At 40.8% G+C, this 144,179-nt stretch overlaps 2 protein-coding genes across 3 annotated transcripts; one reads left to right on the top strand and one right to left on the bottom strand.

The window, feature by feature from the left end:
* Nucleotides 1-75,996: 75,996 nt before the first annotated feature.
* Nucleotides 75,997-102,783, top strand: DDX58 (DExD/H-box helicase 58). The gene is made up of 18 exons (XM_033000985.2): nt 75,997-76,362; nt 76,473-76,604; nt 78,456-78,634; nt 79,959-80,109; nt 81,884-82,009; nt 82,838-82,951; nt 83,935-84,088; nt 84,748-85,006; nt 85,733-85,895; nt 86,303-86,404; nt 88,507-88,664; nt 88,980-89,115; nt 90,017-90,165; nt 91,442-91,532; nt 92,228-92,398; nt 93,976-94,127; nt 99,386-99,532; nt 101,115-102,783. Exons 1-18 carry the CDS (start codon nt 76,257-76,259, stop codon nt 101,412-101,414), a joined length of 2,790 nt encoding a protein of 929 aa, XP_032856876.2. The 5' UTR covers nt 75,997-76,256; the 3' UTR covers nt 101,415-102,783.
* Nucleotides 102,784-104,438: 1,655 nt separating this feature from the next.
* Nucleotides 104,439-142,601, bottom strand: ACO1 (aconitase 1). Of its 2 annotated transcripts, none has more exons than XM_042787960.1 (21): nt 142,513-142,601; nt 131,978-132,098; nt 130,066-130,234; nt 125,139-125,276; nt 122,985-123,054; nt 122,696-122,879; nt 120,724-120,863; nt 119,540-119,711; nt 118,975-119,075; nt 117,841-117,957; nt 116,412-116,571; nt 113,027-113,162; nt 112,427-112,511; nt 111,991-112,147; nt 111,304-111,428; nt 110,411-110,515; nt 109,635-109,777; nt 108,097-108,244; nt 107,660-107,782; nt 106,426-106,611; nt 104,439-105,146 (listed from the first exon to the last, which is right to left on the bottom strand). In XM_042787960.1, exons 2-21 carry the CDS (start codon nt 132,072-132,074, stop codon nt 105,033-105,035), a joined length of 2,670 nt encoding a protein of 889 aa, XP_042643894.1. In that variant the 5' UTR covers nt 132,075-132,098; nt 142,513-142,601; the 3' UTR covers nt 104,439-105,032. The 2 variants fall into 2 exon arrangements, with proteins under 2 accessions (XP_042643894.1, XP_042643893.1); XM_042787959.1 differs by lacking the exon at nt 142,513-142,601 and adding an exon at nt 142,318-142,423.
* Between the last annotated feature and the right edge of the window lie 1,578 nt (nt 142,602-144,179).

Below are 144,179 nucleotides of genomic sequence, written 5' to 3'. Positions count from 1 at the left end.
GCTTGATGATTTAAATGAGTTTTGGATAGGACTGCAAAACTGTTTGATAAAGGCCAAGCAGATAGTTAGGCAGAATGAGTCAGTAACTCAGGAGCTTTTGGCTACTGAATCTGCACTGAGTTTACCAGCGATATGTGCCTCAGATTGGTGAGAAAAAATTATAATCAGACAGGTTTATTTACAGGATGGTATTATAAAACACAGATAAGTCTCACTTTGTCCTAGCCATGCAGTGTTCACATTTATTTTCAAGTCAGCCTGCTTCCTGGAGTGTCTCCTCTGTTTTGTTCTGGGAAGGATCATTTAAAGCACTGTTCTGGGAATTACAAGAGTAGGGCTTAGTTCTGCACTTTGCTTCAGATATCCTCATAAGCTTCAGCATTTCTCTTACTTCTCCCATCCAAAAGGTGGAGATCGTACTATATCCTCATTTTGATGGATAGACTGAGGAGAAACAAACTAGGGTGCATTGGTCTGTAATATGAGAACAGAAATGTACTCATACCTGAGTAGAACTCAGCTGCATCTCACAGCAATTTTTATGACAAAAAAATCCCCTCCCTTCCAAATGAAGGCTGTCTTATAATTTTTTTTTTTTTTTTACATTTGATCCATTTAAATTATTCTTCTTTAGTCACTGAAATTCCTGTAAAGTTTTCTGGCAGTATTTGATCAGTTTTATTCTCCTTTTAAACTAGTGGCAATATTTATTTGATAGTCTTCTACATTTAGAATTTAGGGTACCTTTTAAATAAATATGACTAGATCCATTGACGTCCTGATTGATAAGAAATGGCTTTATAAGCATTCTTTTCATACTTCTCAATTGCCAAATAAAACACTGTGGTTAGAAAGGAAAAATTTCAGGAATGCATCAAGCATTTGCAAGAAGAAAAGAAATACTTTTTCAGTTTTGTTAACTGGAAGATCAAGCCGTCAGTCCTGTCCATAGCACATCTTATGCTAAAAATATAATAAAGTGTTTAAAAATCTCAACACAAATGTAAACAAAGTTTAAAATCTGAACACAAAATAAATCAGAAAAACATGGGATTTTCAGTGTTCAACTTGAGATCACCTTTAACTGATTTAAAGGACAGACAATTATTTAGGTCTGACTCATATGCCTGTTTTATTGATCTGTCCTACTGTTAAAATATATATAGGATATGGAACCATATGTGCCAAGACATTAAGATTTTGCCTCTGCTATTCTTTAAAACCTGAGTGCTCTAAAATAGAAGACATCTCAATAAATAAGGATGACATTACACTATGCATAGTGTATTTATCCTTTATAGACTAAATAAGATGCCTTGCTACAGACTTAAAAAAAAATAACTTCACAAGTCAGGTTCATAATTTCTTTCACAGAAACCTGCTAGATCAAGTGGTAAATCCAACAATGCATACACAGTCCATGTTGCTACCACCACATTGAGTGACTCCAAGAGGCCCTACGTCAGGCACATTCCTGCAAAATGTCTAGTTTGAGTAATCTCCAAGAGAAAAAATGATCTCTTGCACACTGACACTGTAACCCTATTCAGTCATTCAGCTCCCATTAGAGGAGCTTGTTTACCAGTTACTTGGCCAAACCATAACCATTTCAGATCAAATATTCCATCCTAGGTTATTCTGCCCGGAGGATTAGGCTCTATAAGCATTTGTCATTAGGCCACCCAGCCCCCTGAACATATTAGCACAGTCGGTGGGAGTGAAACATTAGGCCAATTAGAAACACACCAGGTCCACGGGGTGCACTCAAGGGTGTGGAAGGAACTGGCCAATGTCATTGCAAGGCTTGCTTTCTATTCTCTTCATCTCTACCAACTTAATCTCTACCATCTTTGATTATTTTGATTCCTGATGATGACAGAAAGGTAAATGTTGCATGCATCTTCAGGAAGGGTAAGAAGGAGGATCCAGGGATCTACAGGCTTGTCAGCCACAGCTCAGTCCCTGGAAAGGTGATGGAGAAAGTCTTCCTGGAAGTGACTTCCAGCCATGGGAAAGAGAAGAAAGTGACTGAGAGTAGCCCAGTCAGACAGATGTACCAAGGACAAATCCCACCCAACTAACTTGGTTGTCTTCTACAGTGACATGAATGGGGCTCTGCAGAAAAGAGGAGGGCAACATGTGTTGTACACCTTGAATTTAGCAAGGTCTTTGGCATGATCTCCTGCACACTCCTTACAGCTAAACCAGTGAGATATAGCTGGATATGTAGACAATTAAATGGGTAGTAAACTGGCTGGACTGCCAAGTTCAAAGGGTAGTGATGGCAACATGAAGTCCAGATGGTGGCTAGTGGTAGGCCTGAAGGACTGTCAGTGGGACTGGTACAGTTTAATATTTTCATTAATGACCTGGACGATGAGATGACAGCAGAGTGTTTGCAGATGACACCAAATGAGGGGTCATGCTCAGTGTGCTGGAAGGCAGGGCTGCTGTTCAAACAGGATAGGCTGAAGAAATTGGCAGATGGGAACCTGACAGAATTCACTGAACAAAGGCCAATGCAAAGCTGAGCCTGTGGGTTGGACAAAACCCAGCAGCAGGACAGACTGGGGACAACCACCTGGGAGCAGCTCTGCAGAAAAGGCCCTGGGATCCTGGTGGGTCACAATGTGACTAGGAGGCAGGAGTCCACACAGCAAAGCAGCCTCCATACCCAGGGCTGCACCAAGAGGAAGGTATCCTTCCCAGATGCTCAGAACTGGTAAGACCACTCCTGCTGTGCTCTCCCTAGGTTTGGGCTCCCAGCAGAGGTCAAACACTGACGTACATGAATGAGTCCAGTGGAGGGTCCCTGTGATGTCTGGAACGGAGCACAGGGTGTACAAGTGGAGGTGGAGGACGGTGGGCTGGTGCAGCACTGGGAAGAGGAGAAGGGGAGACCTCACTGCTGTTGCAACTGCCTGGTGGGAGTGTACAGAGAAGAGGAAGCCAGGCTCTGCTCGGAGGAGCGCAGCAAATGGATGAGAGGTAACAGGCATATGCTGGAATGTGGGAAATTCCCATTAGGCACCAGGAAAAGCTTTTGTAACATGAGGGTGGTAACAATATTGGAACAAGGCCCAGGGTAGTCCTTGGAGATATTCAGACCTCAAATAGACAAAGTACTCGAGCAACCTGATCTAACTGGACCTGCTTCAAGCAGGGAGTGGGAGCAGACAACCTATAACGTCTCTTCCTGTCTAAATTATCCTGTGATTACCTTTTAATGGTGAACTACTTCAGCTAAAGCAACTCAACTTTAGAGGAAAATTAATGCTTTAGTGCAAGTTCCAACTTGTAAGAATACATTTGACGAATGTTTTGGGAGAACTGTTTTAATTATATCAGACCAAATAAATGTGATGGTACTTACAGGTATTGCTCTGCTGTTGAGGTGATGCTTTTTGGTAGAGGTGTGTTTTTCTCTTCAGCTAACAGTAATGCTGCCCTGTAGGAAGACAGCAGGATCTGTGTTGCATACAGATGCCTAGACAATCAAGATACACTTTGATAATGCAGCCGGGTGGGCAGAAGGCAGCACACATTTTGTCTACTCTTAATGATGCTGGATTTTTGCTTTTAGTGTAAATTGTACCTGTTAAGAAAAGCAGGTTCACCTGCCTAGCTGAACAGAAAATGACACAGACTTCATAAAAGGAAAATAATAATTTGTGCTGAATTCCATCCACATTTCTCTGATAACTGTTTAAATTCACACACTGAATATACACAAAGTACATCAGAAAGAGCAATTAACAATTTCCTTATCAATGTTTGGAGATTATCTGAAATTCATCTACATAAGAGGAAAATACCACTCCCTTTTAGAGACATGAGGTGTCTAGAATAACAAAGTAATGTAATCGCGGGTGATAGGACAGCTTCATGAAACTCATGTTCTTTCATTCTACTTTGCTTAGACTCAAGGGGGAATGGGAAGGCCTGGCTGGTGGAAGAGGCTTTTAAAAAATTCCCACAGCTACTAAAGGTTTGCACTCTCCCTCTTTACTTGCAAGGGGAAGGAAATATTTTTGAATGGTTATGATGTTGAGAGTACCCTGGAGGAAAAGTGAAGAGTTGTCATTGCAATAGTGTACAGAGGGAGGGATCTCTTCTGTGGCTCCCTTGACCAAGGTTTGACTGCTAATGAAGCAGGGACTAATCTCTTCCCCAGCCTTTCCATGGTAATGGAAAAGGATGCCCAATCCTCTCCTGGAGTCATACCTGAAACTCGGTCTTCCTGTGTGATGGCTGTAACTATCGGTTTATAATAAAAGTTATGCTAGTGAGTTTATACTTTCCTCCTTGTTTTTAAGTGATAATGGCTGCAGGCTGTGCCTATGCCCTGTGGATATGTATGATACAGCAAATGAATTGAGCCTCTCAGGGTGCTTATATCAAAGGGACCATAGTTTAAGAAGTGGTACTGTGTGTTATAGTCACTGAGATGCTCAACACTGGCACAGTGGTGTTGCTGTGCACAGAAGAAGAACCACAGATGTGAAAAGAAGCATACTGGTAAACACACAAGTCCAAGCCTTTCTTGCAGCAAAGCCTTTAGATGTGGATCAGGGCGTATGCTCTTTCTCATTTCCTTTCACATGACATTGCTCCATTATTCTTGTCTTTAAAAGTCATTTATTGGCATAGTGCTGCATATTACTGCATAGTGCCAAAGGCACATCAGGCTCAAAATTATTTTAGTATAAATATTCTTTTGCAGCAAATATTTGTTTGAAGTGGATGTCAGTGATTCAGACAAGGCATTGGGAGCACAAGTCCATAACTCCTCTCACATCCTAGTAGCCCATCTTCTTTATTACACTTTGGAGGAGATGTTTAATTTCTAGATTTATAGGTGAAGATCTGCTTTTTCATCCTGGTGCGTGTTCTTACTTTGATCTTATACAGCAGTTTCAGGGTGTACTTCCATGGCCTTTGCTAAACTCTCTGAACTCTTTTTATGATGATACAATATCTCCTTTTCCCATTTAATTTTTTATCTTTTCACAGAAAGTTATCCCAATGTAAAGCAACTGAAAAAAAATCCCCAACTCTACATTGAAGGCAACCTTAAATGAAACACCATTTTTTAAGACCAAGCTATGCCTAGGGGAGGTAGTCGTTACAGATTAAAAAGGTCCTGTTTCTGGAAAAGGATGCACTGCTTCATGCACTGTTCATTTGAGTTTTGGAAGGATCTTGAAAGGGGATGAGTGCTGCTGTTGACTCACTACTACCTGTTCCCTCTGGATGGGGCCTCTTGCCCCTGCTTTAGAGGCTGGCGGGTTTTCCCATCCCCACCGTGCTCAGCAGCTGCTGGGAAAGGTGAGGGCTCTCCATGCTTCCCCAGGGCTTCACCTGACCCTGGCTGCTGCAGTCCTGACAAGACAAGCAAGCAACCTCCATCCCTGTTGCCCGGCCGCACCCTTTTAAAGGAATTTACTGTATGCTCCTATATAGCAGCAGATTGTACAACCACTGGCTTTGACGGTTGAATCACAGCGGCCTACGCAAAAACAAGGGTGCCAATCTCAGTGAAACTTACAAGTCTTTCAGTTCCTAAGTGACTTCTATACATTTGAAAACCTAGGCGGTTTCCTGCAGCTTTGCTCCTTGCAGGCTCTTTTGTGTGGTGCCACTTGGGCTGAGAGGGATCAGGAGCTGTGGCATGCTACCAGAGCTGTTGCAGTACTTCAGACCAGCCAAGTGGGTATAAGAAGAGCAAAATAAATCTTGTGCAGAGAGGTGTGACAACACTTGCATATATTTGCTCCTTAGCATGCACTTTGCAAACCCAGAGTGGCTAAGTGGAGGATGCGTGTGCAGCCACAGATGGTGGGCCAGGTCATGCTGTGATTTAGAAGAGTGGTAGAAATAACAGCAGAGCCCTGAAGCTCAAACAGCACTCTGCTGGAAAACCACTGGCAAGGGCTATTCCATGCTCCTGCTCCATCCCAAGCTCCCAGTAATCTCATCTTTCCATAAAAATAATTTTAGCTATATTTCAAATGTGGAAGATCACACACTGGTCTGCTTCTCCTCCTGCTGGCTATCTGTTAAATTACTGCTAGTATTGAGACATCACAGCACAGGGTTAAAACAGTTTGAAAGGAATAGAGATCTGGTTGTTCAAAATACAACTGAGAAATAATGAAATACACCTCCAATGCAGATTTAACCACTTTTTCTTTGCACAGAAGATTAAGGCAGAGAGAAAAAGACCCAGAGATGAGAATTTCCTTTTTGAACATTTTCTGAACAGCTTTCTTAAAAGGACATCATCATCATCATCATCAAATAATAATGATGATGATGATGATAATAATAATAATAATAACAGCAACAATAATTATTATTACTATTTATGCAGACAAATCACTCCTGTCCTATTAGAGAAATGAAAGACATTTTGCAGATTAGTCTTTGTCAGTGCAGAAAGGAAAGAGCTTGTTGGTCACAGTAGTCAGGAGACCCATGTTTTTATTTCCAGCTGAGCTGCATGTTTCCTGTGTGACCTTGTAATTCCCCCACACCTCCGTTTCCCGTTTGTAATGTTGGATAATAAATATCTTGGTGATTCAAGGTTGATACTCCGCTTGCAGAAACTATTTGCAGCTCCTTGTTCAGGTGGTGCCTGAAAAGTCTGAAGTATCCTTTAATGACCTGAATGGCTCCGGAGCTGGGGGGAAAGGGCAGGAGAATCCTTGCTTGTGCTGCACAAGGACAAGTCTGTCACTCTTTTTTTCATTGATGTTTGAGAGGCTGCTTTGGGAGGACTGTGGTTTTTCTGGCTCTCCAGGGTATAAAGGAAACACAGAGGTGTGAGAATGTGTCAAAATTGCCTGCGAGGAGTGGGAGATGAATGAAGGAAGCAGTCCCCAAGCCACTGAAAATTACTGGGTCCTTCCCAGCCCAGGTTTCTTTTTTTTTTTTAGACTCTTCCCGACAGATACTTTTGCCTTTCCCTGGAGACAGATAAGCATACTGACTTTATGTCTTGTTTAGTTTGCTTCCTCTGCACTGAATTGTAAAGCATGGTGCCTTGCTGTCCATTCATACCTGTGAAAACCAATATAAAATTCTACCACAGCAGCACAACATACTCCTTGCCTTCATTTTGCTCAGGTAAAACCAGCTCACTTCTATGTGAAGGCAGTGGAAAGCCATCCTCTCAACTTCTCCATCTCAACAGATGTTCTGACAGCTTTGAACCAAGGGCTGTGTGTTGCTGTACTGGTGCAATACAGCAGACCTGGTGGGATTCCAGGGATTTCCCAGAAAATTTTTCCCAGCCGGAGCCCAGAAAGTGTCTCGAGAGCAAGTTTGGCAATCTGTGGCATATGTGCCAAAGACAATACAATGGCAGATTCCAAGTGACACTCAAAAGAGAAAACTCATTACCAGCACACAGCTGGAGGCATCTAGACATGGTAAAGGCAGCATCTCTCAAGACTGTCTGGGATTTCCTTCTAGAGGACAGCATGTCATGTGGAGGTTGCTGAGTACATCCAGCATCCCACTGGGATGTGGCTGGGATGCTCCCCATGCTCAGCAGCATGGATGAGCACATGGGGGATGGGTACAGTCACTGCCTGCTTTAGGAAATGGCAGGATCTCCTTGGCAACTTGGAAACAGAGGGTGGTTTGCAAAACCAGTGGTGTCCCAGGAGAACAAAAGGTCATGGCATTATAAATAAAACCTAACCCAGAATTCATGCCCCTCTGTTACGATCACAGTTTGTGTTCATGACTTTTCAGGAAGGGCAGGCTCAAAAACTGGGTGAAGATGTCCAGCTCATTTCACAGAGATTCTTAGATGTTTTAAGCAACTTGTCAAGGAAAGGATTTTTTGCATTAATTGAAGAGTACAGGAAACAGTTTAAGGAAGATGCAGCATGTAAGTTCCTGTGTTTCTTCCTGTTAAGTAAGAATCGTGTTTAGAAAACAATGAAGCTGAAATTCTGCTTCACCTATTTTAAACCATGTTTCTACTGAAGGGAACAGATCAATTCTCCTGCCGGAGAACTCATCTGTGAAACCTGGTGTCCTCCCTCTCTGCCATTCATCCCAGCGCTTGACCATACCTGCTCTCTATCACTCAGACAGCAGCGTTCGTGGAGCCTACATCCTTCTGGTAAAACGTGTAGCAAAGCTGAAAGCTCAAGTCTGTGGTGAGACCTCTTCTGCTCCAGGAGACATAACCTCCAAAGTGCTCATACTGACTGTGGGGCAAATTGAGGGTAAAATCGCTCATGAGGACCATATGGTGTTTTCAGAACTGTGCTGGGGGACAGGACTCTTTCTTTAGTCCCACATATCCAACCTGTCATGAAATGATAGCTAAAACCACACTGTAAGTTAAGTGGTATTAAATGGTATAAAAACAGATAGCTGCCCAACACCTGTGTCGCTATTAAAATGCAGATGATGATTTTAAGGGTAGGCAGCCCTGAGCAATGCTTGTGTGGAGGGATTTTAAATGTTTTTGAAAGGTTTCATGCCAAGAGCAACATACAGGACTGAACAAGCAAATGCCTGTGGACTCCAGCCTCCCTGGTGTGTGAAAATCACAAGCCAGTAGAGGTAAAGGGTTGGACTCCCAACAAGCCTGGGTCAGGTTTTTCAGTAGATACATTTCAGTCAGTCCTCGGAAATGAATAGGAGCCCTTGGCAGATGGCCTGCAGAACACAGCACAGAACAGTCCGTGCAGGAATACAATGGCAATACAGTTTCCCATAGACTAAAATAGTGAATCATGGCTTCCCCTTGCTACTGTTGTTCACATAACCTTTACAATAATTTATAATTAGATTGGTTGCCCTTTGGGTAGGTGCACATGTTTGTTTTTCTTTTTTTTTTTTTTTGAGGGGTTGCTAAGGTAACTGATGATTTCCTTATTTCATCCTGTGTAAGGGGAAATTTTACTTCCTAGTGAGCCTGAACTCAAGACTCAGTGAAAACAGATACTTGTTTATCAGGAGTTTCAGTGCCTCTACAGTTATCAAGTAGAGGACTCTCAACCTGTTTTATGGGAGTTGATTGTATGATTTCATTTTAATGGTAGAAGAAGAGCTAGTGTAACTCATGTGAACCTCAGTGATAAGGGAGTGGAATTTTTAATTCAAATTTTTGAAAGGCTTTTGACACTTTCTTATAAACTTTTACTCAGCCTGTTTGCTTTGCTATTTTCACTCCTCTAGCTAAAAGTGCAGTAACTGCTGGACATATAAAAAAAAAAAAAAAATCAGGCAAGAGAAATCTGTGTGGGTGGATGCTAGTGTGCCTCTGCTTGACCTGACCAATTCTCTCTTTTGAAGAGCAAAAGCTGAAGTTTTATAAATCAAACAGATGAGGAGAGACTTATTTCTAGATTTCCGCTTTCCTCTCCCACTTACACAAACACAGAGGCCCAAGAATAGAGGGAAGCTACAACAGAAGCTAAGTTGCATGTCTCTCAGCTGTGGGAAACCTAATACACACCTTCAAAATAAACAGCAGAATTCCCCAGTGTCCTCGCCCTCGACCACTCAGCCCACAACAAAATGAAAGAACTTATCTGTCTTCTGAGGGGAAAAAAAAAATTAAAAAATCAGCATATTAGATTCTGTGTCCCTCTTACTCCATAATCTCCCTGAGTTCCTGCATGCTGTTTAGCAGCAGCCCTGTCCACCCACAGCATGCATGCTGCCGGCAGCTTGCTCTCAGGCAGTCTGCCTGTGGTGTGAGCAAATGGACCAAGAAGGGTGGCAACACCTTGGGAGGAGGCCAGCGATGGGTAACAGCACAAAGTGCCAGATGGCCCTATACAGGGAATTTCCCTTCTCTCACTGAAACTCTCTTGTGCATCCTGTTCTAGTGAATTTATCTCCAACTGCTCTGGCTTGCCCTCAGCAGTGGGATGAAGAAAGTCAGCTCCAGACATCTCCCAGCTGCCCCTCCAGAGCCTGCATCCGTGCAAGGCATCGGCACTGCTGGCAGTGGAGCAAAGAGCTCCTCTAGCTGGTGCTTTGCAGCTGTGCTCGTGTGCAGACGTGTAAAAGAAATTTCTCCAGGAAATACTGGCTGGAGGTTTAAAAGTAATCTGTAATCTGATGAGTTAAAGGACAAAGGTGAGTACATTTTATTATTTAATCTGTCATGAGGTTCAATGCAATTCAAGGTTATTGTAATAAATAGAAATGTTTACCTAACCTTTCTCCATCTGATTCATCATGAATTGTATGATATGTCCTCAGTGACACAGGAATGTATAACTATAACCAAGAAACAAGTAGATAAGAGCTTTACAGTGTCTATCTCTGGTTTTATACAAAACAGCACGTTAAAGATAGGCATTTCCTGGGATGCAGGCCTATATGTATATTCCACTGACAGTGTGTTGCTCAGATGAGGTTTCACACAACAGCCAAGCCCCACAGAAATTATTCAAATTGTCATCCTCAGAGCTTCCACAGGTAGCATTTTTATCTCTAGCTCCTCCCCACTTTCTCAGTAAGGGTTTTCTATAACACTCTTGAGTAAGTGACACCAATTTTGAGAACAAAATGGTTGATACCATTCTTCCTATTTGACCACGACAGGAGATGTTATTTTGAGTCACTACTGAGTAAAAGCCACGGTTCTTCATCAGGAGTAAAGATTTGTGTCACAGGCTGTCTCAAAATATTTATGGAGTGTGAAAGTCTACACTGTGCCTATTTTCAGGTCTAATTTTATTAGTAAATTGATCTGGTCGATGGTTTTTGAGAATAATAATCCTTTGTCAAAAAGATACCATGCATTCTACGCTTTTCATAAGGAAAAAATATTTGTAAGAAAATTTATCAAGGCAAAATTATTTAGTTTTATTTTCAGTTGACAATTTAAAAATATCTAATCTATTTCTAAAAGAAGTTTCATTTAAATATAATTTAGAATTAAGTCTGTGGTTGATCATTTAGATGTTAACAATTATTGAGAATAAGTCTATGGTCAAAATCAAATCAAAACTCATCATGCCATTTTGCATTTCCAAATTTCCGTTTTTATTTTTTTTTTCTTAATTTTTGACCTTTTGTGCTAAATAGGTTTAGGGCTTTGTATTCTATGTAGAAAACTTGATTTGGAGGCAGGAACTATTTCCCTCTTGAGATTTCAAGTTTAAAAGGGAGGTATTTACTTGTTCAGTGCACAAAAAGGCACACACACATACACACAGAGACACACAGCAGCAGTAAGCAACTGGAAGAGTGACTCAAAACATCTTCAAAATCCTGAGTTTATTCCAAGACCTCAATCCTTTTCATCTAGAGAGTTGCCCCTTTTTAGATAAATTAATGGTCAGGAGAGCTAAGCAAATTAATTCTTGGGAACACTCACTCTTGTTAAATGTGCAGGGAATTTTAAGCCATTTATGACTGTGTTGAAGGAAGCTGCACATTTAGTTTCATTATGGCTTCCCCAATAGTAGTGGCATCAACCTTTAACTGGCAGAAATCCCAGATATCACCTCTCGGAACATGGTGGGATTGTGGAGTGCAGTGGTCTCTCCAAAGCTGAGACCTTTGTTGGACAAGGGTTGGACTTGGATTGTGTGCAGAGTGCATGGGAAGGGAAGGTTGCTCCTGGGAGGGGTGTGATATTCCCACACTTGCTCAGGTCACTAATTTTGTCTGTTGAAATGCATCATCAGAGCATGTTTGCAGCAGTTGTTTCCAGGCTAAAGTGGGGAGAGTCACAGGAGGTAACAGTATGAGTAACAGTGGTTAAGCCCACATCTGCCATTGGGGAAGTAGAAGTTAACAATATTGCAAACTGAGCATCATTTCTCTATAGATGTATCTTTTAACTTAAAAAAAAAAAAAAAAAAAGAAAAAATTCAGAAAAGCATTTTAGAGGTAAAGGAAGGGGTTCTTTTTCAGAAAGTTGGGGTCCACCTGGAGTACGGGGAGAAATAAATTGTTCAAGCAATTTGACATTATCAGAAAGCTAAGATGTGACATGTGAGAATAACCTGGGATTTGAAGTTGTCTGGCTAGAAGCAGACTCACTGAATTTCAGAGTGCCAAAGTGAGAAGGTAGTATTTAAAGGTATGAATAACAAATCATAAAGGTGCAAAATAAAAGCAGTACTGATTCTTGCATGACAAAACATGCCCTCTTTGCTTTTTAAAGGATGCTGAGTCTTTATCACCTCAGGTGTTTCAGTTCTGAGAAATGGTACAAAATTGATGACATTAAGCATTGATTTTATGTGGGCCTGTACAACCACAGTCTTTAAAGTGGTTATTCCCTTTCTTTTTATAGAAACAAAGCAAAATAACAGAAATTAAGGCCATAGCCATTCATACAGAATTCTACTGGCAGGTAAACACTGAGAAAAGAACTGAAGAGGTAGGATACTTCAGAAAACATGGTATTAACTTTTCCATGTTATGTGGAAAAAAAATATATAAATAGAATACTATGCATCTATTTCATTTTTGCTGTCTTGTCTGACTTCAGTGCTGGCATACTACGTAGCAACAGTTCATCACATGTCATAAAATATGCAGAAAACTTAGTGTGTCCAAATTGGTGTCAAATTAAGACTTTATTAATCATTCACATGCAAAGAGTAAATAATGTTACAATTACACTATTTACAATACTTTGAAGTGTCCTAGGCTCCTAAACTCATTCTACTGGAATAAATTACATGTAAAATGTAGATTGCAAGCCATCTAAATCCAAATTTATACTGCACCTACAGTTCTTTATTTTGGCTGTAGTGATCTCACACAGAAAAAGGAGTTTCGTCCTCTAAACATTTTCGAATAGCATCTTAAAAAATTAGGAATACCACAAGAGTGAAAGTATACAGTTTATCTGAATAAATACCTGTTGTGTTCATTTTGTTGTTGACATGCTTTTGGTTAACTGGTCCTCATCCAATAAGGATATGTTAACATTACTATCATATCTTAAGGCAGGAACTGCTTCTTACCAAGAATATGTAGTAGTACTCCAAGAATATGCAGTAACACCCAGAGCAAAGGTGAATTAATGCTAACTAGGACTGCTACATGATTTTGTAACACAAATAGTAAGATTACCATGCAGACAGTGATTGTCTCAAGTCATGCACAATCTGAAGTCTTGCCAGCTCTGTTTCATCTGTACTTTTATAAGCAAGTGCCTGTTCAAATCCTCTCCTACTTGCTGTTAAGACCTTCTATGAACCAGACATAAGCCAGTCCTCAGCTCTTCTCAACATTCAGAACACCATCCTCACTCCAGCAATGCCTGTGAGTGTTCCAGAACAGGTAGTCTTTCTGGTTTGCTGGTACTTCTGCAGAGGACACTTACCCCCCATGCCCACCCCTGTCCTTTCCCTCTGCCCGCTAGTTATCATACTGCCTTTGGGTAGGTGGGTAAGGATTTTCCAAATGACCTCAGCACACACTTTGTCCGCCAGATTTGGCGTGCTTATGGTGTGAGCACAGCAATGACTCTGGGCAGGTATTAGGGGGATTTCCACAGCAGCTGCCTTTGTACATGCTCTCAGTCACAAAGGGTGTGAGTGTCTCACAAAGCACCCAGTTTGTTCAGTCACACTTTAGTGAACTGGGAAGTGCAAGACAGTCAAAAGTCTTCTTACTTCTGCTGCATTTCACCTTGCAGAGGGCAGAGGGCCTGTTTGTTCAAAAGGAGGATCTATGACATAGTGCAGGGAATCTTGTATATTCAAGTATTTGAGGTGAACACTGCATAAAAAGAGAATTTCTGACTAGATGTTCTGGTTTCATCTGTGAACACAAGGTTTTCAGCCTTAGTCTCTGCATCTGGGACCTCTCTTCTGTAGACATTCAGGAAATTTTGGCAGAAACTTCTGCAGGGGAGAACATGTGCACTCTGCTGCTGTGGTAGCACAAGTCTAGGTCAAGATCATGTAGAGGTGAAGAGCCACTGGCAGCTGACAGTGAGGCAGCAAACAGCATGTGGCACTCTTACCTCTGCTTTTTGAGATCTCATCTCAGAGTTGGCAGTGGCATTTATGCAGTGTGTCAGTATCACATCAGCATGTACTACCACAGTTTGCCCGGTTTTGATCTTGACCAAAGGTTATCAGGTTTGGGAAGACAGTCTCTATGCATTTTCCCCAGATATTTCTAGTTATTTATGCTCTCTAATTAGTGAAATAAGTACAGAAGTAATAAGCACGTTATTAGCAGCCACAAGTAATTTATCAAGGTTTATGGATTCATTAGTTTCAAGTGGATGGCCCTCTTTTTCAAAGGCACTATAAAAATTTGCTGCTCCCATGTGTGTTGGTGGGACTGAGTATGATTTTGGCCACCATTAATGAGAAATCTGATACCCATTACCACTAGATGAACAAATGAAGCCTTTCACTGCTAGGTCACACAGCCTAGACAAACTTCTGAGCAATGTGAAGCTGAGATTTGTAAGGCCAAACAAAGATAGGTATTTGCATATAGAAAATCTGTATGGAAGACTTTTTTTTTCCTGCTATTAAAACTGATTCTTAATCTATCAACATTGCAGCTTTTGAATTTTAGTATTAACTGTAGTTTTTCTCCTGCTTGCATGTTCCATAATTTCTCCTTGGCTAATCTTAGCAGTGCCCCTGTAATCAGACATTGTGGTTAAATAGGAAACGGGATTAGAAAGGGGTCCTAACATGTAGGCATTCATAGAAGACAAGAATGACTCTGAAAGACTGACCACAAGGCTGTGGGTGGCTGCATCCGTTTGTATCATTATTGAGAGACAAATATCCGGAGGTTTCAGTGGAAAAAAACAGTAAGAAGGAGAGAGGAAGTTTAATGTATTTAAAAGATCTGCTAAATCCTCAAAAATTGTAAAGGAATGATCCTCAAAGAGGTAATAAAAAGGGAAAATGAGAATCATTTGGGGATTTTTAGAAGTATCCTGTGATTTAGCTTATAAAACATTTATTTTTAGGTAGTTTTTCCACAATATATTTTTCTTTATAAAATAAAAAGAGGTTTTGACTACCTCTGGCTTCAGAAATTTTGTTTTGCTAGGTCTGGATTTCCTTGATTCTGCCTCTGGGTGAATGATCTTTTAGCAAAGACAAGATTTAAGAGGAGTTATGAGCAATCACACTTTATACCGGGGTCTTGGAGTCTTGAGTCTCAAGGAAACCCTTTTCTCATGTGTTTAACTAAGGCTTAGAGTTGTACAAATGGGCATAAACATCCAAAGCACCTGTGTTCAGCAGTTCAGTTAAAAATATTTTCCCACATCCAGTAAATAAAAAACCAATGTTTTCCACTTGGCCACTGAACATTAGCAAGGAGAAGCCATGGGTCATGATCTCCAGTCTTGCATATTCTTTTAACACGTGAGAATGAAAAAGAATATACAAATCTGGAAACTTTAACATTTAATGACTGAATGACCTAAATAAAAACTCTTTAATGCTGGAGTTGCTTACAATTTGCACCACGAGTCTTTCTCCAAAATTAATAAGGTATAATGATACCTAAGCAAAATGCACACAGGTTTGATTTGGAGAGTTGTTAAGTAATACAAATTATTTATATTTATTCTTTATTAGCTGGATTAAAATAGCTCCACAGCGGTTTGGAGCTGTGCACCTGGCAGAACTGAATGCAACAGACAGATAACCCCAGGCCCAAACCCTGCTAGTGTGTAAGTGAATGCTGCCCACTCTTTAAGACTATACAGGAGATTTACACCCCTGCATGCTCCAGAGAAGTGGCACTCCTTGGGGCTGATGAAAGCCATAGGCTGACACCTTGTAGCTCAAACAGGCAGAGAACAAATGGAAAATCTAGGCAGAGGGTTTTTCCAAAAATGGTACAATATTTTAATGGTATATCCAAGGTTACAGATTGTGAGTCATATATGCAATGCTTTTATTTTCTCAGATCTCATCTTAATGAGGAGGCTACATGGGACAAAACTGTGAAAGATGCTTGTTGATAATTGAGCAAGGCAGTTTTGCATCACAGAGAAGGTAGGTACATTGGGTAAGAAATGGCAGAATAAGAGAGAAAAAGCAGAAAAATAACAGTGTTGGGAAAACTCAGAACAGGAACCTGGAAAAATTTTATAGTGGATTAGAGCTAACAGGACAGACCTGAAGAAAATTATAAGCCTGGAATATTATCTCAATTTAGCATTTTGAATGGCCTTGAAGATTCAGAGAAAATCATATAGGAGGGATCTTTAGTATTCAAATTAAGACTTAGGGAACCAACAAGAGAGGATGGAGGGCAATGGACCAAACAAAAACAGAACAAAGGAAGAAATGGCTTGTACGTTAGAAGCAGAATAAGCCAGAGATATTATCTATGTTATGGGAGGGGGTAAAGATACTAACAGTGGTTGAGAAAAATGTTGGGAACAAGATGAAAAAGGAAACAAAACAATCTGTCTGGAACCGAGACTAAGTCAGAGGTGCTTATGGGTAGAATCAACAGGATGACAGAACTGATTTTTTTGTCCAAGGAGAAAGCAGAATCACAGGGATCAAAAAACAAGCTCTAAAGGACAAGTGCCAAATATTGCAGGAGTGAAAGGTAAGCCTATCATGCAAGTTAGGAAGCAGCAACCAGACGTACACAAGGAATGAATCATGAAAGCCAAAAAAAAAAACCAAGAAGAAGAAGAAGAAGAAAAAAAAAAATTCAAACAGGTAATGATTGATAATCAACGGAAAAAATAATTTGGAAAGCTTTCTACTCTGAAGTACATAAACAGTATTTAATTATTGTGAGAAACAGGAAGAAAAATCCCAGGACTCTCTTCAAATCCAAAATAGATTGTAAATCCAAAACATAGGAAGAAGAGGAAAGCCTGTACAATATTGTTTCCTAAAGCAGTAAAAACTAGACCCATGATGCAACAAGGGATTTGTTTGAATGAACTGAATTTGGATAGTACATATTACACTTTCTATTCAGTCTGAGAGTTAGCTAGCTCATGTTTACTTGACCTTCCTCCCTGCTGTAGATTCTGTCTTGTCACACAAGTATGCCATTCACAGAAATTCTGTATATTCCTGTCATGTCTGTACTTGCTTTTGTCTGTCTTTGTGTCTGTCTGAGTTTATATTCAACTCTGAATTTCACCCAAGGAAAGACAGTTGTCAGCAGACATCAGAACAGTTCAACACATGGGGTTTTTGCCCCAAATGCAGATGTTCAACATGACACATCCTTTGCATACTAGTACCAATGAACAACTCTTCTGAGAATCCACAGCAGTGCAAAGAGCACTGCATGTATTTCAGTGGCTGGAAATGGGCAGGTGCTTGATAAATCAGCCTTTATGTGTGTAGTTAGTCGGGAAATTGGTTGTCGTGGTTAATATTTATAATGACTGTCATTTACTCCAGCCTCTTAGACAGGAACTTGATTTCAGGGGTTGATTGTAGACATGATAACCTTGCAAACTCATCAGAGCTCAATTTACTAAATCTCAGGTGTAGTGGGAGGTGGGTGCCAAGGGGAAGGGAGTGTCTGTGGCTCTTGACTGCTTGGCAGCACGCCCATCATTGCAACAGCAACAGGGTGCCTGGGGCATGGGAAACTACACCTGGCGGAACAGCTCCCACCACAACGCCCGACCCTCTCTGTGCTGGGAGTTTTGAAACTCTAGTTTCAAAGCAGGGATTGAGGTTGATGAGCGACTCGGTTAGAAGAAAGTGTGACAGCCTTTAACATAGGGTGTAAATGTTGAGAGAGAAGGAGAAAATAAGGTTAGTCAGAAGGCTAGTGGTTGTGGAAAGCCTGATGCAGACTACAGCCAGCCAAGGATCAGACTGTAAAATTTTTCTGTGTTAATATGATTGCTTCTATAAAAAAATGAAGTCCTTTCTCACTGAGTCCATTCACCATTAGCAACCTGTAAGTCTTGATTTTGTAAGGAAAAGGCACAGTTAAAGCTGCGTCACAGGCCAGCCATGCTATGTCCTAGATGTGGTCGTGTTTGATGACATTCTTTGAAGGCACTCACCTTGCCTGATCACAAGTGAGATGGTATAAAATTTTGTGCAGCCCAGAAATTAATCTGATACAGGTCAGCTGAAACCCTGATGTTGTTGTACTGGTTTTATGCTAATCTAAGTAAATACTAAGCCTTGAGGTTTTTTTATACTTGCATTTCCTAGAGGGCAGACAGTGCTTCACTGCAATTGCTAAGAGGTAGTTACCAATAGTTACCAATAAAATAGACTTATGCCATCAGAAGTCTCAGCACAAATTGTCAAGAAAGGCAGATGCTTTGTTTTTTTTTTTCTGGCAATCTCAAGGATAATGATTTTTAATGTATTTTTCTGACTTGTCAAAACATTCAACATATTTCTAGGTATATTGGTCTGACAAATGTGTATTTGTAAACTCAGAAAAAGCCTGTAAGAAGCTAGATCCATCCCTAAGTATGGACTGTGTGAATTAACTGGGCTTTTTTGGCACTGTCCTCAGTTTCCTGTGTGCCTGAATAGTTGAGGTAATTCTTTGAATCTTACTATGGGAGACAATGGGTAGACTTCCTAATTAAATTGTAATGCATCTGAAACCAACTACCTTCTGAAGTGCATGGACTATTTCCTGAGATCATAGAAAAGATATCTTAAAATTTCCCATGGTCCCATCTATTCATAGGAAATGTAGCTGCAAGACAACTTTTATTTTGAAAATACCCAGCACTAATTAGAAAGCTCTTCAGATATATGCATAAGGTCAGATGTTCAGTTAAACCTTAAAGCAACTGAAACCCCATATTTTTATAGACATTTAGTTAATTTTATTTGAATACCTTTTCTTGCATTATTTTCTCATTCCACCAGAAGCAGAAGATTTGGAAAGTCAGTCATGCAAGTGCTGTCTGAGTCTTGAGCTAGCTTACGGTTGCAAAATTTATCCAAATCGAAATTTTTGTCTACCTAGAGGAAAACACACCTGGGAGAATTTGTTTCATTGCCAATACCCAGATATTTGGATGAGTTCCAAAAGCATATAGGGGGGAAAAAAGAAGAAAGAGCCTCAAAAGTTGCTTATAAGATAATTATGGAAAGGACGGTGCTTTTGTGAATTAGCAAAAATTGTTAATTTTTAGCAATTATTTGCATGTGCAGAGGGATGTATGATCTGCTGATAGTGAGCCTTAATTACTCATTTCAAAATTTCTCTTTTTCTTTTCATCTGAAGAAACATACGTCTGAAGCCAAACAATTTGCAGTGATACACAAGGGAGAGGCTTAAAAGTGGTTCTCTAGGTATGTTTCCTGTATCTAGTGTAATAGTTCATGGAGCTGCCTATTATGTAATTTTTTGAAATTGCTTCAAGCACATGGTAATACTAATGAGACTCATTCTCACAGACTTCTGTGGATACAGGAACCCGGAAAGAAGGATGAGGAAGCACAGTCTACAACTAGTGGAAAACACAAGAAAATATATTGCCGTTCATAAAAAAAAAAAAAAAAAAAAAAAGGCAGGAAAAATAAGTAGTAAGTTTGGCTACTTGGGTTCATTGTGGACTTAATGTTAAAATTTTCAAATGGAAGAAGTGTTTGGGGGGCTGGTGAGAACAACCTTCAAGGAGCAGAGTAGGCATTGAACAGAGCTGCAAAATAGGACTTTGTGGTAAATATTAAATCAGTGGGGACAGTTCTGTTTTCATGAGGTTGATGGGATTGGCCAACTGTCAAAAGAGGAACTTTTGCTGCCCTTTGCCACCCACACACTTCCCCATCAGCATTGAAGTTGATAACATGGCCTGTAAAAGACTGCTGTCTTCCCTGGACCCCTGCTGATAACAGCATGTGCACCATACCCAGCACTGAGCTCTGCAAACCCTGTGAAGATGTGCTTTACTCCCGGAGTTGTCTTACCAAACCCTCTCTGCCTCACTACTCCTTGGCAATGATTTTCTTTGCTGTGAAAACCTGAAGTCTGTCCTGTATGCAGAAAGTAGATACATAAACAAATCCTCTCACCTAAAAAAGCAGTTGAGGTGAATGTTCATTGGAAAAATACTCTAGCCCTTTGGTGGCTGAGGTCCCTCTGTGCTACCAGGGGCATGGGGAAAGGAAAAGGACCTCCTGAGACTGGAGAGAGACGTGGCCTGAGCATGTGCTGGCATGAGATGTCACATTGGTCATCTAAAAATCACTGTGAGGAGTAGGGGCCTCTACTTCCAACACCATCTATATTTTTGGTAGCAACTGACCCTCTAAATCTCTCACCACGCTGGTTTTGTCCATCATATCACACCTAGTCTTTCTGCATGTAGGGCTATAGGCAAGCTGCAGGAAAAAATTTGCCACGTGCACGACGACAGGAAGGCTTCAGAGGGAGACTTAGGGCAGGCAGGGGTACAGGTTGAACAGGCTGTGCACTGTACGTTCAACAGTGCTATTCTGCTGTAAGTGCTATTCACAATCGCTGTTAGCAGATATATCCTGTTTGGAACTGGAAGTGGGCAGCTGACTGGCTGAGTTTCTCTGCCCTCGTGAGATGGCGTTGTTCTGCAAGCAGGCACGATAAGGCGTGTGAATCATACCATCCCAGATGCTTGTCATCCCCCTGAGTCATTGTTTTGCTACCGTGTTTTACAATTCCTTCCTGTTTTGCAGCATCTAGGGGTTTGTTGTCCTTGTGACCTGCCGGCAGCACTTTCTGAAAACTGACCAAGGGGTAAATGTAAGCGTTGACGGGGTACAGTGTTTTTTGTTTCCTAAGAAGGTTCACAATTGCAGCCTGTTTCAAGGGAGAAGAAAATAAAAGAAACCTTTGAAATACCCTGCAGACATGAACACTTTGAAAGCACCTTTAGTTAACTGCTTTTTTAGAAATTTGGAGGCATTTTTGATACTAAAATATTTTCCTTCTGCTATTAATTGTTTTAAGTTTTTTAAACATCTCCTAAATAAACACTGAAAATTGCTTGAACTGAAAAATCCGTGTTTCCTTTATTAAAATGTCAATAGCAAGTTTTAACACTACCAAAACACAACACTTAAAAAATCCTACAAGTATGGGCCCTGTTTTGAAATGTGATTTTGACAAAAAACCTTTATTTCCGTCAAAAGGATTAATCAGAAGATTTTGGGGCTAACTCTTTGTATACAGATGCATACACACAGAGATATGCAAACACAAAAACTTGACAGAAACAAAAAAAATGAAAATTCAGGAACATAATAATGCAAATTAAAGATTATCACAGTTTTATAATTTTTGGAGCAGGTATTGAAATGCTTTTCCCATTTCCATTCCATTAAGCCCAAGTCTAACACATCTGACAATTCTATCAATTACTTAGAAAAAAAAAATGGTTAGAAATAGTTAGTATTTAAAGTTTGCATAACACAGATCTTGGAGAATTGCTGAACTGTGAAGAGAATGCATTATGGATTTAACAATCTGATTTTAATATATAGATATGTGAAACAGTGTATGTTAGATCAGGGAGATAATGTAGGTGATATTGTTTAAATGGGAACAAGTGGCAAGATATGTGTGGGTGGTATGTAAGTTCCCCTTGTAACACCAGTGCTAAAATAGCTTAAGAAATCTATTGTAAAGCATTAAGTGGAAATGAAGCTTTGGCTTTTTTTTTTTTTTTTTTAACTTTTTCTATACATGCCACTGATGCAACTATTTCTTCAACACTATTAAAGATGTTGATAAAGTACAGAGGGTTCATGGAGGAGCCACAGGGATGAGTAACACCTTGAAAAACATGTCCCATAGTAGGAGACTCAAAATAGTTGGTTTGCCAAAGAGGAAGTTAGGATATGGTTTGATCACAGACTGTCAGCACTCATATAGTGAGCAAGCCTTTGACTTTTATCTCTTAAACCTGGCGGATGAAAATATTACAGGAACCAGTGAATGACAACGGAAGCAAGACAAATTAAGATTAGAAATGAAGTTCAGACTTTCAGCTGTGAAGATAACAAGTCTTTGGATCAATATACTAAAAAATATGGCAGGTTCTTAATCTGAAAGTTTTAATTCAGAATTTTGGTGCTTAAAAAAATCTGCTCTTGTCAGATAAAAAATAATGCTGAGACATTTAGTGATTTATGTTATTGAAGAGGCTAGCCCATATGATAGAAGTGATTCCCTTTGGTCTCATGCTCTAGAAATGCTTGGTCCTCGTTTATTGTAATCTTAATTCAGTTTGCTTTTCAGCATGAAGGTATGGTGGATGTTGTTAGTGTTACTTGGGTGTTTTCAGTGATATATTGAGTTTCATTAAGAATTGAAGAGGTTGGCTTCGGCCCTCTGTAAGGAAAAGAGTGTAAATTGCTGTTGCTTAGGTAGGGACCAGATGTCCAAGCGTCAGAAGGTTGGAAAAGGGAATTTCCTAGAGAGTACTGGGAAGAATCTACTGCTGCTCAAAAAATCAATGAGTTGGATGCAATCAGCCATGGGCATGAGGATCTGTCTGCAGAGACACAGTGGTCAGGGGAAGAAATGCTTATAAACCTTTCTATTTCTAGACTGCATAACCTAGTTGCTTAGAGTTTTCCCAATTAATAAAGTGAAGTGTTCTAATTTTAGTTCCATTAAAACTAAGGTTTTCTATCTTTAATTGATTTTTCGTCTTTTTTGAGAATCTAATTCTGGGTAAGGGTCTAGGCCTTCAAGACAGGCCAAATTAAGATATCTCCACAACTTAATGTTTGTTTGTTTAATCTCCCACTCCCTCCAGAAGTACTAAAACCTTTTCTACTGCCTGCTTCTCTACAGTGTGGTGCCCATGTAACATGTTGGAAGGTCTTGAGCAGGTTCAGACACAGATCTTGTTCATCTGACAGTTATTAGTGAGGATTGTTTGTTGGTTGTGTCTACAGGAATGTTTGGTGGGGAGTCTTCACAGACTCCCAAGGTGACCTGAGCCATCCAGACCATGTCATGTCTGATCTCAATCTCTCTTAGTGCAGGTTCCCTAAGCTTGTCAGTCCTACTCTTGTCTTACCCTCCCGTTAGTCCTCTCATGTAGATGACTTAATTTCTTTCAGTCTTTCTTTATCAGCTGTACTTTCTAGCCCTCTGATAATCCTCATTGTTCTCTTCTGGATCTCAAGTTGTAATGTATGCAACTGTAGGTATATTTCACCTTTCTTAAGAGAGGATGCCTAAAGTTGAGCACAAAAATAATCTGAAGATATATCAGTGGAACACTAGAAATTTCTCCCTGGGTCTTTCAAATCAGACACCTGATCTTATGTCCCAGTGTGATCTCTTAGCCTTTCTTGCCACAATACAAAACTTTGGCTTGTTTGATTTAGAAACCACCTAGATGTCCTTCTGCAGGGCTACACTCTTCTGTCATTTCCCACCCTGCATTTGAACCATTTGATTGACATTGTTTGTCTAGAATCTTGCACTTGTCATCACTGAAAATTGAGCCCAGAGTTTACAGACCTTTTCTTTAATGTCTAAAAATTATGATGAACTCTAACCTTGTTCTCCATCAGATCTAACCTTGCAGCTCATGTCACACTGATGGTGCAATAAACACATTCACTCTTCCATCATCTAAGTTGTTAGCAAGAATATTGAATATTTTACTGAGATAGAACCGAGGAAAAGTTACTCTATACATACATCCTCTTTGGCATTTCTGTCATCTTTGACTGAAGTGCTTTTCCAAAATGCTTAGCAAACACTTTAGAACAGTATAATCTAAACCATGTTCACTTAAGAGAATGTCATATAGGACTGTATTTCAAAAGTCTTATTTAAATCCAAACTTCAAAAAAAATAAATGCATACCACCTAGCATGCTTTTCCTTTATTTCCATGACCTATTGTCCTGTTATGTCATGCATGTACCCCTTTCGCTTTGATATTATGTTTACGCTTCCTTCAAATATCCAGAACGATGCAGATTTCGAACTACCAAATGGGACATAGAAAATAGGGAACTAACAGCTGGCTCTGCAACCATTGTTTTTCATTATCTACATGGAAAACAGGTTATGATTTTGGTTTTTTAGGGAAAATTTCATATAAGGAATAATTTGAATGGGATCTTAACACAAATGAGATAAAAACCCCAATGTTCTAATAATAATACTATGTGTTTATAAAATTATTTTACTCAAGGCCAGTTATAGATCTTACATAGGAATTGCACCAAAATATGTCTGGGTCTACATGGATAAAGGAGAAAGAATATCTCATAAGAACTTTGAATGGGGTGGAAAGATTTAAAGGCAAGAATGGCAAGAAGAAAAACTCATTATATCTTTCATGTATGGTGTTCTATATTCCCTGAATTTTACATTGATACTTTAGGAGAAGTATAATAAAAAGCTGTATCATTTGTGGTTCCATCAGCTGTAAATGTAACTGATAGAAGGAGGGAAAAGAGCACAGCAGTTCTCTGTGGGAATGACAAAAGCATAAATTCCTGGATGTAGTCATCATCCTAGAGAAATTGACATCTGCTTTCCACACACTGATAATAATGGGGCTGTGAATTGGGTGGATAAAGATGGTTATCATCCTCCTAAAGTATGAGACCTCCTGCCTCTTGTCCTCACTGGACCCTTGCAATGCTTGTACTCCATCCACACATTTTTCTTGTCAGTCACACAGAGGGTCCCAACAAATATGTGCCATCCAACACCACAAATCACCAGTCCCCCTTGCCTGGGATCCCTACTGCTCTGTCCCTATTAGGAGATCCTGCCTATATGAAGGGTGCTATAGCTGAGTGCTGTAGCACCTACCTCTGTCCTCAGTAATAGAGCTGCAGTCAGTAAGGGGTTGGCACCCCTTAGTGCAGTTTGGGGACTGCAGCATACACAAATTAACTCCAAGTTATTGAAAGCAGTGCACTTGCAGCTGCAGAGAATGCAATTCAGGTACCAAAACTTGAGGTCCCCTATAAACCCACTGGTGTCTCGCTCTGCGCTTCTAGGACTAGCTCATCAGCTCAGAGCTTTGCATGACTTTCATTCACACCTTTCCCTCAAGGCAGGTATCCACTCTTGTACAGGACATCAACTAAATCTAATTTAAGAACCTGAAAATACAGGTCTTTTACTGTCCCCTTGTGTTTATTTGAATCTGAAATTTACTGTTTTGCAAAGCATTCATATATCTTCTTTATTTTGCTTAAGCTTCCGCTGACTCATTTCAATCAAAGTCCAAGCCATGCCCTGAGAAATTACCTAAGTTCAGTGAAACAGATACTTCAGGGTGAGTAACCCTTTGCTTTGAGAAAGATGTGGCTAGGCAGACTTAATTATTTCTTTTGCAGTGGTATCTCAGTGTTAAACAGCAGGTGAGTGTAATAGCATGTCTCCAGAGAAGCGCTGTGGAAAAGGCCAAATGGCTTTACTGACAGCAACAGCATCAGGCTGTACTTTCACCCCCATGTATATTTGGTCTCACCAGATATTTTTCATTAAGATTTTTCCATAAGGATTCCTATACAATACAGAGCATTGAGCTCAGTACTTCTACTTTTGAGAGAAGATACTTCCACAGCTGTAGGATTTCTTTACAGTTCCAAGAAAATAGAATTTCACTTTACTTTTTTATATATTTTTGATGTTAGACCAAGACTTTGACCAGTTGCAAGCTTATTGTGGTAAAGGTCATATGAAGATATAATAAATTACAAGTCCTGTCCAATGAACACTCAAAATTTCATCCCAGTCACCTTCTCTGCTGACCATTAGTCAAGAGAGGTATTACAACCTTGCATCAAAAAGTCAATATTGAGTCTTTGTGTGCAAACAACGGTTTCACAAGTATTTTGCTTTAAACTGTGATTGACAAAAAGGAAGTGTATGGCAAACAGGATACAATCGGGCAGTTCATAAGATGGGCAAGACTGTCTCACCGGAAGGGTTACAGTGAGGTGAATTTCTCATTGTTGCTAAAACTTTGTCCAAATATATTTATGTATGCTTAGTTTTGGGCTTTGGCAGGAAGCTTTAATGCAGAAACAGCATGCCCTTCCGTCCTCCATGTGTTTGAAAGCTCTTTTGGTGTGAGTCATCGGAATCCTGTGGTTTGTGTATCCTGAGAAGAGAAGAGCTCTCTGTGATTATCAGACACCGTGAAAAAGTAGCAGTTTGAAAATAAAATGATAAGGAAGTTCATTATTTCATAGAAAATATCTGTTGATGGCTTTTTTTATTCTCCTGTAAGTTTACTGTTTTATGTGGAAGTCTTTTGGGTGTACACGTTCCTCTGTGATTTTGCTTCGCAACCACGCATCACTTTTCAGAAGTGCCACTGGTTGCTAGAAGGGGGCTCTCCTAATGAGCTGAAGAAAATAAGATTTAGATAATAGACTCCTTGAAACAAGGGAGTCATCCTGAATGGTTGTCCACGTGCTGAACTGAAGTGCAGACCTGTGCCACTGTGTGATACTGTTCAGTAGCCACCAAGGTGCATCTCATCTCACAAGACATGATGGGAAGATGTCAATTGCTACAAACTTTCTGCTAAAAACCTAATGACACATAAGCAGACTAAACTAAATATGTTTCCCAAAGTGATGTGAACTTCTTGGGGTGCTTTCTCAAGATGGTTCTCAGCAATTGCTATTGATTTATTTGTCTTTATACCCTCCTGAAATCAGGGAGCATTAAGGATCCTGTCACTGTGTCAGATTGTTGTGACAGAAGATGTTAGCAAAATGGGAAAACAGGATGCAGAATTAAAACTAAAGTTTTTTGCTCTCCTGTTATGTCCAGGGTGAAACTATCACTATGTGGGATCTCCAACATTTTACAAAACTGTTTCACAAAAGAGCATTCGGAGAAGATGTCACTGATGTATTTGGGGTATATTTGCCTGAGGGGCTACTCACTGAATGAACAGAAGTACCCTTTGAGAAAATTCTCTTTTTCCTGGCAGTGGAAAAAAAAAGGCATAAAAGAACTCAATTGAACTAATTATTGCTGACTACTTCAGCAAGCTTGTAAAGCGGAACAACACATTGGAGAATTGTGGTATGTGAGTTTATTTAGAAAAATTAAACAGTCTTGTAACCTTCTCAATGATCTTTCATCCCGCAGAAGCAGACCTTCTAAAAATTTAGAGAAAATCCAAATTCCAGGAAGTGCCTGGAACACCAAGACTAGTATAATATTTGAAGGATGAGTTACAGGGTCTGTAGGCTGAACTTGAAGTGATGTTCTTATGGTACTTTTCCTGTGTTTAAAAGGATTCTTTATAGATAGCAATCAAGTTACTCTTTCACTGGAGAATCTGTGTATATACCCTCTTCTGCCCTACCCAAGCACATAGGCTAACTAACATTAACAATAACTTTGTGAAGGAGCTGACAACTGGAGCAGTGATGCAGTGGTATGGATCACACCACTGCTCTGTTGTGTCTTGTAAGCAACACCTATACAGGTATTTAGAGCAACTTAGCCAAGTCCATGGCATTTAAGTCTGAAGCAATGCTACAGTGCATTATATTATTTAGGTAGAAGTCTCTTAGTGTATGAGTAAGACCAATAACCTACTCAGTGTAGTAAAGGGTGTTGTAGTTTGAAATAATAACTGTTTTTTCTTTGTGTACTGTGCCTTAGAAGAAGCTTATTCTCCACGTGACCTCTATGTTGACAGTCACTTTATCAATAATGATAAGAATTGACCATCACTTCTAGAAAATATGATTAGACATTCTACTGATCTTAGAAAGAAAAGAGAGTTATAAAAGACTGCCAAGTGTTTTTATGACCATAGGACATAAATGAGGTCAGACTCAAGTAAAGTAAAATATAATTTATGTGAACATCTGGGTGACATCCAAAGTCTTTGGGTAAATAGAATTACAATGAAGAAGAGAGTTGCAGCCAATAAAATACTAGTAATAACAAAGTTAAGTACAGTTGGTGAAATTCTTCTCAGCTGAGGTAGAAATGGCAGACTACCCTTTGATTTTCATTTGGGCAGTGTTTCACTTTAATTCTGTACCCAGCAATTTAGGGAATAGAAACTTAAAAGATGGTTAATTTGGAAAAAGGCAAAAATCTGTATGAAGCATTACCAGGGAGGATGAGTTGAACTCTGTTTAACCCAGGATCTTGTGTAATTGTGATTCTATTACAGACGACCATACAGATTTCTACAGGATATTGATTCATTCTTAAATTCGATAGGAACTTGCCATAAACCTCCCAAGGCATACACAGAAAACCAGTCATGTGCTGTGTTAGTCTTCTTTAATAACTTTAGGATCTGTAACCAAACAATTTCCAACACAGACACTAATGCACTTGAAATGTACAGAAGTATTTGCAGTGGCTTAGTTGTTCATTGCTCTAAAAATATAAGGTTCACTTTTACAGTCTTATAAACTATTTGGAAATATTGTGTAATTGATAATTAACTGCACCACATGCATTGGTCAGGAATTTGACATGAAGTATTTTGCAATCTATTTTATATTTTGGAGAAATTTTAAGTTATAATCAAAATGACAGCCCTAGAAAATGAAGGCCTTTGATATGGGTGTAAAGGACTGTGGTTGATCTTGTAGTATTTTATTTCCATATAACTCATTCTGAATCACAAAACACAGAGTTCTTTCCTATTTTGCACAAAATATTTTCCTACAGTCTCTTTCTAGTGTTGAGTGAAGTCAGAAAAAAAAAACATAACTGATGTTTTCTTCACTACATAGAACTTGTTTCATTGTAGGAAATTAAATAACAGAATGTCTCAGAAGAATCAGAAGAACCTCTTTGTGTGCTGATTTGAATGAGCAGACGTGTTTTTTTCAGGCTCAGTAAATACTGGAACAAGTCATGATGCTTTATCAAAACTGGCCTCCTTGTTGACAGTCTCAAAGATTAGTGAGAACTACTCCATATCCAGTTCCTCCAAAACAGCTGACATATGTTGGTGGGTTTTTTTTTGTTCGCACCTCTACCAGACTGATACTTCTATGACTTCTTATTTCACTCAGAAATGATATCTGTGGAGGATATAATTCTGTTCTGTAAATGTTTTCCTAGTGGAAAACCTTCAAGGCAAGTTACAAACACCAAGTGTCTTGATGAAACTGGAAAATGAGATTTTACTCCAATCTCTCTCCTTCTTTACAAGCAAGATCACATAAAGCACAAAAGGTATCTGTAGCAAATACCATGATTTTGCAGGCCTTCTGTTGGCTGATAAGATGTTGCAACCCAGCATTTAGGGTTTTATTGCTAGCAGTTTAAAAGTGGTACCAACTGCCAGATGATGTAGAGCTTCTGCAGAAGTCTTTATAGGTGTTTAGAAGGACAGTACATTTTTGGGTTTTTTTGTATTTATAATATGCTTACTTTTATGTACACTGTTTTGTGATCCCATAACATACAAAGTCCCATTTCTTTTTGAGGATTTCCTTCACAATTAATTTCCTCCTAGCAATAAAGGTGCTTTTCATAACATGCCTTGCAAATGGGAAGAGTTTCTTAAAGCTAAATTTCATATGTTTTTTAAAAATTAGCAGCATGTAGAAATAAGAAAATCCCACTGATGTATAAGGAATGTCGACCAGAGGAGAAATTCTTCAGGGCACATGAATACACACACACACACACACATATATGAGGGTTTGGTTTGCTTTGCTTTGCTTTGCTTTTTTTTTTTTTTTTTTTTTTTTTCCCCTGGACTTTCACTTCATTACCTGTGCTGGTAGCTCAGACTTCTGATGGAATGCGGTTAGTGCTACCTTAGCACAAAGTTGTTTTATTGAGAGGTCTATTTTTTCTTAATCTGTTAGATTTTTATGTGCATTGGCAGTGACACTACACTTTGAACTCATTAAGATGTCAGATAAAAAATAATCCTTATAGCTTTTATGTGCAGTAAAAGCGATAGGCATCAAGAATAGAGCTATCTAAGCAGAGACTCATCCTCAGATATACCTGTCCCTCTGTATTTCCTAAACTAGGCAGGAATTGCAGCTAAATATCTGCTTGAAGCCTACTTTTATATCATAAATTCAAGGAAGCAAACAACAGTAGAGCTCCTCTTATCTCTTTCAAAGCATCTTACTCTGGCCTTCATGACTGCTAGCTCTAGATGTAGAAGGTACATTAAATTTCTACATTTCTTATTGTCACCTGCTACCCAGAGAGCATCTGATGTACCTTCCAAGAACCTAAGCAAAACTTCAAGGGAACATTTTTTTCAGAATTTGCTGATGTCTTTCTTATAGCCATTCAGCTTCATCCATAGAGTCATCTTTAATCTGTTTATGGTTATTGTCCTCTGAGAATCCCTCTTAAGCCTCCCTTGGATGTCTATTAAATATAGAAAGTCCTACTACAGCCAAGGCCATGAATATCTTTGACCTGGATTTGGATCATCTGTCCTCCTCATGACCTTCAAATCATCTTTCTCTTCACTAGACATACAAAGTTCATGAAGCCAAGGATACTTTTTCCTACCTTTTCCTACACTTCCTCCTAGGTGCCTGACCAGTTCCCACAGCAGGAGATATCCCTCCCTTCTACCACATACATTGTTTCTCCGCTCTTCTTCAGCCTTCCCAAAGCACCATTCTTCCTCATTAAAAAAACCTCTCCAACCTGTTCATTTGCGCATTAGACAAAGCAAAAGCAGGGCTTGCAGTTAAGTGCTGCATGAGACATGCAGTGTCCACAGACATGAGCAGAGCCAGCACTCTGTAAGAACATGGAAAGGAAACAAGGAAATTCAGCAAAGCACAAACTAAGTGTGAGATAAGAAGCCAAGCCAACACAGTTATTGTGAAGGAAAGCAAACAGTTAAGTTCCCAATTTTACCCTTGGTGTCTGAGTGAAAATCTGTTTGCTTTATGATTAAGAATGTTCTTTTCAGGTGTTTGAGAGAGGAATGTGAAATTCAGCAGCAGAAATATGAATCAGAGTCTGTTGCGGTTAGTTTGTAAATTCCCACTGAATAGTGTAAGATAACAATACCCCAAGACCTGAATTCCTCTCACACTGAGAAGGCCCAACAACAACATCAAGGCAAGCTTATTTCTGCATATACAGAAGTACATGTCTTGAAATTATGGATCAATTTCCACATAAAGAAGGAGGTGAAGGTTATGTGAGAGACCATATGGGTAAGAGAGAAATGGATATAGAGTCTGGTGATTACAGAAGTTAATTATTGTGGATTTCTTGGTAAATAGCAGTAGATTTTTGTGGAAGATAATCCTTGTGAATAACAAACATGAAAGGTATTTATGAGAAGGGTTTGAGGTGTATAAAGATGATAACAGATCAGTCACTTGGCTTAAAAATACAAGGCATATGTTCTTTGAATACATGAACTTCTAATATTCAAAATAACATATTTCTATTAATGCTCTGTTGATTGGTGCAACAGATGACTAAATAAATTTTAACAGGTTTAAATTCTTATCACTAACGTAGGTGTTACTGATCACAACCCCTAGAAGCTTGGAAAATATAGATGACTTTCATGAAGATAAGTTCAGACACAGAAACTCTTAAGTGAAAAGAACATAAAATAAATAATTCATTACAGAAATTTTTAGGATGGTAGTACAACAAATAATATTACCAAATACTGCAAAACTAACTGCAGTGTGTTAGATTAATAACCATTGACTGTATTCTCTTATGACAATCTAAAACTGTAAAATTGTACCTTTTTTTGTTGTGTCCTGAAGCACTAAGTTCTGCAGTATAACAAAGGAGCCTGAGTTAAATGCTCAATAAACATTAAACCTTAAATATTCTTAAACCTCTTTGTCCTCACATTTTACTGTTGATTCTGCCTTTACAGCCTCCTTATTTTCAGTGACCAACCCCCACAAGAAAAGAAGGAACACTTTCCAGCTGGAAGTTAGTGGTAGGTCCAAAAGAATTATTTTGTTAGCTAAAATGAGAACTATATGTCACTTACATACTATGTCTTGTCCTCTAGCACCAAAGTTGCAAGTTCGTTATATATTTTTATCTGAAAGTTCTTAGGAACCAGGGGTTGTATTTCTGAGCAGTCCAAGACCAACCATAATGAGAAGGGGGCTGTTTCCCGTATACTTTACACCTCACTCATAACCAGAAACGAGGCATGTCTACTTTCCGGGGGGATCCTGATTCAGAAGGTGCTCTCAAAACACACTTGAACATGTGCCATTGCACAGAAGGGCATGTACAAGGACAGAGAGGGAAAGGGACACAATGAGTGTGGCCTTCATACAGAATAAGAAGGCATATCATTTTTCCAAAAATTACTCTCCATTTATTCCAGGTCTGTTTAATGTAGGATAACAAAATTATAATTACATCAGAGCTGAGACACAGAATTGTTACTGGTCAATTATGTACTCTTTATTTTTGCACTAGAACTGTTTTGAGGGAACATTTTCATTAAAAGGATGGAGGCACTAGAAAACAAGGTATTGCAATATTTCACCGTTCATGACTGAAATGTTGTGTCATCTGTCTTTGACCTGTGTTTGGTGTTGGTGAAGATGGTCAAAACACACTGAACTCTTTTTCACCCATTACTTTGGTTTTGCTATTGGCAGTATTTACTGGCACAAGTCCTCAAACAGACATATAACAAATAGTCTTTTGTATGACGCCACACTTTGCTTTTTCATCTCTTCTTGTTTTCATGCCAGCTTGTTTGTAACATATAGGTCTTTTTATTGCTCTTATCAGATGTTGTCTGCCTGGCAGTAGTATGAAGCAACAACATCTTACGTAGCAACATTTAACCTGCTCGGTAAGGGAAAAGACAATGCTTACTTAAATGCAGATGCACATGGTGAGGCAGAGGCTGTGTGACATCTCTGTAGGATTTCAGTGGGAACCTGAAATGCATCCAGAACTCATGGTGCTCCAAGTTAGGGAGATGCAGCAAAATCAGTTACCACCTCTTTGGGACATGGATCCCTCCATTCAGGTGTGACAAAAATATTCAGTTGTAATTAGAAAGGTTATTCCAGACTAGGGCTGGGTGATTAATTCAGTTTTGTCATGCTGACTGAATGGGAGGAACTGCTGACTGAACAAAGAATAGAAATTAACTGAAGTCTGACTGAAACAAAACTACTTTCTGCAAAGCAAACCAGGAACTATCCCCAGACTTACTTGGGTTCTCCTTCAGACCAAACATTTTGTGTCTGCCTCACTAACACCTCTTCCCTCCTTCTAGATTATTTAACTTTTTTTTTTTTTTTCTTCCTAAATTAGGTCCCATTTAAAAAAACAAAAAACAACCAACCAACCAAAAAAAAAAAAAAAAAAACCAAACCAAAAACCCTCCCAACATTTTCAAAACTAAGAGTAGAAGTGTTCTGTTTTAAAAAAGGGGGGTAAATGTGGACCTTTTCCTAATGGAATACAAGTTGAAAAGCAAATTATTATGAAGCTTTAAAAATATTTCTATGCTTTTAAAAAAATACACATATTGATAAATTTGCTCATAATTTGTGAATAGTTTTTCTCCCTGTGCTACTTTTTTTTTCCAGTGAAGTGACAATTTATTTGAATGTTTTATCCAGCTCTGTTCCAGCCACTTTTTTGACACATGCAAAGCTGAAAGTCACTTAAGTATTATTTGTGGTTTCATGTTTCTTGGATGTGGTGCAGAGCAGGAAAAGAGAAATCATCTTACTCGAAGAGCTATGTGTTTGTTATTACTAATTTCCTGCAAAATCTTAGCCTAAGCATATCCACTGAGCCACTCCTACTTTTATATACAGCTCCCAGCTCTAATGTTAGTGTCCTGCTGCACAGTACTTTAGAAGATGCTCAGTCTGTTGGTTTTCAGGGAAACCCCTAGATTTCCTTTCCTATTATTCATGGGGATTTCCCAGTCTGCTTCAGAAAAACAAGGATCAAAGTGTTTTACATGCTGTCAGATGTCTCCAGCTTCTTCATCACACTTAAAAGCTTAAGCAAGTGAGTGGCCATAAATAGAATTATTGAAACAATAGGAGTGGGAGGAACACAAGCATATTTTACAAGCTGTTTTATTAAAATAGCATTCATAAAACAGCTTAAGGCTTTAGTTTTTACCATACAGCAGAGAGTTACTGGGGAACAAAAGAAAGTGAATCTCCAGTTTTATAATTGTACTTTTTCTAGCAAGATAAGTAGGAGTGGGAGAATAAGGTTAGGGAGATGTCTTAAAACAAAACAATAGCTAGAGAGAGATGGGCCTGAGTGTGCTGTTTGGGATCTGTGTAGTCAGCCTGTCTAAGAACAAAATACTCAACAACATAGATCTTTCAAGACAAAGTGAAGGCACTGGATTAGCGTGTGAATTTTTGTCTGCTTCGTTAGTTAAATACAGCAGGAGAACAGCCTAGTTCTGCAGTTTGCTCTGGGTTTCAGGAATTATAGGTCTCCCACTCATGCATCTGGAGTGTCTGGCACTGCCTCCTATAGCTCACCAAGATGTTAAAAGAAATGTCATGTTTATGCACACATATATTTCCCTAAAAGGTAGTAGAAAAGAATGCCATACCCAGGAAGATATTTTCACACTTGGTGGGTAATTGCTAGTTTGTTTTTCAACAGCAACAATCTTGGAAATACTGACTTTCAGCCATTGCCAAAAGACAGTATATCTGTCTTAGAAATACTATGGAGGAAAAAGAAATAGGCATAATGCCAGAACATACCTTGCATACCATTAACCAGTCCATGACATCTCTGGATTTCAAATTATTTACCTATTCAACCTTCTATTTCAGACAGGTATTAATTACAGGGAGAGTAAATGAATATTTAAATATTTAAATAAATAAATATGTCACTGTTTTTACAACGCAGTAGGGATGGGAACTCCTTCAGGCAAAATGTAGGTGTACAATTTACTTGCTCATGCATTTAGAACAAAAGGAAAATAATGATGAAAGAATTCCATTTCCCACCAAAGTCTGGTATGAATGGAACTGACCACATCTCCAAAAGTAAGCATATATGTAGTATTATGCTGTTTTTTACTCCCTACTATCTTTAAACTTGGCCTTTTTTTCCAATGGATCTTGTTATATTTTGGTATCAAGTTAAAAAACAAGAATGCCTGCTTGCATATATAATTGATAATAATAGTTATCTTTCAGTTTTTCAGCAGTAAAAGGATGGTTGCAGTCCATCTGAGAACTGTGCAAAACCTCTCTCATTTGCCCTTGAATAATACATATGTGTCTGTAATCACACCTAACTTTTTAAAAAAATGAGGGATTTGAAAATGAACGAAAGATAGCAACTTTGATTCTAGATTAAAATCTGTCCTCATAAGGGCTGGAATTCACCGCAGTCTGCTTGAAATATGTCAAGTTAAATGTTAGAAAAGAAATTATCATTTATATATTTAGGAATATTAGAAAAGAAATCGCTTATATATTTAGGAATAAAAGTAGCAAATATAAAATTACTATTTTTTGGCACATTTTGAGAATAATGAGTCAAGTTAACCTTATCAAGTCATATTTGAATGGATTGAATCATAGGATGAGCTTTTTCCTCTCCTGTTTGAGTCCTGAGTTCTATATATTTAAATAAGAAAAAATTAAAGCTCTGTGTTAAAGTATTAGTGGAATTATGCAGGAGCTAATTGTATGTATCTAGGGAATGTGAGGTCTTAAAATAATGTTAATTCATACTTAATTTAGCTGCAAAGAATTCTTATTTGTGCATTTGTTATAGGCTTTCACCTTTGGCTTCGTGTTATCTTCTGCTATGTGCACAGAACAGTCTCCTTGGTCCTGTGTCTGAACGTTTGAATCCCTTGTACAGATTTCTGTAGAGACAGGGCAAACCAGGATGACCTCTGAGATGCCTGTTGGCAGAGATTTGTTCCAAGCCTTTATCTCCTTGACTGCTTGTCTTTAGTCTATGGACAGTGTTAGATTGCCTGGAAAGGGTCCCAAATCTCATGGGAAAAGATGTAATAATGCATAATACTAATTCTTTTTTAATGTTGGCCTTTGGGTTTTTTTCCTGGTCATTGAAAATTCCCTGATCATGAGCATCTTCTTTTGCAGGATAGATTGAGGGAGATGGCCTGATGCACATCTATCAACAGAGGAAACAAAGCTGCAGAAGTCATGAAGTATGGTGTGGCTTTGAGACTTTCTGTGTCCTTGATCAAGACTGTTTGAGACAGAGATGTCTAAGAAATAAAACTACATAGCATGTTTCCAGGATGTGGAGAAACACTGGAACAAGCTACCTCAAGAGCCTCTATGCAGAAGTGCTGCAGGAGCAGAGGGATCTCTGCTTTGGCTCATTTCCCTTCCTAACAGAGTCATTTAGACCCTTAGACCTCTTGTACTAATAAAGAAGTGATGCTGCAGGGCTGCTTTTCTGTGGTGGCACCATCTGAGGCTGCTGTATGGGACAGCAATGAGGCTCCAGGATGTTTCGTTTATTGTTATCCAGGTTGTTCACTTTACACTTTGTCCTGATGAAGAATGTAATAACAGAGTCGGTAAATCTTCCAGCCACTTTTCTACCTGTCCCACAGTGGGACAAGGGTTTACCAGGCTGGGTCACACCATATGTTTTCCAAATGCCATGCTAGATGGTATCCCTAAACCTCCCGAAAAAAACACTTGGCCTAGTCTCTGTAAATCTCAGAAACAGCTAAAAAGAGTGATGTGTTATGATGTGATAAGTGTGTGGTCTGTGTGTCTATGTGTGTGTGTCTGTGTGTTTTAATCCCCACACACTATTTCTGTGCTTAGTTAATTACATGTGAAATAATTTTCTCTGTTAGTCCCTGATAATAGTTATTTTAAGCGGGCGCATGCTTTTCATTTCCTGTTTTCCCCGAACACCCACACAGAACTGGAGGACAGTTGATTTGAGGCTTTGTTAATGATATTTCCAGAAGACAGGACAGATGTTAGCAGTTCTGGTCCCAATCAAGTGAGTAGTCTCTGTGTAAGGGACAGCTCTCCTAGTGCAAGCTGCCTCTTTGAATTTCATGGCAGTGTTTTTGTGTCTGTATCTTTGCCAGACTGGGACCTGCATGTCCACAAATATCTCTCTAATATGTTTTCTGCACACCATGCTGCATCTAATGGTAATACAAACTTAAGTCTTGATTCTACTCAGACCTGAGAAAAACATACATAATTTAATTTCTGAGAGAAACATCCACAGGCATGCTTCTGTCTGAAAAATTGGATATGAAGAATTTTTCACCTGGGTTTTATAGTGCTTAGAGTGCTTGGGGTTTTTTTGGTGTTCAGCAAACAACATGGAAATTGCAAGAAGACAGGCAGGTTGCAGTGTTGATAAATGAGGAACCAACACTGAGCTTGCACTCTTGTTTTATCTTTCCTGAAGGTGCAGCATCTTTCAAAGAGAAGCCAGTTCAGTCTTAAATGCTTGCAAAAATCCATCCCCTGCAACTCAAGGCACCCCCACCGGAAACAGCAAAATCAAATGCCTGATTTCATTGTATAGACAATGAGCTGGGGAAGACAGGCATTTCCAGCAGGTGATCTTGAGGAAAAGCTCAACTCTTCTGAGTACAAGGGGGAAGCCACAGGGAGACAAGTTTCCAATTTACCTAGCATGAAGTAATTCAATGGGTGTGTAAACTGAAGTGAAATGATTGCCACTCATCCAGTTACTCACCACAGGATGTATTTGTTACTGATGTTAGGCTTTACTGTCTGCTAGTACACTAGAACTGTAGCTGGTGTTGCCTTGTGGCCAAATATTTCAGTTTTTTTACAACACATGTTGTACTTAGAGGTTTCTTTTCAAGCCTTAATTTCTGCAAAAAGGACAGTGTGACATAATCTTTTTTTTTTTTTTTCTTATTTAGTTAATTTATATAAAGAAAATTATCATTTCAAGATTTTATAATTGATTTGGAAGGCCTCAATATTTGAAAGACAGGGTCTGGCAACTGATGTACTGTGAGCACTGTAGTGTTTCACATCGCCTTGCATCCCCCTACACCGCCGACACGTCACCCCACCTCTGTCAAATGGCCTCACACACACCTCCTGCAGCACTCTGCAAGCTCCCATCCCAAGTCTGGATCAGCCCATCACTGCATTGTGAATCTGTCTGGTTCATCCAGGAGCTCTCTTTGCTGCCTGCACAGCCCTGGAGGAAGTAACAGCAAGAGAGTGACATAAGTTAAAGCCTGGGTAGATCCTGAGCAGAGGTTCACTATTGCCAGCAGAGTAGGTAGCACATCTGTACTTTCTTCAACATCTTCACGGACTTTTATGTAATTGTCTTGTAAACTGCAGGGCATCCTCTCCTGACTGAGCAATGGTGAGGCTGGGTGACACCTCTGGATGGGAGGCCAGAGTTGTGCCTCCAGTTCTCATGAAACACAGCAGTCAGCAGTTGGCTTGGGTGTGTTTTGGCTCAGTTTTTGCCCCTGTGCGTGGCTTGTAGTGGCTGGTGTGCTGAGGGCACAACGTGTTTCAAAAAGTGAGCAGTGCTGAGGCCAAGGCTCATGCCAGCTGATTTCAACCCTCCTGCTGTTCATACAGACTTGCTCTTGGTGCTCTGGGGTTAAACTCCATCCATGAGCACTACTTGAATGAGATAATTGTTCTGGACCTCAAGGGGAGATGAAGTAACTGCTGTAAAGGGAGGAGGCTAGTGGGCTGTGCAGCAGCTTCCCCTGACAGTGTTCGTATGTTAGCAACTACAGCCAGTTTATATCTCTGTGGTTAAGAACATGGTGAGCTTTAGGGTTATATTTTTCGGAAGATAGAAAGTGTGAACTTGGGTAATTTGTTTCAGTTTTAGAAGGTGGAGTCAGGTTGGGAAAGCAATGCAATTTGATGATAGCATACTTGGGATTAGAAGGTGTTGATGTCTTGTTGGAGGAGGTGGCTATGCTAAAATGCTGGTAAGGACTGGCAGCCACGTTAATGAGAGGGAAGGTGTGGAGGGAAGAGTAGAGAAGGTTCCACTTATATTTTCTGCCAAAAAGCAAAGTTTCCTTATTGCTCTCTCTTCCAATTGAGTAGACACAGTAGGTAAACTTTAATGCTGGGATTACAGTCTGGGTTATTAAAGTACTCTGAAAAATGAAGACAGCCCTAATTTAGAACTGTTTCTAGCCAAAATCAGTGAGCAATGGTCAGACCTGGGTTCACTATGGGTGAGCTATTTCTCCTTTGAAAGGGAAGACTATGGGGAGGTACAAGAAAGGGCTGGAAGGTATCCTGGTGATGGTGATGTGACGTGGTGTGGTGTGGTGTGGGCAGGGGAATCATGTCCCTTTTATGGCTCTTAACAGATCAACATGTTCTCTTCTGGAATTAACAGGTTACTTGGTGGGTTAAACTTTAGGGTTTAGGAATGAGGAAAACATGGAGGTAGGAGATTACATGTTTGTAAAGCTGGACCCAGACAATTTTTGGAGTTGCACCGAAGAAAATCTTCAGGATATTGTCTAGGGTGGGCCAACTCAGCAGGCCTTCACTGGTGCTTTTGTCAAAGATGAATTTAAGTGAGCTTTGGACATCATTGAGAAGGATCTGTGATGTGGTCAAAAGGGGCAAGCATTTTAATGCCTGTTCCCTAAAAGAGTTCACTGGCTGATATTTCATTCTGCATTTGGTGGTTACAGTTAGGCCAACCTCTTATGCTGAGGATCTATCAAAGGATAAAGTATGTTACTAGTGCAGGAGTGTGTCTTAGATGTCATCAGGCTACTTGAGGCTGGTTTGAGGTTTGCTTTTTGACTTGGAGGAAGACAAGTACTAAACTCTTTTTGTTAGAGAGTTTCACTCAGAAAAAAATTTGGAGTTTTAGTGCTGAACACAATTTCTCTCTTTTTACCTATTACTTTTCTGCTTATTTCGTGGGACTTACAGACATCATTATGATAGTGGAAATTTAACACTCTAATTGTAAGCATATCCATTAATCACTTCGTTAGGAGTATCGCATGTGAAAGATGTATGCACTTGTGAGTCTAAATGACTTACAAGTGACATTGCACTAAGTTTTTAAGAGACCTTCAGAAAAGCATAATATGCAAAATAAAACTAAATATGGTAAGATAAGCAAGGAAAATTATCATTAGGAGAACTTTGTTGGACTTCTAGTTAGTTATATCATCATACAACATCTATCACTGAGTCTTTCCATTTTTTAATTTGTAAGTCACGAGAACACCTGCAGGTGTTATGTTTGTCATGTTTTTGAATATAGTGTTAGAGTTTGATCATCACAAATTAATTACCCACAATAACATTATGTAAGTATCAATATGTTGTGATTAGAATTGCATGAAAAAAGTAGAAATCACTTAAGTGTTGGATGGAGATGTTTTTGTTAGAATTTGAACCATCTTTTTGATTGACAAAATACCTTAGTAGACTTTAAAAGCATGTTTGCTAAATATATGTATACTTGCTGTGATTTGAGCAATTCCAAAATAAGGTTTTGTTTTATAAAGGATTCAGAATATGTATGACATTTATGCCTGAGAAATGGGCAACTTCATCCATGCAAGGAATATCGTTTATACAACTACTTGCAATACCTCATTTTGCCAACAGAGACTGAAAGGGAAAAGTAGTGACTGATTTTGAGGCCATAAAACATAGCAGCATCATTTGGCTTCTTTGCTCAAGAGAATGGGGACAGTATGTCTTCCCTGTCTGACACTGAAATTGTAAGCTTCTCACTTTTTATAGTAATGGGGCTCAAAGAAGTACTTTAGGTATACTTGAGAAATGGGTCTCTTCTGCTGAAAATCCCCATATATTCCCCTCACACTCTGGGAAAATGCAGTTCCAAGACTAAGTTACTGAAACTAACTTCACTTTTTGTCTTTTGAACTCTTGGGTTGTTCTTGGTGATTCTGTGCAGGTCCACGAACACAGTGTTATCAACCATGGAAAAGCTGAAATAATGAGTGAAACATTCCTAGTTATACATTCTTCCAGTGAGTCAGAGGTGGTCTCCTTGTTTTGTTGACTGAGACAAATGTTAATAAGATTTACACTAATTTTCTATCTCTTCAGTACACATTTTTGCAGATTTGGTTTAGTGATGTGTGGTTTAGTAACAGAGGATAGACGTGCATTCTAAAAGATCTTAGAATCATAGAATGGTTTGAGTTGGATGGGACCTTAAAGATCATCTAGATCCAACCACTCTATCATGGGCAGGATCACCTTCCACTAGACCAGGTTGGTCAAAGCCCCATCCAACCTGGCCTTGAACCCTTCCAAGAAGGGTGCAGTCACAGTTTCTCTGGGCAACCTGTTCCAGTGTCTCACCACCCTCCCAGTTGAGAATTTCTTCCTTACATCTAATCTAAATCTACCTACCTCTTTCCAGTTTAAAACTGTTACCCCCTGTCCTATCACTACACTCCATGACAAAATGTCCCTCCCGACTTTCCTGTAGCCCCCTTGAAGCGCTGGAAGGCCAATATAAGGTCTCTCTGGACCCTTCTATTCTCAAGGCTGAGGAACCCCAACTCTCTCATCCTGTCCTCATAGCAGAGGTACTCCAGCTCCCGATTATCTTCATGGCCCCTCTCTGGACCCACTTAAGCAGGTCCATGTCTTTCTTATGTTGGGGTCCCAAAGCTGGACACAGTAATCCAGGTGGGTTTTCACGAGAGCTGAGTAGAGAGGGAGAATCATCTTCCTTGACCTGCTGGTCACACTTCTCTTGATGCAGCCCAGTGTACGGTTGGCTTTCTGTAGGCTACTGAACATTTTCAGCTTATATTCAGTTTATCTACTAATACCCATGAGTCCTTCTCTCCAGGGCTGCTCTCAGTCCACTCATCGTCCAGCCTGTGTTTGTGCATGGGATTGCTTCGACCCATGTGCAGGACCTTGTACTTGGCCTTTTTGAACTTCATGAGGTTTGCATAGGCTCCAGCTCTCAAGCCTGTCCAGGTCCCTCTGCATGGCGTCGCTTCCCTCCAGTGTGTGGCCCGTAGTTCCTCTGGTATTCCTTTTTTCTCTTTTTAAAAATGGGGGTTATGTTTCTGCCCTTCCAGTCAGTGGGAACTTTGCCAGACTGCCACAGCTTTTCAAATATGATGGACAGTGGCTTAGCCACTTCACCCAACAGCTCCCTCAGGACCCGCAGATGCATCTCATCAGGTCCCATGGGCTTGTGCACCTTCAGGTTCCTTAGATGGTCTCAAACCTGATCTTCTCCTACAGTTGACAGTTCTCCCTTTTCCCTGCTTCCAGTCCTTGCTTCCAATCCCTACCTTTGCCTTCTGCATCTTGGACAGTGTGGCTACAGCCTTTGCTGGTGAAGACTGAGGCAAAAAAGTTGTTGTCTACCTCAGCCTTCTCCATATCCCAGGTAATCAGGTGTCCTGTTTCCTTCCAGAGAGGGCCCACATTTTCCCTAGTCTTCCTTTTATCACCAGCATACTTGTTAAAACCTTTTTTGTTGCCCTTCACGTCCCGGGCCAGAAAGGCAACAAAAAAAGCTTTTACAAATCATCAAAGACAGATCAGAAGTTGTGTATGTGTCTCTCTAAAGACAACCATGAAAAAGACATTGACTCTTTTAAAAATCTAAAAGGCCTTACCATATGGATTTCCAAGTTAGATGATGGAAAACGGGAATAAAAGAGAAATAATAAGCACTCTGAGATCATTACAATGGATTCTCAAATGAAAAAAATGCTAACCGGGAAAAGGTAATATTTCGTAAAAAATGTCCCATAACTTGATTTTTTTTCTCTGTGTATATTTCAAGAGAAATAAAATGCAGGCATATCTGATTAGAAATGTAAGTAAAGAGGCAGATTCTTCTCAGTATAAAGACAAGAGGCAGTGGACATGAAGTAAAATACAGGAAATTTTACTTAAACACAATTAATATTTTTTTCACTGTAAGGGTAATTCAGCGCTGGAGCAGATTGCCCAGAGACCTTGCGGAGTGTCCATCCTTGGAAATATTATAAACCTGATTGGAAACAGGACTGGACAACCTGTCCTGATTGACCCTGCTTTAAGCAAGGGACTGGACTAGGCAATTTCCAGAGGTGCTCCCAACCTCAGCCATTCTGTCATTCTGTGAAATACATTTTCATATAGAATAACTTTTATGATTTTAGATTAACCACAGTAACAAAAAAGAACACTGCATACACTAATAGTAAATAGTCAAGGGAATTAAGAACCTAAAAAATGTAAAAATGTATGATTAAGGTTTTAAGACCTAAATGTCAGAAGTCTGTTTTGAGAGCTCAACATGTGCCCCATCTGGTACTATATTAGTTTTTCAATCTGGACTTTGACTCCTTGATCTCTTATCTTTGAAAAACATACTTCAAAACTGCTGTTCTCCAGAACTGCATGGGAACTGAGCTTTAAAGTGAAGTTCTGCTCTGAACTACAGTGCATATTTTTCAGGCAGGCTCTAATGGCTTGATGTGCTGCCCACAAGCATAAATTATTACTCGATACAACCCTAACTCTGACAAAAAACATTTCTCCCCACGCTACTTTATCACCTGATGTTGTGACATTTGAAGTGATTAACTGATTACTTTGGGCTTTGTAATTTGTTCAGAAGAGATCTTACAGTTACAAGCTCAGCCAAAAGAGTCAGATTTATTGTATTTCAACATTTTCTTCTAGATGTGTTTTCTCAGAAGAGTAACAAACTGACTCCTTAATTTCATTCCATTAAAAACTCAATGATGTCCACTCAGCTAATTAATAATTCTTGTAATTACAGTATTACAAAATGAGGGGGTATTTTCCCATATCTTTATATGACTGAGCAAGAGCTCTGTGTAATGATGTCATGGATTCAAAGTTCAAATTATTTATGCTGTCTGGAAAATAACTTCCAACATTTTTTAGGGTGGTTAGAAGAATTACATTTGAAGAAGACTCCTGCTTCAGTGTTGTGGGATACATATTAATCAGCAGTGTTAGTATGAGCAACACCATACCTTAAACATGAACATTTTAGAAATATTTCATTGTTTAATTCACATGCCCAGTGGAAGGAGGTCCATCACTCATGGCAGGCTCATCCTCAGGGAGTGCCTTTGCCAGTGGCACAGGCCATTCACCCCTGATGACATGTGGGCAGGTGGTGCCTGCTCCATGGGAGCAGGACAGAGTGGGAACTGCTGCCTCATCTTTCCTCACAAGTGTTTCAGATTTTCTGTGCTCACAGGTGATTTCTTGGCCTGTTTTCTGGGAGAAAGATTTTGCCTAGTAGATACATTAAAATCAGCTGTGTACAAGCCACTGAGACCAGCAGATACCAGTGATTTCCTAGCTTCCAAGTCCATAATCCATGCATATCACAGATTCTGTCCAGCAGACCACCGTGAACATGAATTAAATGATTAGTTATTTCCAAAATGCACCAGCAAGAAGATTTGGGTTAGCAAGTACAATTAGATGTTGGCAAAACCCAAATTCCACATTTTAATAGACTGGCACTCTTTTTCACAGAGAAGCTAACCTTCATGATGTGGCATTTCTGTAACCCACCTTTTAGTGACTGGGCAGTAGGATCACATGTGGGAATTCAAGAAATGTGAGAAGTTGCTGGCTATGTTCATTTGATGAGAACTGTGCATTAGTGCTCACAGAGAGAAATTTCATCAGAAGATAAAACCTACACCCTCAGGATAATACACCACCATGCTGGTCATTGCTGAGGGACCCTGGGACTGTTTCTCAGCTTGCTGCTTGGATTGCAGGTCGAGGGTACATGCACTGAGGCCACTGGTGTCACATCAACAGAAAGGTAGCCTGAGAGGTTAGTCCTTCTGACTTGTCAGACTCACGTGAGTCTTCCTGTGCTTAGTCCATTGATTCATTCCTGCTTTACACCGTGATTACTTTTACTGTGTTTTAAGCACAGCTGCTTAGACAACAATCCTCGTTTTTGCAGAAAGCCTTGGCTCAGAATAAATCACAAAAATTGATGTCAGCTCTGGACATACTGAATTTTTTCCCCTGCACTTTGGAAATAAAACCTGTTATCATCCTGTGATAAGTATTGAAGAGAAAAGTTAGATGCTCAGGATAATGGGAGAATGAATAACTAGCCACATTTGAATAGCGTAACATGTAGATAAGTTCAGTTCTGATTCAGGTCACTAGCCAAAGATCAGTTAATAAATTAGCATCTGCTTAATTGTATTTAATGGGTACTCTTGTTATTTTAAATAATAAGATTAATTCTTATTTTCCATAAATCTGCTAATGGTTTCTGGCAAGAATGTGTCCTTTTCCAGGACAGCTCCCCTCAATACCTGAGTTTGCTGAAGTTTTGAATGTACCAAGGGGTGAAATGTATTGCATAGTTCGTTTGACCTGCTTTCAACTAACGCATAAATCAGAGAATGGAAAAGGTAAGTGGGAAATTGTATCTGGATTAAATGAAAAAGGATTAAGAAAATTTATGAGGAGCGGCTCAGGTCACTTGGTTTGTTCAGCCTGGAGAAGAGAAGGCTGAGGGGCGACCTCATCCCAGTCTACAACTTCCTCAAGGGGGGCAGCGGAGGGGGAGATGCCGATCTCCTCTCTCTGGTGACCACCAACAGGACACGAGGAAATGGATGAAGCTGCATCTGTGGAAGTTCAGATTGGACATTAGGAAAAAGGTCTTCACTTGGAGAATGGTCGGTTACTGGAACAGGTTACCCAGGGAAGTGGTCACAATCAAGCCTGTCAGAGTTCAAGGAGTGTCTGGAAAATGATCTTGGTCATATGGTTTAGGTTTAGGTAGTCTTGCAAGGATCAGGGAGTTGGACTCAATGATCCTTATGGGTCCCTTCCTACATGAGATATTCTATGATTCTAAGTAAAAAAGTTCTTACCCTAATCTGTGGATTGGAATTAAGAGTTTCCTGTAAAAATTAGCAATATAAACTGATTTCTTTTTTTCATACTGTTGAAGGGGAAAACTATAGTCTGAGATTAGAATATGTGTGTGTATACATCACTGAGCTGAGCATAATATAGTGAATTTCACAGTTTAGAGTATAGTATTAAAATCAAAGGTCCAAGATGTTATTGACATATGAACAGATTTCTTTCAGTTTTAAATATTTCACAGTAGACTGAGCATGTTTGATCTCTGACAAAAAAATGTCTTTTGACCTTCGCATGGAAGTGAAAAATACTTTTTTTCATTTGCATAATGAAAGAAGCTGACTACACTGACAACTGCAATTTTCTGATTCCAGCTTCTCATATCAGAAGCTGTACAGTTCTGGCTGTATATCAAAGCTGTGTCCCTTCTGTGAGCCATTACATTCTAATTTTCCAATTACTTTATTACAGAATACAACTCAGAAAATGGAGAAAAAATAGGGGCTTTCATGAACTCTTCAATCAAATCAAGTCATTATTGATTTTAAAGTATTTATAAATGAAATATTCAGTGGACAAGAGTTGGGTGTCATGCAATTTTAAAAATAGGGATATATAAGAAAACAATCACGCAGTCAGTAATATAATTGACAATTTTTTTTTTTTTTTTTTGACTTAGTAATGATAGAAGACATCCTGACTTTTCTGGAACCATTAGTGTTTGAGTAAGCATGTAGTATGCTTGCTCAGTGTAAGCATTTTTCATTCATTCACTCAAAGGTGAACCCAAACAAGGGTCAACCAGGCATGGTTGTGTTTATACACACAAACAGGCTTACTGACATGAACAGTCTTATTGTGTGAAGTGTTGCTGTCCTTTGGAGGGGTGGCAGAACTCCAACTGACCTCTATAGCAGCAAATTTTACTGACTGAATCCAACTTGATTATCATGTGAACAACAGTTTGGTGCAAATAAAACAGTGGTTATACATGACTGCAATGGTTGTGGCACTGCACTGCACCTGAAGTCTGTGTTTGCTGGCTGACCATCTATAGTATTTGTAGAAACCAAGTATCCACATGTGTTGGAGAATGGCTAAGGGAAAATGGACATGGATCCAGAGATCCTCTTTGCGACGAGAGTCTCTTTTAAGTTAGCATGAGTAGGCCTCAGTCAGCAAGAGTGAACAACAGCAAGAGTGAATCCCGTGGGAAAGTACTGACTAAGGTTTTGAGATGAAACATTCTCTATCTCGTCAAGGTTGGGAAACATTCCTTGTTCTTCTTTAATTTAATCAGTGGAGGATGGAGAAATGAGCATTCTTTGTTTCTCCTAAACTAACTTATCTGGGTCTTTCCCAGGGCTTGGGCCAACAAGCCCTGGCATGGCTTGCTTGTATTTTACCCAATCAATGATTGACTAGTAGGCATAATTAAGCAGAAGGATTATAAAAGGCTGTAATGAAAATCAATAAACTGAAGCACGCTTTATCACTCATACTGAGTCGGCTGCGTTCTTCTTCCTTGGCCTGAGTCCTTGGCTCGCCCAGCCCGGCATTTGGCGCCCGAACAGGGACCCTCGAGAAAAAGGGTCAGCCGGGAACAAAGGGTCTCTCGAGAAAAAGAGGCCCTCGTGAGGCGAGAACAAAGGGAACCTCGAGTAAAAGAAACCCTCGTGAAAAAAGGACCTGGCTGAAGGAAAGGAGCAGTGCGCCGGGAGCAGTGACCGGCGGGCAAAAAGAGCGACCAGAACATCGCGTCCTGTGGTGTGTCGTCTCCGGCCTGAACCGATTGAAGTTCACCACTGCAGGGGCTACCAGCTGAGGGCTGCAAGGATATCATAACAGGCATTAAGGTACATGGAATTTGAGTTAGCCCTAGATTTATTACAGAGCTTTTTAGAAAAGCATGGAATTGATAGTAGTTGCATTAAACAGCTAGCTGGTCTAGTAGCAATGGGGAAAACAAAGGGGTGTTTTAAGAACTCTGATTTGTTGTTTGATGAAGAGGAGTGGAGGAGATATGGAGATATATTATGGGATATGGTAATAGATGAGGATAAACTTGCTAAGAAGTTAATGAAACCTTGGAGGGAGGTAATCAATAACATTAAGCGCCATAAGGTTGAAAAGAATATGGCTGCTGTGGCTTCTCAGAAATTAGGACACTCAGAGCCATCTGCCCCACCGCTAAACGCGGGAGTATCTAGTTTTTTGAGCGAACCTGCGGCGCCAAAACCGGAGAATGATTTGTTGTTTAGTACAAGCAGGGTACCAGCGCCACCTTGCTGGCAGTCCGTACGTGTTACAGAGAATTTCGAGGAAGAAGTAAAAGGGACCGGTGAACAGATAGAAGCAGAAACTGTTAAGGAGCAAGTGATGTCGGAGGATGTCGGAGGGGAGCATAGCAAGAGTGTTGGTGGTAGACGAGTTACGAGAGTGAATTGGAGAAAGGTTATGGAAGATGCCGTTGATGCGGGGGATTTTTCTCCCTCTGCATTTCCAGTCATGTTTAACAGAGATGAACATGGCGATCTGCAGGGGCAGTATAATCCTATTATTTGGAAATTGTTGTCGCAGTTAAGACAGACAGTATCGTAATCAGGCTTGCATGGAGAACCTGCAAAACAGTTTTTGAATTACATTTGGGGTAGTACGGTTCTATGTCCTGAGGATATTAAGGTCATTATGCGAATGATTATGACTCAGTCGCAGTTATTGTTGTGGCAAGCACATTGGCAACGGTTTTGTGAAGCATCAGTTCAACAGCCAAGGAATCCGAATGACCCCTTACAGGGAGTCATGGTAGAGCAATTGATGGGATCAGGACCTTTTGTGGAAGTACGAGCACAGTTGCAATTAGGTCCTGAACGGTGCATAGAGGCAATGCGAACTGCTAGGGAAGTCTTAGAACATGTAAAAATGTCACAGCCATCTCCTTATATGAGTATAAAGCAAGGAAGGGAGGAGCCGTTTGCAAATTTTGTGGATTGCATTACGGCGGCCATAGAACAGTCAGATGTACAGCCTTGGATGAGGGCTGCTTTGTTAAGACAATGTGTAATTCAGAATTCCAATAGAGTTAGGCGGGGAATTTTAATAACATTACCTGCAGATGCCACGATTGAACTGATGTTGGACAGAATGAGTCGAGTCCCTGTAGGACCTCAGGCTATGTTGGTAGAAGCAATGAATAAGTTAGGGAGCGATATCCTTCAGGCTCAGCAACAAGCCTTTGCAGTGCAACAACGTGCACAACAGAAAGTTTTTGCTGCTTTGGCGCCTCTTCGAGCTGGCGCTGTAGAATCAGACGGACGAGCGAGGGCCAGTGACGGCAGAAGGAGCATCAAGTGTTACCGATGTGGCCGAGAGGGGCACTTACGCCGCGACTGTCGTGTGAAACGAGTCTGGTGTGAGACCTGCAATTCCAGCAGCCATAACACTGAGGTTTGCCAAAAATCAGGAAACGGGAGAATGAGCGCGTCCAGCCGCCGCGCTCTGACAAAAGTAGCCGCCCCAGCCGTCGAGGAGCATCCGACTCCGGTGACAACGGCCTCCAACCTGCAACCGTCGGCAGCCTCAGATTGGATGTGGCAACAGCAATAAGTGTTACTTTACTCGACCAAAAGCCACAAAAGGTCCCTACCAGGATAAGAGGGCCACTGATTATAAATGGACAATCACATGGAGCATTATTAATAGGAAGAGCCTCCAGCAGTACAAAAGGACTGAACATTATACCAGGACTTATTGATGCTGATTTCACAGGAATTGTCCAACTTATCCTGCAAACATTGTTTGGCCTGAGTCCTCGGCTCGCCCAGCCGGGCACACGGGTGTAGGTGGGCTTCAGTATCATGAAAACACTTGACGCGCAAGAAAATTAGCTTAAAATGTACATATTTAGTAAGCAAAACTGTGCAGAGGGGACGCGAGACTGAGACTTGAAAATATGACAGCTTATATATTAGGAGTTACTTAACAAATTGAGGACCCATCAAGCCACAGGGTTCAGGCATGTCTCTATCTGTCTTCACTGTAACAGGAGATAGGTGACTTTCTAAACATGCTCATGTCCTTAGGTTGAAAATGCCTCACAATTTTTACACTAATTCAAATTGTTATTCAAATAGAAAGAAGGTCTCAACATGGAAATACTACAGGTAGTTCCTGCCAATGTGCTTTTTCTAGGTGAAAGTTGATAGAAGTGGTAGTAATTTCTTTTTTTCAGCAGATGCCCCCCACCAAAGACACTGACTGGGATGTAAGTCCCACTGTGTGAACATACATGTCTTTGAGAAATTAGTGAACAGGATATTCTCTTTCTAAAGTCCATTACAGCTAACCATGAAGTTACCAGCAAATCCTGCCCAGTGTGTTGTGTGAAGTTTGGTTTTGTTGCGCATATGCAAGTCAGGCATTATACACTTATTTTAACGTTTTTGCTCAGGCCACAGGTAAAGTCCATGAATTCTGACTTGGCTGATAATTCTGACTATTTCCTGTCCATTACCTCACATAGAAGAGAGACTTTTTGGCCAGTCAAGCCCATAAACTCTTTAATGTACATTAATCAGTTGACTATAATTGCTTCTTGCTACCATGGGACATGTGTGCACTGAATAATGTGGGGATTTCACACAGTTATCCCAGAGATTTGCTTTCCAGCATGAGCTTTCTAATGAAAAAGAGGACAGTAAAATAATTGAGGTAATGAAGGCTTTGGGTCGCTCAGTTACTCTCAGTCATAAATGCCTATTATAGTTCCATTGCACTACTCTTCAGGATTAAAAAAAAATATATTGGGCTAAGGGGTCCAACAGTATTTTGAAGGAGAGGACTGTGAAGTACCAAACAACTGTTGAAAAACAGGACTGAAATATCACACACATTGGTTGGCACAGGAGTTTTAGAAGTCTTGTGAAAAATAAATTCAGCTTCCAGATGGGCAGGGTTTTTCAGTGTGTGGCACTGAACAGCACTGCTGGCAGCACTCACTGGGTCTGCTCCTTAGGCCACAAACATTAATGGCAGTGGCCAGCCCCTGTGCTCTGCCCTCTGTTTCTTTGTATGTCAAACTCCTGGGTTCAGATATAGTTTCTGTCTCACTGTATCAAGACCCAAAGGGCTTGAGATAAAATATACTGGAATGAAAAATTATGTTAATTTCACAGGGAATGATGGAAGTATTAAAGGGGATTCAGGTCTTCTTCAAATGACAGTACCTTGAAGAGTTTCCTGGACCCAAGAATAAAAGAGTGCAACAAGGATCATTTCTCTGTTACAAAGCTACTTACGAACAGTGCTGAGTTCCTGTCATAGTACAGGCAAAGGTAATTTAAACAATATTTTCTTCCATTTATCCATCATCCTTTGCCTTGCTAAGGGTAAAAATAATCTCTTTCATAATTTTATTGTTTTCTAATTGTTTTGCATGGTGCCTTCCCATGCCTTTGTGAATGATGGGATATAGAAATCTTCAGAAAAGAGAAACAATTTTTTAAGGTGGAGGAAAAAATTTTAAACCACAGACACCATGTTTTTCCCATGAAACATAAAACATCATGCTAAACATCACTTTCAAAAAATGCTTTTCCAGGTCAACATAAGGGGAGGCTTAATGGGATCAAATGGATGAGTCACCAAGGAGGAAGAATGATGGCGTCTGTCCAAATGCTGTTCTGGAGCCTTGGCTTAGGGCCAGAGATGTGTGAGGATCCTGCAAATGAAGGCTGCTAGAGAGATGTTAGATACTGCGGTGCTGCGTCTTACTTTGACGCATACCCATGCATTATGCAGTAATTAAAAGATTAGTGATTGCAGCCCTCCATCAAAAACATTATGATTTTCTGCCACAACAGAGTCTTGCATCTGGTCTCACATTACATTAATTACTATTTAATGATTACATGTAATTAATTTTTACTAATTATTTATTCTCTGCACAGTGGATAGTTATTGAGGAAGTTGTGAAAATGGGCAGATTTAAAGATCACCTTAGATTAATTCTGCAGAATTAAAGCTATGCTCAGAAAGATGCTTTTAGGTCTGATGCAAGCCTTGGTCACCAGAGGGAGCTACAGCATAATTTATCAAAACATTGCTCAGGCGAGTGTATAGTCCGTTCAAGTCTACCACACAAAACACGAGAGACGTAACAGATCTAATTAATTTTGTGTTGATATTCATAGTTAATGTTTCTTAACTACTCACCGTACATATAATATTATGCACCCAGGACCATCAAAGAGCTCTTTCGGGCCTCAGAGCAAAAGAAACACTTGCTCCTGTGTACTTTCCTTTTGTCAGCGTTAAGCATGGAAAGCTTAAGCACAAGTCTGTGCATGTTGCAAACAGCCAAGGGCAGTGTGAGGAATGGAGGATCCCTGGGGAGCGAGGTGGGGATGCATGTTAAGAGTCAGGCTGGGGAAAGGGCACCCTGGCTCCCGCAGGGATCTTACCTGCTGCCGGATCCCCTCGTCCCTCTGCAGCCCTGCTCCTCTGTTTGGAGCCAGTCTAGTCCTTAAACAGAGGCATCAGCCCAGCAGCAGCCTCTTTGCAAAAGACTATGACGGAAAGAAGGCCTCTGAAATTCCCGGGTTTTCTTACTAATATCCTCTTGACTTACAGAAGGGAAATGCTGTTTCCCATGGAAGACTTGCTGCTCCTTGCCCACCCTGTTGCTGCAATCCATGTGCTGCTCTGATTTACACTGCCTGCTTTCAGGTTTGCATGACAAGCCATGCAGAACACTTTTGCAAAGCTCCCTAGTGAACTTCATAGTCCTCTGTTTGGGCAATCAGAATGGGGAAAAGAGGTCCCTACAATTCTTTAGTCTCTCTCCAGAGGCAAACTGAGTTTTCTCTCTTTTGTGGCACAGGTCTCTGATCATAAGCTGAAACATCAATTTTCAGCTGCCCTAACTGCAGACAGGCAGTGAAACTATGGAAATTAAGTCAGGCATACAAATTTTAAAACTAGTTTTAATATTTACTTGTAAAATGTTTCAGATGATAGCAGCTTGTGTTTGTCCCTGGCTTACATCTGCATTCAACAGGACACTTTCTGAGAGTGGCTTGTCCCCACATCTCTCTCTCAGGAAGGGAGCTAGGGGAGGAATAACAGACAGTACAAGCTACATGCCAACATCTCATCACCTTTTCACAAGCTGGCAGTATAGGTATCAAGCCATAGAGCAGGATTCATGGACAGGATATATTCCACCTAAGGAAAGAGTAGTATTTACCTACCTGCCACAAAATCACTCTCCATGAGATATGCAGCAACCAGCTCTGTTCAGAGACCTCTCTGTTACTTCTGACCATGATATTGTGATGCCTCTTCAATCATTGTGTACTATGGTATTAGAAAACAATCTCTCAGATATGCTGATTAGTTAGTCCTACTTGAGGTCTTCTCTCAATAAATCCAACAGGATTTAGAAGAACAATATTTTCCTTACTTACTCTGAAACAACTAATATGACGAATTTGATGAAATGGAACCATGTTTTTTTCTGGATAGACAATATAAAAATAACAAGAAAACAGGAATGGAATAATTTAGTAAAGGACATCAGTGAAATAATGGAAATGAACTCTTGGGTCCTGCAATCCTGCAATAAAGAGCAGTATACCATATTAGAAGTGAGTGAACAGAATACAAGGTGCTCAGGTTACTTCATTTGGACATGGATATATGAGAATATGTGGTCCTGTTCCTTGTTTATCACACTGAGGTATCATTTTGTAGCACTGTGAGTTACCCATATTAGTTACCGAAGTTAGTATTTGTATCCTGACAAATGCATCCACTGGATAACATGTGAACAATGCATTTTTCAGAGCTCTAATCCTCTTGCTCAACACAAAAGTCACACAAGCCAATGCAATTGGCAAAAAGCATCTGGGATACTCATAACTTGTCATTTCCCTTCACTACTTATCCTCTTTATAAGTCTGACATTCCCCAAGGCACACTGATCACATATTAGCACCTGTGGGAAGGGGAATGAGCAGGTTGAACTGTCTGTGAGGCGTGACATTTGTCACCTTCATGGTCATAAGACCATCGGACGATTCAGGCCGGCAGGAACCTTGGGAGGTCTCCAGCCTAAACCCCTGCCCAGAGGGGCTGTGCCATGGGGTCAAACCAGGTTACTCAGGGCTTTACCTGGTCATAGCTCAAAACCCTCAAGGATGGAGATGGTAATTGCTGACTTGCTCCTGCTGTTTCTTGCCTGTCCCTGAAACTCTCACCAATTCAGAATTCATTTCAGTTGCCACTGATAAAAGGGGTGTCTTCTCCTGATTACTGTGAGGATTTGTATAGGTCTAAGGAAAAAGAGACTGGCTAAAAGTTTATTACTTAAGCAATACATCCTTGAAAAACTAATGATAGCTTAAAAGGCTACTAAACACATCACCATTATACAGTTACACAATGATATCACTGTAACTAATACTGAGTTAAAATTCTAATGATTGTTATTACTATTAGTATCAATACAGGGTTGTATTACTGTGAAGATAATTTATAAATCAGCCACAGAAGCACTGCTTCTACTTGTATCATTTCACTCCTTAAAAAAGCCTGTTTAAAAGGTGTTTGTAGCACATTGCAGAAATGTTCTTAAGCTATTACCTTTAATTTACTATATAGTAGTTTGGCTTTGGTGGGGAGGAAAAAGAATGCAGGGCCACACTGGACTGGTATGTAATTCATAAAGCTGCTATGTAAAAATGGCAGTATTGTCACATATATCTGAAGAAAAATTTAAACTGTGTTACAGCAACGGCAGTTAAACATAGGTATTCATTGTGGCAGACTGTCTTCTTGCTGAAGATCCAGGGCTGTGACAGAGGATAAACAGATAAATTCCTTAGTGGATACATGACAGAGTAAAGAAGAGTAATTGGAGAAAAAGTTAGAAAAATGTGACTGTGGTAGAGAGGTGAAGAAGCACATAACACAACTGTTGCAAGATGTGAGTTTATTGCTGCACTTTGTACAGCTGTGTAATTAACTAATTTATTAATACGTTACTTCAAGGAAATGGTGAACCTATAGAGTATGAGTTAAAGAAGAGATGTTGCTATTAAAAGCTCATTGCTGGTTGGGACTGCCAACCACAGCAAGAGTTTTAGTTACATTAAACCCAGTGACAAGCCAAGTACCTCAGTGTCAGCAAATGCCTGACATTCATATTTTTACTCTAAGAAACTCATTGTATTCACATCCAGCATCAGAGTTGCCACAAAAACCTATACTTTGATGTAGCCTGCAGATATTGCCTGTTTGTCATGATTTCCTTTCTCTTTGGAAAACCGGTAAAATGTACAGTTTAATGCAGCATCTTGGTCCAAAGGCCTTGGAGACTGAAACCTAGTGTTTATTGTTAGGATGTATGCTGAGACAAGGAGCAGTGGACGTATTTTTCTGCATCAGCTTATACCAACACTTAGGACTCACCATAGAGTCCCAGGCAAGATGGTGTGATGTGTTGGGAGAGGAGTGTGGGGTAAGTGGGAGCTGTGGATGGGGGAGAGCCAGGCTGTCAGGGCTGAACCAGGATGGGGTGTGCATCCTCCTCAGGCACTTCTCTGTGCTGGGGGCCTTGGAGCCCCCTCCTGTCCAGTCAGGGTCTGGTTTGCAGCCCCTGAGGTACACCAGGATTGGGGGACGGGGTTAGAAAGCAGAAGGTTGAGGGGTGGGGTCGAAAAGGAGTGGATTGATCAATGATGTTGGAAAGGAGAAGATTGAGGGAAGGGGATGGAAAGGTGAGGCCATCCTTGGCAGATGCAGTTTATGCAGTTTATGCTGGCATTTTTTGTTGGCATTGAATACATTAAACTATACCCTATGTGAAGAGTTGTGAAGTATTTCAGTTCTGGTTTAAGGGAAAATCTGGGTTGACTTCATAATGATCAAAAAGTGCAGTGGTCAGTGGCTTTAAGTCATGCATTTAATCGAGTCTGATGTCTGATGTGTAGCTATTTACCTCTCTTCCTTTAAAGGTAAATGAAATTTTTTTTTGACAAAGGAAATTTTCTGTTTATTTTCAGCAGTTCTTTTTATTCTTATTATATCACATAGTTCCTAACCTATTCTTGTAGTCTCTTGTAAAGCTTGGACATAGTTGTCTATAGAATGTAGTTCCAGGCATTTGCTTGTAAAATACTTTTACAAAAACCACAAGATAATATACTATATTAAATAAAATTAAGATATAGCTGGAGGTTTCCCATCTGAAATGACATCCTCATCATTCCCATCTACCAAAAATGTTATGCTCTGGAACTTGCAACCCATGTCAATTTGATTAATAAAACATAACTCAAGGACAGGTGTGTCAGTAAAGCTTCAGACAGGCTCAGCACACAGAACACCTAGCACAGCCTTCCTTTGAAAAATATATCCTATATAAAATTTATCCCAGTTTTTTATGAAGGAGTAAATTGTGTCTAATTCTCTGTATTTTCTATGGGAGAAAAAGATATGGCATTAGGTTTTCTGATGTTTTTAGGATTTTTTTTTTTTTTAAATAAAAGTTAGCAATGTGCACCCTCTTAACTGCAGATCAGTACGGAAAATTAAATATATCATGCTGTTTTCTTCTAATATGTAACTCCTCCTCCCCACTTGATACTTTACATGACCCCACAAGAACAGAGAGTTTTGAAATGTGAGTTGTGGTGTGGTGCGTGGGCAGTACCTGCCACCGTATGTCTCTTGCAGTAAAGTAGAAGCATCCCAGAGACGTGCCCAGTCTGTCCAGTCGCACGTGGTTCAGTACAGATCTGGATATATTAAGTGTGTTATTTCATATTAGATAGTTGGTTCAATATATAGAGTCATCTGCAGCACAGAAAAATCTGCTGCCCTGTTTGTTTTAAAGCAGAGGTTTTAATATTGAAATTCAAAAATTTGAAACCTGGCAGGATATGAAGTGAGCAAGAGCATGATATTATGCAAAAAATGCAGAAACCCAAGCTCCTCTATTCCCCAGAATTTCTTTGCTTGGATGACTGAATATACCTTACAGAAAAAAAAATCTTTTCCTTAGACAGACACTCTCAGTTTAATCCTGTGTGATTTCTTTTAGGTACCTTACATTATACCTTTTTGACATGGTGGTGTCACTTCAGGTGTTAAGTTCATTATGAAAGAACCCTCAAAATAAGCCTGATTCGTTTTCTATTGATTAAATAGTGGTGTTATTTGTATGCGCAGTGTTTGGGTGTTTTTTTGATGAAATGTACTTAATGCACATGTAAGACAGTCTCTGGCAGCATAGTTAATTTGGTTTCATCCCAGAGGTGACAAAATTCAGTCTGACCTACTCTGCAAAGAAGCCTTGAGTTGGCTCCACTCAGTTACACCAGAATATAACTATACAAACACCTGGGCAACCATTCCTGTGCACACTGGACTTTATCATATCCACAGAACTGGTATAATTATGCAAACAGATGTGACTGGTACAACAACTGACTAAGAATGAATAAACTCACACAGCCTCCATACTATTACCATTAGGTGGGATTATTTATATAGACCTGAACGATAGCACTTGTAAAATGTATCATATGTGTGTCTGCTCTTCTGAAGAGGTTTAAGACTCATAAATCATTAAATCAATCAAGTATAAGTTTATATTTCTCATCCAAACAGTGCAAGCATTTCTTTTAAAGATCTTTTGCAACTCAAGATAGGATAAATGGATCTGAAAAGCATATTTTCTGAATTGGGAACTAGGCAGTACAAGTAGCTATGTCTACTGGTCACTAGTCAAACACGTGCCAGTCTATAAAATTGCTTCATATGCTTTTCAGATTTTCAGAAGCAATTTTATAGACTGGCACGTGTTTGACTAGTGACCAGTAGACATAGCTACTTGCACTGCCTAGTTCCCAATGCAGAAAACTGAGTTCTGTTCTGGGGAAAAAAAAATAATTTTAAAGAAAAAATAATATGTGGTTATGTAAAAGTGTAATAGACACTTTACCTCCTTTCCAGAAAACTATTTATTTATTCCTTGGTGTACACTGAGGCACACCTTTCCATATGCCATTGTGTACTAGTGTAGAATTTGAAGTTGAGTGTTGTCTTTGTCTTTGCTATTATTTAGTTCAAAATAAAAATAAGTGGCAATTTATTTGGTAGACTTTGTTGGATTTGTACAAAAGTATTTAGGATATAAATAGTTGCTCAAATAGTTTCAGTAGTCCATGCGTTAGTGTGATTATATGAACCTCGTGTATATACTACAACAGAGAGGAAATAATAATACCTAATGAACTTGTCAGAAAATGAGGACAAGTGAAATCTTGGGTGTTCTTTTTTTTTGGTTTTGAGGGGAAAAAAGTGAAACACAATATTTTATATCAAGCTTCCCCCCCACACCTTTTTAATAGGAAAAAAATACTTGTCATTCTTTTTTCAAAAGGCTTTAGGCATGCTTCAACTCCCTGCATTTTGGAGACCCAGGGAGACATAATCAGGTCCACAATTAATTCTGCCATATATTGTCATTACTTGTATGGCCATTCAAGTCAACTGTCTCCACAAACACAAACTCATTTCTCTGTCTACAGCAGGGATGATACTATTTCCTAACAGTTAGCTTCTTGATCACAAGCATGTGGAGAGCTGTTGATGCATAATTAACAGTCTTGTACAACCTTAAATGTGAATAATGGCTTAGTCATTGCTACCATCTGTCTGTAGCTGAGAGACTAAAGACCTAATCCCTAAGGATAAATTCTTCTCCCCTATGGAAGATGAAGTGTGGAGAGTCTTGATGCAAGGTTGATTTTTTTGGGAAGTTTTGGAAGGACATTTTTAACACTTGACCTTAAAATTTGTTGGCTGAAATTTCTTGGAAGAAAGGATGAGATGTTGAAATTTATGTTTTCTCTGTTCATAGTGAATCTAAATACATGTACCCATTAACCAATGAGAAATACGTGTCTGGAAATCATAAATAGGATGAGTGTTTAAAGAACTGAAGTGGGGTTTTTTATATATGCATATTATATATATATATTAAAATTACATAATATATATAAAAATCAATTTTATGAGAAATACCCAGACAACATTTATAAATCTTATCCTATACTAAAGATATTATCTAAATAGTATATATACATATCCTATGTATCCTAATTTTTAAAAGTTATCCTATATTGCAGACTTTGCAGATGCTGTAGGTACTATCAACTATTCGCTTGAGCTGAAGCTAAATTATGTAATTTGGCTTCTAAATCCTGCAAAAATTAAGCAGAGCTTTTGTTTGCTTTTTAGATTTGTGTTTCCATTGACAGAAGCTGATGAGTCCATCCATGGCCCCTTGAAATGAGCAACCATATTTCATTAAGCATCAGCACTGCTGAGCAGGTTACTATTGTGAGGAGGCACAGTGCATTAGAGACACTAAGTCTGTGAATTTTTATGCTGCTTGTGTCAGTTTCTGTGCGTCCAGAACAACTCCAGACACTTCAGCGCTTGTACCTCTATCTTTCTGTCCTAAGGAATAGTGTTGGGGGACAAGAGCACTATGAACTCTGAGCTGTACATAGTTTTTCACTTCATGTACGATGCACACTTCACCGGAAGATCACAAATCCATCCTGCTAATGTGATCCCTCAGTGCCACAAATCCCAAACATAAAAAGAGCAAGATCTTGTTTTGACCCAATGATGAGGATAATCAGAAGGGGAACTGGCAGAAATAAAAAGAGAAGAATGATTACCGCTGTAGTGATATGGCTTCTCAGGATTTATTCTGCATGAAGATAAAAACCTTCTTTGCTTTTTTTTTTTTTTTTCCAAAATGAGGCACAGAACTTTTCCTGCGTTAAAGTACTTTACTTTCCAAAATTCAAGGATTCTGAAAAATCCTAATAGAGTAAATTTGGTAGAGATTTTGACTATGTCACTATTTTTGGATGTGATGAATAATCGTCATTTGTGAGTCACTGGTGGTGAAACAAAAGACAGATCTGTGAGTGAAAAGAAATGCTTACAGCTTTGTTTTCTTTGCAATAGACAGTGTATCATTCGGCTCTACTGATGCGATTCCATTTTCCATTCCATTACACCTAAGAGCACTTTTAAAACTTCAAAATTATTTGTTTGAAGAACACATTTTGTGGGTTTTTAAAATACCAAATTGACTTGGTGACATTATAGGGCTTGTTTTCACTGTGCGAGTATAGACTTTATGTGCCCATGAACTGTAGCTGTGGGTTGGCCCCCAGCTAGAAAAACAAGATGCTCAACAGCCTTGTAATCTGTCTTTTGTCTGGCTTCTGGTACTGTGGGGCTTTTTTCAGATTAGTGCTGAGCAAACACTGAAAGGAAACTTTCCTTGAAGCAATCTCCCTTCTCTAAGTGGCATTTTACTCAGTTACAAATTAACAAATGGTGTAATGCTGCTAAAAGCTGTTGTTAACAGCACTTCTGTATAACTTGATTCCATATGAGAAAAACATGTCCTTTCCTTTCCCTTTCCTGTGACCCCAAAGCAGAAGTAATTCACAGACTTAATAGCTTTGGAAGAAAGGTGTGTCCCAGTGTTGAGTCAAAATGTGGCTGCCTGCCACTTACCTTGATGGAAAGGGCTGAGAGGAAATACTTAGCTCTGTGCCTCTCTATCTTTCATGTTGAAACAAGTTGTATTTAAGAAAAGAGCATCTTCTCTGTGAAATAGGGTTCCATATCCCCAGGGTAACCAGATCTGATCACAGAGGCACTGACATGGGACTTCAATGATTAATGTTTAATTGATTAGGTGAGACATAAAACATCAGAATTGGGTCTTGAGGGGATGGGGGGTAATTAAAACCCAAATAGGAAATTCCAAAAGATTTAACTTACTCTCCTGGCCAAAATTCAGAGCTTGACTCATTCTGTTCTTCCTAAGAATTCTGGTGCTCGTCAAGTGGAGTACTACTCCATCTTAGCTTGCAAATAAAAATGTTCCTGTTAAGCAGATGCCAAATTGCAACCAAGAGGCTTGCATTTCACTGATGATTTTAGTAAATATAAGGCTACTATATATGCTCTTGGTGCAAAGGCCAGAACCGACAATTAATCTGATCTGGTCTGACATCCTGCAAAATGTAGGCTGAAGAACACAAACCAATTACATTCACTTCAAGTCAAATATGTTTTATTTAAACTAAAAGCATGACTTTTGAGAGAGACATCTGACTTTGTTTAAAGATGTCAAAGTAAAGGGAAATCTATGTCTTCCCTTGGTAAACAATTACATTTTATTGTTAAAAAACAAGGTTCCTTACTTCCAGTGGGGTTTTTTATTCTTCATTTCACTGTTATTAAAATTTATAACACATCCATCTGCAAGACTATTCAAACCTAAGCTATTGCACAACTTTTTTAGATTGACTAGAGGCTCTGAAAAAACATGTCGCAATTGGGCAACTCCTCCTCAGTGAAAGCTTGAAGTACAGGTTTCTCAAGACCAAATTTTTTCTATGGAGATGCCAAAAAACTCACTTCAAAATATCTTCTAAACGCACAACCAAACCCTATTCCATTTATGTCTTGTACTGAAAAAAACAAATAACATTTTTTTAGGCTAATGTGTCAAATGGAAATAAAATAACAATCATCTATTTTTGTAGGATAAAGCTGATAAAGTGAAAAAATAAACAAGCAACATCTTGTTACTTCAGCTGTTGTAATAGTTTTTTTGCGTATGTCTTATCATTTCACTCTGAATCTTGACCTAGTAAATGAAGAAGCTGCAGTTACAAGAAACTAAGATCATTTTTGTCTCACCTTCACCTAGTCTGGCTTTTGTTGTTTCTTGTCAGGTCCAATGAAGTCAGACTGAGCCCAGAAATCTTGCTTTTACGAAACAGTCTCAAATGCTGTAAGTGAAGTGGTTACTCTCCATTACAACTTTGACATAGAGTTGGGAAAAATGACCACTTCATGTAAACTGGGAGCTGATGAGTCACTCAAGCCTCTGAAGTGCGGGGGAAAAATAAACTAAATAAAAAAAAGACAAATTAGGAATATATAGGGATTTTTTCATAAAGTTTGCAGTGATTTACAAAGTATTTTTAGGATTGGAAAATGGGATAACTCTTCTGTCTGATACTTTTCCTTGTGTCTGATTTGCAATCCTGTCTGCACCTCTGAACACACATGAAGACATAAGTATAGTTTTGCATTTATCACAAAAGATCCCAATTTAAAATTTAACTTGACTTTGTCTGTCTAGCAGACTGTTGGTCTGCTAGAGTCCAGACTATGAACCTGATTTGTTGTTTTTTTACGCCTACTTTATGTCTGTGTCATTCACTGATTTCACCAATGCCATTCATTTGAAAAAAAAAAGAAGTGCTCTTCCAAGCTGGCCTTCTTCAACAGATGTGACATGTTATTTTCACTTGGAGTCTCAAAACTAAGACTCAATATCTTTGTAAAAGACTTAATGTGACTTTTCCACAGTCGATGGGCAAGAGGTAGGTATCACCAAATGTAATTCTGCAGGGCCCTTTACCCAGAAACACAAAGTACATGACATTCATCAGATTTTATCTTCTGTTATTTCAACAAAAAATAAGGAAGACACGTAAAGGAATAGTCAGAGAAAGATCAAACTGTCAGCAATAGTAACTATGGTTTTCTCAGAAGAGATATATAATTCATAAACCTTTTCAGACATCATAGCCTCATCTTTTGATTTTTTTTTTTTTGACAATTGCTATGCACTGAATTATTGTTGACTTATATTGAAAGAAGATGGTTAAATTGGTAGACGGAGAATTAGCAAAGTCCTTCCACCACTGCCATAAACTGTGGCAGCATAAGCAATCCAACAGGTAGTATCTTACTCCTGTTTGCAGGCATGAAAGCTGGAAGCTACTGAAATGTCAGAGTGCAAAATATGGACATTTATCTCTGGGCATTAATTATGTCTTAGTTTCCTCTTTATAAATTTGAGGTGATATGAGAGTGGTGTGAAGATTGTGATCTAGAAGGTAAATAGGACAGGGAAACTGTATGGACAGGGAAACTGCATTTTTTCCATCTATGAAAATCAAGCCATTTTACATCCAGATGAATATTCAAGAAATGCTCAATTATCAACCTTATGGAATAATTATAATTCCAGATGAGATTAAAGTGACATGTGGGTGCCCAGACTCTTGGAAACCTGGATGCAATAACATCAAAAGTAATACTGCAGCTGAAGGAAAAAATCCTCCCTCACAATGAGGGATTTGTCTCAGTCTGCACACTTAGAAATTTTCCAGACGCCATGGAGGAAAAAAGCTAACCCTACTGATTTTTGTCTGTAATGCATAGAAAGTTTGTCGTGTAAAGATCTGAACTGTCTTAGTGCTGTTTAATATATATGTCCTGCCTTTACCATGAGGGTTAGGTGTAGTTGCCAAGATCTGTTCAATTTTTTCATCTATGTTTCTCTCAATGGCACAATATGAAACCTGTTTCTTGAAGCAAAATGTGTATCATACTTCATTGTTTCTAAGGAGTACTCTTAGTATACATAAAACTTTTTTACATTATCCAGGTAGCATACACAAAATGTGATACTTTCCCAGCAGCTGACAACCTGTAAGAAGAAAAAGAAACTTCATCATTTTTGGGTTGGTTTTTGTTGTTTTTTTATTTCCAGACTATGCCCAGCTGTATATTTCTTCAAAGTGCAAAGAGGTACCTGAAGGTACTCACTTGGTATCTGAACATACCTGCACTTGGTAGCAGCTCCATAAAATTTTCTGTTAAGCTTCAGCCTCCAAACTCATTTTACTTATGTGTTAATCTGAAACTGAACAAACTGACTGATACTTCTCCCACATAAGCAGGTGTGCATGTGTTTTCTGAGAAACTTGGAAAACATAGATGTACCCCAATGAATATTCTGTCAATATCAAACTGTAACAGAGGAAAAGAGGCTGTCATGCCTAAACAAACCAAAAATAAATATAAAAATGGCAGTTACTCTTTGTATAATCTTCTTCTGAAGGAGAAGAAAATTACGAGGGAAGAGGGACATAGAAAATCATGGTGGGAAGAATTTCCTGTGTATTTCCATAGAGTTCAGTAGTTACCCCGACACAGCAGGCTGGATTAGTCAAAGCTATCAAGTGTAATAGAATTGGCCTTTGTAAGAGGAGGCAAGTTTTCAGTCACTTAGAGGCAAATCTTCACTATAATCTTTTCTGCCTTATCTGCTGTCTGTTTTGCCTGCTTTTCCAACCTCAACGGCATAATGCTGTAGCAGGAATGAGGAGCAATGACTTCTGTGCTCCTCTCCTTGAGCTTTTGTACATATTGTCCAGAGTTAAGGGCTCTCTCATCATCTGGCTTTTCACTACTGGCCTTAGTCATGGTCTGAAAATCAGCTGCACCTTCCCCAGCTGACCCATGTCACAAGTGGGTCGTGTAACATCAAGTGCTATGTTGTGTCTTGCTATCCCTAGAGTTTCTGGGCTTCAGGGGAAGCTGGGGACAGATGTGAGCTGTACTGGATTATATGGAGTTTAGACCTATGGGAAATTTTGACCACAAAAGATGTAAAAAGAAGAAAATAATAGGAACACCAAAGGAAGATAAACAGCCTCCCAATTAACATACCAAGTTTGGCAAAAAAAGTACACTTTTAAAAGGAACAGTTAATTTTCTCTCAGATATTATCATGCTATCTGAAGAATAAATTGTATCTTGGGTTGTTCTTTTTTCTGTTTAACCTTCCCACCTCAATAAAGCTTGAACACGTGTAACTGGAGGAGGTATTCTGAAGGCAATTCTGCCCAAAGGCTAAGCTTTTACATCTATTGTTACATATTTCTTCTTCTTTACTAAATCATTCTTGAACTCACTATCCCTAAATTAGCTCTTTCCTTTATTCTTCATATTTTCCCATGCCCCATTTTTGTAAATGAACCATGAAAGAACACTTTCTTCCTTCTCCTGTTTGTGTCTGCCAGTGTTTCAAACAGCAGGTTCTCCACCTTCTGCTATGACTGTGTTTGTTTAATTAAGGTTTGCAAGGAACAAGGGAAGGAGAGGTCTTTAGAACTAATTAATCAATAACAGTGTCACAACAAATCTTAGATGAAGGTTCAGGTTTGTATAAAGAGTACACTTTCTCAATGTAATAGATGGACTGTTTTCTAGATCTTTCATTTGTGCTTAGTCCAAGGGGGCAATGCGATTGACCTTTAGAGTGATCAGCGCTAGTTTCAAAGGCAGAAGCAGCTCCTTCCTTCTCATTTTGCAATATTCTGTCAGCTGACCCTTGTGCAACCTAACTGAAGACTGCTTCTGTGGAGCATTTTCTCATGTCCTCTCAGCAGAGCTGGTAAACGAATTAGATGACTGTGTCCACAAAGCAGGAAGGATAACAGTATGGCAGAGAGCCCAGGTAGCAGGTTTTCAGCACAACGACTCCCACGTTGTGTGATCTGCAGAATTGCTTATGGCTATAAAACCAAACCACATTTTATGACAAAATTAGTGTTGGAGTCAGGTGTTAGTCAGAGCCAAAATCTGCAAAAATACTAGGTCCTATTTAGATACATAACTTCCAATGGATACACCTGAAGACCTCTGAAACACAGAACAGGAGTAAAGTCACTGTCACCAACGGGCTTGGAGAGACTGAACATTAAATATGGAGAACTTGTGCCACTGTAGTTGACTAATCTCATGTTATCACTTGTTCAGCAACACCTGAATATTTGCTGGCTGGCTCAACAATTTTGTAAGTGTTCTTATTTCTAATACAATGAAATGAATAAATTCAACAAATTATGATCTGGAACATATAATCATAGAATTGTTTGGCTTGGAAGGGACCATAAGGGTCATCTAGTTCCAACCCCATTGCCATGGGCAGGGACACCTTCCACTAGATCAGGTTGCTCAAAGCCCCGTCCAACTTGGCCTTGAACCCTTCCAGGGATGGGGCAGACAGCCTCTCTGAGCAACCTGTGCCAGTGTCTCACCACCCTGACAGGGAAGAACTTATTCCTTACACCTAAGCTAAATCTATCCTCTTTCAGTTTAAGGCCACTACCTCTTGTCCTATCACTCAATACATGCTTTTGTGGAGTCCCTCTCTAGCTTTCCTGTAGCCCCCTTGAAGCACTGGAAGATGTCCCCAGAGCCTTCTCTTCTTCAGGATGAAACCCAGACTGTCCTCTTAGCAGAAGTACTCCAGCCCCCGACCATCTTCATGGCCCTTCTCTGGACCCACTCAAACAGCACTATGTCCTTCTTCTATTGAAGGCCCCAGAGTACTCCAAGTGGGGTCTCATGAGAGCAGAGGGGGAGAATCACGTTCCTCGACCTGCTGGTCACACTTCTCTTGATGCAGCCCAGGATACGGTTGGCTTTCTGGGCTGCGAGCACACATTGCTAGGTCATGTTTTGGTTCTTATCACCCCACATGCCCAAGTCCTTCTCTGAAGGGCTGCTCTCAATCCACTCATCGTCCAGCCTGTGTTTGTGCATGGGATTGCTTCGACCCATGTGCAGGACCTTGTACTTGGCCTTTTTGAACTTCATGAGGTTTGCATAGGCTCCAGCTCTCAAGCCTGTCCAGGTTCCTCTGCATGGCATCGCTTCCCTCCAGTGTGTTGACCCCACCACACAGCTTGGTGTCATCGGCAAACTTGCTGAGGGTACACTCAGTCCCATGGGTCATGTCTCCTACAAAGGTGTTAAACAGCACCAGTCCCCATACCAACCTCTGAGGAACACCACTTGTCACTGCTCTCCACTTGGATATTGAGCCACTGACCGCAACTCTTTGAGAGACCATCCAGCCAATTCCTTATCCATCGAGTGGTCCACCTGTCAAATCCATGGCTCTCCAATTTAGAGACAAGGATGGCGTGTGGGACAGGGCCAAAAGCTTTGCGCAAGTCCGTGTAGATTATGGTGTCTGTTGCTCTTCCCTTATCCAACAGCACTGTAACCCCGTTGTAGAAGGCCACCGAATACATCCGGCACAATTTGCCCTTAGTGAAACCATGTTGGCTGTCACCAGTCACCTCCTTATCTTCCACGTGCCCTAGCATAGTTTCTAGGGGGATCTGCTCCATGGTCTGGCAGGGCACAGAGGTGGGACAGACTGGCCTTTGCCTACCTTTGCCTTCTGCATCTTGGACAGTGTGGCTACAGCCTTTGCTGGTGAAGACTGAGGCAAAAAAGTTGTTGTCTACCTCAGCCTTCTCCATATCCCAGGTAATCAGGTGTCCTGTTTCCTTCCAGAGAGGGCTCACATTTTCCCTAGTCTTCTTTTTATCACCGACACATCTATAGAAGCTTTTCTTGTTGCCCTTGACATCCCTAGCCAGATTTAATGCTATCAGGGCTTTGGCCTTCCTAACCTGATCCTGGAATGCGTGGTCAATTTCTCTGTATTCCTCCCAAGCTATCTATCCTTGCTTCTACCCTCTCTAAAGAACACAAATCCTTGCATGATATCTGTCAGTCACGTTAAATATTTCACATTTTACTATCTTAGGACAAGAAAACAGTAACAAATTAATAAAAAACCAACCAAACAAACATGTCAGTTGCATTAAATGTGCCTAGAGCCTGAAGTGTCTGTTGCTTGCCAGTACTTGCCTTTGTGTGGTTAGTGATGGGTGTGTACAGCCTGGGGAGGTGGTAAGTTTAATTTCCCCTGTCTTTGTTTTCCTTCCAATTAACAATACATCAACATTGAACATCCCTCTATTGGCATACAGTCATAATTAGCTCACAGATTTAAACAGTTGCCTGGGTCTTCAAAGAAAAACAAATATAGAACTTTTCACAGCAGGTTTTCTTTGCAATTTGTTTTGGAAAACAGTGAGACATTTTATCAAACTCAGGATGATAAATTGCTTGCAATCCCCCTTTTTGTGCACTCTGCTTGCCTGTCTCCTGTGGTCTCAGTGAAATGTTAATCATGACATGAAGACGAAATGTAAACAGGCAAAGACTGATGTGCATGTTGGAATTTCTAATGCCATGTTATTTTAATTAACTTTTACAAAAACCACCTGCCCCGATTCCATTGCCTCAATCTCTCAGCAATTGCACTCATGAGGGCAGGGACCAACAGCCTTGCCAATAATTGTGACTGCAATCTGCTAAAATGGCTAAGAGATATCTGGCAAACATTGTATCAGAGGGAGTGCTGGGGTGAGGGCAACCTCGGAGACACACTGTTCCTGATCCCATGGTGTGTCGGGGCTAAAAAAATGCCCAATTTTCATTGCTGTTCAGCAAGGACAGCCTTGGCAGCCCCTGCCTCTGTCCACAGGTGGGTATCTACACAGCCCAGCAGTCTTCACACCAGTTTGCCACTGCTGCTGAGATGTACGATGCTGTCTTGATAGAGGCAGCTGAATTGCTCAGACCCTTTGTTTGAGCAGGGCTAAAGGCTAGCAAATTGTGACTGAATACCAAAATTAAATGGGAAATTCAGGATCTCTCACCTAATAAATACCAATGTGAAAACAGTAGCTGTGTCCACTAGGAAAAAAATGAAAAAAAAAAAAAAACAAAACACCCCAGGATCTTAGAAATTAACAAGAAAAAAGTAAATAATAGAAGAGAGAATTTTGTTATGTCCTTGCACAGCTCCATGGTGTGCCTGCCTCTTGAATGCTGTAGGCAGGTCTGATTGACCTCCCAGTCACAAAAAGATAAAGTAGGAATAAAAAAGCTTAGTTCAAGTTCTCGGAGTGGCAACATGAGAGCTCAAAGTGTGGGAGTGTTCCCCTGAGAAAAGCAGACTGGTTAAAAAAGCAGATAATAAGGGATGAATATGGTGAGAATCTATAAAATCATGAGCAGGATGAAAAAAAGAAAAGAAAAGAAAAAAAAAGTAGTCATCTATGGGAACAAGGGAACAGAAGGTGAAACCAAAAGGTGTCAGCTTCAAATGGGAATGAAACAATTTTTCCCACAACATGTTGTCAATCTGTGGAAGTGATTGCCAGAAGACGTTGTGCATGTTGAAACTGTAGAAGGATTCCAAGAGCTTCAGGAAAGTTCATGAAAGAAAAAAACATTAAGGACTATAAAACATAAAGATACCACCTCTGGCAAAGAAGTCCAAGGTGCAGGTGACTGGAAACCAGGAGAATAATACCTGAAAGGTAGCGCTGTTTGGTTGCCTTTATCTTACACTTTTGTCAGACATCTGTAATTGGCTGCTAAGTTTGAAAGGACTTATGGTACAAGCATATTCTTCTATGAAAGATCACAAAAAGACAGAAGACAACCAAAAATCATACCATTAACATATGTTTTGGGCATTGGTGTCCCTAAAGCAGTGGCCTAATAAACCACCATGAGACTGAGCCAGTTTAACAGAGCTGTGTGGACTGATTACACCATGTAAGAAAAGGAAAGGACTTGGAGACTGAGACAGAGCAACTGGACATAGACTACCAGGGCAATGCCATACTTAGAAGCATATATGTCTCACCTAGACAAATTAGTATCCCAAAGAGATGATCCCTTGCTTTTATCTGCCTTGCAGGAACATGGAATAGGATGCTCTCCAGGAGTCTGGTTTTGCTCTACAGACTGTTTTAGTACATGATTAAAGATTCACCAGTGTTAAATACATAAAGGAGTTTCCCGAGGCTTCCAAAAATATGGGACACATGAGAAATCTTTAGTTCTTAACCAATTCATTAATGTTGTCAGGCTTCCAATATTTAGTCAACACCTCTTCTCATATATCAGTAAATTCTAAGCTCATAGAAATGTCATTTATAGGAAAATGCATAGGAGGATTCCAGACACTGTTGCCATCCAGCTATAGTGGCTGCTCCCAGGTTGTGGAGATTTAAAATATAAGAAACCTTTGAAAGAATCATATTTCTTTGTGTATGAATGTATTTGTTTCCAACAAAGAGAAGTGGTTTCTACTTTCACTGCTCAGTAAGAAAATAATTTTCATATACTGCAAGCTTTACAAGAACTATTTTTCTCAAACTGATCCATGCGTTGTTCATATGAATGATATGCTGGCAGGACACAGACAGAGCTGGAGAAGGAATTTCTTCCAACAGCATATTTCCGTTGCTGATCAGATGTTTTCTTCCCTTGGATTTACAAAACCAGAGGAATGGCTGCTCCTCTGAGCTGAGGATGAATGAGGACTCTGGGGACTCTCTGCAGGGGCTGCTGTCATCACCAACACTGAAGTAAACAGGGACTTCACCAGGGCAAAGCTGGAGCTTCCCTGAGCAGGTATTACATTGATGTAAAAAGCTGAAATCCAAATGATGATGGCACATTTGTGGTGTGATGATTAAACAAGTGATGAGCATCTGCAGGTGAGCAGTTTACTGTGTAAACAGTAGTGTGCTGTCTTTTAAAGATCTACAGGAATAATCTTGAGGGGCTGAGAAGGAGAGACACAGCTAACCTCAAGGATGAGGAACAGGAGTGAAGATTTGGAGAAGGCATTAGGAAGGCTGGCTGCCATGATTTGGGTGTCTATTACAAGAGATTTTACAAAGTTCTGAGGATGCATTTTCTGATCATCAGGATCTAGATTCTGTTTGGCTTGTCAAATTTGAAGTATCAGAATGACATTTCAATGTTTCTAATCTCGAAGATGGCATTTTATCTATAATTTCTGCTATGGGCTCCTAGTATGGCCTCTCTATTATACAAGTGTATAAAATTTGCAGTGTCATATTTCCAAGTAACTACTTTCTTCATCCTACTGTAAGTGCTTTTTTACTAAGAGAATACATACATTCCTTTTAATATACCATTTCTGAACAGAACCATTTCCTTCATTATTCAGGAATACTTGATTTAGAAATTAACAAATCAAGATGGATGTTTTTCCCATTTGGAGCAGCACGGGAAAGACTTGCAGAACTTACTTAACCCCTTCTACTACTGAACTGTGTCTTGGGTTGCAAGTTGCCTTGTCTACAACTACAAACTTGCATTTTATCTACAAAGGGAAAATATTACTAATATTTATTTCAGATTCAATATTTAATTATTATTCCCATTCTATATTAAGGTTTGTATTGGCCATAATTGCAATGTATTAGTGAGTTTCATCAGGGTTTTCTTGCTATATATGGTCTAGTCGGGATAAAAACTTGCCAACTATTTTTATTTCCGGCCTGATTCTGACCTCAATTACAAGGAGAAAAGGCAAGGTACTAAAATATTATGGGCAGGCCTTCACCTCCACTAAGTCAATGGAACTTTGCCAAAGGTATCGGGAAGAAAAAGGTGTCAGGAAAGGGTTGACTATGAAAGTGGCTGCTTCAGACAAGTCCTGGGAAGGGCTGACTGGAGTTCTGATCCACAATATTCAGTATCTGACACCTAGGAGATATGCAGCAGATATTCAGCACAAATCTCTGTTTGTGAAGAACAGCCATGATACTGAGTTTGATTAGAAGTCATACTGTGAGGTCTGCTTTAGGTTTTTTTATGGACTATTAAATAACGTTATGCAGTACAATATTTAAAGCATTTCTCTTTATAGACTCGAGTTGCGCACCAGACCATGACCAAACCTTGGGCAGACCTACAGAAGCTGAGCGCCATCTCCTGCCCATTCCAGGTCACCGCAACTGGGCACTTTGATTTGTAAGGATTGTTTTACCTTCAGACTGGGAGGTGTTTCTTCTACACTGGTTCTCGAAATTTTTCTTCCATGGTTAAGTTATGGAGTTCCCAGTTGCGCCTGGTTGTATTACATATGAAAATGTGTGTCAAGGAGTGTAATTATCAGCAAACAAGGTTGACACAAATGATTTATGCCTGATGCCTTTTCCTTTTCCTCCATAATATACCACTGAACTGAAGTTCTTGAGTGAGATCCCTGTAACTAGTAAAAATGCCTCCTAGGCAGGGTGCTTCGACATTTGTCATGCGGATACTTTGCTCTGGTCATGTTAGGTCATCCTCTCTGGTGGAAGCATTTGTGTGAGCTAAGTTGTGTGTTCATAAACTGCTACAAAACTGGAGACTCAGGGCTATTTCCTCCCTAGAGCTGTCAAGCATTCAGCAATCACTGCACCTTCAAGCTGCTTTTGTTGTTTCAAGTAGAGGAAAAAGTGTGGGTGCATATGTGGGAGTAGTTAAAAAGCTTCCATAAACACCAGCGCTTTATTTTGGTTCTAACAGTTGGCCAGTTAGTGTCTCCAACTGTTGGGAATTTTGTAAATGCTGAGGACTCAGTCAAGCAAAAGGAAAGCATCAGTGGGTTATGAAAAATATTATATTTAACAGTACTTGTAAAATCACATTTTTAAAAAAATATTTCTTTTTACTGAAGTATGGAGCAATTTATTTGCATTGGAAGTCTTGAATATGCTTTAGGGATTTCTTTTGGTGAAAACATCCTAAGATGATTCAGTAGATGTTTTTACTTAATTTTCTGATGTCTTAGGAACCACCAGGATTCAGAAATATAGTTAAACATGTTCTTAGTGGGCACCTGTGCCTGGGCTAAAGATCATAATGTACACATACACACGCTCTGTAGATCCCTACAGTAACTGGCCTTTCATGCTCAGCCTACCCAGTAAATGTCATTGACCTGATATTCCCTTTTCCCCACTTTTCCCCTCTGAAATAAACAACCTGCCCTGTTCATGTTTTTCTCATTTTGCCTCATCCTGCTGATGCAGCACTCTTATTTGCTGACTCTACACCTACGCTCAGTGTCACCAGTAAATCAGCATTTTCCCCTTTCGACTTCTGTCATTTGTCACCCTCATGTTCCGCAACTGACTCCTTCTACACATTTTCTCTGGTATTTTGTCCCATTACTACCTTACTGCTCCAGGGGCAGGTCAGGGTTGGCTAAACACTTTTTCATCACCCATTTGCCCGGCCTGGTAGTTTCTTTCCTTGTGCTCCCATCAGTTTAAATTTGAGCTAATGCTGGCCATCGGCCTCAAGACCACCTGTGGTGTTTGCTCTCTGTCATATGGACAATTGCTTGGCATTTTCCAGTTGGTGGTCCTGGGGAAAATCTACAGCTGGCAACCACAAAAATTTGGACCTGCAGAATCTGAAGCTGAGGACCACAACCACAGGCTCTGCTCTGAAAATGTCAGAAAAATGTGACTCATGGACAACAGCAGCAACGTTCCCACCATCAGCTGCTGGACTGGACTCTAATGCCAGTCTTGGTTGTGGGTCACCTGGGGATCCCTCCAAGCAGCACAAGAGTTTCAGAGAGAAAAACTAACACTTTTTCTACAGCCTGGCCTAGAAAGGTGTCCAAGAAACTGCTCAGCACCACGACAACAGCAGCATGAGCTGGTTAAGATGCTCCCAGCACCCCACTGCAACCCACCACTTGCACTGCAGCACCCAGACACTGAGTGCAAGAGCAGCATAAAACAGCCACCAGGTACCCGAGTGTGAGAGTTTCAACAGGCCACTGGCCATCTCGCTGCACCACCACCCTCCAAACATAAATGCAGACAAAAGCCTGGGAGAGTCACCTGCTCTCACCAGGTGCATTTCCAGCTTGGTGGGACTGGTCCCCGCTCTCTGCGGGACGCTGCCTGGAGCCACCCTGCTCATCAGCTGCCATCCCACCTCCTGTACACAGGTGATTTTCCCCTGTGCCTGCTTTATGTAAGAGCAGCACGTCAATCTGCAAGGGTGGAGAAGCGACTGGCAAGGAACCTGTTTCCCTCTTGGCCTCTAACAAAGCACAGGTCTGAGTTTCTTCATGGAAGAACCTCTCCTACTTAGCTGCAACACTGATTTTTGAGTCCCTGAACACACTCTCTCTGTGCTAGATGGAGCCTCAGTGCTAAAATCATTTGTCACTGGTAGAGTGAAAGCTGTAACAAGCACTTGTGAACTCAGCTGCTGAGCAGTAAATGCTGTTACTGGCCCATCATATAGCTGTACTGTGCAGGGTGAACTGGGTGACCAGCCTGAAGGCTGACACTTCCACTCTATTACATACACAAATATTAAGCCCTAAGGGATCTTCTTACTGCAGCACACTGGATAAACAAAACCAAAAGTGATCCCTGAGAAGTCAAAGTAGACTGTTTGCCACATCATTAGGCTGCAAATTAATCAACTTCACTTATTTTATAGAGGTGAACAGGAACCGTCAGTGTCCTTCCTTTCCGTACCAAATAAGGAACTGGAAGGTATGACAAAACAGAATCCCTGACTCATTACCAGAACAATTCTCTAATTGTGTGTATGATTTATTTATTTTGAACCATTTATGTGCTCTTGAGGTATGGATGTGGCACTTGGGGGTACACACACAGCTAAGGGGCGGAGTGGCCTGGGTCTCTGACTGAAAATATTGGCTCTTCATGTGGTTGAAGGAGAATAATAATCTGGAGGGTTTTGGAGGAGAAGGTTTCTAGAAAATCTGAGCTCCCCTGGAAGGGCACAAGGCATGATTGAGGGGAAAATTTAACCCACCTGTTTGCTCATTTTGATATTAAACTCATCAATTTTTACTTCTGTTCTTCTGTAAATAAGGGCTGATGTGCCTTTCTGTGGAAGCATAGCTCAAGCACAGCGAGGCCCAGGAGCTTTGTTCATAGCAGAGCAGGGACACACAGGAGCGAAGTACAAAGATTGGAGAGGTGACAGATGCTGCCATTTAGGACTTATTCACCTGTCCTTTTCTTTCAGTAGAAGCTGTCCTCTCCCAGTGGTTTGACATTTCCCCAGCTAGGGCTGGATAACATTCAGCTGTGACACTTCCCGGGGTCCATTTCACTGCATAGGGTTAATACTAAAAGTCCAAATGCAAGTCTTTCCTATCCTAGGGCCCTCTGAGAGGACGATGGCCAACAATATTACATCAGGGTGGTACAGGGGATGTTTCAAATGAGATTTTCTCTAATCCCTTTAGAACTGGGTGCAGTAGACAAAAGAGAAGACTCAAGAGAAAGAAAATAAATAATATTAAATACTTGAGAATAAAGATGGACTAAAACATAGTAGACAATGCAATGCCAATGGTAGCACTTCCTTCTGTTTCCCCCCACCCTCCTGTCCTTCCAGTGCAAGCCCATCACTCAGTGGTTTTGTGTTGCCATGGCTTTAGAAAGCAAACATCTAGTATTGAGCCAGTACCTCTTAAGTTGTGTATTTGAATATGAGATTTATGAAGTGGCAAACAGCTGGATAAATCCACTCTATACATTAATGGTTAGAGGGAGGTTTGTATACGGAATTGTCATGTTTAGCAGCACTTCTGAACTGTGGGTGCTTTCAGCTCTGCAACCTGCTGGCCCCCCTTGTGAGTCTTATCTTTTATGCTCACTTTCCTGCTACAGGGCAGTTGGACAGACCTTCTAATTTTTATGTGCTCAAGCTATACTAATGATAGTAGCTTAGCAAGCACTTGCTCAGAGCATTTAGGGGTATTGCCTTGATGTAGAAAAATATTTTTCAGTCTTTTAAAAAACAGGATACAGCCCATAAAAAACAGTTCAGACTTTTCTGGGGGCAAAGGGAAGAGGGGGTAGAGTGATGTCTTTATTCCTATTACCTCGCTGTGCCCTCCCTCACTCTGACAGCTGCAAATGTCTTCTTTTCTTTTCTCTTTTCTCTTTTCTCTTTTCTTTTCTTTTCTTTTCTTTTCTTTTCTTTTCTTTTCTTTTCTTTTCTTTTCTTTTCTTTTCTTTTCTTTTCTTTTCTTTTCTTTTCTTTTCTTTTCTTTTCTTTTCTTTTCTTTTCTTTTCTTTTCTTTTCTTTTCTTTTCTTTTCTTTTCTTTTCTTTTCTTTTTTCCTTTTCTCTTTTCTTCTTTTCTTTTCTTTTCTTTTCTTTTCTTTTCTTTTCTTTTCTTTTCTTTTCTTTTCTTTTCTTTTCTTTTCTTTTCTTTTCTTTTCTTTTCTTTTCTTTTCTTTTCTTTTTCCTCTTTTCTTTCTTTTCTTTTCTTTTCTTTTCTTTTCTTTTCTTTTCTTTTCTTTTCTTTTCTTTTCTTTTCTTTTCTTTTCTTTTCTTTTCTTTTCTTTTCTTTTCTTTTCTTTTCTTTTCTTTTCTTTTCTCTTTTTCCTTTTTCTTTTATTTTCCCCTTCCTCCCTTCCTTCCTTCCTTCCTCCCTTCCTCCCTCCCTCCCTCCCTGCCTTCCACTTTCGCTAAGGGCACACACCCGCGGGAAGCACCGCGGTGCCTCTGCCGGCAGCCCCGCCCCCTCCCTCGGGGCTGCTTTCGGTTTCCATTTTCTCGCGATCCTGAACTTTCTTTTCCCCGCTCGCTGCCTGCCCGGGAGGAGTTCCTCTCGCTCCCCGCGGGCGCTCCCGGTCACAGGGCCGGGGCCGCGCTCCGCGCCGCCGCCGCCCCGCAGGCAGCCGCGACAGGGACCCCGACCGCGACAGGGACCCCGACCGCGACAGGGACCCCGACCGCGACCGGGACCCCGACCGCGACCGGGACCGGGAGCGCTGCCGCCGGCGCAGCGAAGCCGACCTCGCCATGACGGCGGAGGAGAAGAGGAGCCTGCAGTGCTGCAGGCGGTACATCGAGAAGAGCCTGAACCCCATCTACATCCTGGGCAACATGACGGACTGGCTGTCCGACGGTGAGGGCCGGCCGCGGCCTGCTTCCCGCCCTGCGCCCCCAGCCTGCCCGCTCCCTGCCGCCACGGCTGAACCCCATCCCTCACTCTTTGCCTTTTCGGGTTTTTGCTAGAGGTGAAGGAGAGAGTCCGAAAGGAGGAGGAGAAGGGGGTGACGGCGGCCGCCGCGCTGTTTCTGGATGCCATCCTGCAGCTGGAGGTGGAGGGCTGGCTCCGGGCCTTCCTGGACGCCCTGGTTGCAGTAGGTTGGTTCATGCAACTGTGTTTTCCTCTGCTTCTCCCTTTCCCCGCCAGAGCTTCGTCCGCCACCCGCGTTCAGCCGGGGAGACCAGCCCCGTGGGCATGGGACATGGAGGGTTGCTCCATTACCCTTGGGCTTCTGCCATCGGGTCTTGTCACATCAGATGAGGTGTACTGGGAAGAAGGAGGCTGACGGAAGTTGGAAATAAAACTTTGAAGGCATGGGGAAACACCCATCTGAGAAGCAGCTGGAATGATTTCAGTTATGGAGAAAGTCAGTGAAAGGTGAAGGGATGCAGAATAAGGCCTCGTTGACAGGAGACTTGGCTGTCTCAAGGTGTTTAGACAAGAAATAAGACAGTTGTTCTCACCAAATACAGTTAAAGGAATCGAAGTCTTCTGAAAGAGAAAGCTAAATGGGCTTGAGGATGTCTGTGGGAGTTAACTGACAGAGTGGAATAGCTTTATTCAAGGACAGAGTCTTAAATTAGGAACTGATTTTTAAAAATTATTTACAGATCTTAAAAGTCTTATGTTTCAAAAAGTAAGTAAACATTCATAGTGTATAAGTGAGACAGTTATTCCTCACTAGCTATGACTGCTTGATGTGTGAGGTCCTAATGCAATTTCCTTTCCAAAATGTGACAGAAGAGATTGAGTGGGTGTGAAATTACCAGGATTTGCCAGCTTTCCTCTATACATGTAAGTTCTATCATAGATTTTTGGTGATTTATTAAACATCTCGAACCCCAAAATCTTATGCCATAAGCCAGTTTTGTTTTAATTTACTCAGTATTAACTATGTGCAGTTACAGTACGTCAGTGAGCAACTATTACAAAATTCCTTATCACTTGGCTGTAGCCCACTCTTCCCTTAAAGCAAATACTAGGTCCAGAGCAACTTTTTTACAAGCCTGTGATAATCTTAATTTCTGATTTGCAAAAATATCTTATTTGAACATGCGCATAGCATTCATTTTGGTATATCTTCAGCAGAAAACTGGACAAGTTAACCTGCTGACTCCAAGTCCTATCCCAAGTACCTTCTAGTTGGGCCTGAGACTAGAATTCAGCATTACGCTTGTATTTGGGAGATGCAGAGATAGCTGATAATTAAATTAAAGACATTGTGGTGGTAAGAATCCACACCACTCTCCTGCTTCTCCAAAAGCAAAAAAAAAGCTAGGCTAATTCCTTCTGTTTGCCCATAGTTCCTCTGGGACCCTGACCTAATTTCTTCCACCTCTGGAGCCTTCACAGCAAATCACACAAGTCCTCTAAATATGATTCTCTGCCACTGTCTGTTCCAGGACAATATTTTCAGCTGTTTGCTGACTGCCTATGCTGCAGGTGTCTGTGTTGCTTTCAGTCAGGGACTGACTTGAATCCACTATGATAAGGATTTTTGAGGGAGGGTGGAGCCAAGGACAGGACTGAAAGATAGGGCTGGTAAATAAAAGGCGACCAAAGTTATTTGCGATTCTGACTAGTGTCCTGTGCTCGGGGAAATCTTGTGGAAGAGTATAATGGATTGAAAGGATCTAAGGATTGTATGGGTCAAAGGAAGGAGGTGGTTATAGTTGCTTGGGTGATGTCAGCTGTGGCACTGTGTAGCAGTTTTTCCTTTTTGTAAGTGTTACTGCTCTTTTAGCATAGGGTTTTTTGTGTTATACATACAAGTCCTGTAAAGGAAAACAGTCACTTAATCTATAAAAATTGTTTGTGGTTCACCTAGATTTTTGTCAGTTAAAAGGCCAAAAAAATTTTAATTTCTCCAATGTGTTTTTTCAGCTTGTTCCTACCTATTCTATCTAGAGATTGAATTCATAGTAACAATTTGTCTCTTTTTCTGAAAGGTTACACTGGATTGGCCGAAGCAATTGAAACCTGGGACTTCAGCAAACTGGAAAAACTGGAGTTGCACAGGCAGCTCTTGAAGCGGATAGAAGCAACAATGCTAGAAGTTGATCCGGTAGCACTCATGCCTTACATAAACACATGCCTGATAGAAAGGGAGTGTGATGAGATCCTGCAGGTATGGTTAATGGTAAAAACCCTGGTATTTGCCTAGTTTTGCTGCGGAGAAGTGCTGCCTGCCTCACTTGTGGGCTGAACTGGTGCCCATCCATCAGGCTGCTGAGTGAGGAGGATGGCCAGCCACTGTCCCCTGGGCAGGGACTTGACTTTCTTCTGCTTAGAGGAAGCTGTGCTGCGTGGCTGCATCTTCCCAAAGCAGCGTGTCTGGGACGCCCGCGCGTCTCGTTCTTCACCTCTCCAGCGTGGTGGACAAGGTGGTGTGCGAAAGGGTTGCAGGCAGGGAAGCAGGATGGGGCAGCTTTGGCATTGACGGTGCTTGGCTGTATGTCCGCGGAGTCCAGGCTCCCATGAAGCGACCTCAGGGGCTCTGGAAGGTGCCACATTACAGTGAAATGGGTGCTTTGCCATGCCTTTGGAATAGACCCCTTTCTAAAGCATTCATACTGCATTAGCGCTCCTAAAAATACCGATGGAAGTAGGCAAAGTGGCATTTAGATATTGCCTAAACTGATTCCTGCTTGTCATGGGATTTGACATAGTTTATTACCTTAACTGTGGCAACCTCTAGAAACTTTGTGTGTCTCTCCAGGTTTCCTCAGCACCCAAATGTATGGTCGTAGGGTGAAATGAAACTACTGCTCTGAAGTCATTAGCTAAATGCCGTGTCACGGAAGTCAACATTTTCATTGCCTTTGGACATGAAGCTGCTGTACTGTTACCCAGTTCTAGCTTGGTGTTTTTATCGATGACTGATAACAAATGATATTACCAATCACTCATCTTTTTCAACTGGTTAATAATAAGTTATTGATGCTGTGTGAAGGAGTCTGTTAGGTGTTCTCGCTCCCTGTGGTTCCTGAGAAGGATTGTTTGCAGCTACTTTATTTTAAAAGCGGTATTTATGGAGATACATAACATTCGGAAAGCTATGGCATCTGACCAAACATCCAGCCTGCCATAAATTTTGTACTTTGCATTTTCCTATCCTGGGATGGTTTTTGATCAGTTTGGCCTCAGAGGTTTATAGCAGATATGGGCAGATGAAATTCACAGTATAGCTCTGCGATGTTTCCAACCTTGTGAATATTTAAGCAAATAGCCTACCGGTTGATGTAGTCCAGCTAAGTCTAATGTACACCTAGGCTGGCAGAATTGCAGCAGTAGTAGGTAAATGACTGAATTTTATTGGAAACCTTTTATTCTGTGAGAAGGAAATGCAATTTTCAACTGAACACCAAACAAAAAAAATCAAAATATCAATCAAAGAACTGTGGTTTTGATCACTCAGAAGCTACAGCAACTTCTCTTTGTTGTGTGTGCAGATTAGTGAATACAGAAGCAAAGCAGCTGGAATAACTAAACTCATTGAATGTCTCTGTCGATCGGATAAGGAAAACTGGCCAAAAAGCCTTCAGCTGGCACTAGATAATGCAGGATATTACAATGCAAGTGAACTGTGGGATATGAGAGAAGGTAAACTGCAAATTGTTTTTATGATGCTCTTTTTCTATTCTTGTAAGGCTTTTTTCAGGAGAATAATACTAATTTAAAAGGATACGATCAGACTGTTGCTCATTGTTGTTTAAAAATAAAACCCTTTTTCAAAATTTTATTTAAAATGTATTTTATATAAAATGAAATGGAGGTGCTACCCTACAAACAGTCAGAAATTATTTTTTTATTATTTTTCCTCCCATATGGTTATGAACAATGCCTTTTTTTGGTAAATAGAATTAGACAGTGTACATGACTCTGAAGATACAGAACTAACAAAACGTTTATCATCTTCCCTTCCTTCTACTATAATTCACCTTTTGCCATCTTTTTGGTTGCTTGAGTTGTGATAGAAGCAATGTTTTCTGATAGAATATGATTTGTAATTTGATATTCTAGAAAGTGATACACTTTTACGATTCACAGAGCAGATCATACATTTTCTTTGAGAAATCAATAATCAAGTGACTATGTTCATATTTTGTGAAAATGCAGAATTTCCCCTAATAAGATTTTGCTTGTATCATTGAATTTACCTCTCCCCACTTGAAAAATACCTATATGAGTACCCTGCAGCTTTGGAGAATTTAGAGGAGTGTACAGTATTTCACTACAAAATAATGAAGAAAGACAAATGAGTTTAGATAAACGAGACTGTATTTCTTTATAGCTACATTTGCTTTCTTCCAAACCATAAGTGATTGCTTGAATTGTTTTTAATTAGCAACTGGGACAAGCTACTTTTATGTGGCTTCTTAAACAATATTCCTTATATTAAATTATTTTTATTGTTGAAGTCAATTGTGTGTAATTTCTTATCTGGACATTTAATTATTTTATATATATATAACTATATATGTAGTTAATAAATTTATAAATATATATAAATAATATATAATAATAATACTTATATATGTATATATATTATTTTATGTAGCTGATGGCTATACATATTATTTGGTTAACTGTTGTATTTTGTAAGTTAAAGATATCACTGTCTTTTGGGGCAGCTTCTATTCACATCCAACTTAAAGCCAAAGGCAACCTACTGAAGAAATGTTGTGCATATTGGAAGCACTGTAATGCTGGCAGTGAGGAAGAGTTGCTACTAGAAGTTAATTGCAGATATTGTATGCTTTTTGGAGCTTTTTGGAGTATTAGGGTTTCAAATGTGCTCTTTCTCCCTCTCCAAAAGCAGCACTTTGTGATCATATGTTCTATTTGCAATGAGAATCTTTGTTCAAAGCCCAGGGTCAGTTCTTTGAGAAGGTAATAATTATAGGGCCAAAGAAAAATTTAGCAAGCATGTTTGGAACCTCTCCTGATTATCATTTGAGATAAAGGATGGAAATAGTCTTACAATTTTTAGGTCCTTCCAAAAGGTAGAGGAAAAAGGAGAACAATGTCTTTGGTATACAAAACCTCTCTGAACTCCTAAATATTTTTCATGCTTGTGGTTAATGCCTGTGTTAAATCTGTAATCTTGTCAATAAACACAGAGAATATAACTTTCCTCCCAATCTATTACCTCCCTTGATATTTAAGGGCTAAATAAATATGCACTGAGTATGTGGGTCTTCTAAACCCAAGACTCTCAGTGCCATCCATCTTACTTGAAAGCGAGCCTGGATGCAGCATCATTTTATGTAGGCTTTCCATGCTAGCAACCAACCCCTTCACCTTGTCATCCCAGCAAATACAACATTTTAAAAACAAAAGAATCAGTAACATGCCTTTTTCTGTGATTTTACAGATAATGGCAAAGTTTTTGATGGTGAAATGACAGATGCTTCTGAGAACAGCTTTGAAACCACAATTACATTCTCTGAAGAAGCAGAATGTGATAATAATCTCAGTGAAAATCTGTGCTCAGCTTCAGGTAAGACTTAGAAACTTAAAGCAGTTTGTGGCTGGAATTCTCCATTTCCTTAGACTCCTGAGGTATGCAGACACAGAGTGCCACACAGGAGGGTACTGAGGAACTAGTACAAATCTCTGACTTGATTTAGTAGTCTTCTGTTTTTGTGTTTAAAGGTTCACATGCTGGGCGTTGCACATGTTAGGGTTTGCCCCTCATTTACCACATTCCTAGCGCAAAGTTGTTCTGTGAGACCGTGATCAAAATGGTCTCCAAACACCAGACTGTTGTTGATGCATCTCTTCTCTGATATCACTAATTCACTCTAATACAACTATTTCACTGCTATTAGCCAGTTTAGAGAGCTGAATGTGGCTGCAGATGATCTGTGCAGTGGCTGTCATGTCTCATATGGCAGATTTTTCTCCACCAGTGATTTCTAGTTCCTGTTCTATAAGTGCAAACCCTCTGACAAGGCCACAATGTTAAGAGAGTATTAACCTCAGAAGTCTGTAGAGCAGAAGGCTGAAAGGAATGCTGTGCATTTATTTGGGGGAAAACAAGTGTTTTCCTTCTGAGTTGAAAAAAGACCGGTTGAGGTGAGAGTTGTCAGCCAAGACCTTGAAACGAATTAATTTTAGGAAGCACAGTGGAGTGGTAACAAAAGTATGCCACCAAACCTACGCAAAATTTTTGTCTGGTGTGTATGTCCTGTTAAATGGTTTGTCTGTCCAAGAATGCCCTGCAAGGACTCTACCTCTATCATTTTAGATAGCAACTGTATGGGGCATAATATAATTTTTGCATTTCTGTTGCAACACTCTTCACAAAAGCATGGTTCTCTCCTAGAGGGGACCTGTCAGTTTTCACCTGTTGATGAACCAAAGGAGGCTCGGAGCTACCAGACTGAGCTTGCGCAGCCTGCTATCAATGGGAAAAACACATTGATATGTGCCCCAACAGGTAAGAACACATGTTTCTTAGAAAAATTATCTTGGTGGAGAGGTCTCTGAAGGATAGGGAAGGGTAAAGGTTGCATCAAACTTTTCAGCTGCTTATTTAAAAGCAGTCTTCCTTGAAGGAGTAGATCCAGATCTAACCTAAAATTAATGGCCAAGGGCAGCACAGAGACTGAGCAAGACAGATATGTCACTTAGCACTTCAGTGCTTGCATTCAGATTTCCATGCTCTAACCTCTGCTTTCTCACTCCCTGCTGTGGATTTTTGAGTTAAAATCACTCACTGATCTTAGCAGATCTTTAAGAAATTTGGCTTGCAAGTTGAAGGAAAAATAGGATGAGTTGCCCCTGTCTTCTGTACTGCAATGCCTACAACACCTAAATAGCACAGGGAACTTTGGCAGTAGCTCAGGAATGAATTAAGTTTGAAGTCCAGCAGCAAAAGAGAGATCAATCAGCTCTTTCTCTCTACCTGTGTTTTTCATGTTGCTAGCCTGATTCTCCCCTGGGCCCTGAAGAGGCAGGTGGGGTAGCAGAGGCAGGGACACAGCAGAGCTCTGGGTGGCCTGCACAGTGAGCCTGAATGCTGAAGGAAAATAAATGTGAGAGGAGCAAGACTGCATGTGGAAGTATGGAAGCTGAAAGTGCCTGGTGCCTGTACCATAGTCTGATTTGATGTGGGAGCACATGCTAAGAGCAGAAATAGATTCAGTGATTTCAAAGAACTCGAATAAAACTGCAAATGAATTTTCCTTCCCAGAGACTGCTACATGGTCTTTACAGGCTGAAACTGCGAGAGAGAAAGGGATGATTATTCACCTGAGTAAGCAGCAAGCATATGTTCAGATCTGTCCCTAGAGAGTCTGGAAGTGTAACAGCCCCCTTGTCAGCTCCCTGTTGTTACAGGGCATCCAGATAAGACAGGCTCCTGCTTACAAATACACCCCTTCATACTAGTGCTTTACCTTTCATGTTCTTCCTTTAAAGGAACTGGAAAAACTTTTGTGGCACTTCTGATTTGTGAACATCATTTCCAAAACACGTTCTTGGGACGAAAGGCAAAAGTTGTCTTTCTTGCAACCAAAGTGCCAGTGTACGAACAACAGAAAACTGTATTCAAACAGCATTTTGAAAGAAGTGGGTAAGTATAATTCTACCTGATGGTTTCCTCCACAGAATAAAACCTGCCATCTAGGTCAGCTGTGGTTAGGGCAAAATGTAATGGGTTTACAGGTGACAGGAGTGTTTGGCATTAACAGAAGGATGATGCCTAGTGTCAAAAATGGCAAGTTACCATTGTAGTCTTCGTTTGGAGAGTGAAGTCTGCTTTTGGAGAGTTTAAGCAGTGGTTGTGCATCATCTATGGAAATGGCCAAAGTATAGACAAACTTTAGCTTCTGATTTTGAAGGAACTGATTACTGAACATATGAATCCTTACAGTTACGGGGAAGTGAGCGTGCTGGACAGAAAACAGTCCCATGCTGCTTATGTATATAGAAAAGGGATGAAGGGCAGGATCTCCAAATACAGCTTATACGTGAACTGACAGATGCAGCTTAAATGTACAAATTCATCACCCCTCAAATCTAATATATTTTAGTTAATGGGAGTTGAAAATCCAGTTGTTTGCCCTCAGCAGTTTTTTTCTCAGCTTCTGCAGGTCAGATTGTTGCCTCAACAATTTGACGTTTTGAACTTAGTCACTACCCTTCAGACTTGCTGACAAGTCCATTCTTCTAGCATTTTTTACCCTGCAAGACATCCTTTGTCATACCCGAATTTTTGCCTCTTCTTCCTAGGTACTCTGTTCAAGGAATTAGTGGTGAAACAGTTGCAAATGTCTCTGTAGAAAAGGTTATACAGGACAGTGACATCATTGTGCTAACGCCCCAGATTCTTCTGAACAGCATCGAGGAAGGGATCGTTAGCTCCCTCTCTATCTTCACTCTGATGATATTTGATGAGTGCCACAACACTACAGGCAACCACCCTTACAATGTGTTAATGACCAAATACCTGCAACAAAAATTTGGCTCCTCTGCAAACCAACTGCCTCAGGTAAGACCCAGCCTGCCAGTGGTGGAAACATTAAAGTATTTTGCAGTGAAGTCAGCAAAGCCCGAAGTCTTGCCTTTTGTGTTAGTTCAGTTCAAACTCCCATTTAACAATGGCTGCAAATTGAGACAGTAGCATATGGAATACTTTTTCCCTCTTCTTGGACACCTCCAGGCTGTTTTCCCATGTTCCATCTTCCCTGCAGCTGCCAAGAAGGACTGACCAAGCATGACATAGACCAGAGTACTTAAGGGCAAAGAGGACTGCTGGGCTGGCAAGAAAGCAAGTGTCCCAGAATGTAGTAATCTCTTTGTCAGCTCTCTGTCGCTGTCTTCTGCAACAATAAAATGGGGCCACCACCTCTGCTGGCTGGAGGTTTTGGTCCAGCTGATACAACAACTCCTCTGAATGAATGTAGAGGACAGTTCTGAGGGTGATTTGCTGATTCTGTGTATGATAAGCACTGACAAATACAGCTGGTTATGGATTTAAGTAGGTGGATAGTATATTTTCGGTTTGAATACTCTAAGGTTGAGTGCCTTGGGGAGAGCACAAGTGGGGACATGGTTTGGCTCTCATGATTTAGTCCTTGCACTCGTGTATACTTCAGCTGCCTGTTTTGTTTCCTTGTTTTTAAGACGATGATGACTTGGAAATTGGTAACAGCATCTCCTGGGTTTTTTCGTTTGTGACAGAGGAGCAACCACTGCTATTCATGTGTGTGCTCAGATTGTAGGTTTAACCGCTTCTGTTGGAGTTGGTAATGCCAAGACTGTTGAGGAAACGGTAGAGCACATCTGTACCCTCTGCTCCTACCTTGACATACAGACCATATCCACTGTCAGAGAGAACAAAGAGGAGCTGCAGAGATTCACAAACAAGCCAGAAACGTGTAAGCATGCTTTCTTTTTATTTTCCCGGGAGATGTAAAGCACCATAATTAAGGCAGCTATCCAATTCCCCTTTGGTCAGGTGAAGTTAAAAGCTTAAAACTAAGCTGGAGCTTTGCTTCCTGCTAGCTTGAAAGGAGAAGCATGCATGTCATTGTTGCCCTGCAGTAAGGCAGTGCCCATTTGGGCAAGTTTTCTCTTTGCTGAGATCTCTGTTTTTTATTCAGTTCTGCCAGTGAAGACTGGGGGCTGTTTCTTTCTGTGCAATTATAATGCTCATTAACAATAAACATCATCATGATTGCATAGAGCACCCTGTGTAGCATTCTTCTAGACAAGAATTTGTTCTGTGCTGCCCTGGGAAATGTTTTACTTACTCAGGCCCCTGACTTCTATTTCTTGTCTTTAGTTGTCAGATGGGTTAACATGCGAGTTCAGAATCACTTCGCAGACATTATCTCGGGTCTGATGTCTGAGACAGAGGCATTGATGAGGAAGATTTACTCAGTGGGTAAGATACTGTAATATGCCTGTAACTGGGATTCAGTCTTTGATTACATCAGTGTAAATCCTCACAGCTGCTAGAACAGTCACTCTTTCTACTTCCTTTCTCTTCCTTCCTTTTTACTTGCCTTTAACCAATATTTCCTAAATAAGAGATTTCAAGTAGAAGAGTCAACTGTTTTCCTGTTCCATGTGATTAGTTGGATAATCATAAATATTTTTGCTTGGATTTCAACCTGCATTTCATGCAGCTAATGATGGTATGCTTTTGACACTGTCAAATCATTTTGAATGTTTAAAGAATCTGAAACAAAAGTACCAAAGCACTTGCTATCAAAATGTGGTGAGCTGGATTTCATTGATGAGAGATACCTGTATCTTCTTATTTAAACATTTCTCCAAATGCTTCATACCTAAATCTGTCTCTGTTAAGGAAAGCAAGAAGCATCTCGGTTATGGTGTTACTCCAAATGTGGTTTACTTTCACTCTTGCTTCTCTGACACTTCTCAAATTTTCTCTGCCATCTCTGAGTTGCCCTGACCACCTTTTCTGGTGAGCATTTTGTCCCCTTTATACCTCTGGGTACCTCTATTTCCACTGTTTACCAGGTCTCCATTATTTCCTATTAAAAGCATTTAAGGTAGTTTTACAGAGGAGGATCTGTGGAACATAAACACATCCAGAGAGAGTATATGGTTGCCTGAGAAAGGAAACATTTGTCTGTAGGGTTCCAGCCTCAGAAGCTGCAGTGAAGGTTTGCAGAGAGGGAGATGCATAGCTGTGAGAAGAGAAGAGATTTCATGGTCATAAAACCTAATTCTGCAGCCCTTGAGAAAGAAATTGATCTTTCCTGCTTTTGCAGAGTTCCTAACTGGTGTCTAGTAAATGATTGTTATCGATGAATTTGAGAGCTACAGGGGGTACAAAGCAGAAACATATGGATGTCTATGCTCAGTATCAGCCTTGGTCTATCCTGCTCTGAATTAAGGGACTTTGTGCTTGGACTGGCTTTTGCAAACTGACTAGGATGCCTTAAGCATCTTTACCTCAGTTCTTTACTTTATTGATTTCTGACCCCCAGCCCCTCCCCCCCCCACATTCCAGATACTGGAGTGAACTATATTGTGGGGCAGGAAGGCAGAATTTAAAAAAAAAAACACCAAAAGAAAAAAACACCACCCAAACCACCTCACCCCACCCCCCCAAAAAAATAAACAACCTAAAAACCAAGAAACCCCCCCCCAAAATAACAAATACAGTGGGACTGTCAAACTGCATGCTAAATTAAGCAGACACTTCTGAAGCTTATTTCTGCATCACAGTTTCTCTTGCATGAATGCCATTGGCTTCCTTTGTGTGGACCCTCTGATTACTGAAGTTTGTGAAGCACTCAGAGTATGTATGTGACGAACAGGTACTAACTAGTTCTGCCTCAAGGTCAGGCCCTTGGATTATACACTTTTATGTACCACAGACCATTTAGCAAATGAATACTTAACTATTGAGTAGCTCGTAATGCAAGGAGCAATGCACATGCAGTTTCTTGAATACTGTAGGCTTCTTATAGGATAAGTGAGCTCTAATTTTATTGCTAAAGACTCTGCAGATGTGTGTATGTACACAGATCCCCAGTTGGATTGTAGTGGGTTAATTTTAGCCTAACATCTAGGTATACATTGAAACACAGGGAGTGAAAAAGACAGTGCCAGCCTCTTCTCAGATGGTTCCCAGAGGCAGGACAAGAGGCAGTGGGCACAAACAGAAATACTTAAATGAGAGGAAGAACTTCTTTGTTGTAAGGGTGGTCAAACACTGGAACAAGTTGCCTAGAGAAGTTGTGGAGTCTCCATCCTTGCACATACTCAAAATCCATTTGGACATGATCCTGAGCAACCAGCCCTAGGTGACCCTGTTTTGAGCAGAGGGTTGGACTAAGGACCCCCACAGGTGCCTTCCAGCCTCAGTGATTCTGTGATTTATTATACAGTGTTCTTCTCTGTAGGCTTTTTAGACCTAACATTCATGGAAAATGGCTTATTTTCTAGGTAACTCTTCTGGTTATTTGTTCATCAAGATGAACAAATGTTTGTTTTCTCCTTCTTTACTAGATACTATCTCCCAAATCAACAAGAATGATTTTGGAACACAGAAATATGAACAGTGGATAGTTGCCACTCAGAAGAAATGCAAACTGTTGCAACTGGCAGATAAGGAGAAGGAGAGCAGCATTTGTAGAGACCTTTTCATTTGCACGGAACACCTGCGGGTAAGTGAATATCCTCTTTCCTTTCATACAGAGGTGGAGCCATCCCATTCCTTCTGATAAAGGTATGTTCACCTAGGAGCAGATTTTGAACCTAATAATTCTATTTGACACAGGCTAAAGCATGGTGTGTAAGACTTGTGCCTTAAGATACTCAGAATAGTATAGTGTAGAGGAGAATTTGTAAGGCTTGTGATGTCATGCAAATGGAAGAGCAACACAAGTTTGTAATACTTAATCCACCTAAATAAAATTTGCATTCATCCCCTGTTCCATGGAAAATGAGGATTAAATGTGTATGTCTCTCTTTCTGAGCAGAAATTCAACGATGCTCTCATCATCAGCGAAGATGCCCGCATTGAAGATGCTTTAGCCTACCTAACTGAATTTTTCACAAATGTTAAAAATGGACCATATACAGAGTTAGAGAAGCAACTGACAGCCAAATTTCAAGGTATTTCACACAGTACCTGTGACAGTTGCAGGGGAGAAGAGGGCTTATGGTAGGATGATCCAAATTTTCTTCAGAGTAAGTGCATTTGTTTTTCCAGAAATTTTGCACTTTTCAGAGGATCTAGCGTCTGTGTGGGTGCAAATGTAGTCTTAGGGTAGGCAGGGGGGAAACTTACTTTCTGGGACTGCAAGCTTCTAGTGCAAGAGCTAAGGAAGTAGTAATAATTGTGGCTAGATGCTATTGTAGGTTCTTACATGCCTGATTTGGAGATAAGGCAGCAGTGTCCGTAAGGGTGTGCCCACAAGTTAGAGGAATGGTCTACAATCACAGATGCTGGCAGCATTAGATAAGGCAACATACACCGCTCAGTGCATTGTGTAGCCTCTTCCTGCCCAGTGCTCCTGGATGGATCCCAAACTTCTCAGAAGAAGCAGGTGGCTCTGTTATCCTTCTGATTAAAAGGTAGAGGTTGCCCTTTCTCTAACTTCTGATTTAGTAGCAGTGTGCTGTAAACCAGCCCGTGATCTGGTGTGTTGCAGTGTTGACTGCAATTTTAAATCACTGGACTGCCTGCCCTCTAGTGTCAGTTGTTTCCAAAGAAGAAATAGCACTGCTCTTTGCAAGAACTGTTTTGTTGCTGTCTTTTGATGAACAACAGTATGTCACAGATGTTCTCCTGTCAGTTTGCTACAAAATGTGAGAGATTCAGAAATTTTTTTTCTTGAGATTTTGTTGCATTTAACCAATAGCTTTCTTTGCTTGCATCTGAAAAAAATGGCATAGAAAATAAAAATTGTTGCTAGAGAGAATGTGGGTGGCATTTGCAAGTAGGTTTGGGTGAGAAATCTGTTTTCTGCATTAAAGAAGATAAATTATTCAAGAAACTACTCTTTTCTTCCAGAGAATGAACCAGAACTGACTGCCCTTTCAAAAGATGAATCAAACGAGAATCCCAAGCTGGAAGAGCTTGCTTCCATACTGGATGAAGCATACCGCTATAACCCACAGACTCACACTCTTCTCTTTGCTAAGACAAGAGCATTAGTAGCTGTAAGACATTTCTTTTTAAAGCTCCTAAAATGGGAAGTGAAAAAGTATCTATTACCCTTCCCATTTTGATCTGGAAATAGAAAAATATGCATGTATTTGATCTTCCTAAGAAAATACTCATCTTTCTGTATCTTCCTAAGCACTGATGCTCTGAGACAGGATGGGGGGCTTTTATTTCATTTTTCTAAAAACTACAGTACAGGGATGTTGTTCTTTATCACTTCTTCTTGCTACATGTCATAGTTGATCATTAAGTCATTAGATTTGTACTTTAGGTTTGAAGTCAGTTTTAACAAGGTGTGTTACAAGGTTTTTAGCTTTAATGTGGCAGTGTTATAAACCAGCAGCTCTGCTCTAATACTGACTGCACATCAGGAGGTTTTTATAGGTTTCCCACAGGATTCCTATGGGCCCAAAGGAGGTCTTTGTGTTCTTGATCAAGAGAAAAGTAAAGACTTTGTGGAGTAGATGTCCTCTGGACCCTTCTGATGCACTGGTCTATTAGATATGTGACTAGGATCAAGGATCTAGGCTGGATGATCTAAAAAGATCTCACTTCCGATACCCTGTTCCCATAAAAAGTTCATGCTTGAGGGAAGTGTGCTGCTAATTATTAGCTTCTGTAGCTCTTAAACATTTACTTGAAGGTATCATAGTCTCTGGCTACTGCAAACAGATTTATCAGCTGAGAGTCCCAACCCCCATTTTATCCTTGGGTGTAGACATGCTGGATGAATCGCAAACCAGAAAAAAAATTAAAGGCAGGCTAAAGTCCAAACTAACAATACCAAGCACCTGCTGCCAACTTTCCATTTTACATGTAAAACCTACTGTAGCTTGGCTGAATTTTTTTCTTATGTAAAAGCAGTTCGAATGTGCTGCCTTCACTGTGCAGTGAGAAAATGGGGTTTGTAAATAGCCACTCATTCCCTTTGGATCCTAGAGGTGAAGTATTCAGTGATCTGTTGGTTTGTAAGAGAAAAAGGCATACTTTTTAGCAGTGAAAGGCTGCTTGTTCTCTAGCCAGCCTTGGAGTTGCAGGGGTGGGAAAACTGCAAATCAGCTGTGGCATGGTTTGTTCTGGCAACATGGCTGTGATCCTTGCTTTCTCACCTATTAATAGACGTTCCCTCCTGACACACAAGTTCCACCTTCTTTCTTGCTTTTGGTTCTTGGAAATGTTAATTGTCAAGGCAAGCATGGGCAGGATCTACCTATCTACCCCAAACTAACATTCCATCTGGCCAAGGATCTAACTCCCTGATTTACTTTCTAGGCTTTGAAGAAGTGGGTGGAAGGAAACCCTCTGCTTAGCCACATAAAGACAGATGTGTTGATGGGTCATGGAAGAAGAGATCAAAAAACAGGTACGCAGGTTTGCACTGAGCAATCCCAGTTGCTAGACCTATGGTAGCTACACTGCTAATATTGTTCTACTCTTCCTGTGTTCAACTTCTGTTCTCTTAAACAGAGGAAGGTAATGCAAGTTTGCACTATGCTTTCTTCCATACCTAGAATACCTTTAATCAATCTCAAGGGGATGCCTGCTTTTTCTGTCCAGAATCTTTGGTTAAAGCAGCAGTTACACTGTCAGTGACCCTTTGATGCAGGGTTCTTTTGTTAGTTCAAAATTAGTTTCGAAACTTTTCGCTATCATGGCTTCTTGTGATTACATCTAGTCCTTTTACAGATCCCTCTCTTACTTTGTGTTTGTTGGCACGAACACAGTTTAAGGTAGAATGGAAGCTCTAGCCAAAATAAATAACACATGGCTTAAGTTAAGAGTTAGCTTGGGCTTAAAATAACTAAGCTGTATGGGTCTCTCTAATAAAGATGTTGTGCCTGAAATGGTGTTTCCCAGGATGACAATTCCTGTGGCACATCAGCAGGAATTCCTGCTCAGTGGGTACAGTGTGCAGCCAGCTGGATATGCAAACTTAAAGTACTTTCCCAGATCAAGAGGACATTCTAATTTCTAATCACTTAAGTAAGAGCAAATGCAGGTATGTTGCTCAATGAATTCCTCAGTGTATTTTCCTGACACAGTTTCTTGGTACTGTAGGTATGACCTTCCCAATGCAGAAGGGTGTACTGGATGCATTCAAAACCAACAAAGACAGCAGACTGCTAATTGCTACATCAGTTGCTGACGAAGGCATTGATATTTCTGAGTGCAACCTTGTTGTGCTCTATGAATACTTTGGTAATATCAGCAAAATGATCCAAGTCAGAGGTATGGAATTTCAGAACTATTACTTTAGAAACCTGTTTTGGCCTAGAAATGGACATAAACTGCTACTGAATGTCACTTTGGAAATTCTGTAGTAATATATACATGTCTTGCTGTTGTTGCTCTGTGCTCCTGAATGAAGTCAGATGAATGATGGGACCGGACATGACAAATTTGTTCACAGAACCGAGTCCTTAATGTTGTGTGACTTTTCTTTTGCCATGCAAAGTAGCCATGTTGCATGAGGCTATTGAACTATTGAGGACTGATCATTCAAGTGGGTAATTATATGTAAGCAGAAGTATGGCTAGAAGAGCTGTAGTCAGAAATAGTACAAATTGCTCTGACTGGAACAATTTACAAAGGACTGCTGCAATGGAGTTTCATGTATTGCTTTGGCTTCAAAGACCTTCACCTGCCCAGTGGCTTATTAGCAACCCAGCTACACACAGGTACCCAAGATCATCTTATGTGCAGACCTCTAACATTCAAAAGAAAGAAAGAAAGAAACAAACAAACAAAAAAAAAAAAAAGAGGAAAACCCTGTTTCTGTCTTGTCTAAACAAGTCTTAAAGACTTTCGTCTTGCATCCTGGTGATTTTAAAGTATGGCCAGCAGCGGGGAATGAAGAACAACCACACCAAATACTGGTTTCTGTTTAACATTCCTAAGTGTCATAAAACTGCCTGTGTCTTTAAAGGGTGCATCTGCAAAATGTTATCGTATCACCCAAGTAGTTAACTTCATAATTTGAGAGGAAGTGATCTCCATTGTACTTAGTCCTCTGCTTTCAGTGTTTGTGTCTGGTGACTTTATTATTTTTGTATTATAATGAAATAATTGGCTCAGAATTCACATTTATAGGTGAAAGGATAGTGTTTGTTCTTAAAAATCCATTAAAAATGCAAAGAAAATAGATTTCATCAGTTTTAAACCACATAAAATCATGATTTTCAGGGAATGGGAGTTCAAAAGCAAATGTGAACACTTTTTCATACTGAAATACTTCCAAACTGATGTGAGATCCCTGTAGTTCTTCATTTGCCTGTGTCACAGCAACAAAAAGCAGGCAGGCAGTAGGCATAGACAGGTGGAAGAGATGACACTTGCTCTTTTTGTCTCTTCTTGCTAGCACTGTATTTCCAGTTTCTCAGGGCTTTTTTTTGTGATAATTTTTTTTTTTTTAATAGACACCAATTAGCAGGACAGAAAACTAGCGAGTAAGACAAAGATGAACTTTTCTTCTCTAGCTTTTTTTCCATGAGAAGACAGCAAAATGATGTACAATAACTGAAGTGTCAAGCATGCCTGAGCTTAACTGAGGCAAGCCACAGAAGTAGGGAATAGAGCACTGGCTGGGGGATATCCATGAGGATACCTAGAAGGGGCATCTTGTTCTAGGTTGTGATTGAAGAAGAAAGAGCTGACAAAATCTTCTGTAGAAGCAGCATTATCTGAATCTGAACATGAGAAACAAAAGCAGGCACACAGAAGGTCTTTAATGCTCTTTTATGGCATAGCAGCTGCTTTTGCACATCTTGTTAAGAGTGACTAAAGAGGATAAATGTGTTGCTGTACAGGTCGTGGAAGGGCAAAAGGCAGCAAGTGCATCCTTGTGACAAGCAAAACAGAAGTGGTTGAGAATGAGAAACACAACCGTTATAAAGAAGAAATGATGAATGAAGCTATTGAAGAGCTACAGAATTGGGATGAAACAACATTTGTAAGAAAGGTTTGTACTTCTGTAGAATTTTCATACTCAAATCTACAGGCATAATTTACATCAGCCTTCATCTACTAGGGCTTTATCTAAAACCAAGTGATAACCTGAGAAAAGTGTTTACAGGCCAAGGCTAGATCAGCAGAGAAGGGATAGTGTGTCCTCACTTGCAGAATGTCATCTCTACTGTAACTGTAACAAACATAGAAGTTGACATAGAATTTATATAAACTTCTTAGCTTAGAAATAAAATATAAACTATTCTGTCCACTGGAAGAAAAATATTGCTGTATCTGCTTGGGATAGTGGACAGGAGGATGGGAAACTATGCAGGTGGTGGTAATATGTCCATTCATATAAAGTGCTTTCAAACATGAATCTTTGCTGCTGGGCAGTACAAGTGCTTTTCTAAAGCTTTCATGCCAAGCTCTTGTTGATTTCAGAACAGTTGTTTCTGGGATGTTTCAAGAAACTATTGCCTGGGACATTAACAGAATGACATTTGGGTTTGTACATGCTCTTCTGCTGGTGACTTCTTTTGTACTGCCTACAGTATCATTCATTTTTGCTTCAAGCAATGACACCTGGCAGATAAACGAGCCTAGCAGAACACCTCAGCACACATTCAGTGCTTTACATTAACCCTGCTGTGTGCCGCACACTTACCATATCAGAAAACATGATGAGGCTAGAAAAAAGTGTCAAGAACTGGTGCTGAGGTGACATGCAAGAGGTGTCTCGAGCTAAACCAATGATGGACTTTTGGTCAGGCAAGTTCCTGCCTGGTGCAGCAGGCGCGTCTCCTCTGTGACCACCCCACTTTCCCAGGTGCTCTCACATAATAGGTATGAGGCTCTGCAAGTGGAACCAAACAATGATGAGGACAATGGTTCATCTAGCTTGCAGGTGTTGCTAAGGCTAAGTCAGCCTATGCTCTGTGTCAAAACCACTTCCATAAAGAAAAAAAGAAGGGTCGTTGTCATAGGAGACCCTCTCCTAAGGGGAAGAGAAGCCTGATATGCCAACCAGACCCACTTCTTAGTCTGCTGCCTCCCTGTGGCCTGGGTTAAAGATGTGAAGAGAAAACTTCCTGCCCCGGTATGGTCCCTGGATTATTATTCATTATTGATTTTTCATGTAGGCAGTGATGAAGTAGCAACAAGAAGTTCCAGGGCAATCAAGAAAGACTTCAGGATGACTGGTTAAGGGATCAGGAGCACAAGTAGTGTTCTCCTCTACCCTTCCAGTTGCAGACAATGATGAGGGAAGAAACAGGAAGACCCAGCAGATCAACACCTGGCTCTGTGACTGGTGTCACCAGCAAAATTTTGCATTTTTTGCTTATAGGTCGGTCTACATGACACCAGGCCTACTGGAGACAGAAGGGGTACACCTGTCTTAAAGGGGGAAGAGGATCTTTGTGCAGGAGTTAGCAAGGCTTATTGAAAGACCTTCAAACTAAAAAATTTGAAGGGGCAAAGAGATAGAACCAGGCTCACTCGAGATAAGCTCGGGGGCAGCACACCAGTGTTTGAGGGACAGTGTGCTAGCAAGGTCCTTCGGTTTGCCATTGCAGTGGAGGTAGAGGATGGAAATCCACATGACAGCAAAGACACGAGTATTATTGATGTTTAGAAACCACAGGAGTGCCTGAGAACAGTCACATAGGAATTAGGGCTTCTCCCCCCAAAGATGTGGCAGGATCAATAGCCCAGCTGAGGTGCATCTACACCAATGCACACAGTATAGGCAACAAACAGAAAGAGTCAGAAGCCATTGTGCAGCTGGAAAACTGTGATAAAGTTGTAATCACGGAAACATGGTGGGATGACTCACAAAACAGGATTGCTGCAATGGATCCTATAAACTCTTCAGAGGGGATAGGCAAGGACTGAGAGGTGGTGGGGGTAGCCCTGTATGTTAGGTAGTGTTTTGATTGTCTAGAGCTTGACGATGGGATGAAAGGGTCAACTGTTTTTGGGTAAGAATCAGGGTGAAGACAACAAGGCAGATACCATGGTGGAAGTCTGTTACAGACCACCCAGCCAGGATGAAGAGGCAGATGAAATATTCTACAAGCAGCTGGGAGAAATCTCACAATTCCTAGTCCTTGTTCTTGTAGGGGACTTGAACTTACCAGATACCTGCTGGAAATTCAATATAGCAGAGAGGAAACAGTCTAGGAAGTTCCTGAAGTGTGTGGCAAATAACTTCCTGATACAGTTGGTGACAACTAGGGAAGGTGCTTCACTGGACCTGCTGTTTGTGGGCAAAGAAGGACTTGTGGGTGATGTGATGGTTGGAGGCCATTTTGGATGCAGTGATTATGAAATGATAGAATTTTCGATTCTTGTAGAAGTAAGGAGTGGGGTCAGCAGAACTGCCACTTTGGACTTCCAGAGGGCAGACTGGCTTGTTTAGGGGCCTGGTTGACAGTCCTTTGGGAGGCAGTCCTGAAGTGCTAAGAAAGTCCAGGAAGGCTGGACATTCTTCAAGAAGGAAATCTTACAGGCACAGGTGCAGGCTGTCCCCATGTGCTGAAAGATGAGCTGATAGGGAAGAACATCACCCTGGCAGAACAGAGAACTTTGGATGAAACTCAGGAAAAAAAAGAAAGTTTATGACCTTTGGAAGACAGGACAGGCAACTCAGGAGGACCACAAGAATGTCATGAGGTTATGGAGGGAGAAAATTAGAAGGGCCAAAGCCCAACTAGAACTTAATCTGGCTACTGCCATAAAAGACAATTAAAAATGTTTCAATAAATACATTAGTCAGAAAAGGAGGGCTAAAGACAATCTCCATTGGATCCAATCCTTACTGGATGCAGGGGCAAACATAGTGACAGAGGATGAGGAAAAGGCTGAGGTACTTAATGCCGTCTTTGCCTCAGTCTTTAATAGTAAGACCAGTGGTTCTCTGAGTACTCAGCCCCGTGAGCTGGAAGACAGGGATGAGGAGCAGAATGAAGTGACAATAGTACAAGGGGAAATGGTTACTGACCTGCTACACCACTGAGACATATACAAGTCTATGGGGCCGGATGGGATCCACCCAAGGGTACTAAGGCAGCTGGTAGAAGTGCTCACAAAGCCACTTTCCATCATTTATCAGCAGTCCTGGCTAACTGGGGAGGTCCTGGTTGACTGGAGGTTAGAAAATGTGACACCCATCTACAAGAAGGGCCAGAAGGAGGATCCAGGGAACTACAGACCTGTCAGTCTGAAATCAGTGGCAGGGAAGGTTATGGAGCAGATCATCCTGAGTGCCATCACACAGCATGTACAGGACAAGCAGGTGATCAGGCCCAGTCAGCACAGTTTTATGAAAGGCAGGTCCTGCTTGACTAACCTGATCTCCTTCTACGGCAAGGTCACCTGCTTAGTGGATGAGGGAAAGGCTGTGGATGTTGTCTACCTGGACTTCAGTTAAAGCCATTGACACTGTTTCCCACAGCATTCTGCTGGAGAAACTGGCTGCTCGCGGCCTGGATGGGTGTACTCTTGGCTGGGTAAAAAACTGTCTTGATGGCTGGGCTCAGAGTGGTGGTGAATGGAGCTAAATCCAGTTGGCAGCTGGTCACAAGTGGTGTTCCCCAGGGCTCAGTACTGGGGCCATTTCTGTTAGCATCTGTATCAGTGGCCTGGGTGAGGGGATTGAGTGCACCCTCAGTAAGTTTGGAGACAACACCAAGTTGGGCAGGAGTGTTGATCCACTTGATGGTAGGAAGGCTCTACAGGGGATTCTGGACAGGATGGATCAATGGGCCAAGGCCAACTGTATGAGATTCAACAAGCCTCAGTGCTGGGTCCTGCACTTGTGTCACAACAACCCCATGCAATGCTACAGGCTTGGGGAGGAGTGGCTGAAAAGCTGCCTGGTGGAAAAGGACCTGGGGGTCTTGGTCAACAGCCAGCTGAATATGAGCCAGCAGTGTGCCCAAGCGGCCAAGACGGCCAATAGCATCCTGGCTTGTGTCAGAAATGCTGTGGCCATCAAGACTAGGGAAGTGATTGTCCCTATGTACTTGGCGCTGGTGAGGCCGCACCTCAAATACTCTGTTCAGTTTTGGGCCTCTCACTGCAAGAAAGACACCGAGATGCTGGAGCACATCCAAAGAAGAGCAAAAAAGCTGGTGAAGGGTCTAGAGAACAAGTTTTATGAGGAGTGGCTGAGGGAACTGGGATTGTTTAGTCTGGAGAAAAGGAGGCTGAGAGGAGACCTTATCCCTCTCTACAACTGCCTGAAAGGAGGTTGTGGCAAGGTGGGTGTCGGTCTCTTCTCCCAATTAACAAGAGATAGAACGAGAGGAAATGGCATCAAGTTGCACCAGGGGAGGTTTAGACTAGATATTAGGAAAAAAATGTCTTCATTGAAAGGGTTATCAAGCCCTGGAAAAGGCTGTCCAGGGAAGTGGTTGAGTCACCATCCCTGAAAGTATTTAAAAGACATGTAGATGTGGTGCTTAGGGACATGGTTTAGTGGGACTTGGCATGTGAGGTTTGCAGTTGGACTTGATGATCTTAAGAACCTTTTCCAACCTAAATGATTCAATGATTCTATCTTCCTAGACCTTTGTTAGAAATTGCCCAGAGAATACTGGAAAAAGTGGCAGCCACTACAAATAAAAAGGCTTTGTACACAGTTCTGCCATATCCCTGTGGATTTGCATATCACCCCATATTTCCAGGCAAGCTTTCCGACACTGAGCTGTGCAACAGGGGATGTCCAAGGCCCTCTTGCCTTTGTGAAATTTCTTCTCCCACTTCTAGAGCTTGGTTTGGCCGTTCCTGCTTCTTCTCAAAGGATTCTCTTTCTGTATGAGCTGCAGGTTGCCAGTTCCAGGCTGCGGCTGTTGCCTCTCTCTAGCTGCAATTTCTGTGGCCTCTGGAGCCTTCTTTCTGGACTGTGAGCTTCCCAGAGCAGCAGTGCTACTTCTGCTGTAGGGAGTCTCACATAACTTAGTCTTCACAAGGACTTAATAGCATTATGACCAAAGTGGCCATAGGGGGAGCAGAGGGGAGGAAGGAACAGATGTCATAAATTCTGTCCATCAGGTAGTTTTATCCTAGCTTTACATTCTTAACCTGACAAATATACCATGTTCTTTATTTGGTATGAGTTACTAGAACAAGGCATGTTTGTTTGTTTGTTTTTAAGTAGATAAATATCTAGGTTCCTAGATATTACATATCCTGAGTCATGTTTATACAGACATGGGGGCTTCTCTTAATTTCATAATGATCTTGATTTTTATTTATTTATTAAAGATACACGACCTGCAAATGAAGGAAAAGGTACTACGAGATTACAGGAAGAAAGAAACAAGATGTACAGTAGTGGAAGGAGAAAAAAACCTTCTGTGTGGAAAATGCAAAGTGTATGCCTGTAGTACAGGTGACATCAGAGTTATAAAGGTATGTCTCTGTATTATGATGGTAGTTGATAATGTCCAAGGTGTGCAAATATGTTGTATGACAGGAATCACTTGAATTTTCCTGAATCCCTTTCTGTTAGAAATTGATGAATTTTGTGGAAAACCATCTGATCTTCAATGACATAACCTCCTAGTGTAACTGCTGGATATTTATATTCGCAATTAGCATAAGATCGGAAGTCTTCCTGCAGTTGAGAGATTTCTCCAACCATTTCTGTTGACTGAAAATTATCTGTACAAAAGTACTGAGATCAGTTCACTGTTTGGCTTACTGGCTTATGGGCCAGTTTTCAGTTTTGAAAGGGAAGGCAAACCATGGTTTTCAAGAGGAGCACTTTAATTCTTAAATATTACTTTGTTTTCCATTTTTTAGGTAGTTCACATTGATTCTGTGTATCTCATGGGGACATTTTTATTCTGCTTTTTCTGAACTTGAACTTCTCTGTAAGCCCAAGAAGACAATACTCTATGTATGGGAGGTGATCATCATGAGAGAGCCTTTTCTGGGCTGTTTCAGCGTTTCTAGTTCTGAGATTTGTTCTTTTGCAGCTGCTTCTATTTGTGCTACTCCAGTCAAGTGCAGTTGTGATGTGATAAGGGGCTTCAGGCCACAGCTGAGCATTACAGAGTGCTTGCCTTCAGGCACTTCCCTTTTTAATCAAGACTTTTTTTTTTTACCAGCTCTTTTTGGAATGTAGGTGGAGTTCACTATTCCTCTGTGTAAAGAAGGTCCACAGGCAAGGGGTTGGGAATAGCTCAGCCCTGTGAAAACCTAGTTACATTTCTTTGACAAGTAACAAGGGATCTCTAACACACACCTCTGACTGTTACTCGCATTTTGTGCTGCTGGATTATCACGTATACTTGTGCAAATAGATTCAAGAGTTCAGAAAAATTTTCAAAAAGAGTTTTGCTTAGTACTCTGCAAATAGCCCCTCACAATATTTTAAATAATCCCTACAAACTGAGTTCTGTCATATTTCAGCCTATATATTTAATGGAGGTTGTCTTTCCAGGAAGAACTAGCATCTTCACACTCCAGATTGTACATATGCTTTCAAATTTAGTTGTTAATTTTTTAAATCTTTGATTATATGTTATAAACAACAACTGTAACTCATGTACCTTGTTAGGGTTACTTTTTCTACCACTCCAAAGTAACTGCATCAGCTGTCATGGAAATCTGGATTCATACAGTTGAGTGGGAAGCAGGAGTCTCACAGATTGTCTGTTGTCCAGATGACTCTGTTAGCTTTATGCACATGTCTCAAATACTGCTGGCATGGATTTTAGAGAAGCTAAGGAAGTTCAAATATGTATAAGATGGTGACTGGTGACATACAGTAATTTTGGTTTTGATAATCCCAAGCCTGGGTCTTCCTAGTATCTAATGAATGTGGAAAAAATGAGCAGTAGGTCAAGGGGGCTGGAAGGTGAGCCTCCTGAATGACAGGAAGCACCTTACCTGGGAAATGGTATTTGTGAGGGGAAGGGGAATGTCAGGAAAAAAAATGAGGAATGATGTTTCTACTATTAAGCACTTCTGTCATGTGTTGTTTCAGAAATCTCATCACACTGTCCTAGGAGACGCATTCAAGGAACGTTATATAACAAAGCCTCACCAGAAACCAGTCCAGTTTGATTGTTTTGAGAAAAAAAGCAAGATGCATTGCCAAAATCCTAATTGCCAACATGACTGGGGAATCATAGTGAAGTACAAGACATTTGATAATCTACCAGTGATCAAAATCAAAAGCTTTGTAGTAGAGAACACTGAAACTGGGACACAAATGGATCTTCAGAAATGGAAAAATATTAATTTTTCACTGAAGAGTTTTGATGTTGAAGAAACATCCAGCTGAACTCAGCATTTTAATGCATGTATCATACTACTGCACTAAGCTGAAATAGTGGATGATCTATTTCCATCTATAAAAAAAACATATGTTTTTTATGCTGTGTGATATGCTAGGCCCCTTATCAGCATCTGGCTAGATTAAAAAAGGCTAATATGGCCACTGAAAAAAATCTGCTATCTAATGAAGTGCTTCACTAGAAGTTTTAGTATAAGCATGGACAAACATGTGCCTAACCATCTAGATCTTAATCCTTGCTGCTATGAAGAAGTTGGTCTGAAAAATACAAAATCAAGTTAAATGACTAACAACATCTAATTTTAGGTGACAGGCCACAACTTCAAGCATTTCTGTGTGAATCAGAATCTTGTTACCAGAAACTTCTGGTTGGATTGTACCTTCATGCAGACAACATGGCTTATATATAGTGACACTTTAAGCACTGCTTTAGCTACATTTAAAGCTTCTTAAAATTATTTTTAATGCTCTAGGCATTTTAGTATATAGAAAATGAAGAGAAAATGTCCAGTAACTTTTCTGTAAGGAAGATACTGCATCTTCTAAATATGTCTTTAGTAGAAAATGCTTCTGCAACCATCTGAGAAAAGCTGTAGAGCTTCACTGAGCCCTCTTGGAGGAGACATCTTCTGAATTAAAATGGTAGCGCTGTTTTCTTCTATTACTGCACGGTCATCAAGTTGCTGTTGCTGAAGTTGCAGAGTGGACACCTTCCCATGTGTGGCTTAACTGAACAAGCCCCAAGGGACACAAGGCAGTGTAAAATGGGTGAAGGCTTAAATTAGATGGTGACCGGCATTTACCCTGTCTCATGAATTGGCATCTGATATCTCTGAAGACCCTGATATTAGTTCTGCAGATTTCCTGTCAGAGCTGATCACTTACAGCAGCTGGCCCAGGACCACGTCCAGACAGCATCTGGACATCTCCAAGACTGGAGACATCACAACCTCTCTGGGAAACCTCTTCAGTCTGTGCTTGGTCACGCTCACAGTAAAAAAGTGTTTCCCGATGTTCAGCAGCAACCTCCTGTGTTTCAGTTTGTGCCCACTGTTTCTTGACCTCTCATTATGCACCACTGAAAAGAGCCTGGCTGCACCTTCTTTACGTCCTCCATCGAGATATTCGTACGCAAACAGGAGACGTGTCCCTGAGCCTTCTCTTCACTGGGCTAAACAGTCCTGGCTCTCTCAGCTTGTCCTCATAGGAGTGATGCTCCAGACCCTGCTACATCTAATGGGCCTCTGCTGGATTTGCTAGAGGAGCTCTGTTTTAATCAAGCAAGATGTCCTGGGTTGAGTGAGTGGTGGAGTTTTTTGGTGGCAGGGGAGGGGGCTATCGGGGCGGCCCCCTGTGAGAAGCTTCTCGAAGCTTCCCCAGCTCCACGTCAGCTCCACTTCTGTTTGGGAAATTGAGCCAATCGGCTGCGCCTCTGCGATAACGTATTTAAGAAGGGACGTGGTGACGGGCAGGCGGACTTGTGAGGAGGAGTTGCTGCAGCTGCATGAACACCAAGGTCAGTGGAGGAACGGAGGAAGAAAGGAGGGGGGAGGTGTGCCGGAGCAGAGACCCCTCTGTATCCTGTGGGGAGACGGCAGGGCGGCCCCCCCTGCCACCCATGGAGATCTACGGTGGAGCAGACGTTGATTTATGGCCTGTGGCTTCTGCCTGCAATAATCAAGGTGCTGTGCCCAAAGAAGGCCGGGGTCTCGTGGGAAAAGGCAGCCCCCCTGCTGTAATTCAGTGCTGGGAGGATTGCAGCATGCGGGGGTGTCCCACACCGGAGCAGCTCGGGAAGGGCTGCAGCCATGGGAGGGAATCCAGTCGGAGGAAGTTAGTGACCCATGACGGAGCAGTGTGGGGAACGCTGCGGCCCATGGGAGGAATTCAAGTCAGAGAAAGTTTGTGGAGGACTGTCTCCTGTGAGAGGGGGACCACGATGGAGCAGGAGGAAGAAGTTCCATAAACTCTCCCCTCACTGAAGATGAAGGAAGTGGCAGTGCTGACTGCACCCCCCATTCCCTGCCCCTGTGCCACTTGGGGAGGAGGTAGAGATATCGGGAGCAGAGCTGAGCCCGGGAAGAAGGGAGGGGTGGGGGGAAGGTGTTCTCAAGATGTGGCAATGCTTCTCACTGTCCTACTCTGTTATGTGTTGTTGTTAGTGTCTGTAATAAAAGTATGTTCTTTTTTTCTTCCCCTAACGAGTCTGCCTTTTGCTCATGATCATAAAGGGGGATTTTTCCCCATCCCAGTCCTATCTTGAACCCCAAGCCTGGCTCTCTGTCCCTTCTTACTGCCGGAAGAGAAGGGAGAGAGAGTGGCTGCGTGGTGGTTGGCTGCCGACAAGGCCCGAACCACAACACAAGAATATCCTGCTGCAGATACAGTGCAATCTTGATCTTCTCCTTAAGACTACCAGCTTCTTTCAGAACTATTTTAATTGTTTTTTTTGTTTTGTTTTTTTTTTTTTTTTTCCAGATACAGCTAGAGCCAACTGCACTAGAAATACTTTAGGAGTTTACTTTGAAATAATTTCTTCACTATGTTAATAGTTGTGGCAGTTGCTCTAAATACAGGTAAGAGTAAGAATCAGTACTATAACCTTGTTCATCTCTGAGTAAAAGGATATTTGTTATCAGTGTAAATAGATTAATTTTGTATTGCAGATTGTGCAGTCACTGACTTCAATGACTGTTAGTGTAATCACTGGCCAATAACTGCCATAAAAATTGCTGACAAGGATCTTGGAATTGTGGCAGATTTTCTGCTTGAGGAAACAAAACAGAGGGAAATACATCACAGCAGTATTCTGTTGGGTTACAGAAGACTGCCAGTATCTGACAGTATTTATATTCATCCTGTCTCATCCAGATTATTTAAAGAAGTAAGAATTAAAATATGAGAAGTCAAGACTTGTATGACTCTGCTCCTACAGGGACAATGAGAAGAGTTTAAAGTCAAAGGTTTGTTCTGCATCTCAGTACTAAGGATAACATGACAAACTCACCAAACTTCTTGAAAATAAATTTAATTGTATCCATTAGAAATATTATCCCCAATAGGTCCACCTTTCCACAAAGGCTTAGATTTTAAACAAAAAGTTCACATTTTTTAGAATAAACAGCTAAATAATGAATTTCAGTATTAGATTTAGATTCTGGTCAACTAAATAAGAGAGCAAGTCAATATCAGGTAATCAGGAAGGAATAAAAATAGCATTTTATACTGTCAGTTAATTTTTGGACCACTGATAGCATAAAATTTAGCTTCAGAGACAAACTAAATGGACCAAATATATGACATCAGCATGTGATCTTCAACAGTTCCAGAGAATCCAGCAGTATTTTAATGACCTTTGCACTGTATTCTAAGGTGAGTCAAGCCAATTGCCATAGAAAACAAATAATAAATGCCGTTTACTTTAACTGGGCAAGCGTGTCCAGTTTCCTGATACACAGAATAATTCAGCATTGTAAACAAGCCTTCTAATACAATCCACGAAAAAACTGTTCACTTTGTGGTTCACGCTTTCAAATGTATGATTACCACCTCATATGCTCACCAGAAGCAGGCTTGTACCTGGACATTTTTGCTTAATGTTTTTGGTTAGGATGCCATTTTACGGATCATGTAGTTCAGAATGCCACCATTGTGGAAGTAAGTGAGCTCCACGTCAGTGTCAAATCTCATGATGGCATGAAAGGTTTTCCCAGTATCCAGCTGTTGGGGTCAAAGAAAGTAATTCAATCAGCAGAACCTTACACGTTTCGTGACATCATAGTAAAATAAGGACTATTATGATAGTTTTGCCATCTTAAGAAATTGTGATGGAAACCTAAAGTGAACAGGCACTGGACATCAATATTTATTTCCACACTAGACTACAGCCAGTTGCGTAAGAGGAAAGCGGTTTAAAACAAATCATAAGAAACACAGTATGGAGTCACTGTGCATTGCATTTGCTGCCTCATTTAGATTTATTGTTGATAAAAGCCCAGAGGCATGAAAGCTGACCATCCTTTCAAGTGGTTGTAGTAATTCTTGATGCTGTTCTGTGGAGTCATTCATCTGGCTTAGGTACAACAGCAATGCTAATTTCATTAGCTTTCTTCGAGACTTGGTATTCGGGAATCAGAAAAGCACAAAGCAAAGTGCATGAAGTCAATAAAATCTTTGTGTTTTACTGAAGACTCCCCGAGTCGGGTACTTCCAGATGAATGCACAATGTTCATCTGTGACTGATAAGATGAACAACCTTTTGTGATCTATACTTTCTCCACTTCAGGGCAGTTAATGAGGCACATGTAAACAACTATTGTTAGAAACTAATTCAGGGAAGACCACCTGTATTAAATGAATATGCAATAAGTACATTGTTTTGCTAACTGCAGTAAAAAAGCAGACTTTGATGCTATTAGGATGTCAGTCAGCTTTACAGATATTCCAATCAAGAATAAACCAAATTTTTATTGTAGATGCTAATATTTTTCAAAAAATGGCATAGGTTTTAAGGCAAAGCTAGACAAAAAGCAGTTTTTCAAATACAGGGCCTGAAGTTCAGCTAGATTTTATGCTGGGTATGCTTAAACTTCACTATGGATGCTGCAGTGTACAATATTCTGTCAGTTGACTTATCAATTAATTATTTTAATTTTAAATTCATTTAAATATATTAGTTAATTGAATAGTTACAGTTCACTTCCTATTGTGCTTAAACATTTAACCGAGACACAAAAATTTATAGTGGACTTTGAAAGACTGGTTCAAAATACAGGACTGCTTTGTGCTAAATAAAACAGTTTGGGCATGCTGCTTTTATATCCCATCACAGAAAATGTCTATTAAAATGACTGTTTTCATTCCCTTCACCACCTCAATTATTCTCCCTCCTCAAGTGAGAGAAGCTTACTGCCATAAGAAAGCATACTGTTTGAAGAGACAGTTCATTCTGAATGAAATTACAGTGATTCAGAAAATTCAGCCCTTGGGTGTCTCATACCTTAATCTGGATGTTCATCTGTGGTTTTAGTTTTTCAGGGATGATAATGGTGTAACGCTCCCGTCCAGTGAGTCCTAAAGTCCCTGCATCCTCTCCAGGTAAATACTGCAGAGGAATCACTCCCATCCCTACTAGGTTGCTTCGATGAATTCTCTCATAGCTTTCAGCCAGCACAGCCTTGACACCCTGGGAAATACACAATAGGTAACAGTTATTTTCATGGTTCAGGATAGCGCTGTACTCATAGGAAGGAAATTGGTACATTTGTGGTCCCCTCCATTTCATTTACCACCTACTGGTAGAGTCAGCAGGTCCATCTGACATCTCTCAGCTGTCCAGGATGACTGGACTATATGCTAACTGTCAAACATCTTTAAAAGAAGTCTGATTGTCAAAAAATTAAATACGCTTTCTCAGGAATCCTGCATACTCCTTTAACATGTCTTACGTAGAACACCACCAGTCATTTCTGTAACTCTTGCTAATTCAGTGTTGGCCTCCTACACTACAAGCTCCAAGATGCAGTTTAATTAATTCTTTAGATTTTTACATGTTAATACAGTTAAGACAAAAAAATCACGACTGAAAAACAACTCCAAAAAGTCTTCAATGAGCATAGTCTGAAACACCAACTCTCCTAAACTTTGTTTAGTGATGCACACACTATTGCCTTCACAAATTCCACACGAATAAAGTGTGAATCAGAGCTTGGGCTGGTAGGCTGATAGGACAGCACAAAGAATGAATCAGATATTCCACTGTACGTGGATTTCTATTAGGCTCCTATAACAATACTGCTAAGTATCCCTGAAATCTACATGGTGAAACCATGCCAAATTTCCTTTTCACTGGTAGTACTTCTCTCTCTCACACTTTCCATCCTCCCTGCTAAGTGAGCTGAAGGAGATAACTGAAAGCAGATCCAAGTTTACTGGGTTGTGGGAAGCAGAAGTAAAGAAATTGGCCTTTCTGGTATAGCCTCATGGATTTCTAGCTGAAGATCAGTCAAGGCTTCCAGTCTGAACAGGCACCATTAATATTTAAATAGCTTTTGCAACTCTGCTGTTGCTCTTGGAGGCAGCTGAGATTTCAAAACAGTTCTTGCTACCAAAGGTGAGAGAAAAGTGAGACTACAAAAAGTGATACCCAGAATGTTGGCCATAAGCTAGGTCAGCTGCCTGACAAACAAATGCACTTTTAAGTACTGTCCTCCTAGTTTACTGTAGTCACTCACCAAGAGGAATGGTCCTTTTGCTGCCCAGTCTCTGGAACTTCCTGCACCATATTCCTTCCCAGCCAGCACAATCAGGGGATGGCCAGCCTGCTTGTATCTTTCTGCAGCATCAAACACGTCCAGCTGGAATGAAAATGCCGAACTTTTTATACACTTTTTGGGTGCAGAAGCACAGTTCCAGGGAAACAAGGAAAAAATTGTCCCCACGTAAATAACTGAAACCCACACTTTCTGACAAGCAGCACTTTAAGCATATTAACCATACAGTGCTTTGTGGCTTCTAGCCTGATCTCACTCCCAACACAAACAGCTCCTGTCCCCTCATTAGCTTTACGTAAAAGACACTTAAGTAAATGACCTGGGATGTAAGAAGGAAAGCCAGTACTAATCCACTCTACTGTCAGTGAACCTCAGTTTAGAGCAGCATGTGTACTTACAGTTTCCCCAGAAGGGAAATGGACAGTCTGCGGTCCTTGTTTATCAATAAATTTGTTCACCAAGCGAATGTTTGCAAAAGTTCCTCTGGCCATGACAGCATCGTTCCCTCTGCGGGAGCCGTAAGAATTGAACTCTCGAGGAGTCAAGCTATTAAGGGAAAAGAAAGTAAAAAAGGAAACGGTGTTGGTTTTAGACTGAAGTACTCTGTGCTTGAAGAAAGGAAAGTAATGAACTGGTGTTTCTGAGGCAGGTATGTACGTAGTTCCCATCACGGCTGTAGCATCCAGTTAACTGACACTTCTACTTTTAAGATTTTTTGAAGGAAAAAAGAATAATTTAAAAAACAGAAGTCTGCCTACGGTTTGGTCACAGAAAGCAGGTTCCACAGTATTCTCATCCCTTGCCCTAGAAAACAGTATCTGATAGTGATGCAGGGATGTAGTTCATGTTAGGACAGAAGACACAATACGATTCTTTTCTTAATAGCTGGCTGCTGAAAATCCTTCTTAACTTTTATTAGCACAGCATCTAGAACAAAGGTAGAGACATCACTGTGCTGAACGTCTAAAAGGCAGAGAGAGCCCCCTGCTGCTAGAACTACAGAAGAAAAAGCTCACTTGCAGACAGAGATATGGAATGAGAGGACACTCCAGCCTAACAAAAAATGTGGTGGAATGTCACAGAAAATTGGACTGTTTGCATTGGATTACATCCAGACAGCAGCTATGACATACAAAATCTGTTTTGTAATGTGTGTAGGACTATTTAGATTTCAAAGTGACTGACAGCAGAGGGCCAAAAAGTCCACAGCAGTTAGCTTTCAGTAGATCACACTGTTTTAATCAATGGCCTCTCCAGAATTATTAGGTCTAGTGAATTTATTTTTTTATGTCAGTGCTGTTCCTCAAAACACTACTGAAGCTATAAGAAGTGATAAACTAGAGAATAAGTCTTGCCTTAAGTTGAACCCTGGGTATTAAATTGATAGGCTGGCCATAAAAAAAGACCAACATTTTACAGCAGTTCAGACTCCAACCAAACAATTTTACAGCAGTTTGGACTCCAACAATAGCTTTGCCACTTTTGCAGCTGCGCTGAAACCAAAGCATCTGGATGTTCTGTAGTTCCTGATAACCTAGATCTTTGAAATAGTTGCACACGCTAGAAGAAGTGAGTATAAAATTGGGTTTTGGCATTAAGGACCATGATCATTTTGCTTTGATAGGGAGACAAATCCATATTCTCTTATTTATAAATAGACTTACTGCAAAAAACAGCCTGAAAATTATCTTCTTCCCCTCTCTCCACATAAAGGTTTTCAACTCTACAGTGTAATAGACACGCATACTCTATGCAAGTTTTTACACTTGGTGACAGCTGCTGAAATGGCAGAGAAATAAATGCTTTTCTTTCTTCTTTTATATATTCACCAGGCATCCCTCTAGGTATACAAGCATATGTAAATAGAGAGCAGATATGTGTGCCTGTAACATGGTATGTTTTCTCTTCCCAATTTATAACAACAAGTAGTGCTTACCCTCTGCTGGTCAAATAGCGGGCTGCAGGACTATTTCTTGCTATATTCCCAGCTGGAGATATGTGGTCAGTTGTCACAGAATCCCCAAAGCTCAGCAGGACATAAGCATCTTCTATTGTTTTGGGGGTCTGAAGAGCCAAAGTCTAAACCATCATAGATACAAACAAAATTATTACAGTATGACACAGAATTCCTTCACCTGTCTCAAAAGTATAAATTGTAAAATATAGTCCCCCTTTTTATACAAGCTAGGAGAAATAAAAAACCCCAACCATATTAAAATTTTTTTTGTTCTTGAACAAAATATAACGTCCTGGCTGTCTGTCAGAAAGTTCATGCAGGAAGAAAACAGATGAGGCAAAAAAATTAGCTGATTCCTAGACATATGCATGCATGGAAATCTGCATTTTCTTTTAAATGGTACTGAAATATCAATCTGAATGCTGAACTATTTTGTGCAAAACACAGGCAGGCAGAACTGTGGGTTTCACTTCCTGTCCTCTTCCCTTACTTACTTTGTGACTATTTAGAAGTATTTCAGCTTAAAAGGAGACTTTTCAAAAGCCCTGAAGTGACAGTGAATCTGACAATTTTCAGATTCACTCATGATTTTGTATTCAAATGAACACAATACTGTTATTCTAACATTCGAGAACCAAGGCCTCAACAGGCTGTGATGGATGCTCCCAGGCCCCTTGAAGTGGCTTTGCTTCACCTTTAGCATTAGTTAGTCACTACATGCTTTGGCTTGATTCAAAAGGAAAGCGTGCACGTACCAGACCATCAAAGAAAGGTGGAGATTTGATGTAAGTTGACTTGGGGTTCCAAGTATATAGTTTATCTGAAGGAGCATCTAAGGCATTCCAAGATTCGTTTACTGTCTGAAAAACACAAAAACATCCCACTGATTTGTAAGTTTTCAGATGCAATGGAATTACTTCAGAATCGAGGTAAAATTAAAAATTTCACTTCAGCAAAAGCCCTGCATATTTCTTAAAGCACTTTAGGAAATTCTTATGATAATATACATTAGGTTTGGGTTTGTTGTTTTGGTTTTTATTGATTCTATCTATTAAAAGAGTTAGGAAAACTCTCACTTCATTACAAAAGAAGACCTGCTCATCCAGTTTTCTGACAGTAACCTATATTATATACACAGATAACACTTTATAATTCTCAAGCATATTCATCAGTAAACTTAAGAAGCTTTCCTAACATGCAAACCTAAAGAATGTTTTGTTTCAACAACTGGGAAATGTTTGCAAGAAGACATCACCAAGTACAAGTTTTTTTATGATGTGAATGTTATTAAGTAATGCAAACGAAAGTTAGGTCAGCTGAAAAAAACTAAACCTCTGTGAAGCTGGAATATCTCACTTTGTATCAGCCTGAGACAACTGTTTAATACACATCATCTAGATGTTACATTTTAAAAATCATTAAGAAGCAATTTTCAGGATATGACTGTCTGTAAAAACCAATTAATTAATCACAGAAGCCACTAAAAAAACCCCACAAAACCAAAAACAAAACTCATTGGAATACTTGTCAGAACAGGAACTACAGCAATAGAAAGAAAATGTTAATTTCACTATCAAGACCAGCTTATTTAACACCTTCAGAATATCACAGTACAATAATCAAACTACTGTCCAGGGGATTAATTCACCTCTATTTTTTGGTAGACCTCCTTGAACATCCCAGGAATAACAAACTGACGCTCAACAGCCTGGATCTCATTTCTTGTTGGCCAGATATCTTTCAGGAAAATCTTCTTTCCTGAAGCATTTATTCCTGCAGAAAATGGTATTGTTATATTTGTTGCATATATTTTCCATTAAGAAAGAAAGGAAAAGTTTATCTTGGTGTACTTCAGCTATGTGTTCCTTCTAACCATGTCAGCTCTCGAAAGACACACTTTATTTCACCTACAGGGGTCTGACAGAAGAGGGCCTCATAAACTGAATGATGCTGGTATATGTCTGCTTTTGTGATTTCCAATGGCCTTCCAGAATAATTTATAGAATAATTTAAGTTGGAAAGGATCTTTGAGGGTTGTCTAGCTGAACTACCTGCTCAAAGAAAGTCTACTAGGTCAGGATGCTCATGACAGACTGTCATCCAGATATAACCAAAAAGACAGCCCTGTGAATTAGAACACTGGTTAGGCTTGGCTTCCCCCTTTCTCCCTCATACAGACTCCTTGCTGCTTTGTTTCTTAACAATTGCATGCTTTGTGTTCCAGAGGTACTCAGTCATTTGAAGCAGCTCCCTACAAAAAAATGTTTCTGAGGAGTTTAATTACAACCAGTTTAGTTTATAAGATGTGAAAAGAAGCATCCTGACAATGTCTTACCCAGAGGCTCTTTCTCAAAGTCGATCCGGATAGTCCCTGCAATTGCATAGGCTATTACCAGCGGCGGGGAGGCTAGGTAGTTAGCACGGGTGTTAGGATGGACACGCCCTTCAAAATTCCTATTGCCAGACAACACACCCACAGCTACGAGGTCTCCCTGTAAGAAAGAGTTTGAGACAAAGGTAGCTGAGATGCTTGCAGACTCCACATACCTAGCAGGTCTGCAGAGCTGCTCCATGCTGCAACGTCAGTGACTTGAATAGTCACAGAACTGTCTCCTCCCAAACAATTCCAAAGCACTTCCCGTGGAAAAGAGCATATAGTCTGAATTTACTTCTCACACAGCGAAGAGTTAGTGCACAGTATAACACACCTTAGAGCAGCACACAACAGAGAACAGCCTACCTAAATAAGTTGCACAGAAAAAACTGCATACCTGTGTAATGGCCTCAACAAGAGACTCTGGTAGGGGTCCACTGTTGCCAATACATGTCATACAGCCATAACCCACCACATCAAACCTAGACAGAGCACAAAAATCATCAGTGAACAAAAAGCTATTTTGGGGCAAGATGTTTAACCCCTTAGCAGTTGGCTAGTATTCCTTTCAGTAGATGTACTGTTTTAACAAATGAAACGCTGCCCAAAACAGCATTTTTGAGAATGCTCAATTTTCATCATTTCAGAGACTGTCTGTGCACACAGAATGAAGATCTAGGAAATGTGCTATCTAGTGAGATGAACAACAATATAGTGTCATTTATGCTACTTAAATAACATTAGCCTTGAAAAACAACCCATTTTCCTGCTTAAGAACATGAATATTCAAGAAGCTCCAGGAGGCAACAGGCCTTCTCCCTTGTGGGCACAAAGTCAGCCAGCACAACAGCAATGCGTTAACTCATGCAGGATCATGCCGTAGGGTACCTGCCATATCTTTTAAGCTGTACAGAGAAATAGTTATCCTATTGCATCATTTGTTGTCAATGCTTTTAGTTAATCAGCCATAGGACAACAGTAAGAAAAGCACTCTTACCCTAGTTGGGAAAGGTAACTCATAACTCCACTCTCCCTCAGATAGTAAGTGACAACCCCACTTCCTGGGGACAGGCTGGTTTTAATGTATGGTTTCACTGTCAAACCAGCTTCAACAGCTTTCTTAGCAAGCAGTCCTGAAAAATGCAAAGGATAGTTGCAGAATTTCCTGGAAGTGGGACAGGTTAACAGATGTACCATTAAACAATTGGAAAACAGAAAAGGCTTCATTTCCAGCAATGAAATGGTACAGCGAGCCGACAGCACTAATCCCAGAATAATCAGCTAGAGCTCAAGTGCTCTGCTTAACTGCATATTCAGTCTGCAATTTCTGCTCCACTGGAAAGTTGCTGGAAGTTGCATTCAACAAGATGCACTCACACAGGGGCAGCACATAGACATTCAAAACTCAGAATGCTATTCATAAGACAAGTGTCTCAAAACATGCAATTAAGAATTGTTAACTTCCCACTCATGATGGTCTAGTGACCCACTGCTAAAATAACTGCCAACATATGACTTGCTGTTCTCAGAAGCAGATGGCCATGAGAGCACCATCTCCGGCCCTTGTCACAAACAAGCTAGCTCACAATCTATAGGTTGTTGCAGGAATGCTGTTCTACCACTCCTGGATTTGTAACATGCGTAGAGATACTTTAGTGGAGCATATATGTTACCAGAAACATATTTGTCCTAAGTTTCTTCCTTTCAAATGAATTGTCCATACATAGAAGAATGTTCAGAAAATAAAACCCCTCCAGCCCTTTCCCAGTATGGACATGAAAGAAGCAGCAGCTATGCAAACTATGCAAAACTTCACATTCCCATGCCTCATTCTCTCTCACACATCTTAGATAAGAATATATACATCAGCTGTGCTTTGATCCAACATGATCTCCAACAGGAAGACATCGTCAAACTGTTTTGTCTTTGCCAGCTGTTTGGCAGCTGTTGGACATGACCTGGAGACCTCCACTTATCAATGCTGTGTGAAAAGGCCTACACTAATAGATTTGGTGGCCTAAAGGCAGATACATAAATTTAAAACAGAGTTCTATTCCTGAAATTGCTGAGGCTCCTTAGCTGCCAGAAGCAGCTGTGGAAATTGAAGCTTTTGGATACTTTTGAAGATGTGACCATAAACAAACGATCATTCTAGGACCTGAGAACCTGGCAGCCTGTTTGAAAATGTTGGCTTCTGTTTTCCTGACAATACCACTTCTGAAAAGACTGCAAAGTCAGACTCTAAAAACTGACAAGGAAATGCCAGAACTTTGAAAGTTGCTTTGAGCAACCTTAATCCAATACCTTTGTAAAGTCAGATTAGGCTGTCAAGGCTACTACACCATACACTCACTATTCCCATGGACACACAGCCCCTGCCACATCATTTAGTGCACAGGAAATACAAGGGGTAGTCTGAAACAACTATTTGTATTTTGGATTTCTTTTAGCTTGGTTACTTAGTGTGGGAGGACTGTATGTTTTACTTACTTTTATGTCAAACCCTACTCTGGAAGCCAAATTATGTCTTGTGGGTACCTCAGAGGTTCTCAACACTGTAGTGTAGTTACTGGAGACTGGCAGAATTACTTTCTCCCTCCTTATCGAGGTCAAAGCATAAGTGCTGCTGTACAGAAAGGTAACAAAGGTAAGAGTACCCACTAAATCTTGAGTGCACACACCGAGATCCTTAGGCCTGCATTCTTCAGGCTGCTGTGCATTAAGTAGTAGTGAGCATGTTCAGAGTGCCAGCTTTACTTGTATCTGCAGAACATTCTACACTTTAAACCCACAGAATTATTAAGCCAAGCAGGCTGAAAGATTGGCATCTCCACTGCCACAGAGGGGGTTAAAAATGCATGCCACTAGCCTGGGAGCCAAACACTTGAGGAAATTGTATCCTAAGCAGGAGGCACACCTGAGGGATACACCCACCTAGAACTAAGGGAATAGGTCAGCAAAGACAGTCTGCCTGGAGGAAACATACTTCTTGATCCTTGGAAGAAAGAAATACAGCTCTATTTCTGTGATCATGATCAGGATGGACCTAAGGAAATAAGTATGCTGACGTGTGTCAAGGGCAAGTGAATTGGAAGACTTTGTTCAATTCTGTTCCTCTCAAAGGGGTGAGAAACAGAGCAGGTCTCTCCTCTGCTTCCCTTCCCAACCTACATCCTGGTTTATGACGGACTTTACTCTTGTTGCTAGGAATTAAAAGACCTTTTGTGCCTGGGAAGGGAGTCAGCTGCTGGTGCTACAGAGTACCTAAAGATGCTAGCCCAAGAACAGGTGACAAATATCACACTGACAAACAAAACAGAAAGTGGTTGTTGTCAGAGGCTGTCTACAAGCCAAGATTTTCCCAACACAGGAACAAAGGAGACAAATTATGTGACTTCAACTAGTAAGTAGTCCTCTCTGATCAAGGGCTTTTGCATTGCCCATTGCACGTCCCTTCTGACCTTTATAGAAAATAAGCCTGCATGCTACAGTTTGCCAGACTAGGAAGCCCTAATGCAGTGATCATCTTACAGTGACAGATAATGTCTATGTATATGTTTGCAGAAGAGAGAAAGAAATATGCAAGCATGTAGCCAAGCGCCTGGGAAAGAGGGCTGAACTGAGCTAGTATAGACTGAACCCTCTGAGCTGACCTCTTCATTCATATTTTGTTGCCAAAACCACACATTTGGAATGAGACACTTTCTGCCCAGACTAGCCAGGTTGAAAATGAACAACCTACTGACCTAAAATTTAACACAACCAACTCAGACTAATGGTTTTATAGTATTTGAATGGTGATAAGCAAGAAAGTGGGGGATAAAAAGCCCACCTCTGACCACTTCCTCGATGCAGTTAAGATGTAAATGACAAGGCTCTGAAAGACAGCAATCCCCAAGAACACACTTTTCCTCCTCTGTGCATGCCCCACGTGCTCTCAGACTCTTTCTGTAACAACTTGATACACCTCTAGCTAAGTGTGTGTTTTGTACTCTGCTGCCAGATCATAGCACCTTCAGACTTAAACCCATAGACTGTTCTTCACTGTCCCTCTTCTTGTGGCTCTGACTTTCGATAGCCTCTTCTCAGCTCTATGTAACAGCTTCTGTGCATTTGAACAAGTGCCAGAGGTGCTGGTTAATTCAGTTCCAGCTTGCCCTGTAGAGAAGACAGTGCAGGAAAAATACATTTTCTTCAACCCACGTTTCTAGCTATCACTTCCAGAAATCCTTCTGCAACCCTTAGGGACTAAGCTCAGTTTTAGCACCCCAAATGAAAAAAACAGCACTGTGCGTGTAGAATTACATCAGTGTTGTATTTGTCCTTAGGACAAACAACCAGAGCCATAGAAAAACTACTGCACATTAAGTAAATAAACTTACCTGCTCCCAACATAACTGAAGGGTTACTGGTATTTGTACAGCTTGTAATGGCAGCAATCACTACCGAACCATGAGAAAGCTCGAAGTCACAGCCCTCAAAATTAAATTTGACTATGCTGTTGTGTCGATCTGGGGCAATTTGGAATCCCTTGAATCCTTGCTACAGGAGGAGAAAGTAAGAATCAAAAGGATGTGGTTAATACAAATATTTTGGTTGTAAATTAGTATGAGCTGCGAATTTCACAAATGAGAAGCATCTCTCAGTCATATCCACGCTTGTAATTTTAGGTCTGGTGGGGAAGGCTTGCATCTCTGGTTGAAGTGTTGGACAAAAATTAGTTTTCTAGGGTCTATCCTATTCTCTGTTTACTGGTAAAAGAGGCAGACTTCACAGAAAAATGTATTTGTGTTTTCTTCCTGCATTAATATATCCTCCTTCAGATTGCTCAGATGCTTCTTGCTCCTGTATGCTCCAGATTCCTGACCACATACAGTCTTGTAACACAGTATAGTCCTGTGATTTTAGCCATAACACGTAAGATTCAAGCCATGAATATCAAACAGCAAAAACTTATACTAGGAGTTGACTTGGAAGGCAAAAGCCTGGCAGCTGAGAAAAAAAAAGAAAACATAACAAAGAGCAAGAAGGCACTGTTAAGAGAATTAAAAATTTTGCTTAGAAATCTGAAAGCATAAGGTCATTTAATGGAGTTCGGAACATGTAGCAAAACAAGAATTATTGATAATTGCTGTAATTTACGTTTCTTGATTTACATCACTAGAGTTCTGTAGTGCCTTTAACAAGGGTGGTTACTGTGTCAGGTAAGAATTCAAACTGATTTTGGAAACTTGTATGTCTGGGCATATTAATTCAAATTCAAATCTTGCTCTTCTTTCAATGACCATTTTTGACTGGATGATGTAGAGAGAAGACTTTTTTCCTGTCTTTACCACCAACATCAAAGAGTCATGGAGACACATGCAGTTCTGATCTGATGAATAGATTCAGTACTGAATGCAAAATTACGTTGTGGAGCTCAGGACATAACCTGCTTAGAAAGCTGAAGAGCTGGGTAGTTGGCACACAGCTCACTGTAGCAGCTACTTGGTCCACTCTAGTGACATCACCCTTTGTGGCTAGTTCAGAAATGCTTTGTGTATTTTGAAACAGCGTTACACCTACGATTGATTTAGAATCAGAAGGAACCACTACTTCAATAGGACAGGAACACCTTCATGCAAGAGAAGCATCACCACAAGTTTAAACTACTCACGGTTGATGTCATCTTCTAAACTGCATTCAAACATCCTCATTTGCTTTTCAATCAGCAATCAACACACAAGTTAACCCCAGAATGTAGTTCCTGAATAGTAGACAACTTTTAGAAGCATGCATTAGTTTCTATTCCCAAATGTTCCTAGTCCCTACCTTGGCTCCCAGACAAGTCTCAAAGTCCTTCTTCATATCTGACACAGCAACTTTATCCTGAGGTCTTTTTGGTCCACTGCAGCAAGGCACAACAGTATGGAGATCCAACTCAACAACCTATTGAACAGAAAGCAGTTCAGCACTGCACAAGCGGAAGCCAATTAAGCCACAGGTATGCTTATCTCTGCTGTTGAACCAAGGCTAAGTGCACACCTTTATGTTTGCAGAAATTAGCAAAGTCATATGAGAAGGGAAAGATCAGAAGAAAAGGAACAGTTTTACTTTTAGACCCTGCCAGCTTCAAGGTATGACTCTCAAAAATACCCCAGTTATTGAAAACCCAATGTGTGACTAAAGCATCTAAACAATATAGATGATTTTGAGAATTATGTCCTTTCACATGCTAGCAGTAGGGTCCTCTTCAGAAAACAATGATGTGAAGAAATCCTGGTACTGGTACAAACCAAAGCAGACTATTCATCTTGGCCTTGGGGAAAACATTCAGTCTATTATGAAATGGTGATTATCATATTTTCCTATTCCTCACCCATGTTTCAACTTTGTTTTTATAGTGCACTGCATTTTTCAATACTTACTAAGTTTTTTGAATAATCATGCAAACCTGAACATAAGTTACAAGATAAATTCCCACTGTCAAGAAAACCAGGAATATTCTTGAGTTTCCTTGACACAGAGTAAGATCTTGATTTTCTTCCATAGAAAACGGCACCTGTGGTCTGCAGTTACCACACAGAGTTTCTAAGTGTCCTGATTCACACAGTAAAATAAGTTGCTGAACAGAAGGGTAAATCTGGGACAAGGCTTACACAAACAACATCCACACTATCTTCACAGCTGTGTTTGAGTCTGGACTGGACTTCTCAAAATTGCATGATCCAACTGCAGGATCTGCCCCAGCTAGAGCTCAGTTGAGACTCAGTCTATACCTACATCCCACCTGGAGAGCCAACTGACTCATTTCACTGGGCCCTGAGTTAAGACAGGTGTGAGGACCAAGCCAAAGGATAAGGAGTCCTTTGACTATTTCTTAGTTTCTGTAAAAAACAGGTAATTGTCACATTAAAATAAGGCAGGGCATAAAGCAAGAAGCCAGAACACAAAATAGTTTCTAACCTGTGTGAAGTCTGGATCCTGAGAAGAGTTCTTGAAATCTCTTAGCAATCCCACAGCCTCAAGATACCTTTTTGTGCACATAACTTTCTCTTTATCACGGCCTAGGATGAAAGACAGACACAGTGAAAACAAATGCAAATGAAACTGAGGAACTACTATGTGACAGAAAGAAAAAAAATGCACAACAGGCTATTTCACTGTTCACACTGTACACTGATTACAAGACCCTTTCAGCACAAATTTTAGAAACTCGCTAGAAACAAAGTAATAGAGCAGACAATGGATTTTGCAGAACAAAAACTTAGTTTCTTGCTTCGGTCATCTGGACAAGCTAAGTTTGGGCAAAGGTCAGCAGGCAGTTAGCTGTGAAAGTCTAAACCTTGGTTCTTCCTAAACACAGACCCTAAGAGCAAGAAACAGCCCGAATAAGCAAGTATGGATAAAAAAAAGCACTCAAGCTCAGAAGGCTCCACCTGATTCAATCCCATTGCTGACTACACCATACAGACCTGGCATCCTTGCTTTCAATTACACCTTTAACTCATGGTCCTCTTCTTACACTCACCAGTTTGTATCAGGTACCCAATGCTAATATCATCCACTGGGAAATAGGCAGCTGTTGCTCCATACTCTGGACACATATTGGCAATGGTGGCTCGGTCAGCAATTGACAGTTGGGCTACACCAGGACCAAAAAACTCCACGAATTTACCCACGACTCCAACCTGGCGAAGGTGCTGTTATAAAAACACAGTGCCTGTGTCATTGCTAGGTGTCAAATGACCTGAGCACGTATGTTAGGAAATGCAGCTTTTGACTTCACAGAAACCTTTTTCAAATGTTTTTATAGCCATGTGAAACCAGGAAGCTTTGGTAAACCTAATCACGAAGATAAGGACACAGATGTAAAGTTTCAATAATAAGGTGCAACACAGGGATTATTTCTTCTAAATTTGCTCTTCATCTCATTTAAACTAGAGTCTACCTTAGAATAACTGTATTTTTCTCAACATGATGTTCTAAGGAGAGGAGAACAGTCTGGGGTCTTTAGCCAGCAAACCCAGGAAGATGGAAAAAACAGGAAGAACCAACTCCACAAGTGCATGAGTCAAACTGTAAATGACTGAACACACGCAACATCTGGACGAACACAAAAAAACCTGTTGGCCCATTTGGAGGCTCTCTCTAGAGACAGCATCCCATGATGAACACGTATACTAGATTTCTGACCTCCAACAATATTAATGCTGACCCAGTAATACTCTTAATTCAGTCACAATCCACAGAATGAATAAACTTATTATGAACATATGACATACAAGCCAAACACCTGCAGATCAAAGAAATCAGACTGCAGCACTTACTGTCGGTTTTCAGGTTTTACGCTGGCTTAAGGGGGGACTTCAAGAAAGAAAGTCATTGTGTTTCTTTTGAGGCAGTAGAGAAAAAAGGTAATTTTACAAGTGTTGTTCCAAAACAGGTCAGCACATCAGGATTTGAACAGGCCATGATATATCAGCTCTCTGTTCTATTTTGTATGGCTTCTGGGAAACAGATTTGCCTAGCATATTTGTAGTTGTCTTTGGGCAGCTGATTCCAACTCATACAGAGCAATAAAGCTTAAAAAAAAGTCAAAAATAACTACAAGAAAGCACATACAGGCTCCTAAGCATGCAGTACAGTGGCTCTGTCCTACAGAACATGCATAGCTTTCAGAAGTAATAGCAAAACAGCAGACATGCTAATTACCTTGGTAATGGTGAGCACAATGTCAGTGGATGTTACCAGTGGCTGAGGGTTTCCTAGCAGCTTATAGCCAACCACCTCAGGAAGCACCATGCTGATCGGCTGGCCCAACATCACTGCTTCTGCTTCAATGCCACCAACACCTGTACGCAACAGGAGTATACAATCCAACTGTTCTATTCAGAGAGACAGTAATGTGTCAAAGATAAACCCACGAAGTACAGCGATTTGAGTTGTGAAAGGGGAGAGAAGGCAGACAGCCAGAGGTCTTAGCCTTCTGCTAAGAGGCACTCCTCTTACCAGACACTAGCAAGAAATGCTGGATCCAAGAGTGTGAACTTTGAGCGCGTACAGTATAGACTATGTCCAGTCATACTTTTCAAATTCTGGAGAAAAATGAGGCTAAGTTTTACAGACACACTTCCAAGCAGCTATTGTGTTGCAACATGATCTAAATGACAGCTCCGTGTGTAAGCTGCAACCAAATACAAAGTAAGAAAGGCATCTCTTATCCCAAAGATGTCACGGTTTTAAATAAATTGATCTACTTTACATTTGTATTCCAAGCCAGAAGGAAATCTTCCACCTTGATAGAAAGTTTCAATTGACCAGTATTGCTACAGTAATACAGGTGGGGTAGAAAAAAATAGTGTCCTACTTCTATCACATGTGGTACTCAGAATTTGACATGCATCTTTGTGAACAACTAGCAAATGCTGTTTAAAAACACAATGTCTTCTGTATATGTACAATATCTATTTCAACAGGACTCCTACCACCATACCACAGGAAGATAAAAAGGTTTTGCTACAATGGGTGGGATGATTACAAATACCTTCGTTTCATACCTACTTACATAGCCAATACTTCAAAAACTGCAGTTTGCCACTACAAGCAAAAAAATGAATTATTTGTATTTATTTTTGCAACAAGTATTCTCCAGACTATTGGTATTAGAACATACTTCATAGTGCTGTTTTTCACAACGGCCTCTCTGTCCATATTTAACTCAGCTTCAACTTTAAGCATCTTCAATCTAATAGAGCATCTGCAGTACTTTTAGATACGCAACACTCTGAAAGTAGGTAAGTGACTAAGAAACAAATGGATGTTCAGTGATGCTTCAACTCCCTTGCCTTCCCAAATGACTAAGATGCTTCCAGAAGTCTGTCTTACTATCTTCCTTGCCTGCTTCCTTGTTATTTAAATGCAGAATAGAAAATAAATAAAAGAAAAAAAAACCCAAGAGCACATGCATCAGAAATCATCTGAGACTGTTATTAGAACAGGGGGCTTAGCTAGAGTCTTAAATAAGAGACCTTACATGTTCCTCAAATTTGGGGTTAGTCTGTGTACTGTGTCTGGTTGGCATGGAGGTAACTTTTTTTAACAGCGGCCTATATAGCGCCGTGATTTAGATTTGTGACAAAACCAGTGTTGATAACACACCAAGGTTTCAGCTATTGCTGAGCAGTACTTAGACTACTTAGACAGAGTCAAGGTCTTTTATGTTTCTCACTCTGCCCCTCAGCAAGTAAGCTGGGGTAGGCAAGACACTGGGAGGAGACACAGCCAGGACAGCTGACCTAAACTGAATAAAGAGATATTGCATGCCATATAACATCATGCTCAGCCCTAAAACTAGGAGGCTGGGGGTGGAATTTTTCCAAAGTACCATTGGCCAGGGACTGGCTGGGCTTTGTTGTGCTGGTGGGAGGTAGTGATTGATTGTCTTTGCTTCACTTACTTTTATTTCCACTTTTTCCCCCTCCACCCTTCACTTATTAAACCGTCTTTGTCTCTATCCATGAGTTTTTTCTTGCATTGCCTTTCCAATTCTCTTCCCTCATCCTGCTGGCAGGAACAGTGAGTGAATGACAAGGTGTGGGCTGACCTGCCAGCCAAGGTCAACTCACCAGTCCAAAACACAGCTTAGTTGGCCAACAGACTATTCACGATATGCTACTGCACATACCCCAGCCAAGTACTCCCAAGCCGTCTATCATGGTGGTGTGTGAGTCAGTGCCCACCACACTGTCTGGATAGTAGTAGCCATCCTGATCCATCACCACTCTTGCCAAGTACTCCAAGTTCACTTGGTGGATGATCCCAGAGCCTGGTGGAATAATCCTCATGTTTTTAAAAGCCTGAGAGCCCCACTGAAACAGAAGGAATTGGAGTAAAAAATTTTCAATTAACATGAGCATTGGAAGAACTGTTCATTTCATTTTTCCCCATGAAAATAGGATTAATTCTTTCAGTACCTTTAAGAATTCAAACCTTTCTCTGTTCCTTTCAAATTCCAGGTCCTGGTTTTTTTGCAAGCTATCTGATCTGCAAGTGAAAATAATCAGCTGTCAGAACCAAAAGTGTTCACCTGAAATTTATGCCTGGTCAGATATACCCAAAGGTTGAAAGAAAATAAATTATTAGCCAATGTTAATGCTGATGAATCTCATCTTTTTAATCTCACTGCAGCTGTGAACTGCAGGCAAACATGAAAAGGAAATCTTACGAGATAATACCTGATGTCTGCTTCAAATGTGAGTGCTGATCTGCCTATTACATACATGGCAGGCCTAAAACTTGCAGCTTGGAAGAAGCTACACTACATGTTAGAGCAATGTGAAGTTTCCAACACCTAAATCAGAAGCAATCAGCAAAGCAGTAAAGGGAACTTCAACACAACGGCACTGAAACTTCATTTTTAAAAGTGATCAGCATTGATGATACAGTGCTGCCTGAAGCCCCAGTGTTTCAAAGCAGACAGAAACAAACTTTTCACTTGAATCAGCTGCCTAACTTAGACCTGAAGGGTTTGAAAGACCTGAAGCGTAGGGCTTCAATGTTCTCTCCATGTATACGAGTCTCACAGAAATAAAATGAGGCTATGACAAAAAGTAATTATTTGAAAAAAAATCATCTAAATGAAGTACCAGATACTACTGATAGAATAAAATGAATATTAAAATATTACAAAAAAAGAACCGTAATAGTTGATTTTGTCCTATGGTAAAGATTAAATCATATCTTGTTCACAAAGAAATACACTGTTTCCCAAAGATCTTAAAAAACTGTGATGCAAATTAAAAAGAAAAAAGGTTAAGATTCTAGTTTAATAGATTAGTGCTAGAACACCCACTACCCCAGAGATCAGTCTTTAGATGATGATTTCTACTTTTGCAACTGTTTCTAAACTCCTTAGTGTTAAGACTAAGAATAGCTATATCTTTAGAAAAAAGTTAAAGGGAGATGATTTTTGACCATTACATAAGTCAAAATTTTTTGGCCCTTTTTCTCCCTGCCAACTATGAAATGGCATCAGTGAGAATTTGTATCCTTACTAGTCTACAGTTAAAAAAAAAGGTAGGAAAAATGTTATGTTTGAAAACTGACTGGCAACATTTTTCCATAAAGCAGGCTTTGCTATACATTTCTGCTCGGAAGTTATTTTTTTTTTAAATTCTAAAGGAGCCTTTAAATATTGGCACTGCAAAAGTGCTCTTCATGTTCTTTAATTTTCACCTTCTAGGAATTTTGTTTTTTGCAATGCTATGACTCAAGTGACCTGCTTTAAAACTATCTCTTATAGAGGACAATAAATATACAGAGTATTTTAGCAAGCAAGGTAACTGCAGACCAAAAAATTTCAGGAGTCTAGAAGACAGAAGGAAGCCACAGAGAAACATGTAATTGCAGGACCTGTTTGGATGAGTAGTTCAGTAGGCCCATGTTTAGATACTGTGGAGGGCAGAAGGACCCCTATGCAGAGGTCTTGTATTTCGTTGTGGGTCTAGTCAGTGCAAGTGAATGTTAATCTATTTGTAGCGTGCTGAGGATTGAACAGCATTATGTTTCTTTCCTGTACTTACAGGGGCCATATTAATCAGTGTCTTGTGTTCTTCTGTGTGGAGGCACTGAACTAGCAAACAGTTTCTCAGAGCTCGGCTAGGGCAGCTCAGGTCTTATTTAAATATATAACTCTTACATAAATATATAAAAAATATAAATATAAATTCTTATATAAATAAAGAGGAAAGGAGACATTCTTGCCTGTCCTTTCCAAAAAGTCCTACGGGGTCAAAAAAAGTACATGTGGAAAAAAGCTATTTCTGAGCAACCAATAATAATGCAGTATTATTATGGAAAATTATGATCACCACAGGTCTGGACTGAGCCTGCTTCTATTAACATTTAGTCCAGGCTTGTGCTGCTGAGAGATGCACCACAGAAAAAACAAAATTCCCCTGTCTAATTCACTGCAGCTGATACAACAGCCTAACTTAAACACTTCTTAGTGTCTAGGATATTATAGTCCAAGTGCTGAGAACATCACCAATGGAACTACCTTTATTATCAGTAACCAGATGCAGCTTACTTACTACCATGAAGAAGTAAGAGTTACTCTGTATCCCTACCTCCTGTTGAAATCAACTTGGATGGAGTGATCTATCACTAGATCAGCAGGACAGATAGGATTGATTTTTTCAGGGTCCCCACCAAGTTTCTTCACAGCATCACGCATTGCAGCAAAGTCAACAACAGCAGGTACCCCACTAAAACAGAAGAGAAATAGGCAAGGTGAAACAATTTGCTAAAGAAAAAATCCAACAAATCAAACACAGCCAAGATCCTGAGATGCAGAACAGATGCGTACTGTCCCATACAAAGCAAACCACAGCCTTACCCTGAGTTTTGGGATCATTATTGTATGGCAGAGCAAGTACCCTTGGGAAGACAAAATCAGAAGAGCAGAAGGGACAGAACTGTATCTGTATCCTGAGCACTGTACGAATGACAAGCTAAAACCAAAATTCATGAAGTAACAGAAGCAGTTTAACATGCTTGGCTGGGAATCTGGAAACTTAGTCCTAGTCAGCATTCCTTTGGGACCTTGAACTGGCTTCTCTTCTTTTGCTCTGTGCCTCTCCCTCCTCCCCAGTCTCTTTAAAAAAGAAGGGGAGAGGGAGAAAATTACAATGTCCTGTCTTTGATTCTTTGCTATGTTTACTTAGCTGAATTTAAGCCAAGGGTCAGCTCTTCAAAGTTTTGCAAAGCACAGTACAATTTTCTCCATAATTAGGGATGTTTGGTACTTTCCACACTTGAAGTGAAACTGGCAAAGCTGGGCATCAGATTTCTTAAATTACAAAGAATATGATTGCGAAACACCTTTGTAGAATAACTGCGTTTTCAGAAGTGGGTTTAACTGCCCTGGCAGATAACTGGACAAACACGAAAGGCAGAAATAAGGTGTACCATTAATCTTTACTAACAATTTTTTGTATTTACCACTGACAAAAGACCTTATATCACAAATGACATTCAAAGAGCACGTTTTCAGTCTATGGGCCAACATTCACAATTCTGCCTTCTCACATATCCTGTGATAAACTTGCAAGCTCTAAGCCCTTTTGACTCAGAAAAAAGTTAATAGGTCTTTTTCTCTATTTTTCTATGTCTCATTCATCCAAAATTATTTTTAAATCCTTAAATTAAGCCTTACCTCCTAAGTGAGGTTGGTAAACTATTGAGGGTCAAAGTAATGCACGTGAGTCTTTCATATATACTCCACTTCCAACTCAAGTTTACTCATAAGCAAGCAAGGAGTAGCAACCATAACTTCTGGCACTTCAACACCTATCCTACCTAATAGATCATACAAGTTTCCATATTTATTTTATCAAAGCTTCTTATGTTTCTCAGCACATACATTCTTAGCTCTACAGAGGTATGTACTACCATGACATTTTTTAGACTGAAAAACTCTCTTGCATTCCAGCCTATCTGATTTTGCTGGCTGCTGAGACAAAAAGAGCTGCCTGATGTGCTTGTACAGATCTGGCACCATGCAGTAACCCACTGAGAACACTACATTTCTGCAAGAGCAGCCCAAAGCAGTAAGAGTTTATGTTTTCAACTCTAAGGAAGCTATTGTAATTTTAAAATGTGTCAGAAACAATGCAAGAAGAAGAAAAAAGGCTTTGCAATTCCCACAGAATTTTATCTTGAAAATCCTGTTTACAAAAACAAAGAGAAAAAAGGGTCCGCATTATCCAACTTTGACACAACTAACTGATGTTCTTCAGCAGTCTGAAGTCATTTGTTGCCCCAGATTATGCATGTTCCAAGGAGAACAGCAAATACTATGTTATGCTACCTAGGTGGATTTGAGAGAAGGCAGGGGTGGGAAGAAGGGAGTGGAAAGTTTATTTTGACAGCTTACAAATGTTATACAATTGAAAAGGAACAGATACAGCATCCATCTACAGTCTTAGAAGAGCTCAGGATAATTACAGAATGACCAGATCTATGAAATTCGCTAATTCTAATCCAGGACACATGAATGTAATTGTTGTATTGCTTCTGGAAGGTTGCCAAAGCTGCCAAAAGATCCCACTCAGAAGCCTGTTCGAGAGCTTGTTCTTCATGAATGCAGCAGCTCCACAGACTTATAGGCACATTTTTAAAACACAGCAAGAGAATAGGGGGTAAGAAAGAAGTGCAGTAACAAAGGGAACTATGTTTGCTTGAAAATTTGTCTTCTTCTGTGCTCCAGCTTTTTAAAATCCTAACAACAGCCACTGGGTAAAAAATGGCTACGAAATCAGCACTTTTTTCAGTTGAGGCTTTGCCAATTTTTCCTAATGTCTTTAGGAGTTGAGCTGTACTGGGTCTCTAGCACCTCGTCAACCGTTGGGAAAATGCAGAACAGAAGGTATGACAACTGAGACACATTAGTGTTCTGAGAAATAAAATCAAGCCACAGCTTAACAGCATGGGGCTTACCACTAAACTCTTTTACAAAGGCAGAGGACAAAGGTACAAAGGACAGTGGACTTGAAAGGCAAATGCAGTACAAAAAACATTTAGAAGCTATTGTTCCACCTGAAAATTGACCTTCCACATCTACAGGGGACATTTATAAGCTGACATGGGGACTAACTACACTGCAGTAACAAGACTCAGTTTTCACAGTCCATTAGATATGAATCTCAATATGTATTTCTGGGTAAAAGTAGACATCTTTTTCAATAGCAGAGAAGTTTTAAAAAATACATTTGGTATAATATTGACTTGTAAGAGAAAATAATCATAGAATGGTTTGGGTTGGAAGGGACCCTAAAAACCACCTAGTTCCAACCCCCCTGCCCCGGGCAGGGCCCCCTTCCCCCAGCCCAGGGTGCTCCCAGCTCCGTCCAACCTGGCCTGGAACCCTTCCAGGGAGGGGGCAGCCACAGCTGCTCTGGGCAACCTCTGACAGTGTCTCACCACCCTCACAGTGAAAAACTTATTCCTTACATCTTATCTAAATCTACCCTCTCTCAGTGTAAAGCCATTACCCCTTGTCCTATCACTGTATTCCCTGATAAAAAGTCCCTCCCCATCTTTCCTGCAGGCCCCCTTTAAGTACTGGAAGGTCACTACAAGGTCTCCCCGGAACCTTCTCCAGGCTGAACAACCCCGACTCCCTCAGCCTGTCCTCACAGAGGAGGTGCCCCAGCTCCCCGATCTTCTTCGTGGCCCTTCTCTGGACTTGCTTGAGCAGGTCCATGTCCTTCTTATGTTGGGGCCCCACAGCTGGATACTGTTCCAGGTGGGGTCTCACAAGAGCCGAGCAGAGGGGCAGAATCCCCTCCCTCGACCTGCTGGTCACACCTCTCTTGATGCAGATCAAGATACAGTTGGCTTTCTGGGCTGCAAATGTACATAGCCAGATCATGTTGAGGTTCTTGTCACCCAATACGCCCAAGTCCTTCTCTGCAGGGCCACTCTTAATCCACTCATTGTCCAGCCTGTATTTGTGCTTGGGATTGCTGCCACCCTCGTGCAGGACCTTGTGCTCAGCCTTGCTGAAATTCATGAGGTTCGCATGAGTGCATCTCAAGGTGGGTTATAATGCTGTGGCTTATAAATGCGTATTGAAAAGGGGAGAAAATTGTAAGCAAGAGCCCCTGGGGAAAAAAAGAAAAAAAAAAAAAAAAAAGAAAAAGAAGGAAAAAAAAAAAAAAGACACACACCCCCCCCAACAACAAAACCCATAAACTCTGAATTCCTTTATTTGGATGCAATTTATCCATCCCATCTTCTTCCCCTCTGTTTCGAGGAGTTTCATATTTATTTCTCCATCCTGAAGCACTTAATTTAATGCTTTTATCATGAGCATTCATCTCTTCAAGTGTTGTCTGTAGCATGACATCCAGGAAAGCTGAAAAAAGTCTTTCCAAGCATTTCACTGCTATTCTTTCCGTCTCTCCTGGGTCTGAGTGAATGGTGGGGTTTTTGGTAGCAGGGGAGGGAGCTAGAGGGGTGGCCCCTGTGAGAAGCTTTTTGAAGCTCCCCAGCACCAAATCAGACACTCCTCTGACACAAGGACGAGCCAATCAGCTGCACCTCTGCAATAACGTATTTAAGATGGAACCTGGGAGGAGGAGTTGGAGTTGTGACATCTGCATGAACATCAAGGTCAGTGGAGGAACAAAAGAAGAAAGGAGGGGGTAGGTGTGCCGGAGCAGAGAGACCCCTGTATCCTGTGGTGAGACAGCAGGGTAGATCCCCCTGCCACCCATGAAGGTCTGTGGTAGAGCAGACACTGATTTATGGCCCGTGGGGTGCCCCACACACTCAATTATGGTGGCTGCACCCAAAGGCAGCCAGGATCCTATGGGAAGAAGCAGCCCCTGCTGTTGTAGTTCAGCGCTGGGAAGACTGCAGCATGCAGAGGTGTCTCATGCCAGAGCAGCTCAGGAAGGGCTGTGGCCTGTGGGAGGGACTCAAGTCAGAGAAAAGTTGGGGAGGACTGTCTCCTGTGAGGGGGGGACCACACTGGAGCAGAGGGAAGAAGTTCCAGAGTCTCCACCCTCTCCAAAGATGGAAGAAGCAGCAGCACTGACTGCACCCCCCCATTCCTTGTCCCCTGCGCTGCTGAGCAGAGAAGGTAGAGATATCAGGAACAAAGATGAACCCAGATAGAGAGAAAGGTGGGAGGAAGGTGTTTTCAAGATGTGGTAATGCTTCTCACTATCCTACCCTGTCTGTTAAGTGTTGTTGTTGTTAGTGTCTGTAATAAATTTATGTTCTTTTTTTCTTCCCCTAACGAGTCTGTCTTTTGTCCATGACCGTAATGGGTGATTTATCCCTCCCTGTCCTATATCAAATCCCAAGTCTTTGCTTATTTTCTCCTTTTCAGCACTGGGGGTGAAGGGGAGAGTGAGTGGCTGCATGGTGCTCAGTTGTCCTCTGAGCTCAAACTACAACACCCTCAGCTCACTCCTCCACCCCAAGCTCAGCATTGTTGCACTTTCAAGAGCCCCTCTTCCTGGCTTTGGAGAGCATCAGACTCACGTGAAGTCTTGCAGAATAACTCTTGCAGGCTTAAACGGGACTTCAACATTCTTGTGTTGCACGACTTTCCAGTTGAGAATATTCTCAACATCTTCCTTCTTCACTAGGAAATCATCACAGTTACGGATCGCTGCTTCCAAGAGGACTCGAATAGAAAACGGCAGGCGCGCTGCATGGGTAAGAGACAAGAAACAAATTAAGTTTTTACCTTACGGTATATGTCAGCAAGTGCAGAGTTCCACGCCTGAGGCAGACAAGTCTGAATGCTGTCCCTCTATGCTCTCAAGGCTTTATCCCAAATTATCAGACACCCTTTTCTAGCCTCCAGCTTTGTCAGGAGGTCAGTGCTAACTGCTCTGTTCCACTCAATTCATTGAGCAGATTTATTATCTCAGTCCCTGTGAGACAGTAGGCTTCTTTGCTGAATGGACTCTTTTCCACTGCTCTTCCATCCTCCACAGCAATACTACTCTGAAAACATGCTGTGCTCACCTTGTTTCTCTGCAGTTTCCTCTCACTCTTGCCACTGCACAAAGTCATTTAAGTGCACTAGAAAAACATAATTTTCTACCTGACATGTTGGAAAGTACAGCTTCAGTGGTCTAGGCAGTCCATTCTTCTCCAGAGATGGAGAATTAAACTAAACAGCAGTAAGACTGTGCATCTGCTAATCTTCTTTTACTTCAAGATAGAAATACTTCTAGAAGGTGACACAAAATATTATTAGAGCAGTTCTGACAGCTTTATTACAAGCAATGGGTGTGAAGAAAAAAAATAAAAGTTTCTCAGGCCTTCCTCTCCTGCTCCGCTGTAATAGCAGCTGTCTGATTTCCTCTCAGGATATTTATATCCAAAAATCTCTTGAGAAGTTTGTCTCAACTTTCTACAAAGGGCACCCAAGACACAAAGTCACTTTAATCACAGTGAGACCTCATTACTGCTATCATAAAAAAACGCTGACTATTATTCGGGACACAGCTATTCAGAATCAATAGCAGGGGGTGTCTGTTGGTTTTTATTGTTTTGTTGTTGTTGGTTTGGGTTTTTTTTAAATCTTCTCCCCCCACCCCCACCCCTAATCCCATTCTTCTGTTGCTAAGTTATTCCATTTTTCTGGTGGGTAGTAAGAATTGCATCCTTTTTTTCTTTAAAGATTCTGGAGTTTATCACTCTTGGAATCCTAGAATGGATCAACTGGTAATACCATATATGTATTTGTCTTTTTCTTAAGACTCATCTCTGCTTTCAACACACCGAGTCTGACATTAATTCATTTCTCATTTATACACAATCTGGGCCTGCAATGGATATGTGTTACTGATGTTCAGAGAAAATGTTCCTCCTCTTGCCTCCTGAATTTTCCTTAATCACCTGTCTCCTGTTTGAAAGAGGAAAAATACCCAACACAGACAGCTCTAAGCTGTAGATACTTGCTTTCTAAGTCAGTGGCACAGATTGGAAGATTTTAACTTGTGCCACATGGAAGATGCCTAAGCACATTCAGGAAGTGTCCAAGGAACTAAAGAAAAAGCCTCCTCGGAAAGGATTTTCTAGCTACTACTCTCTTAAAGCTGACAAATCTTTCTGGATGATTCAGTTCTATCAGTGTTAGGTCCTTTTACAGTAGCATAGCAGTATGTGAGAAAATTTGTTTTGCCTAGTCCTCCTCATCTACTCAAGGAAAACAAGACTGCTGTGTGCACAGCACATTCAGAAAATAATAGTGTGATCTTGCCATTATTTCCATAGTTCTAAATTGCCAGAATTAAATTTTGCTAAAATTTTGTTTTCGAGAACCATCTTTTGAATTCATAGTTCTCTCCAGAGACCAAATATCATCCAATGTTGCAATGTCTTTTCAGATTCTGTTCATCAGTGTTAACAAAAGGCTTTCTTTATGTTGCCAACATACCATATCTCACATCTTCCAATTTGCTCAGATTAAAGAACTTCTTCAGAGGCTGTTTAGGGTCCAGTGGCTCCACAATCCGTACAAAAGGGTTGCTCATGGTTATTCAAGACACTTAGTGTCCCTAAAATACAAAAGAAAAATCAAAGCCATTTTCATTACATCTGTCCTGCATACAAAGTACATGTCCCACAGTTCCATAAGGTATCTCTCCCACATACAATGTCTGTACCAGACAAAAAGTGGCTGCACAGCCTGTGTTAGTCATGCCCTTTCCCCCACAAATTTACATGTAACATGTCCTCAGAGATAAAAGGTCTGAAGCAAGATAAGAGCATTGTGAAAAATACAGTTGCACCACATGGGTTACAAAGGAAGTTCAATGTCTGCACTATTCTATTCCTTACCGGCTTCTAAAGAGCCTTTTGTGCCTCTGGGATCCACAAACCACCACAACAATATGGTCCCATTTCTTAAGTGCCATTGGTCTAAAGCTAATCTGACAGGCATATACATTAAAAGTTAAACCAAATTCAACTAAAACAGAAAACGCAATAGTTTTGCTTGAGCCAGAGAGTGTTACAGGCTGAGATTACAAATCCTGACTATCAGAGACACAAGGAACCTTCCTGATTTGAGAAAGATTTGTTAGGGCCACCACCACCAAAAAAAAAAAAAAAAAAAATTAAAGTAGACTCTGTTGTAAACACCATTTCAGTTTGAGAACTTTTTGTCTTTGTAGCTGTTCTAATGGTTTACTGGATAGAGCATTCCACTGGGACCTAGGACTTCTAGGGTTCACTTATATAAGTAAAAGTACCCTGATATAGTAGCAATTATTACAGCCAACTAGCATACAGGGGACTAAATTCACTCTAGAAATATCTCTCAATCTCCAGAAAAGGTTAACTGCATGTAAACTGCCTAATGGAATAGTTCCTAGGACACTCTTAAGACCCGAACTCTGCCCAGAGCTCTTTTAGGAGTGTTGGCTTAGGCCAACACAGGCCAAGGAGCAAGCTAACTATTTAACAGTACGGACAATTCTCTTGCAGTGCCTGGCAACATTCCCAGTCACGACTAAAATTTTTTTTAGAAGAGAGATAATCACAGGCCGGATTTACAGATCTGTTGTTGTTTTCCCACAGCACTGTTCCTGTCTTCATTCAAGTAACATTATCTCCTCTTGTCCCAGGTTTTCAAACCAAAACATCCCCCTACAAGGTATGAGATGCATATCCTTTGACAGGCCTTGGTGCCTGTTTGGTGCAAAGGGATGCACAAAGTCCAGTATTTATTAAAAACAGTTAATGCAAGGCCAAAGAGTGAATTAACTCATTTCAGTCTCATTGACTGTTCAGGGAATATTACTATGTGGAGTACATTTATGGGGGATTTTTAAAGTATTCCAGCATAAATCACATTTCACCTATTTTGAAGACAACAACCAAGTTAGAGATTAGATCAAAATGGAAAATTAGCAGAAATGGCAACAAAGGAATGTCCAGGGTGTAAAACAGCAAGATACCATAAAAGAAAGAAAAATTTCCAGAATTCTGTCAGGCAAAACAGTCAAAGTTTCTAGATAAAAACTGAAATGCCCAAGGAAGACAGAAATGTAGGTAAATGAACAGACTGCAAACACCACCACCACCTCTCTTCCCCGCCCCCCCCCCCCCAATATATCACCTCTGACATTCCCAAATACAAGTTATTTTCTGAGATTCCTCTTCCCAGCTTTGCAGATAGCCATCCTGCACACAAGCCCATCAAGTTCTAGGTGTCATCTTTAAACAGCATGAACTACTCAGCTATTCCTCTTCTAAGCAAACTTTGTGTTTCTACGACTGAACATGATCAAATTAGACTGCTTACTTCCTTGCCTTGCCAGCTATGCTCCTGATGAGCTTTATTTTCTGCCTTCCAAGCTGAGAACTTTGTTTTATGCCTATCTACTTCTCATGGGAAAGTCTAAGGCTAGCTGAAGATAGAAAATGCTGAGATATCCCCTGACAGATAAAGCAGATCATCACTTTGATATGACCATGAGTCCACTGTACTCAGTTCACATATTCTCATCTAAGTATAAATTGCAGCTGCAATAGTTCCCATCCAAGTCAGTGTCTTGGCAAACCACAGCAGCAATTCAAGATGCGATGACATACTATCTACTTGTTATCATTTCTTTTCCAGATGTCACCTCTTCCCTGAACACAGCTTTTTTAGTTCACAGTATGAGATACTTCACTACAAACCTGCTTTCATCAGTGAGTTACGCAAATAGGCCGAACTGTGGGGTGACCAACACTTGTTCTTTTCGCCTTCCTCGTCACATGGATATGACACTCTTACAACCCTGTCAGACATTTAGAAATCCCCCAAAAGAGGCAAAGTATCTATAAAAAATACCAACTTGCAGCAATGCTGTAGCAAGCTTCATAGGGCTGGAGAAGCCTCAGTCATACCAATCACTATTTCTAGACAGTAAATTATAAACCAGGTGACCACAGCACAGAACTCAAGCTAGTGATGTGCCAGAAAAGATGCGAGGGAGCAATACTCTGCAGACTGAGGACACCAAAAATTTTTAAGTAATCACAGCAATAGGTACAGATTAACTTGTGATTGCAGCACAGAATATTTATTCATGTTTTGCAGGCACTGAAATGTAAATACGCAAACAGCCTAGCACACAGGGGAGCCAAGGTCTGTCTGCCAGGGATTGGTGCAGTGTGCAGGATCACATGCATTGACCATGGCCAGTGCCTCATGACCATGGTAATAGCTGATCACATGTACTAAAGAAAGCACTTGATCTTCTGCCTAACAACCTCAAAACTGTGTGGAGGACACATCTGAAACGGGATTCCACATAGTGATCCTCAGGAAGACAGAAGAACAGATTAAGAGGTTTCTAATGGAAAGAGCCACTAGCCACCCACACAAACAGCTCACCCCTGGACCTGGAAAACGGCAGCAACTCTAGCCGAAGATACTCCCCCTCTCCAGTTACCCACACACACTTTCTTTAGTGTTTGTGCCATTCTGGACACAGCCCTAGGACTCCAGGGGTTTCAGCTGACTGAAATCTATGTAAATGGTTTAACTGAGTTAATTAAAAAAAAAAAAAAAAACATATATATGTAAAAAGGAGCAGCATCTCATTACTGGAACCTACTTAAAAGGGTTGCATGACTTGTATAAAGTGTACCAGACAAACAATAACTTTATTTTAGCCCTTCCTGTGCCTACTAATATAATTCTGTGAACATTGATAATCTGGCTCGTACTAATGCTGATCATCAAATCTAAACTCCTTAACTATCAATATTGTTTTCCATTCATCTTGTTACATCAATGCAGTTGCTTAGCACTGTGCCACCCAGCTCTATCTCTTACCACAGTATGCCTCGAATTCATCCACAGACTGCACATGAGCTCATCACAGAAAGTCTGATTTCTGTTTTTTCTTACTCTCAGCTCCACTTCTTTCTGCCCCAGGGAAGCAAAAGGGCAGAAGGATTCTAACCATGAATACGAGGAGGGGCAAATGTATATGGACATGGTCATAACTTTCCAAATATAAAAAATGGAAGCTGGTTTTTGCACGTGCAACATTTGCCCTTCCAAGTAGAGAACAAACCTCTGGCTTTAACAGCTGTGCCACACTGTATCCCTAGATATGACACAGTGGGGTTCAAATTTCTCTGGCAACATGAGTTTTACATTGTGATACTCTAACAAAGCATTTGTACCAGCAAAATCTGAACACAACAACATTCCTCACTTCATCTGTGGTGAGTGGGTCAGCGAACTCAGCTTTTACCATGAGATCTCAGATGTTTACAAGCAACAAAAGGCCAGTGCAAAAACACCTACTGGCTCTACTGTAATGTGTGGGGATCTCTTTGGCAGCCTGAAGGAACACACCATTTGATGATCATTGCATAGGAAGTATGCACAAGTCCAAGGGGACAGAAGGAAAAAGGTGTCTCTAGCCTTCCTTCTTTCCTTGTCCTCTCTTAGAAGTTAATCAACTGAACCAAACACACTCAAAGCACAGAGTCTCATGCAGATCTCCACAAAAACGATTGAAGTATGTAACTTAAAATAACTTTTTTTTTTCTTTTTAAAAAAAAAGAACATTCATGGGAGATTTAAACATATGTTGCATGTGTTGATTTCAAATCTTAAGTTGATGTAACTTTTCTGAGTATCCATCTTAAACACAGTACTAGTCACATCACAACACCTTATATTGGAAAAGGACTTAGTTCAGTAATTGAGGTATTATTTAAAGCAGGTTCTTTACTGTGAGTCCTGAACTCTACTTCAGACCCCTTTAAAAGCAGCAGTGTGACTTGGAACAATTTCAACAAGCTGAAATTTTACCAAAATTAATGCAATTGAGAAAGCATCCTGATATATCCTGTAGTTTTACACTTGCAGAAATTATCTCATGCAGGCCGTAGAGAGGAAAAATGTGCTCTGTTTAGACTCTTATTATACTTGAGAGAATCTGAAGACACCAGAGCTGTTCTAGACATCACTTTATCATTTTTCTACTCTCTTCAGAGCTGCAGGAGAGCTTGAAGGTGAAAATGAATACAACAAATCAGGCTAAAAACAATCTCTTTCACACCACTTAAAAAAATATTACTATTTTAAAACATAACTGCTTTTATCTTCATTTGTTATACTGGATCAATATCAGCAATTATACTATTCTGTGTTTTTTCAGGGATCTCAGGGGAGCCCACTCATCTCTCACTACCCAGAATAAAAGAAAACCTTAGCGCATGGACTACTCTTCTGCTAAAATACACGGAGAGTAAATCATGCTCTTTCTGTGGTACATGACACGAGTGCTGACAAAAGACTCTTGATTAATAATAATCACATTTATTACACAAGTGCCTGAGGACAAACCAAGAACACGGATTTGTTTCATCTGACCTGCAGAAAGGAAAAAATGAAAAAAAAAGCCTCTGGATGACACAACTTCTGTCTAAGCTTCAGGCCATAAAGTAGGAACAGAACAGGCACAGTCGTTCAGCATTTTAGTACAGACATATTAATTTCACTTGGGGAAAGGGAACATCTCCAGCACTGATTTGCCTATTCCATCCTTGGTTTCTCAGCTGTCTTTCAAATTATGCGAGGGTGCCTATGTTATTAACAGGAAGAGTTCCTTTTAAGCTTCTATTCATAAAACTAAACTCACAATAACTTGACTGAAACAGATTTGAAGTAGTAAAACCTCTTTTTTCCTGGAGTGGGTAAATTCTCAGCCACCACTGGTAAGTACACACACAGCAAAGGAGCAGCTTCATTTGCACACTCTACCAGATGCTAGAAATGCTAGAAAAGGTTATACTTGGCCAAAGTAAAGGTGGTATTTTATCAGCCATCAAGAAAAGAAGGAAGGTTCAAACTTGCTGGTACTTGCAGAAAATCTGTGAAAAAACTTCTAGCTGAAAACTGGGGAAAGGAGAGGTGAGCTGGCAGAACTGCTATGATAAAAGCCCTTGCATGGCCATAAGCCAAAGGACAGAGGGAACCCTCATGGACTTGCTTAGAAAATAGAGCATTCTCCACACACACTGAATCTGATCTTACCACCTTCTTTTGTGATTATCATTCCTCCTCCTGCTACCCTGAGTTACTTCCCCTAGTTTTGTCCACTGAACCGACTGACATTCTGTGCATGTGTATGTATGTGTATGTATCTGTACTTAGCTGCTATGACAAGCACCTCTAAATAGCAAAAACAAGTAAGTAAAACAACCAAGGGAAGCTTCAGCAGAGCAGCAGGCTACTAAGTTGTAAATCCAACAAGACAATATTGAACATGTATTTTCTGACATTACTAAGAATTATATATAACTGAACATCACTTTTTAAACTGAGGGCTATTGCTCAGTTCCCCAACAGAAAATGAGCCTCTGCAATTTACATAGCTCTTCTTGTAGTTTCACGTTCTACTCAGCAATGGTCTTTAATTAAAAATGTTCATGACTACTTCCAGTTTACCTAAGGTATAGGGTATAGATCACTTAGCCATGAACAAAGATCTCATAGCAGGTCCAGCATGTAGGAACTTCTGTCCTATTGGAATTACAGCACACTCTGTGTATGCCTATCTTGCTTGTTTCAAGCAAGGAAGGAAAATATCCATGTTAAGTATATTGCTAGAAGTCTGCATTTTTGATATGGAAAGACAACCTCTCCAGTATTAGTCAGGTGTCTGCAGTAGTAAAATTTTGGTAAGTAAATCCATCCATAATTCAAGTCAGCTTAGAAAAAAAAATAATACAGATATTTGTGTGGTGGAAGAATAATTTTAGTTTAAATATCCAAGTTGCCCAAGAAAAATGTTTTTGTTACCATGGGAAAAAAAAAAAAAAAAAAAAAAAAAAACAACACAAAAAAAACCAACCAACCAGACAAACAAAAAACCCAAACAAAACAACCAACAATACAACAACAAAAAAACACACACAGAGAAAAACCTGGAAAAAAAAAAACCACCACCCAAAAACCCCACAATTGCCCCCAGCATTTAGATAGAGTTCAACACCACTACTAGAACAAGCAGAGTCTTGTTTTATAATGTATCTAGCTATAATTATTTATGGATGTGCACAGAACAGAGGAGTATAGCTACTGTTGCAATAATCACAGGTTTCTTGTTTTGATTAAGACAAGTTCTTACTATTTAACACTTAACTCTACCTGTGACAAATAAGGTCACCATATAAGAAATATAGAGTGCTGCACTACTGTAAGCAGTGTCAAGATTTTAGTGTTAACAGTGAGATATTTGAGATAGAATCTTTCTGTTTCTCCATTACACTGAGAAGTCCATCATTACATATAGATCCTTAAACACAAGTCCACTAACAATTTCATGACTGAGCAACTGGTATGAACTACACCATTATTGCACACTGGAAGAAAACGCAGTAATACGTAAAGGAGGGGTTTTTTTAAACACTCAAAGCAAAGTTACAAGGATTCCCTTTCAACTTTAATGCTCAAGAACTCTGTACTAGAACACAAATGGGACTCTGGACTGCGTACTTTACTGCTTTCTCCAGAGGCCTAAAACTTTGATTGCAGTGCCATAATATTTATTTATTCAGAGCCATAACGTGCTACACTTCCGGTGCACTGGACAGGTTACTAAGTGCATATTCCTATAATTTGTGTATTTCACAGGCTGTCAAAAGCATTCTGACCATTTCACTTTGTTAGCAGCGCTGTATTGCACATACAGGAACAGAAGATCTAGTTCAGAGATCAAGCTTATGAAATCAAACCTTTAGGTCTTAAAGTAACTCCAGCTCCAAGCGAGCTGGAAGTTTAGATCCATGACCAGTCTGAAGATGTGGATATTAAACTCCCTGATGTCATCCTCTGGAAAGCCAAATGCTATCTCTTCCCCCACTTCAATGCAGTTAGTCTACTTACTGCTTAAGGGACAGACAAAACACTTCTCTTGTACACATCTGGTCAGCTTTTGGTGACCCAGGTAAGCACACAAATCTAGTATCCTCAGACTCTGGAACACAATCTAGCCTTAAGTCAACAAACTCCAGATCCTAATTAAGAAGGCCTAAGTGTTAAAGAGAATGCTGTGTCAGCAGACTCATCACTGAGTGTTCTAGTTAAAAAGTAGAGACTAATTTTCTTTTTGTTGCAGGAAAATGAGCAGTACTGTGCCTGAGAATACAGGGAAACTTATTTGGAGGCTACAGAACACTGAAAAATGAAGCCTTGTATTTATTTTTTTTCCTTGAAAGACCAACTCTGAACTTTAACCTACTTCCTACCTCTGTACAAACTTGCTCATTTCCCCTATGTTAGCAGTCTTAGACTGTTCATTAACAACTATGCAGCATAGATCAGTTTTAACAAAGAACCAGCTTTCAGTGTTACTAAAAAAAAAAAAAAATCCAGTGTAAGACACAGAAACACATTCTCATAACACGGAAGTGCTGCAAGAAGTCTGGAATACTGAGAGTGCTGTAAATGTGTACAAAGGTTTGGTCTGAAATTTGCTTTCAATTTCAGTAGGCAGGATTAAGAAACATCACAGTATTGGTCTATTTGTTTCAAAGGGCTCAGTCTGTAAGCAGAACAAACACATATCTGATAAGATTTCATCAATTCCAACTAGCTGTTACCAAAGTTTAGTAGCCAAGCTCCATGGGCAAGCAAATTAAGTTCCCACAAAACATTTTTAATTTAACTGGCTTTTTCAGAACAGTTTTCCACAAAAAGACTAGGGGAAAAAAAACAAACAAACAAACCCCTAACTAAAAGCCCCAACCAACATTAAACACTTTCACAAGCTTCTGGTGTCCTGACCCTAGAATTGTGGGATGTCCCAGTTCCTGCAAGGAAGTGCCCAGTACCTAGAGGAAATCTGAACTAACCACTCCCTAAGGCAGCACTGAAGGCAAGAACCCTGAAAAATTCTTACCTCCTATTCATAAAAACAGAGCAGACTAGAAAGTAAGACCCTTCTATGCCTTCTCTCTGTTTCAAAAGAAGGAAAGGGACCACTCTTCAGTTCATATCCTTCCAGTGATCTTAAGTGGATTGTTACTGCAGGGAGGGAGAAAATTTCCAGCTATTACATGGTGAAATCCCACAGTGAAAGTTTATGTTGGAAAACACTAGCAAAAGAGATTTGATACTATTCTTATTATTTAAATATTAATAATATTTCTTCTGTGGTTTTCTGCAGCTATTGTTTCAGCTTTTCCACCACTTCTATAAAAACTTAATTGAACAGTATCAAAGTGGGAGTGTATTATCGTATGGATAAAGGGAACCAGGAAGAAAGAAAGATGCCAAATTATACATGTGATATGACAAAAAATGCCGTTTGAAAGCCCTATAGTCTTCAGTTCAGCAGTAGTCTGTATGATATGCTCCACAAAGCACCACTAAGTGATCAGACACCATCATACACTGAAAACCTCCCCAGGAATTTCCTCTATTTTACAAAGTCCAGGATGAATCAAGTATTGACAATTTTCCGAATAACTCCTCACACACACCACAGATCCTGGAGGGCACAAGAGTCAGCTGCACTTCCTAGTCTATGCATATTAAATTCCTCTTACTTTCTTTGAAGAAGTAACAATCCCCAGAAGTTTATTAAGACATTCTGATGGAGCACAATTGCTTTTAAGCAAAGCAATACTAAATAAACATTCCAATGTTAATATTTCTCTAGGGTGGGTGGTCTTCCTTTACTTCGGTATTGTGGATTGATAATGAGCCAGTCGAACAATAGCAACAGCACTGAGTGCTCAGAGATATTAATTCAATTCCAATTGTTTGGAGAGAGAATCCTCTGTTTTAGACCAAGTTTCCTGCTGATACTAAAGAATAATGAAGTCTAGACCGCTCCATCTTTCCCCCCACACACACACCCATGCTAGCTTTAGAGGTAGAAACCAAGTATCAAAGTACAACCTCCAGTTAAAAAATAAAAGGGAACTGTGGTGCTGTTATGAAACACGGCAATGCACTGAACCAGATACATGGGGACTAATCTGAACATACACCTAATCCAGATTGTGAAACTGGGCATCTCCACAGCCACAGACCTCGGTCAGGTTAGACTACAAGGCAAACACTTGCATCTGTCCTTCAACCTCCATGACTGGTATTGTTACAGAGCGCCTGCTGTCTGCCATGAGCGCAAACCAGATGATTTTACCACCGAAAACTGTTAAAACCTGTCACTATTTAATACAGACTTCACCTGGTAATGCTTTTCTTCCAGCCCTTCTCTGTCTTACCTACGTACGTTGCAGCTTCCTTGGGTTTTTTGCAACACAACTGGGTTTCTGTGTGCTTGATACGTACACTATGCCCTATCCTCTACTATTTAGGTACTACTGAAATACCAACAGACAAGGCTGGAGTTGTTCCAGTAGGAAAATTAATGGAAGAGCTCTGCCTAGATGAGTACAGGGCAGCACAACTTCTCTGCCACTCCCGCCCTTCGCTCGCTCAACCCCTTCTCCTCTCTCGCCGCCTCCCGCACCCGGTGCGAGCGGGCCCAGCGCGGCTCTCGGCGCCCACACCTCGGCCTCCCGGCGGGGCCCGGCCAGCCGCTCCGCTCCCCGGCCCCCGGCAGCGCGGCGGCACCGACCGCCGCCGGGCAGAGACGGGGTCGCGGAGCCGCCTTCCCCCCCCCACCCCCGCAGCTCCGAGCCGCTCCGCGGCCCCCCGCCAGCCGGGGCCGGCCCCGGCGCTGTCGGCGCCGGGAGGCGGCAGGAACCCCCGGGCCGCCGCCGGGCCGGCCTGCCCTGCCTTACCGCCGATCCTCGGGCCCGCACCCGCCTCAGCTCTGCCCCGCGGGGCGCGCCGCGACCCCACGCCTTCCCCCGCGGCCGGCAGGGCCCGGCACCGCCGCGGAACAGGGGAAGCGGCTGCCAGGCGCCCGAGTCGCGGTCACCGGGAGCGGAGGCGGGGGGGGGGGGGGAAGCGGGGCGGCCGGGGCCCGCACTCACCGCGGAGCGCAGGGAAGCAGAGCAGACCGCCGCCGCTCGTTGTCAGGGGCCGCCGGGCGCAGGGGCGGGACGGGGAGGGGCGGGCTGACTCCGCCCCGCCGCCCTCCAGGCCGGCCGCGACGGCATGGCGGGGCCCGCCCCGGCGGGGGAGGGCAGGCGGGCTGGCCGGGGCGCGAAGCCGGCCGGGCTTCTCCCCTTCCCGCCGGCAGCCTGCCCCTCATGGAGCCGCTGCCTTTCCGGGATGGGGCCTCCCCCCCGGCGACGGGGTGTGAGGCGAGGGAGCTGTGTCGTGTGTGGAAGGGTGGTCCCCCGAGGTCCGGGGGTGAGCAGGCGGGTGGCATCCGAGGCCGCTGCTGCCGGCAGAGCCGTTGCAGAGACAGGCACCATAAAACGGGCGGCGGGGCGTGGGCCGTGGTGTGCTGTGCCCCGCCGTGGGTGCGCAGCGCTGCCTGCCGGGGGGCTCGCTCGGGCTTTTGGAGGCGTCTGAGAGTCCCGTCGCCAAGGCCGGGACCTGAAAGTGATGGTTGAAGGGGTCTTGCGTGGGACTCGGCCTGGGGCGCAGGACTGCTTCCTGGTGGCCAGGTGACAGGAGAGGGACCTCAGGTTGCCTCTCGGTGCCTGGAGGAGAACTCACTGGCCTGCCGGCAAAACCAGCCTGTTACTTATAAACCCGGTCAAGATCAATATCGTGACGCCAATATTGAGGAACAGTGTCAGTGTACAGGATGTTCTAGAGGACCTAATTAACATCACCTCCACAGCCAAGTGCTATGAGCTGTTCTTCAGTGTCCAGCGTGCCCACAATGGATGAGCATGCAGTTTGAACCCAAACAAAGTAAATTCTAGGAAAACTTAGATAAATAGGAAAGGGGAGTTGCATAGAAAGAGTGTAGATGTGCCTTACTGGTCTGGAGAAGGTCTTGGAGAGCAGTGGCTAGGAGACTTGCTAACCGCTGAGAGTCTGAGCTGGAGGAAGAGACCAATAATATTTTGGGTTTTCCTTGAAGAAAGCTCAGACAAAGAGCAAACAGGGGTACTTGCTGGCTTTGGTGCAGAGCAGCAGGTTTTAGATGAGCAAGACAGTGCAAAGAGTGAAAATGGAAGTGCTTTGCTGTGCTTGGAAAGAAGGATGAAACCTAGAAAATGCCCAGGATGGCTCTCCGGGTTGGTTGTGGGTTGGATTCTTGCACACCAACCTGTGCTGGCAGATCCTCCCACCTACAATGTCCAGCTGAAACTTGCAGACCAGGGGAAATCCGTGGTAGGACCTCAGGGTCTAGCAAACAAGATACATTGTGTAGGATTTTTTTTTTTTTTAACTAAATACTGAAACCCGGGCTTTGGCACACCTGATTTTATTGGTCCAAGTAAGACTTCTAGGGCCTCTCTGTAGTTAAAGCTACTATTTTCTGACTTGACACCTCTAAATGTCATCTACAAAATACAGTACTTCAGTTATAATTCAAAATCTTTCCCAGGTTGGCATGTTTTCTGTTCAGCATAAATACCTCATGGAGTCATTCACATTTACTAAATTGTCTCTAGAATTGCATGAGTTTTCAGAATATATGATTTGCTTTAACAAGTGGTTAACTTGGACATGAAATTGCACATTCATAACACTCTTTTCAAACCTTTGGCTGGAGAGCTTCACAGGACAGAGTTTT

This window comes from Tyto alba, unplaced genomic scaffold (genome assembly GCF_018691265.1).
Source record: "Tyto alba isolate M040663 unplaced genomic scaffold, T.alba_DEE_v4.0 Super-Scaffold_13, whole genome shotgun sequence".
In the NCBI taxonomy this organism is placed as follows: Eukaryota; Metazoa; Chordata; class Aves; order Strigiformes; family Tytonidae; genus Tyto; species Tyto alba.
The sequence above is the reverse complement of the archived record's forward strand: the minus strand, read 5'-3'. Positions and strand labels throughout refer to the sequence as shown.

What these genes read in the sequence shown, in the direction of transcription:
- ACO1 (XM_042787960.1), bottom strand. Translation starts at nt 132,074, where the DNA reads ATGAGCAACCCTTTTGTACGGATTGTGGAGCCACTGGACCCTAAACAG. An exon ending in ATTGGAAGATGTGAGATATG is followed by an intron (nt 130,235 to 131,977) that starts GTATGTTGGCAA and finishes TTACCCATGCAG; the next exon opens with CGCGCCTGCCGTTTTCTATT. An exon ending in CACCTTTCTTTGATGGTCTG is followed by an intron (nt 109,778 to 110,410) that starts GTACGTGCACGC and finishes ATGATGGTTTAG; the next exon opens with ACTTTGGCTCTTCAGACCCC.
- DDX58 (XM_033000985.2), top strand. Translation starts at nt 76,257, where the DNA reads ATGACGGCGGAGGAGAAGAGGAGCCTGCAGTGCTGCAGGCGGTACATC. An exon ending in AAATCTGTGCTCAGCTTCAG is followed by an intron (nt 82,010 to 82,837) that starts GTAAGACTTAGA and finishes GTTCTCTCCTAG; the next exon opens with AGGGGACCTGTCAGTTTTCA. An exon ending in AGACAAGAGCATTAGTAGCT is followed by an intron (nt 90,166 to 91,441) that starts GTAAGACATTTC and finishes TTTACTTTCTAG; the next exon opens with GCTTTGAAGAAGTGGGTGGA.